This window comes from Equus asinus, chromosome 4 (assembly GCF_041296235.1).
Source record: "Equus asinus isolate D_3611 breed Donkey chromosome 4, EquAss-T2T_v2, whole genome shotgun sequence".
NCBI classification, from domain to species: Eukaryota; Metazoa; Chordata; class Mammalia; order Perissodactyla; family Equidae; genus Equus; species Equus asinus.
In genome coordinates this window covers 67,436,352-67,580,148 of record NC_091793.1, presented here as the reverse complement: position 1 = coordinate 67,580,148, position 143,797 = coordinate 67,436,352, and the positions used below count along the sequence as shown (strand labels likewise).

Below are 143,797 nucleotides of genomic sequence, written 5' to 3'. Positions count from 1 at the left end.
TGAGGGGTCCCTAGATTTGTAGCACATCAGACTTCTAAGACTGGTACAGTCCCATCCTCTGATCAGGGTCCACCAAGCTGGCATTTTGTATAACTACTCCCACTCCCAACTCCTTAAAAGTCTGTCCTGCTTCAGCTTCGGGAGACAGATTTGAGGCCTGCCTCCTGTCTTCTTGCTGGTGAGCCACGCAATAAAGCTCTTTCTTCTCTCAAAAGCTGGTGCTGTAGAATTGGCTTCCATGCATGTTGGCCAGCGAGCCTTTGCCAGCAATGCTTGCTTTCTTCTGATTTGCTTTTTCCTTGTATTAGTTTTCTGTTGCTGCTGTAACACATTGCCACAATTTTAGTGCTGTAAACCAACACGGAGGTCTCATCTCTAGCTCTGTGGGTCAGCAGTCTGACAGGGGTCTCAGTGGGATAAGATCAAGGTATCTGCAGGGCTGCCTTCCTTTCTGCAGGCTCCAGGAGAGGATCCAGTTCCTTGCTCCTTTGGGTTGTTGGCAGAATTTAGCTCCATGTGGTTGGAGGACTGAGATCCTCATGTCTTTGCAGGCCGCCAGCTGAGGGTGGTTCTGGCTTCCAGAGGCTCCTGCATTCCCGGGCTCGTGGTCTCCTTCCTTCATCTTTGAAGCCAGCAATGGCGAGTCGAATCCCTCTCACACTTTGAATATTTTCTTCTTCCTCTCATTTCTCTGACCACAGTCAGGAAAGGTTCTCCATTTTTAAGGACTGATGTGATTATATTGGGCCTATCAGATAATCCAGGATACTCTCCCCATCTCAAGTTCAAACCCTTGACTATATCTGCAAAGTCCCTTTTGCTGTAAGGTAACATACAGCAGTCCCCCCTTGTCCTCCGGGGGATATCTTCCTAGACCTCCCAGGGGACGCCTGAAACCGCAGATAGTACTGAACCTGATATATACTGTGTTTTCTCCTATACGTACATACCTATGACAAAGTTTAATTTGTAAAGTAGGCACAAGAAGAGATTAACAACAATAACTAATAATAAAATAGAACAATTATAACAATATACTGTAACAACAGTTACCATAGATCTTAGCAACCTCAGCATACAATTTTTTTTCTTTCCTTGTTAAGTCAAGAACTTTCACCTTTTCACTTAAAGGAAGCACTTTACAGCTTCTCTTTGGCAAATCCGAATTGCCAGCATCTCTACTCTTGTGCTTTGGAGCCATCATTAAGTAAAATAAGGGTGACTTGAACACAAGCACTGTGATACTGACAGTCGTTCTGGTAACTGAGACCGTTACTAAGTGACTAAGGGTAGGTATACAGTGTGCATGTGCTGGACGAAGAGATGAGTCCCACCGGGCAGGATAGAGTGGGATGGTGTGATGTTTCATTATGCTACTCAAAACAGCATGCAATTTAAAACTTATATATTATTTATTTCTGGAATTTTCTATTTAATATTCAGACCTCAGTTGACTGTGAGTAACTGAAACTGTGGAAAGTGAAATTGCAGATAAGGGAAATATACTGTATTTACAGATGCTGGAGAGGGTGGGCCATCTTTGGGGTCATTACTCTGCCTCCCTCTCCCACCTTGCACGTCATTTTTGGCATAATCAACATTCAAGGTTGGTGACCATTTTCCCAGAGAGGGAAAATGAAAGCAAGGCTGAGTGTATAGTTCTGCTTCCTTTCATCTTATAAATCTTATAGCTTTCGTAAGCACTGGGATTCTCCTCTCATTGTCCATCTTTTTGTTCCAAATGGATGTAAGTGGGCCAACCTCGTCTCCTCTTGGGTCATCCAGCTTAGATGTCACCTGGGCCCCTGCCTCTTAGAGATGTAGTTGAACCTGATTGACTCAGACCTCTTTGGCTTGTGACGATCCAGAGCACTCTCTAGGGCGTCTGCAGGTTCCCGTGGTTTCTCTCTGTCTTGGCAATCCTGCGTCTGCAGGACACCACTCTACCCTGCCCCCGACTCCCTGGCTGGGGAGTTGGAAGTTCTACCTGGAGCGGAAGAAAGCTGCTCACATCAAGCCCTTCATGATTTTTTGTTGACTTTTATTGACAGTTTTGGGGGGGGTCACAAGGAGGAGTCAAGGTGGTGCAGCCTTCCCCATGTCACTTGCTCCGCCTGCTATCTGCTCTTCTCTCTTCCTTGCTCCCCTCCGTTGTCCTTTTACAACCAAGAAATCTCCTTATTGATCTTATGCAAGACAATTTTGGCCAATAAGGGAGGTCCTTTTTTGGATATATCCTAATTCACCAAAAATCAGTTCCTGGGTGATCAAACTTCAGAATTACAAAGGGGCACAGCAGGGTTTTTGCTGGGGTGTCCGTGAAGGTAAGATGCAAGTCAGTGTTGTATGTGTTTCACATTCCAGAGGCTGATCTGGAGTCCAGTGACCGGCAGGTCAGACACGAGTGGGGGGCTTACCCTTTAGAGAAGGTCACTGTCCTCTCCAGTTTTGCACACTTAGGGCTAAATCAGCCTATGTGGGCTCCACGCCTACGGTTGCACAGCACCCCCACTTCTGTGTGGCAGGCTGAAAACACAGTCCACAAAAGAGAGAACATCTGAGCCTGTGTCAAATGGTGAGAGAGCAAAGCCATCCTTTCATGTCTGGATTAATAAACAGTTCTGACAAGCAACTACCTGCAGAGTGAACCGTACTTAAAATATTCATTTGACGTAGCTACTTAACACCTCTTTGATTTAAGTGCTATCGAGAAGGCAGTGGGATGAGTGAAGACATGCTGGAAGACAGAAGCCTTGTCCCATAGACACGGGAGGCCTTGCACAACCTGGAATTAGGGCACGCAAATGAGCCCCATCCCGAAAGGCCCTGAAACCAAGTCGTGCAAAAAGCCGCAATGCACTTCACTCTGGGGGATGTGCTGCGGCAGCCGCGGCAGACCAGCGAGGACCCGTTTGACTGTATTTGTCTGATGGTTTCTGGCAAGTTGGTCATTCAGCGAATTAAACATTCAACAATTTGTGTTTTGGAGAATTAACTTTCACTGAATTGGCTTTTGGCAAATTTGCTTCAGCCCACAGCTTCTATCCCAAATGGCTTATTAACGAATTTCTTCTGAACAAGTACGGTGCAATCCCCATAAAGAATTCTGTGAATACTTTTTTTTATCCGTTTCTTTAAAAAGCTGGCTTTACTGTCCTCCTTTTCTTTGGCAGGTCCCAGATCATCCCGGGCTTTAGCCTTCCTGATGAAATTTCTCTAGTGTCACTTCCTGGGGATGTCCCCCTCCTGACCTCTGGGTGCTCCCCATGGTGAAACCCTTTGTGTTTCTAAGACAGCATCCCCTTCTCTGCCTCAATGGGAGGCTTGGAATTTTATGATGAAAATTTAGTTTCTTTTAGCTTCCCACTTATCCTGAGCCCTGGGTTTATGCTTATCCTTTTATGGAATAAAAACACCTCTTTCCTCAAAGTCTGGAGAGAACACTGCCTTTGACCTTTGACCAGCTTTCCTGTCCTCCCCTATCAGGGACTCTAGGACAATGTTGTCACTTCTTCTCAAGGCCGCATCACTTGGACATCACAGCCTGCTCTTTTTGTCAGTGGGGATTAGGCAGCCTCGCGCCTCCTGGCTTCCCCCATCTTCATCATTACGGCTTTCGTGGTCCACCAAGGATTGATCCGGGGCCGGGCTTCCTGGCGGCAGGAGACTGTCAGCTTGGCTGGGCCTCCTCCCTGCCCTGTCTGACCCCAGCAGTGGGGAGCTCTGTGTTGGAAAGCCTTTGTCGGAGAGTTCCGCCCGGGGCACCGGCCAACAAGGAGGCTGCTTTGTTCCTCTCCTCCTGTCCTCTGAGCAGACTTGGTCCCCCATTTCCAGAGAGGTGCCTGCCTTTTGGAAGAGTTATTCTCCTGCTCCTCTGTTAGACCTGATTCTTACAACATCGAGGCTCCCACTGTGCCCCCCCATTGTAAGCATCATCCCACTGAGTCTTACTGATGAATAGAGTGTCTTTTTTTCCGAAAACCTACACATTCCCTCCACTTCATTCACTATTTATTGACTGCCCATTGTGTGCCCAGCGCTGTGCTCCACGCTGTGAGAGACACAAAAGCAGATAAGCTGGATTCAGCTTGAGGAGAGATGACGATCTCGGTGGGGACCTGAGATGCACACACCGGGGACTCTGAAGTGCATAGAACAGGAATCGATTAACAGCCACAGGCAGAGGTACATATGAGAAATGTTGAAGGGGTCAGAGAAAATATAGCAGGGCGAGCCAGGGGGACCGTGGAGGCCTGGTACAGGTGGGGGATTGGTTTAAACTTGGTCTTGAAGATGGAAAGGACTGGGATAAATGGAAGAGGAAGAAGAGCATTTAACAGGAGATGGCGGATGGCATGAATAATCTCACGGAGGCAAGAATGAGCACGTCAGTCCCACGGGAAGGACAGCGGTGGGTGGCGTGTACCACTGGATAGAAAGGAATTTGGCCAAATCCGTCAGGTTGCCCTTCACAATGATTTGGCAGTAGTGATGATTTCATCGAAAATATGTCATTCGCTTTTGCAGGTTTTGGTAATATTGGAACATAATTAGAGTGGTCTTGCAACAAGTTGCGTGTCCTTGAGTATTTTTGATAGATTTTCAGAATTTTATTTTTTCTTACATTTTTTCTTCTGCATTTAAAGTTAATTTTTAGCCATTTATTCTCTCATTTGTTCCCTTTATAACAGAGACAATTTGGATCACTGTGAATGCCTAATGGGATTAGTTGGAAAAGTCTATTAGACAAAAACGGATGCACGTATCTGCATAAGAAAAGATCCAGAAGGATACACTCTGAGGTGCTCTATCGATTGGCTCTGAGTGGGTGGAATTGTGGCATTCTTTATCTTTTCTTTTGCTTGTATGTATTTTCACATTTCTTTCATAGGAATGGATTGCTTTTATAGAAGGAAATCAACAGCAATGAAACTCAATCAGCAAAAGAAATTGCAAAAGAAAATTATCTGGAGTTTTTCAGGGTTTGGAGTTCCTTGTCTTAAAGTTTTGAATTCATTTAAAGCCAATTATGTCTGCTCTGCTGGTTTGGCCATGCTTTCAGTTTTGTCCACCATTTGAAGGATTTAAAACTTGCATTCTGGCCAGCTCGCTTTCAGACAAATTGTTTTCAGCCCAGTCACCAGGGTTTGTGATGGACAGCCCGCGCAGGCAGCCAGGCATGCACAGAGCCGGCAGTCACCTCTGAGATGACACTTGAAAGGTGCCGGCCTCTTCTGTTCGGTCTGAGCGGCATTCAACCTGGCCGTACATCGGAATCGCCACGGGAGCTTTCAAAACCTACAGTTGCGCAGAGTTTCTGAGCTATTAGCATTTTTAAAAAGCCACCCAGAGGATTCCAGGATGCACCCAGGGATGAGACCCACTGAGCTAAAATATTCCTTTCTGGCCCACTCTTCAGCCTCCTCGCTGGATCAAACCATTCTGCTTTCTCTAGGGCGTGATTCTCAGAGTGTGGTGCAGAGACCTCTACATGGGAATCACCTGGAAAGCCTGCTCAACATGCAGATTGCTGGGCCCCACTCCAGACCCATGAATAAAAATCTCTGCCTATAGGATCCAAGAATCCGAATCGTAATAAGCTCCTCAGTAATTCTTTTGTTCTGTGTTTGAAAATTTGAGAACGACTGTATTTCTGTCCCTAACTGGTTTTTCCTTCTTTCCGTTTTCCCCGTTTCTCCACAGCACAGTGATCTCGTCAGTCCCTCGTGGGATTAGCATTTCGTTTTTTTCTTTTAAAGATTTTTATTTTTTTCCTTTTTCTCCCCAAAGCCCCCCAGTACGTAGTTGTATATTCTTCGTTGTGGGTCCTTCTAGTTGTGGCATGTGGGACGCTGCCTCAGCGTGGCTTGATGAGCAGTGCCATGTCCGTGCCCAGGATTTGAACCAATGAAACACTGGGCCACCTGCGACGGAGCGCGCGAACTTAACCACTCGGCCACGGAGCCAGCCCCTGGGATTAGCATTTCTAACGCCCAGCTTTATGTCTGGTAACCACTTTCTTCTAGAGACAGATTATAACACCACACAAAACTGTGTAAAGTGGGTGGAAAGATATATTTTTTAGATTAATACATCCATTTTATAATTAAGCCTATTATAAGTATATATTTTCCCATATATATGTCAGATATACTTATTATAAAAATTTGGAACTACAGAAAAGGAGAATTTGGAACAATAAAATCACTCATATTCTTACCACTCAAAGACAACAATTGTCTAAAATTTAATGCTTTATTTTTGTCTTTTTAAAAAATGCATAGCTTCTTTTTTTAAAAAAAACCGTGATCAAACTGTTGTGGCAATTGGACATGGCAGCTTTGCTTCCAGAGCCTGACTTCAGTCGTAGGAGGTGAGCTATGATGATATTTAGTCGGGAGCCTGCGGACTTTCACTGTTGTGTTGCAAGTGTCTTCCTCGACGAGAGGGGATTTCACGTCAATTCCCACCAGAGTGCGAGCCGTGGGGAGCTGGCTGGGGCACAGGCTTTTCAGTGACAAGATCCTCCCCTTGTCACCAGCGCCTAATGAGGAGAAGGGAGGCTGGTAACTCTCATGGTCTAATCACATAGGCTTGGAAACCAGGTTTGCTATAGGAAGTTGTGTTTGTTCATTTAAGCTACAAACTATGTTGGTTAGGGGAAATGGAATTTGCCAACTTGACCTGTGTTAGCTTAATGACCTCACTAGCTGTGAGTTAATTTAAAACACTGTTACATATACTGAGGGGGTTCTATTGGGTAAATATTCTAAGAGAGTTGGTGATTTATTTACAGAGACAAGGTAACTGTAAAAAATCCCTGTGGCTGTAAAGTACAAAGTTTGATTTCTTGTCTTGCTGCGTGCCCACAGCGAGTCGACAGGGGCATCTGTGCCGGGTCCTCTTCGCTCAGGGGCCCCGTGCTCACCGGTTGCAACATCTTCAGTTGCCAAAGCTGGGAGAAGGAAAGGTGGAGAAAGACTCCAGCTCTTACATACTGGTGTTTTATTGGCCATAGCAAGACACGCGGCCCTGCCAGCCTTCAAGGGCCGGGTCCTGATCCCCGCGACGCTCGGGAGCGGAGGGAACCAGACGCGGCGAGTAGCAGTGTACCCATGACACTTGGGGCTCACTCCGTCTTCGTAGACTGTGGGTAACTGGAGAGGGCCTCGAACAGATTCAGGCCCAGCACAGAGCCAGGCCTTGTTCTTCATTCGTGGGTCCTTTACCATCATTTCCTGTCTTATTTATTATTTATTTAATTTATTCAAAAGGGACTTACTGGGGTGCGTTAAACACTGTCCCCCCTCTGACTACCTTTTGTAAAATGTCAGTGCCCTTCCATGTAAATTACTCCATCAGAAAGCACGCGGAGGCCCTGGGCAGGTGTCCCTGAAAGAGAAGGCGGCCTGAGGGAGGGGCACGTGCTGGGGAGGGCAGCCAGGGGTTCCGTACGGGACGTGGCTCCTCCTTTCCTCTGCCTATCAGAAAATCACGAACAGATTCTACTTTTCCTCAGCTTTTGGGTTCTCCAGGTAGTTTTCGGCCCTTTCTATGCTCATCTACCTGCTACCCACCTCCACTGGGAAAGTAATCAGATTCTAGAAAAAAGAGCCATGCAACCACTCCACCCCTGTATATTGTGGCCACGGGGACAGTGACCAGCTTCATCCTAGTCAGAGGGCATCTGGCCTGGGGGCGGAGAGGGCAGCCCAACTTCTCTAGTCAAGTTCGTGGATATTCACTGGGCACTCACTAGTGCCCCCATTTTGCTAGGGGTCTTAGAAGGAGAAGAATCATTGTGGTTTTTGGGAAATTTAAAATTTATAATAATACCTTAGTTATCTTGAACCTTTAAAAAACGGAAAGCTTTAAACCCTTCAGTGAAAGAGTGTGGCACACTGGTCAGTCAGTAAATGCTTCAGTACAAGTTTTATTTTTTATTTTTATTTATTTATTTACTTTTTTGAGGAAGATTAGCCATGAGTAACTACTGTCAATCCTCCTCCTTTTTGCTGAGGAAGACTGGCCCTGAGCTAACATCTGTGCCCATCTTCCTCTACTTTATCTGTGGCTTGCCAAGCGGTGCCATGTCCGCACCCAGGATCTGAACTGTCAAACGTGGGTACTTAACTGCTGTGCCAGTGGACCGGCCCCTTCAGTACAATTTCAATTGAACGTCTTATATGATTCCATTTTCCTTCCTCTCTCACTGTAGCAACTATACTTCTTTAACACATTTTGTTAATGGCTGCCCTAGAGTTTATGATATACATTATGAAAAATCTAAATATATTTTCAAATAATACTGTATCATGTTGTGAGTTGTGTAGGTATGTTATAGCAGAGTATTCCCAGTTCCTCCCTCCCATCCTGTATAATATCCTTTCATAACCTATAACACTAGTACATTGTTACTAGTATTACTTTGAACAATGAATTACCTGTTAGATCAATTAAGAATGAAAAGAAGAAAGGATTTTCTTTTACCTTCGTTTATTCCTTCTCCAACACTCTTCCTTTCCTTATGCAGATCTACGCTTCTATATAATTTTCTTTCTATATGAAGAACTTCTTTTAACGTTTCTTGCAAGGCAGATCTACCGGTGATGAATTTTGTTTGTTTTAGAAAGCATTTCTCCTTAACTTTTGAAGGATAGCTTTGCTGGATACAGAATTCTAGGTTGTTTGTTTTTTTTTCCCCAACATTTTAAATATTTCACTCTCCTCTTCTCTCCTCGTGTGCTTTCTGATGAGAAGTCTGTGTAATTCTCTTACTGTTCCTGTATAGGAAAGGTGTCCCCGCCCCTGGCTTCTTTCAAGATTTCCTCTTTGCCTTTGGGTCTCTGCAGTTTGACTATGATGTGTCTAGTGTAGATTTTTTTTTTTTTTTGTATTTATGCTGCTTGGTGCTCTCCGTGTGTCCTGAATCTGTGGTTTGGTATCTACGATTAATTTTGGGAAATTCTTGGCCATTACTACTTCAAATATTTTCTTCTGGCCCATTCTCTCTTTCTTCTCCATCTGGTATTCCAATTATAAATTTGTTATACCTTTTGAAATTGTCCCAGAGATCTTGGATATTCTTTTGTGTTTTTTAAAGTCTTTTTTCCTCTTTGTATTTCAGTTTGGGAAGATTCTATTGATACATCTTCGAGCACACTGATTCTTTCCTCAGCTGAGGAATCCCTCTAAGGCATTTCTGTCAGTGTTTTTGATCTCTAGCATTTCCTTTTGATTCTTTCTTAGAGCTTCCATCTCTCTGCTTATGTTGCTCGTGTTCTTACATGTTGTCTACTTTTTCCATTAGAGTCTTTAACATATTAATCACCATTATTTTAAATTCTTTGATAATTCTAACATCTGTTTCATGTCTGAGTCTGTTTCTGATGCTTGCTTTGTCTCTTCAGACTGTGGTTTTTCTTGCTTTGTAACGTTCTGTTGAAAGGCCAGACATGATGTGTTGAGTAAGATTTTAGGTTCTTCTTGCTGGGAGTTCGGCTGTGTTTAATGTTTGCTATAGCTGTGGAAGCCAGAGGCTTCAATTTCCTTGTTTTTCTCCTCCCTGTTGTCTTGGATTTCCCTAGAGACTCTTTCCAATAGACTCTGTGTCTTGCAGCTCTTTCTGTCATGATGCACTGTTACACCCCGGGCCCTGTTGGTGTGGTGGCGAGGAGTGGGAAAGAGGAAACATTCTATAATTTTATGGGTAGATTTCAGTCCTTTGGTTGGCTTATGTCCCTGGGCTCTGACGTTCACAGGTGTTTCCTTTATCCTCCTTAGGTGAGACATGAGGCTAGAGGGGCAGGAGCTGGGTAAGGCTCTGGTCTTCTCTCCTGGAGAGAGGACTTTGTGCTGGAGACTGCTCCAGGCTATTTAAAAATGGTGACTTTTCCCCTCCCCTGAAAAGACACGAGAGGATCTTTCTCAGCTCTTCACCGTGATAGCACGGTGGGATTCCCAGAAGTAAAACCCACAAGAGTGTGGGGTCCCCCGAAGACCGTGGCGCCCAGGCATCTCTCGCTCTCACCCTCGTCCACACTCAACCTTCAGCGATTCATCAGAGTTGCCACTGAAGTGCTCCTCCTGGGCTATGGCTGTGGCGGCGCCTGCTCAGGGTAAGCTGATCTCCGCTGCGACTCTGGATTTGCCTGTCTCTCTTGATTTTTGGGTAATGGTTTGTCCTTTGACCTCAATTCTTTGAAGAATCCAAGAAAAGCCATTGATCTTTACTTGGTTCACTTTTTTCCTGTTGTGAGGATGGAAATGACAGCTTCCAAGCTCTTTATGTGTTGGAATGGAAACCGAAAGTCCTTTAAATACAATTTTCAGCATCAAAAGGGAAAACAAAGGAGTTTCAGAAAAATATGTGGCACTACTGCATTCTTGTAGACAAGTAAATATGTGGGACAGATGAATGGATCTATACGTCTGTACATTCGTGGATAGAGGCTGCACACCCTGTGAGCAGTGGTCACCTCTGAGGACTGGGCTAGAGGAGGGATGGGGGCATTTCTCTTTTTATACTTCACAGCGGATGACTTAAAACGATAAACAGGTATCACTTCAATAACACGCTAAACGATGAAAGCACCTGGCCGCGTGGAAACACCGAAGGTACATAGTTCAGAGGAAAACAAACAGGCTAGATGGGGCTGCTGACTAGAAACACTGAGGGTTGCGGGGTAGACTAGGCAGTGAATAATAATGACAATGAGTAGCTTTTATGGCAGCTCATTATGAGGCACACCCTCAACAAGGGGTTTTGTGTTCATTTTGATTTCATTGTTGCACCGGTGTTCCTGTGCCCATTAGCTGATGATGATCCTGAAGCTCGTGCTGGTGAAGGAACTCGTCCTGGGTCTTATTGCTAGAAGGTGGCAGAGCCAGGATGTGAACACAGTTCAGAGTCCCCCAGAGTCCCTGCCGAGGACAACTGCACACAACTGGCTGCGGAGAGGGGAGGAAACTGAAGGGACTGCCGGGAAACCGGGGCATCTAGTCAGCTGGGGCACCTGGTTCCTTTACCACAAGGGCTGAGGGTTCACTATGTGTAAAGAAAAGGCATGCGTGCTGAGAGGCTGCGAGGGTTTCCACTTGAGCGCGAGCTGTGCAACACTGAACCTGGGATCTGATGCCAGCACTCACTCCTGTGTCCCTGCTGGGGTGGCGTGGCTCATCGAGTGAGTCAGAGCTGAACAGTAACGCTCTGCCAGCTGGGGAGGAATGAGGAGGCTGCTCAGGTGGGGCACTGAGATGGGTACCTGGGGGGCAGGTCAGTGCTTCCCAGAGTGTGGTCCAGGGTCCAGCAGCATGTAGGAACTGTGAGAAGTGCACACGTTAGGGTCTCAGCACAGACCCGTCCAAGCAGAAACTCTAGGGGTGGGGCCCAGCCCTCCAGGTGAACTCCTATTGAGGAAGCTGCATTGTGGCCAAAATTTGATGCTAAGTAGGTAAAACTTGCTTAAAGGGAACCAATTCCAACCCTACAGGTTGTTTGTGTGTCAGTGGGACTCAGAATTGTGAAGCCGAGCAAGCTACACTTAGAAAGAGACCGGCTGTCCCAGTGGCGCAGCGGTTAAGTGCGCATGTTCTGCTTTGGTGGCCTGGGGTTCGCCGGTTCGGATCCTGGGTGTGGATGTGGCACCGTTCATCAAGCCATGCTGTGGTGGGCCTCCCACATATAAAGTAGAGGAAGATGGGCACGCATGTTAGCTCAGGGCCAGTCTTCCTCAGCAAAAAGAGGAGGATTGGCGGCAGATGTTAGCCCAGGGCTGATCTTCCTCAAAAAAAAAAAAAAAAAAAAGAACGTTAGGAGCCCATGGAGGGATAGGACCGAGCTAGGGGGAGAATCGAAGTTGAAGCAGGCAGTCTCCCTGCTTACAGGACAACCTCCAAAAAAGGGCTTGAATGACAGGGTGGTGATGAGTGAGATCAGCAGGGAGCACCCCTGAAGCTGAAGGGAAGGCCTATGTCTGTGGGCCTGCGCTGGCCCCGAAGGAGACGGAGCCTCCCGGGTGGGTATGAGGAGGGAGGCACCAGGGAGAGCTAAGTGGGAGGAGCAGAACGGCACGCGCAGGGGCACACGTCCCATGTGCCAGGCCTGCCTGGGCCTCTTCCCTTTATGTGACTGCTGGTGAGTCAAATCCCGAGCTTCAGCTTCCTCTGAGGTGAAAGGGAGAAGAGTGGTTACTCACAAGGTTGTGTTGAGTTGCTGCTGGGATACTGTATGTGGAGCACTAGTAACTAGTAAACCTGTGGTTCCCAAACTTTACCATGCATCACAATCACCTGGCAGGCGTAAAACACACCTGGCTGGGCCCCACCCCTGGCCTCTGAGGCCTAGGGTGGAATTTGCATCTCCAACAAGCTCTCAGGTGATGCCCATGCTGCTGGCCCGGGGACCACACTCGCTGCTGTGAAGGCTGGTGGCTGGGAGGAGGGGAACTAGTATTTCTTTAATGTTATTTGTGCTATTAACTAGATTTGGTTTAAATGCATGAAAAGGGGAGAAGGATGGCTTCACATGCTCTCTTTTCTTCTGTCTGCTTATTGTACCCCATAATTACACCCTTAGGAATAAACAAATATGGAATTTTCTGGTTAATTTATCCTAAAGTTTTTGCACCATCAGGTAGAGACAAACTCTAATTTGGCAGCTAGTAACTGAAACCCACTTGATCTTCCTTGAGCATAAAAGGAGAATTTATTCTGGCGGGAGCGCAGGCGGCCCCAGCCCAGCCCCAAGAACAGGGACTCCCACACTGGTAAGGCTGTCTGTCTGTCTCTCCTTTCTCCTCCCGCTCTGTAGACGCACTTTCTCTGCTTGCTTCTCAGGCCATACCATGGCTCAAGGGTCCCCTCAGCAGCCTGCTTTCCATCCTTTCAAGATGCTGGAATCTATCAGTTCTAAATTTCTGAGAGAGAGATCTGATCGGCTTAGCTTGGGTCAAGAGTCCAACCTTGGGCCAATCACCTGTGAACAGCAAGGGCCGGGTCACATAGCATCAACCAGCAGGTGGATGGAAGTGGGGCTGGGGGGCAGGTGGAGCGATAGGGAGAGTTTACAGATGGCAGTGAAGGGACTGTTTGGGTTGAAGCAGCTGGATTCCTACAGAGCACAGAACTGGGTACCTAGCCTTTGTTAAATGTTAAATAAATTGAATGGAGTCATTTTCAGAAATCTGAAACTATGTGTTCTGCATGTATTTGTGGAAAGAACAATGACTTACCAACTGTCCAGAACAAATTCCCAGACAGAAAACTCGGAAAGGCTGGCTACTGACTTCTTGTCCTTTATTAAGAGTCACTTAAGGGAACAGAAACCACCCTCCCCCCCTTTTTTTTTAAATAGGTGTTTTGTTTAGGTCTTCATAGCCGTTGACTGACCAGTCAGTTCAGCCCAGTGCAGGGTCAGCACCTGGCAGGTCCAGTGAAACTCTAGAACCCACGTGCACGTTTACAAATGGACCAGAAGAGAGCCACACTCCTCCTTAAGCTTCCTTTGCCCTGGTCCCCAAAAGCAGAAGGATGCTGTGGGTCTGCAGCTGTAATGTGGACCACTTGCAATTCCCAAAGGATGCTTTTGGGGGTGCTACAAATTGTGATTTAAAAGTACATCTCTGCAGGAACCCCTCAGCTAAGAGAGATCTGGGGCCCTGTGTAATTGTTTACATCTGCAAGTATTTTCCTGTGTGATGAAACTAATGTATGTGTTTGGGGGTAAATGCAGTAGGAACTATAATCACCAACTTCTTATTCAAAGTATTTTTCTAGCTATTTAACAATTTTGGCATTTTTGAAATAATTAAATAGGGTGTGCGGATTGCTAATGCGTTCCTTCCCCGGGGTTCCTCCTTTTCAAAGGGGTCTGGCAGATTTAGGTCATATGTTTTCTTTTTTTTGTGCTGAAAGGGAAAATAAAGAAAAGAAATAGAGAATTCCCAGTAAATCTTTTCTAATTCTTCCACATTAGTTCAGACCAGCAGAGGTTTGCTCTGCCTGCAGCTATAGAAAATCTATTAGCGTCTTTAAGGACGAGAGTGAGGAAGGGAGGTCCCGCGGATGGGGTCAGCGGAAGACAGCGCCCGCTGGGAGTGTCAGCTCTCAGCACCATTAGCTGGACTGTCACAGAGGCACCGCTGGACGGGCCTGGCCTGCGGCACAGCTTGCCTTTAACACAAGATCAGTGCTTCATTTCCCCTGGATTTCTTTGCTCTAAGAAAACTTCTTGGAGGTGATACCTCCCAACTAAACTCAGACTCAAGCACAGCCATGTGGAGAAAAGGGCCCAGCCTTGAGCTCAGGCAGAGTCGCATCCTGCTCCTGGCTCTGCCCCTTGCTAGCTGTGGCACTTTGGGCAAATCTCGTAGCTTCTCTGAGCCTCACTTCCCTCATTGTAACATGGAATCATCAGCTGTTTCTGGTGCGGTTGTTGTGAGGGTTAAATGAGAGCATAGAGGACCTGGCCTGGAGGAGACGCTGGATACACGCTGCTCTCCCCAGGATTATTATTGGGGAGCTTGTCAATCCATCGGCATAAGCATACTGTCAACAGCAAATCCACGGGCATCTCTTGTAATGATGGCTGACCTTTCCACAGAGCTTTCACGTCCGATCCCTCACTGAATTCCCTCCATGACTCTGTGAGGTATGAGGCCTCCAGTTTGCCGTGGAAAAAGTTGAGACCCTGATTGGTGAACTGGGCGCAAGAGGTCATCCCGCCCACAAGGCCAGAGGGGATAGACCCACGATCCGCTAGAGGATTTGCAGGGCCCAGTGCCGAAGGAAAATGGGGCCCTGTTCAAAAATAATCGTGAAGAACTTCAAGACGGCGACAGCAGAGCGTTCAACCCAGGGCAGGGCCCTTCTGAGCGTGGGCCTGTGCGACTGCACGGGGCCGTCGCCCGTGAAGCTGGCTAGACTAAGTTCGCAGAGCCCACGTCCTCATCTTGACCCCAAGCCCATGGCCTCTCAGGCCGCTCCCTGGTGCTGTGGGGGAGCCTCGTCACCATGGACCAGCAGATCTCTGGGGGGAAGGGTCCAGGACCACCCCCAGCCCCTCAGGGCTTCTTTTCCAGCGCTCTGTGGAGAGGCCTGCTCCTGAGAGCTCCGATCCCCAGGGGACTTGACTGGACTCTGCCTATTCATGACCTTCCCCCAGAGCCTCAGTGACGCGTCCCCGGCAATACCTTCCCTTCCTTCCTGAGGCCCTTCAAATGTCTGAAGAGGCCTCTTCCATCTCCCACTAGTGTTTCTTCTGCAGGCCACATAGCTGCCTTTCTCTCTTAAAATGCGGGGTCTGAGGCTGAATACAGCTCTCTAGATGTGGTCAAAGTGGAGGGGGATTGTTTCCGACTCATCCAGATCACATTGATCACCCACCGTGCGCACAGCACTCTTCCAAGGAGCGCAGAAACGAACTCGAGAAACGGTCCTTAGCTGGAAGGCGGGGCGGGGAAGACCCGGGTGTGCGGTGGCCCCAGCGCGGGCGGCACAGAAAGCGAGCAGGGAACTGTGGACCAGGGGGCGCAGAAGGCTTGGGAACGAGCGGCGGGAGCCGGGTCTCCAGGGCGGAGGAGCTCATGGGGGCGGAGCCTTCCAGACAGCGAACACCCAGGGAGAAACGCAGAGCCGTAACTGGCTTGGGGCGTGGTTGAAGGAAGGGGGGGGAGGGATGTGGGGGGGTGGCCTGTGTGAGCGTTGTAGAGGTTAGACCAGGCTGTGGAACCGCCACCCTAGAGCTGGCTGCGCAGCAGGACCCCCGGGGGCTGTGAAAGCTTTCCAGTGCCTGTGCTTTGTCTGATCACTGAGATCAACTCTCGGGGGCGCGCCAAGGTTTGGGAAGCTCCCCAGTGCCTCTAATGAACAGCCACGGAGAGAAGCAGTGGTGCAGGGCAGGGGGCCTCAAGGTGTGGCCTCTGGACCAGCAGCGTCAGCGTCCTCTGGGAACCTGCTAGAAATGGCAGCTCTCAGGCCCACCTCAGACCCGGCCATAAGAGACTCTGGGAGTGGGCCCAGCAGGCCGGGTGTTAACAACCCTTTGGTGGTTCTGATACCCTATTGGGTTTGAGGACCTCTGTCCTAACAGCTGAGAATTTGGGGACCCCAATCCAGGCAGACTCGTTTTGTCTGTTTTCTGCCCTGCGGTGCGCCTTCCTGGGGCCGAGGACTTAATTGGCTACTTGCTCTGGGCGTGGGGAGGGAAAGGGGAAAATACTTCTATAACTGAATATCTCAAAATGTTATCCAGCCACAGACAGGCTTGAGGACTTGGCAACGGTGGGCAAAGGGCAGGGGTTGGGGCCCTGCCTGACCCTCCCCGGGAGTGGGAGGCGTGAATCAGGCTGTGGCGGCTGTTCCCACAGGGCCGGGGTGGGGATAGGGGTGGCGGTCGCGGTGGCAGTGGTTGCCCTCCAGCCTGTCTGAATGGCGACTCCCTGCACCATCTTGTTAGAGCTGTTGGGCCCAGGCACTCCCCACCCTCACCCCTGACCCCAGCCATGTCTGTGGGACAGGTGTTGCCGGGTGTGCAGGCCACGTGTCCCCAGGGGCCAGGCCTGTGAGGACATGTCACACCTCTCAGAGGTTCTGGGGCCACAGGAAGGGGAGGGGCCCATGCCTGAGATGGTCAGGATGTGGGCACCATGGGCAGGTGGGGACCCCCTGCTTGGGGACCAGTGACCCAAAAACCCCCTCACCTCACCTGCCCATCCTGGTGCTGCTGAGAGCTTGGCTGTGAGCTCCCTAGACCTTGGGCAAGTTACTTACTGTTCCCAAGCCTCAGTGTCCCCATCCATAAATGGGGTCCATCACAGTGCCTGCCCTTCAGGGTAGTGAAGCATCCCAGAGAGAATGCGGCAGTGAGCTCCATAAATCCAGGTGATAATCCAGGAGCATCAGCTCCCCCGGAAGCCCTTGTTGACCCCACAGGCGGGGCTGGGTGCCACCTTTGGGCTCTCATGGCCTCTGGGCACCCTCTAGGCAGGCAGTGGTTACCCACACAGCCACTCTATATTCATATGCTGGTTTTCTCCCCTAGACCCAGAGTTCCTGACACCAGAGACTCACTTTTCTCTGTCTCTGTGTCAAGTGCAGGATCTGGCCGGAGCAGGTGGTGCTCTGACCACTGAATGTGACATGGCTGGATCCAGGGGCCCAATCTCGCCTCTGGGCCCTTTCCATCCTCTCAGCGGCCGCCCGCCTGCCCTCGTGCTGTGTTGGGCACAGGGAGCTTCCTCTTTCCCTGTGTCTGGTCCTTGTGTCTCCCCATCACAGCTCACTCTGGGCCCTTTGGGATGCAGGAAAGATTGCAGGGCCTGGGGTGGGGGAGACCAGGGCTCAGGCAGTAATTCCTATGCAGAGTGACAAGAGCCTGGACCACAGTGGCAGCAGGCGGGGTGGTGTAGTAGAGAGGATGGCCAGCCAGAGGGATGGCAGGGGTGGTGGTGGTGGTTGGCGGGGGGATGGGCAGCGGGCGGGATGGGCAACAAATGATACCAATTACAGCAGAACCTCTGGGAATTAGGCAGTGGCTTAAAAAAAAAACTTCCCAGGAGATTCTAATACACAAGCAAGGCAGAAAACACTAAATGTTGGCCTCTCCTGCATCAGCTGCAGATGGAGGACATCCTGTCTCTGTGGCTTGTGGGTCCAGAGACTGGGGACTTCTTTCACCTGTGTGAGCGTGTGGGTAAACAGCCTGCAGCGGCTGCCCCTGCGTTCATGCTCTTGCTAAGTAATAGGGTGTTTTCAACCACGTCACAGAACGTCCGTCGTTGCAAAAAGGAGTATTGCTATCTGTGATTAAAACACCAGCAGCACCTTAACGTCATTTTCATGCTTATGAATAATTTATTTTTTATCTTAATGTTGTATTAACGCTGCTGTGCGTGTTATTATCTCCTCTTTTATTTCAAGGAAAAATATGGCAAAATGCTCGAGTTGTCATAAAGGCCTGTGATTCTCACAACTGGGGCTTCAGACAGGGGAGCTCTTGGTTGGGGGGAACAAATCTGACGCCAGGGCCTTTATCTGGGAGGAGCTTGGGTGCTGGTGGGCGTGCGGGGAGGAGGGGCCGGCTGTTAATTTAGGCAACCTAAGGCTGATGGAAACAAGCCTTGAAACAAGAGTTGAATATATTTTGCAAGATTTTATATACTTTTAAAGTCCCTGATATTGCCCAATCCAAGATATATTTATTCTCAAAATCTGGGCGTGAGGGCACCTTCAAGTTACAGGGGCCCTTCAGTTTGTATTCCTTCCCACCTGCCTTTGTATTTGGGATCCATTTGTCTGATTGGCTCCTTAGACTGGGAAAAAAGCCAACAAAAACAAGCTCTGTTTTGGTGATTTCATGTGTAAAAGACAGCCCTTAAGAAGCTGAGAATCCTGTGCAGAGGGACACAAGTCAATTATAAACCAAGTCAAAAGTGGGAGGATAGAGAAAAGGACTAGGAATATAGGGGAGGGCTATCTAATGTAGCCCAGAGGGTGGGTGGATCTATAAAGTTTTCTTAGACGATATCACATTTAATTTGGGTGTTGAAAGATGAACAGGAGTTTGCTAGAAGAAGTAGGCAGAGGATAGCGGTGGTGGGAGTGGTGTTGAAGAAAGGTGGAGAGAGAAATTGAGTTGCGTTTCTCCCAGCGCCCAGGGAGTGGATGAGGCCGACAGGAGAGAGAAGCTGCAGGAAGACAGCTTAGTCCTACTTCAGTCTGGAGTGAGATTGACCGGGTGCTGTTTCCTCTTCCCTCTGGGGTTTGAGCGTGGCCACTTAGTAGAAGGAATTTAGACTCGGGGGCTCTGGAGAGCTGGTGGTGAATCCTGGCTCTCTCTTTGCCAGCCGTGAAGACCTGGGCATGTTCTTTTTCTTCTCTGCACCTCAGTTTTCTCATCCTGCTTATTATGGTTGATAATGACATCGGTGCCAGAGCCTGAGGGCTTATTTCAGGAACAGGGGTGACCCCGGTGGGACGGAGCATGTGTGTGTAGCAGGCAGGACAGTGCTGGAGGCACATGGGCACAGGAAGCTCTGTGAACTGAGCTGTCGGTCAGAGGGAGGAGCGGGGATCACGTCTGAGACTCCTGAAAGATTCCTCAGTGGGGAGGCCACAGGCAGAGAGACGAGCGGGGGTGGCACCCTGGAGGCAGACACGGAAAGGTTCTAATGCTGATAGTCCCTGTTTGATCGGCAGGGCAGCTGGCCAGGCAACGTCGGAAACTCCACCGAGACGACCTCGTCTCGTCCTCACACCCATCCTGTGAGAGAGAAGCTATTTCTTTATTGCGGTAAAATATATAACATAAAACTTACCATATTAACCATTTTTAAGTGTACAGTTCTGTGGCATTAAGTACTTTCACACTGTTGTGCAACGGTCCACCGTGCATTCCAGAACTTTCATCTTCTCCAACTGAAACTCTGCGCCCATTAAACACCGACTCCCCATCTCCCCTCCCCAGCCCCTGGGAGCCACCGGCCTCCTTTCTGCCTCTACGAATGTGACTGCTTTGTGTAGAAATGGAATGGTACAGTATTTTTCTCCATGTGACTGGCTTATTTCACTCAGCTCAATGTCTTCAGGTTTCCTCCCTGTAGGAGCTTGTCAATCTTGATTACGCAGGATGAGAAGTTGGTTCTTAGGGAGGTGTGCTGACTTGTCCAAGGTGTCACAGAGAGCGAGAGGCAGGGGTTTGAACCAAGGCAGCTCAGCTCTGGGACCTAAGCTCGTGCCTGGTGGCTGGCAGAGCAGAGGTCATCTGCATCCCCTGTGGTCTCCCTCACGCCTCTCCTGGGCACCTGGCTGGAACCGGATGTTCTGAAGTGAGGCTGGGAAGCCTCGGACCCTTTGCTGTCTGCTCACGTAGATCCCTTAGGAACGGGGGTGCACTCAGGCCTTGGCTGCTGTTCATGACCCTTCTGAGCTGGCTCTGTGACGACAGGAGCTTCGACTGCTCGCGTTGACAGCTCGTATGAATGCGTGTTCGAGGAGGCCACACATGAAACACTAATCTGGGGCCTTAAGTGTGATCCAACAGGAGTGTTGGGGGAGGTCAGAGCAGAGAGGGGTCATGGAGGCTGCGGGGAGAGGGGCCAGGGAAGGCTTCCTGTAGGAGGAGGTGGGGCCACAAAGGGACTTGCAAGGGTGGGGGGACTTGAGGACAAGCTCAGGATGTAATTATGTCAGAGAAAGGTAGAAATGCCCTAGTGAAATGAAGCGAATTGAGATGTCAGCACCGCCCCCTCTGTTCTCACAGCCAGCTCCTCTCCACCACCAGTGCCCTGCTGAGAACTTTTGCCCCAAAGTATTTTCGTTAATTGGGCAGGTGCTGATTTAGACAATGCCTCTCTGGCATGGATTAAAACAAAAAAAGTAAATTACTTAATCTGGATTGGCTTGATGAAGTACATGCTTCTGAGGGGGCTGTTGGAGGAGCTAGAATTTCTCTCCACTCCATTGGGCTCATCTAATAAAAAATGAAACCTCATCAAAGCCTTAACCCAGCGTGGCTGAGGCTGTGACGAGGGTCTCTTCAGCAAGCTCCCAGGAGCTCCTGTGGCCAGGAAACCTCCCTGAGCTTCTAGAAGCAGAGAGGAGAGGAGGGGCTGGATTGGAGTAATTGCCAATCTTTGAGGGGAAGCGGGGACCGATGCTGAGCCCCAGGTCCTGATGCTCATTGCCGGGTTTATGGACCTGAGGCTCTGGGACCCTGGCCTGTACTGAACAGGACACAGCCCTGTAGCATCTCCCGTGGGTCTGACGCTGGGCCCAGCACCTCGCCTCTGGGCCTGTTTCCTTAGCTTGAAAATAATGACTCCTGTTTCCTGAGCATCTGCTCTATGAGAGACGTTTAACCTGTGTTATCACATTCTCACTGCCATCCATGAAGTAGTTAGGAATTATCCCCATTGCCTGACGAGTAACTTGAGGTTTGGAAAAGTCAGATCACTTGACTAAGGTTATGCAGCTGCAAGTGGTGGGGCCGGCGTGTGCTCCGGACCATGTGTCTTCCTAGCTGTTGGCTCCCTGCTCTTTGTGGGTTGAACCGGATGATGTCCCAGGGCCCCTGGCAGATCGGCTGTCTCTTGGTTTTGTAGGTCATGCCCTCAAATTGGCTTTGGGGAATTCTGGGCACCCATCACCCGGGATAACACCGTGTTGAAAGAGATACGTGCTTTCCCTCCTCCCGTTGTTGGTCAGCCAGGAAGGGTGCCAAGGTCATTCACTTCAGTTATCAGCAAACTTTAAAATACAACCTCAGGGACTTAAAGATCGGACATTTACGATCGGCTGAAACATTAGCATCCCAGACCTAGGGAATAGGGTTTGTATAGTGGGAATTGCTTATAAGGTATTATTCCAATAATTAGACAATATTATAAACCAAACCCCCATTCCTACATTATTTTAGCACCATCAGGTTTGGCTAAGAAACCTGTTGGAGCTGTAATTGACTGCCTCCAGAACAGGTGTAGAATGCTCTCAAAATCAAGCCCCACTAGACCTGATTGGCTCAGCTGAGCGTGACCTGGAAGGAAGCAGGCACCAAACATGAAGGGACGCTTGCCATGGGCGTGCACTGGGCGGGGCCCTGCAGAGCCCACACACGGAGAGGACAAGAGGTTGCTCACGAGGAGCTGGTCGCAGGCTCATGGGGCCGGTGCACTGGGCCATGGCGTCCTGAATTGGGAAGGCTTCTTAGAGGGCATTCATTCAGCCACAGTGACTTTGCACTCCCCGTCCCAAGGCCCTCTGCTTGGCAGTGGAGGCTGAGCTCACCACGTCCATTCGATTGTCCATCACTCATTCATTCAGCAGGTCTCACTCAGGAGCTACTGTGTGCCAGTCACCGTTGTAAGCATGGCGGGGGGCAGAGTGGCAACTAAGACAGTCCCTTCTCCCACGGAGCTGACATCTCTAGAGGTAGTCTCTCTCTAGTTAGAAAGTTCTGATTTCTGGAATGTTCTTTCCTATGACAAGCAATCAGCCTCCCTGGATCTTCCCCTGCAGTCCTGATTGGGTTCCTGGAGTGGCCAAAGGCCACCTTCTCTCTTCTGATTGAACAGCATCACCCCTTCCTCTCTTGTCCTGGTCCTGTGGCCTGACTCTGAGACCCAGGCAACCCCCCACTCCCCCATTGTTGCTCTATTGCACAATCCCGGGCAGTCCCTTCCTCTTGGCCCAGGGTCCTCCTGGGGAGGATGTGCATGGCTCTTCAGAGGGGTCCTCACTCGGCAAAAGCAACCCCCTGTGGATGCCACAGGTCCCGCAGGTCAAGACACGGCTTTCAGAGATGGATCCTCCTGAACCAGAGTTTGAACTCACCAGAAAGGTTTACTTTAGAAACACCGCTTTAGGGTTGGGGAGGATGGAGGGAGGTGGTACATGGGGCTAGGGGAGACACAGAGGCAGGCAGGGGAGCAGCTCTTGGTGCCCACCACCCTTCCTTCCGTCCCTTTCAGCTGCCTTCCTGGCCAGGCTTGCCAGAGCTTTCCACATTCAAGTCCAAAGGGTGATGCTGCATTTACTTGGGACCTGGCTGCCAGCCTTGCACCCAGAGCACAGGATGCTGGAACCACACACCCTCCTCCAGGAGCCCCAGTCCCGGGAGGGAGACAGAGCCGGAGCGGATGTTAAGCAGTGCGGTGAGGGACAGAGTGAGTGTGCCTGGGAGCATCGAGGGGAGGAGCAGGGGCAGCTCATGCCACCTCAGAGTTGGGGGATGGCTCCCTGGACAAGGGGACGTGTGAGCAGAGGAGCAGGGTGGGCAGGGTCCTGGGCAGAGGCAGGGCAGGAACAGGTCACCACTGGGGTGTGGGAGCTGAGTGGCTGGCCTTACCTGTAGGCTGCTGTGCATGGAAGAGCGTGGAGTGCCCGAGGTTTATTCTGCAGGGGACAAGGATTCCCACAGGACCTGGTGATATTAAGGCAGGAGAACAGGTTGGGAATCAGTCAACAGGACTTTTAGTCCCAGCAGGACTCCTGAGTAATTCTGAGGCTTCAGGCAAATCAAAAACAGCCCTTCCAACTTCAGTTTCCTCACTTTGTCCTCTCGCCCCCTCCTCCAGCCCGCTGTCCTGCTTGATGGCAGCTGTGTTCCGGGAGCCGCACGAGATGACTGTCCTCTGTCTTGAATGTTTTCAGCAGGAATGGAGACTTGGGTGTCAGGAGTGGGACAGCGTGGTCACACCGCCTCTGTCCCTGAGGGCTGGCCCACCCCGCTGCTGGTGTGTCCGGTGTGCGGACTGGCATGCTGGTGTGGGGTGCTCTGCTGTTCCTGGAGTGGCCCAGGGCTGCCGGGGCTCTGTGGACGGCACGCAGCCCAAGGTCGTCCCTGCCTTGAGCTGGCCCCAGGGTGCAGACATTCAGCTCTCTGGCTGGGATGCTTCAATTCTAAGGCCTTGAGGAAATGGGCAGATGGGCCCTGGGATCCTCACTTCTCTTTACAGGACACACAGTGGGGTGGTGCTGGGACCACCTCGGAGGAGGCAGAGCTGGGGCAAACCATCCAAAGTGTTAGCCACAAATCAGGTCACTCTAGTACAGTGACTGCATTGGACCACAGCGCTGAAGAGCACGGAGTCCAGAGCCAGACTCTTGTGGCTTTGGACAGATTGCTTCCGCTCCCTAAGTCTCAGTTTTCCCTTCTAGAAGATGGGAATATCAGTGGGACTCGCCTCTCGGGCCGGAGCAGGTGCATGCCGGTGCTTAGCACAAGGCGGGCACAGGGCTCGGGCAGCGCCGCCCACCCTGGCCTGGTGCCGTGAGATGCTCTGCAACAGTGTGGAGCCGCTACCTCCTGCTCAGGGCAGGAGGGAAAGCGCGAGGGCTGCGTGCGCCTGAGGGTGGGCAGGGCAGGGCACACATCGGTCAAAGCTGAGGGCAGTGGACAGGGGAAGTGAGTCAGGCCAGCGCCCGGGGCACAATATTTGACAGCGACTGGATGTCTGGGATGAGTGTGGAGCCTGCTGGCCAGCTGCTCTGATCCACGTGAGTGTGTAACACGGGGAGATGACGAGGCTTTTCCTGGGGAGAGCCAATGTAAAGTTCTCCACTGAATTTTCCACAAATGCTTTTTACAGCCAGTGCTTTACAATGTGGGAGTGACAGAATTAGGCATCCATTAGCTCCTACTCCCTGGGGAAGCAAGGATGCTGTCCCACGCCCTCCCTGCAGGTGAAGCCAAGAGGGACAGGAGAATCAGGCACACGGGAGGCCTGGCCGGCAGCCGGGTGCTGAGGGCCCCCTGGGGACAGTTTCCTCAGGAAGGAGGACAGTGTAAGACACAAGCAGTGTCCGTTTGCCCTGGAAGCAAAGTAGCTTCCTTCCTAGACATCATGACATTGAAAGCAGTCCCCAGAGCAGCATCTTTCTGCTTGCGACCCCCCGGATGTGAGGACCGGAACTCACTCCTGGCACCCTCCCCCAGCCTGGGGCCTGCCCGGCACTACACCGAGAGGACACAGAACGAGACAAGTATCGCTGCCGAATGAGGCATCCATCCGAGGCCAGCTCCGCAGCGCTTGGTGTAACTCTGAAACTACAAGGACGCATAAGGAACGGGGCATCTTCAAGGAGCTCACCTTCTGTCGGGGGTACCAAAGAGAAACAAGCAACTAAGGCACAGCTGGTAAATGAAGCAGTAGAGGTGTGGGGGGAGGGGGACCAGAAAAGGGAACTACTCACTCGCCTGGGGCATCAGGGTGCACATTGGGAAGGAGGGGGCTGTGAACAGAGGCTGAGGAATGCCCGGGGGCCTGTGTTCTTCCCTGGAGAGGAAGGTAGGATGGTGACTGGAGGGGACACTAGACACCAGGGGTTTTCCTGTGGGCAGGATGTAGACTGTCTGAAGTGCAGGGTGGGTGAGGGTGCCTCTGGTGCTGGCTGGGCTTGGCAAGGAAGACATCCCAGGAGCAGGTGGTTCTGGAACTCAGGTAGACAGCTGGCTCATATATCTTTGTGTGTGTGTGTGTGTGTGTGTGTGTGTGTGTAGGGGTGGATCTGTCAATGACTAGAAGGAGAGGGAAGGGGCCAGGCCTTAGGGTGCAACTCTAGCACTAGCAGATAGAAGGCTGGGCATGGCCTCTGTGTACGGTTGTGCGGGCTGTGCACTGCCCAAGGATGCCACATCTAAGAGAATACCATTCACATCACAGAAGCTATAGATTTGTATGTCTAGTATGACAATTCTGGAAAATGGAAGTAAAGTGTCTCATTTTAATAATTATCAGAAAGTGTTGATAGTCTTACAATGAATGGAAATGAAGTGTCTTGAGAAGTGGAGTCTTTTCTGATTTGTGCAAAGGTGCCACATAGGTTCCCAACATCCCTGAGGTTGGGCATATGGATGAGGCCAACCCGCGATGGGGAGGGGCAAGAGGGGGGCCCGGGGTCAATAGGAGGATCCTGGGCTCCTCCCCACACACCCTGTACCTGGTCCATGGCCCAGTCCCACAGAACTCTGCCTCCCACCTACTTAGGAAGTGTACTCGGAAGTTCTCAGCAGGTTGTGGGGTGCCTCCCGCCTGAGGACGTGCAGGTGACTCGAGGGGGAGAGAAAAGAGGGGAGACTGATGGCAGGAAGACCTTGTCAGAGGTCCTGAAAATTGTTTGCGTGGGAGGGAGGGGGCAGCAGGGCGCTGGCTGGGGGATGAGGCAGAGAGCTGTGCAGTTCCGAGCTTGGCCGGCAGGGAAGGGACGTGGGACCCCGCGAAGGTGGAGCCCGGCCTTGCGCCCGGTTGAGACTGCCTCCTACCGAGCCTTACTCTGGGGGCCGTCGCAATTTCTAACTGGTTTCCGCTGGAATGTTGGTTCTGAGGCACGTTTTTCAGCAAAACCAAAGCACCGCTGGCAGTGTTGGGAGGTGGCGCGGGGCAGGGCCGGGACACCGCGCCCTCTGCTGCGCTCAGGCCCGGCGGATCCTGGAGGGTCCGTGCAAGGAACCCGGGGTCCCATCACTGCGGCCCGAATTTCCTGACCATCTCTACCGAGGGAGCACCTATTAATTCCCCAGGAGCTCGTATGTCTATCATCAGAACACAGCCTGGGCTCCAACCCGAGCCCAGAGGCCCTGCGGAGCCCGTGGGGGGCCCGCCTGGCCCCTCTCCCTCCAGCCCGCCTTTGCCCGGGCTGGACCGCCGCGAGGACTTCTCCCTCCACGTCGCTCTCTTCCCGGGATGCTCCTTCACGGCAGCTTTTGTCCGATAGGAGCCACCGGGAAGGGGGAGGGGCGGGGGTAGTAGGTGTGGGTGGCATGGGAGAGGTGGCATTGATGATGGGCGACCTGCCTTCAAGATGGCCCCAGAGCCTCTCCCCACCTCAGCCCTCCTCGTCCCACCACCCTCCTGTGGACCCCCAGGACCGCCGAATGGGGCCGTATTTGGAGATGGGGTCTTTAAAGAGGCAATGCAGGTAAAAAGAGGTCGTTAGTGTGGGTCCTGATCCAATGGGATGGGGTCCTGATGAGAGCGGGAGCTTAGGGCGCAGACACACAGGCGGGAGAGCACGCGGACAGGGGGAGACCGAGCGAGGCCTCCAGCCTGCCGAGACCTTGATCCCAGACGTCAGCCGCTAGGACTGTGAGGCGTCAATGTCCGAGTTTAGCCCCCCCAGTCTGTGGCATTTGCTGGGGCAGCCGAGGCTGACCGAGACACCGCGGACCGCCCCTCCGCGGCCCACGTCCTGCTCCGCTCCCCTGTGACCTTCTCACCTGGGCAGCTGCCTGCAGTGTAACCCGCGCAGATGGCTTTCCTCTGGATTATGAGCCTGTTGCTGGGATTCTGCACAACAGAGGAGGGCCGGTGAGTTGACAGTGCAAAGAAGAATCTGGAAGGAGGGATGACCGCAGGTAGACACTTTTGTTTCTGTTGTTCTTGGAACGCACTTGAGCACGTGTTGGTGCTGTGGTTTATGATTTTCAGGGCACTCTAACTTGCATTATCTAGTCTGATCCTCACAGGAGCTCCGTGGGGTGTGCAGGGAACATTATTCCAAAATTAGGTGGAAACTAAGGTTCAGAGAGCTTAGGTGCCTTTTCCAAGGTAGTGGCATAGCTCGTTCTCAAACCCAGGTCAGGTCTCCTGGTCTTCTCAGGTACTGGTGGGAATCCAAGACATGTTCAACAGACTACTGGATGTGTGGGTTTGGGTCACAAGAGAGAGACCTTGGCTACAGATAGAGATATGAGCATCATCGGTGAATATCTCTTTGCTTTTCTGATAAGAGGGGATATATGCAGCTGCATCTGGCTTTACCCACTCCCCCCTCTCCTACCTTAAAGGCAGATGTGATGTCTGGGGCTGCAGCAGCCATCTTGTTACCATGAACTGACAGTAATGTGAAAGCCAACCCACTAAGAATGGGAGTATGGAGGCATAGAAGATGCCAGAATTGTTGAGCAATTGGAACAATGCTTTTAACTGCTTACATCTGGACTTATCATTATGTGAGAAAAACAGGCCCTATTCGTTTAAGCCACATAGTCAGATTTTCTTTACTTGATGATACATGGGGGGGACATGATGTCAAGAGCTGTGGCATGAGGTGGCCACATGAGGAAAAAAGCCAACACACTGAGAAATATATAAAGTGCTGAAAGAACGAAGGAGCTGGTTCCTTCTGTCCACCTATGACCGGGTGTGTGTGAAGTTAGCAAGAATTGTCCTCAGGTGCTGTGAGAAGCCTCACAGCGGTGAGCTGTCTACTATTTAAAGGTCAAATCATTCCTAACTGTTACACCCTTCTTCACGCTGAGTGGGATGCTACACTGATTTACAAAATAAGTGATATAAACACACAGACACACATATGCACAAACACAGAGACAGAGAGTTAGAGAGGGTCAGGCAGAGACGAGGGGAGGATGGAAGATGAAGAAGGAAGCTTGGTCTGGGAAGCAGGATTTCCTGGGAGGGAGCAGAGGGGAAGGGGTAGATGCAGCCTTGGGTCTCAGGAGGTAGACAGGAGAGCAGGGCTGTCCAGGATGCCCTGTGAGGCTACTGGTGTCTCTTTGCCCCACAGCTTCCTTCTGATGCTCGACTCCACCTGTGCCTGCGGCTGCCGTCCTGGGAATGACTGTGCCACCAGGCCTCACTGTCACATCCCCCTGTCCTGCGTCCAGGGTTCCCACCTGCGGCTGGCTGGCAGCCGTGTGCTGAGCTGTGTGGCGATCTGTGACAGAGCAGGGGAAGTGCCTTTCCCCTTCCGGGACACCGTGGAACGGAGGCCCCGAGCAGAGTTGCTTTGCGCTAATGTGTCGCACAGTGCAGTGGCAGCTTCTATTTCTGGTTTCTCTTGGAGCCATCTGTCTGTTTCTGACCCAGATAAGTGTTCAGGAGGCTGGGCCGTGGGAGGTGTACAGAGGCAGCTACGGTGCTGGGCTCGGAATGCCTTCCTCCAACCACAGGCCAGGCTTTACCTGCTCTTCTTAGGGTGAGCTCTTTTCTGGGAGCTCCTCAGCTTCCCAGAAGGTAGTCGTCTCCCCTGGGCCACCCCGGCAGCTTGTCAGACTGGCTGGCTTTACGTCCGGCTTGACTTCTCTCTCAGGAATAGCCCCGGCCTCTTGGAAAACAGGCTTGATACAGACACTCCCATCAGTCCACCACGCACGCACTCCTGGGCCATCAGAGACCCCTGTGGCCGCAGCCCAGGCCCGATGAGCTTTCCGCTTCACAGGGTAAGAGAAAAGGTCACTTTGGGGACACTCAGCACAAGTTTCATATTTCTCCAAAATTTGGGCCCCCCCTTTCAGCTCCATTCTCCCGCCCACAGTCAAGCCCGAATGCATAAAGCAGCCACATATCCAGAACTCCTGCGGCCTCGTGTGCTTATTGGCAGCACCTGAATCCCAGAATAGACATTTCCCTATTAAGGAACAGAAACGATGGAAGGAGAACAAAGCCACCCTTTATCGGAGCAGATTGCTTTGCCCAAAACAGCCCTCTAACAGACGTGCTCCTGAAGTACCTCTTGATGAAATCTGTGAACATTTGTAGTATTTTACATTGCGCTTAATAATTTATTAGTGTTTAATATTTCACAGGAGTAAAGCAGAAAACCTGATGAAATTTTCATATCTGCTATTATAAGCTAAGTAGGATGTGAGCCGCGGCTGGGCGGTACCCAGAGCCCGGAGCCTGGGGTCCGCTCCGTGCCCCCCGAGTGCCCAGGTCACCACAGTAGCCTCTCTGCCCGTTCCCCCAGGGGTCCCGTTACCCTAGACGTCCTGTGCACTTGGGAGAGCCAGATGCTTGTAGGCGTCGTCAGTTTGGCTGAACAGCCAGACTCGTTCATGGTGTGGTTTGACTAGAGCCAAATGTCTCTCCCAGCCCCTAAATTTTCCTCACTGGTCTATTTTTCATGCCATTACGGATTCCTTTCCTTGTGAGAGAACCAACACCTATGGGAAGCTGAGCTTATAATTAGTAACAGCAAATCCAATTCACGGTTCTAAGCGTTTCATAGGAACAATTCGTTAATTTCTCACCACCCTCCTATGAGATAGAAGCTCTTAATATTCCCATTTTACAGATGAGAAAATCGAGGCACGGCGAGGGGGTGATTCACTCAGGGTCGTGCAGGAGTCAGGAGCTGGAATTTGGGTCCAGGCGGGCTCGCTCCAGAGTCTGTATTCTTAACTATTACACTATATGTTTTCTCTAAAAACAAACCAATCAATAAACAATTTGTTGCATCCTTATCTGGCTCAGGGCTCTGGGCCACATGCGCTCCAGGGGATAACACAGTGAGACTTCCTGTCCGCGTCTACACGCCCGCCCTCTGAAGCCAGCAGGCACTCTGCTGCTCCACTTGTCTGCTGAGTGACCCCAGGCGAGTAACCCAATCATTCTGATCGTCAAAAATACCTGCCTCACAGGTTTGCTGTGAACGTGAAAGGAGACAAATTTGAAGAAAAGTATCCTAGACCACGTTGGCTGGTGGGCGAAATCTGCTCTGCTGGGTTTTTTTAAACAGCTTTATTGAGATTTACTCAAAGTGCTTAAAAAACCACTTTAAGTGTTTTTCAGTATATTCACAGATATGTGCAACCATCATGACAATCAATTTTAGAGCATTTTCATCATCTCAAAAAGAAACCAGCACCCTTGAGCTATTTCTGTTCCCTGAACGTCTCCCCATTTCCCCCTCTCTCCCCAAGCAACCACTATTCTACTTCCTGTCTTGATAGATTTCTCTGTTCTGGATGTTTCATTCATATGAATGGAATCATATAGTACATGGTCCTTTGTGTCTGACTTCTTTCACTTACCGTAATGTTTTCCAGGTTTATCCATGCCACAGCGTGTATCATACCTTATTTCTTTTTATGGCTGAATAGTATTCCATTGCAGGAATATACCACATTTTGTTCATCTGTTCCTCAGTTGATGGACATTCTGTCTGTGATGATGCGGACTGTTTTTGCAAATAAAATCGTATTACAACACAGCCACATGCAAGGCCTGGACTAGTGAGACAAGTAAGGTGCCCAAGGTGCAAAAATTAAAAGGTGCTCACTCTTGGGGTCCTGCACTGCAGGGTCAGCCCTGGCCATGCCTGTTGGCCTGTGGTTGCTTTTGCCCTAGAACAGGAAAGTTGAATACTTGTGACCTAGGCTCTCTGACCCACAAAATCTAAAATATTTACTATCTGGTCCTTCACAGAGAAAGTTTGCCCACTCTTGTTCTTGAGCAACAGATTTTCAGCCCCTTACTCTCAAATTTGGGAGAGAAGATAAAAGCAAGAACCTAATGAGTTGTCTGAGACTCACGCTTAGCCTAGTATCAGCCTTTTCCATGGCTGGGTCTGGACGGGCCACTGAAAAGGATGATGTGCTCTTAAGCTCCCAACACTGCTGCTGGGATGGGAATCTTCTTACAGAAGCTGTTCTAGTCCAGAGCTCCCCCCAAGCCCGCATGCTTTAGCACCGGAACTGTACGGCTTCTCGTTCAACTTAAACGGCCCTTTCCCAAATGTTGCACCTAAGCAAAGTCTGAATGTTCGAGATTGGATGAAAAATTCCTTACTGCCCACAAAACTGCTTTCCACCCATTTAAGCGGGGATTCGTTTTACTTGTTCTGCAGTGTCACAAGGAGTGACAGCCCTCCTTGTCACGAGTGAGTTTCCCCTTAGCGATCACCCTGGAAAATCCCTTTTGTTATCTCCCCAGACCCCGACTCTGTTGCTCCCCTGTCCTCAGACTGGATGATATTGTAGTAGGAAAAGCGCTGATGTTAGAATCCACGTCCTTCGGTTGTGATTCTGACTCTGTTGCAAAATAGCCAAATAGCCATGTGGCCGTGGGCAAGCCGCTTCACCTCCTCTGTTAAATACGGGAAATGATGCCTACCTCGGTGGGTTGTCGTAAGGATAAAGTGTCACATAAAACAACAACTATACATCAGTTCAATATTGTTTGTTGCTGACTCAGAATTGTGGGCAAAATGATGAAGAAGGTGGAGGAAGACTTCGATCCGCCTCCTCTCAGTGCTCCTTTTCTTTCCTCAGGGGGAATCACCAGCTCATGACCATCGCTAGATGTCCTCCTGGCATTTCTTCTTTCCTATGCTTTTCTTTCACAATCAAAGTATGTTCTAGAAATGATCTGAGTCACTAAATTCACACCAAGGTATTAATGACTCATAAAACTTTCCCACGTTAACAGACTCGGGAGTGTTTGCCTTACATGAAGTCTCGAAGAGCATCTTTCTAATACTGGAATGTACAAAGTGTGAGAAAAAGAGCGTGAGAGCACAGGAGCTGGGGGCGGACCTTGGTCCCGAGAGACACGCTTTCTCTGTGGAATCACGCCGTGTGGGCACTGTGTGTGCACACAAATGACCAGGCCTGGACAGGTGCCCACGAAACTAAACAAAAATGGAACAAAAATGGGATGGAGAACTTCTGAAATTGTTCTATGACCTCCTACCTCATGTTTTCAGGGCCTCTACTGATTTCCTTAATCTTTGGGTACTTAATTTCCCTGGATACTTGTCATGGACGTTTGTTGTTGTGTTGCCTGTACAAAGGTCCTCCTTACTTGGGAATATTCCTGATCCTGTCTAAGGAAGCTGGGCCAGGGAGCCTCTAATTGACTGCCCCAACACTGGCCTCCTGGTATTCTCATCCTTGTGTGATCCCTCGTCTTGTGTTGGGCTGGATTTAGTGAAGTCCTGCTAATGAACAGAGTATAGCAGACATGGTGTCGCTTCTGAGATTAGGCTGTAACAATACTGTGGCTTCCATCTTGGGTGCTTTCTCTCACTCTCTGAGATCCCTGGGAGAATCAAGCTGCTATAGTGTGAGCCGCTCTATAGGCCTGTATGGTGAAGGGCCAAGGCCTGCCAACAACCATGTAGGTGAGCTTGGAAGCAGATCCATTCCCCAGACCCCCACAAGCTGAACCATCAGATGAAACCACAGCCATTGACTACTGTAACCTTATGAGAGACCTCACCCACAGTCAGAGGAGGACCAGAATGGGGCCCTCTAAGGTATAGAGTCTAGCACAAGGAACCTGGTTTCTTGGGACTAAGGGTGGCATTGAATATGTGGGATGCCTATCTAGGTCCTCAACAGGGCCTAGACATTACCCTTCATTAAGGTGTTATGAAATAGTTTGATGAGAGGCTATATCAGCATCTCGAAAAAGTACTGCAGTAGGATTCCTCTGTCTGCTGGCAGGGGACATTGTAGCTGAAGTGGGCTCCCTGATTTCAATAAGGGCGAGAGAATTCTGGAACGCAGAGGCTGAAGAGCCACTTTTAAGAGAATCACAATGGTTCCCAAATTGACTGGTATGTAGTTAGAGCAATAATCAGAATGTTTTGACCCACATGGATCTATGGAGGCCAGTTAATTTTAAGGATTCTAGAATTGAGATAGACAGGCATCCCACTAAGATACTACTTGATCTGTAAAAGAAACAATATCAGTTCCCTAGAGATATGGTGGGTGATCTAGTCGTGGCCTTTACCTACTACGGAAATCTAAGTCAGCTGCCAGACCAGAGCTCTTTAGGTCAGACGGAAGGCAGGTTCCCTTGGGAGAAGATACTGCAGCACTGTCACAAGTACACGCTGTGAATCTTTCTTCAAAGCCTTCACAAAGGGCCTGCATCCGTTTACTAAAGTAACTGTGCTCTGGGGCCAGGGCAAAATTCAGTCCTTTAGGGGATAATTGAACACTAGTTCTGAGATCAGGCTAATGACTGTGGGACCAGAATCTCACCGAGGTCTGCTGGTTTTAATGGGAGCTTAGGGAGGTCAGTACTGTGGGTGAGTATCATATCTGTATGACGATAACATGGGAAATACTCCTGGGATTGGAGCATGGCACAGAGCTGACAATATGACACGTCCCGAAGAAAGACAGTGAAGGTGTGCTGTTGTCCCTATCAGATGAAAGCAAGCTGCTTTGGGTTTTAAAATTTTGTTTCGTTTTGCTTTCCCACTTACTCAAATAGAGGAAAAAGCATTTTCCAGGTCAACAGGTGCAAAGCAGGCGCCGGGACTGTGCAAGAGAACGTGAAACGAACGATGAAGTTTGGGAGGCATGAACACCACGTTTCAGAAGCATGGACCGTATTCTCTCCTAATTCTTCTTCTCGTCTTTTAATACATACATTTATAATTTTAATTAATTTCCTTTCTTTCCCCTTTCTCTCATTGTTGACTATAGTCTTGAAGGCTATTTTATAATTTATTACCTAGGATCCAGAATATCAAGACAGGATAGCAACAGAACCAAAAGTGGAATGGAGGTGGTCTAAAACGCCGAGACTTGGAGCCAGATAGAGTCACTGGCATAATGTGGGTGCCTCACCTTGGGGACAGTTGGAAGTACTTTCAGTATTTTAAAGGACAGTTGTATTATGTTCGGGGCACTTTTAGGAAAGTTAATTATGGGAAAAGAAGAAAATGTTGGGGGGGCCTAAGGGGTGGGCTGCAATGGACATATTAGTTTTGACGTACTGGTCTCCAAATCACCCACTTCAGAACATGAAGGGGGACAGGTACCACCTCTCCTGGCCTCCGGGAAGGCAGGGTGCAGGCACGTGACCTAGCCTGAGTCCATTGCTTAGGACTTTGAAACTTGAGTGACAGAGTTACACAGGACACGCAGAGATTCTTCTCAGTGGCCGAGACAGACAAGAGTGCGGTGACAGTGGTGTCAGTGACGGCGTGCTAAGAAGACTCTTCTCCTGGTGTGATCTTTCAACACTTTATTTCCTTTAGTTCTCTCTCTCTTCCGAACCTGGCTCCCCAAGCTTCCATTGATTCTGTGAGCTCGCCAATGCGCTGCAGATAAATCCCTTTTCTGCTTAACTTAGCCGCACTTGTTTTCTGTTGGTCACCTCCCGGAACACTGATTGTGAGACTGTTCAACACTGTCTTACCCACTTTTTTGGGCACGTGTGTGTTTTAGGACTTCATTCAGGATATTTGATACTTAGCAATGGGAACTTTCAAAAACCTTAGTTAGAGGAAGAAACAAGTCAATTCACCTACAGACAACATCCTAAGAAGGCTTGGGGCAGAAACTGTCAGTGGGCTGAGTGGGCTGGTTCAGATCTGGGCCAACCCTTAACCACGACTATGACGTAGGAGAATGTTGTTTGAGACGGTTCCCACTTTTCACATCCTGCCCCCACGCCCAGCATTTATGGAGAAGGGAGTCTGGGGGACCCTTGCTTGATAGAAGCCACTCAGAAGATACTGTGGTTGATTGACTGAGGAGATGAATGGTTTTGGGTAGTGTCATTTATTTATTCAACAGACAATTACTGATATATACCAAGTTCCTAGAATAGTGCCCGGTACGCAGGAAATGTGCCAAGTGACACACATGAAGGGCAGGGGACTAAAGGGTGAAATATTTACCATCAATGTCCTCACTTGACCACCTGGTGCAAATCTCGATTTGGAGGATCAGGAACTGCTGAAATGAGTGCATTGGGACGTACGTGGATTTTCCTTCGCGTTTTATTTTCAAGTATGCAGAGAAGCTTAGGGATAAACTGCATCTTATTTGGAATGGTTTTTTAGGCCTTGTGAAAGCATAATCAAAGCCAAAATAAAAATTTAAAACAACCCATCACTTTCAACCAAACACAGAAGACGTTCTTCTGACAAAACAACCCCTTTTTGGAGCACTGGATTCCTGTTGCCTCTGCTTGCCAGGTGACCTCATGTGACTCGACTGGGGTGGCCACAGTCTGAGAATTCTTTTTTTTTAAAAATTATTTTATTGAGGTCATATTGGCGTATAACATTGTGTAAATTTCAGGTGTACATTTTTGTATTTCAGTTTCTCTGTAGACTGCCTCGTGTTCACCACCAATAGATTAGTTTTTACCTGTCACCGTACATATGTGCCCCTCTACCCCTTTTGCCCCCCACCCCACCCCCTTCCCCTCTGGTAACCACTAATCTGTTCTCCTTGTCCATGTGTCTGTTTATCTTCCACATATGAGTGAAATCATGTGGTGTTTGTCTTACTCTGTCTGGCTTATTTCTCTTAGTGTAATACCTCCAAGGTCCATCCATCTGTTGCAAATGGGACGATTTTGTCTTTTTTATGGCTGAGTAGTATTCCATTGTATATATATACCACTTCTTCTTTATTGATTTATCTGCTGATGGACAGTTGGGTTGCTTCCAAGTTTTGGCTATTGTGAATACTGCTGTGATGAACACAGGGGCGCATAAATCTCTTTGAATTGTTGATTTCACGTTCTTTGGATAACTACCCAGTAGTGGGACAGCTGGATCATATGGTATTTCTATTTTTAATTTTTTGAGGAATCTCCATACTGTTTTCCATAGTGGCTGCACCAGTTTGCACTCCCATCAGCAGTGTATGAGGGCTCCCTTTTCTCCACATCCTCTCCAACACTTGTTATTTCCTGTCTTGTTAATTACAGCCATTCTGATGGTGTGAGGTGATGTGTCGGTGTGGTTTTGATTTGCATTTCCAGTCTGGGAATTCTCGACCACAGCCCCAGTAACTTGCTGTGTACTCTCACCCTCCTTTCTTCCCCACAGTGCCTGTTGCCCTCACTCCCCACAGCCATACCTGTGAGAGCACGGTGCAGGCCTGCTCTCTGCCAGTGGCCCTCCCTTGAGGTAACGGATGCTGACAGCTGTGCAAACCACCCCCAATCTCATCATTACGGTCCATCCCGAGTCAGGCAGTTCTATTCCGAGGGGTGACTCAGGCCCAAGTGGCATCTATTTTGTGGCTTTGCCTTCTTGTGCTACAACAAGGCAGGCCTGGTGTCACCTAGCTGGCAGATGGGGGAAAGAGAATGGGGAATCATGTGCCTCATACGTGCCCATGTCAATCCAATATCACTTCCACCCACCTTCCATTGGCAAGACATGTAGTCCAGCCCCGTGCAGGAGGAGCCGGGAAACGTAGTTCCCAGCTGGCTCCCAGCAATGCCTGGATGCAGTGGAGGGGGAACGTGGGCCTTCGTTGGTCTGTGGCCACTCTGCTGTCCTATCTAATCCCAAATCCCTGCCCCAACAGCCAGCTTTTGACTCACCACCATGGGAGAAGAAACTAGATCAACCAACTCACCCTTTGCCATGAGTATATGATAACATTTTATTTTATTATCACCCCTAGAATATTTATAATTTTAAAAAGAGTGATGGGAAGGTTGCCTGCCAGAAGATAACTCAAAGCAATGACTCTAATGATAGAGGAGGTATTCTGGAGCGGGGCCAGGGGCATTCGTGCCATCTTTGGGTCATTTGTACAGAAACGCCCATTCACCCATGTGCTAGGAGGTTCAGCTTCAGTCTTGGAGGCTGACCATGTCAGAGAGGGGACAGAATAAACCCCTTTCATAGATTTGCAACCCAATGCCGGCCCAGCGGTGCCCTTATTGTCTCTGTAAGTCTAGGAGCAGAGCTGGCGCTCACCTGGTGAACAGCTTGACGGCCATGCTGCCCAGCTCCATTTTAGTGGGAGAGAGATTGATCGGCGCCTCACCCGTTCTCCACCACTGATAGATTCCCTGATGCACTTACTTGGGCCAGACATACATCGCCTGCTAGGCAGTAAAAATGCCAATAACTGCTCTCTTTTTACTCTTCTTCTTTCCAAGCTGGAGACAGACTTCCATTAAATCCTTAACCCATGCTTTTTTGATTGAATCAAAGTTACAGCCACTGGAGAGGGACAGGATTTCAGCCATAGTCACCTTGCCCTCAGCGAAGTGCCATGGAGTTGGTTTTTCCACAACTCTCAGTATTTTCTGCCTTATATATCAGTTTCCCTTGGCTACACTCTGGACCAGGCGAAGCTTCTTCCCCTTATATATGGGACCTGGGCCCCAAGGAACAGGAGGGAGGTGGTGGCATTGCAGTGATGATGGCTGATCTTGGAGGGAGGGATAGTGACATCAGCCCAAGAGTGGGTGACATTAGAGGAAAGGCAGGTGACAACTGGGAGAGGCTGGAACCACTGACTCTTTGGTCAGTTTATTTAAAACCAACCATATCTAAATTTCTGTCATCTTCTAAGAAACAGAGCTGATAGACTATACTTGAGTATTAAAGACTAATAATAGCTAACATTTATTGATTGCTTACTACATGTCAGGTACTCTGCTAACCAATGTACATATTACCTCATCTAATATTTCCAGCAAGCCTGTGAGGAAAGTACTGTGATTGTCCTCATTTTACAAATGAGGAATGGACTCAAGACCAGGGTAAGTAACCCCCCCAAGGTCACACACTAGACATGGCAGAGCCAGGGTCTGAGGCCCAGACCTGGCTCCAGAGCCCATTCTCTTAAGGGCCGCCTATGCCGTGTAGTACTGAGAGCTCCTTGTGTCATTGCTCCCAGAAATGGGTGCATTTTAAAAGGGCCAATAATTAGGCCAAAGCAATAAAGCAATAATGGTGTCGCTGTGACAGGGAGGCGAGGAAGATGCTTTTGCTGGAAGGGCTTTACAAAGCTGTCTTTCAGGTCATTCCAAGCTGGTGTTGCAGTTCTTTGTCTATGGATAAGCCCTGTCCCCAGTCGTGTCTGAGACAAAGTGTGTGACCCTCATTCTTGATCCTCAGCTGTGGTATCAGAAGAGTAGGGATCGGCCGTGAGCTGGTGACAGACAGAATGAAAGGAGTTAGGAGAGACTAGGAGGAGCCCAGTTGTCACCTTTCACTTTCTGAATTCGTGTTTTCCCCATGACAGTGTTGGTGCATTTTCTTTCTCTTTAAAAATCAATATTGAGCCAGATTCTTCAATCTGCACTTACAGGGGACATCCTCTTGGATGGAAGTTACCACAGGGTGACAGTGGGACGTTAGTTTTGCACAGGTGGTCCTTTCTGGAAAAGCTTGTGCAGCCTCTCTTGGGCAGAGAGCCTTGGGGAGCTGAGGGGCGATGGCCCTCTCCCCTTCCCGACCCCCCTGGCAGCCTCCCAGGGGAAATATCTACCAGCAACAGTTAGGTCACAGATAATGTGAGAAGCTCCCTCCTAAGTGGCTCTGGGGACATTAAATCATTTTCCCCTTTAGCCTTGTAGGGGATGACAAAGCCACCGGGGTGAAAGTGCTGAGGGCGGCACTATCTGCAGGGCCGAGGAGCACCCAGACTTCAGCTGGGCTGAGGTGCTGGAGTGGTGGTGAGCGTGGGACTTGGCCTCTGGGGCCGGTGGGACCAGGGCTGGAGCTGGTAGGGGAATGAGGGGGTGGAACGTCAGGGGTTGGCTATCCCTGTCTACTTCCCTGCCACCTTCCCCCATCAAAGCAGCCCTGGACTGAGGTGAGAAGCTGGCCATGGAACAGGAGGGTCAAGGATTTGGCCTGGAGCCCTGCATATGGTGCACAAGGACATCAGGCCAAGCAGCACGGTGGGGCTCTGCTTGTCTGGCTGCGCACCCTGGCATGGGGCCGAGTCTGTACGGAAAAAGGGGTGCCATTTCTGATTATCCTACAGGGCCTGTCTCCTCACTCTGCTGTGCTCGCCCTGGGCTGTATTGACTCAGAGAAGGAGCCTTTTTCTTGTTCACCCAAGAGCTCTGTCTGGGCTAGCTATGCTCCTGGGTTTGGGCATCCCTGACACCATACATTTGGAAGGGGGGTCCCAAGAGGTGGTGGGGGCAAGAAAGGGGAGTTTCCATGGCTATGGTTGGCCCCTAGATACAGCAGCCATTCCTGAAGAGTAAAGAAGATGTGTATGGAAGTGACGAGTGTGAAGTACTTCCTGCAAAGTGACAAAATGGGAATTGCCGGTGTCCTAGTCGACGAGGGCTGCCATAAGAGAATACCACAGGCCGGGGGGCTGAACAACAGACACTTATTTTCTTACAGTTCTGGAAGTTGGAAATCCAAGACCAAGGTGCTGGCAGGTTGGTTTCTGGAGAGATCTCTCTCCTTGGCTTCCAGATGGCCGTCTCTCACGGTGTCCTGACGTGACCTTTCCTCTGTGCGTGCACACTCCCGGTGTCTCTTCCTCTTCTTGTAAGGACACCAGTCCTATGGGAGTAGGGAGCCATGCTTACGGCCTTGTTTAACCTTGTTTACCTCTTTAGAGGCCCTGTGTCCACCGATAACCACTTTGGGAGTTAGGACTTCAACGTGAAGATTTTGAGGGCACGCAGCTCAGTCCATAGCGGGAGCGAATGCCTGCAATTCTGCAGTTGTTTTTCTAGTATCAGTTGTGTGTGTGTGTGTGTGTGTGTGTGTGTGTGTGTGTGTGTGATCCGAAGTAGACTGCAGTCTTCTGAAGCAAGACCTGTGTTTAAAAAGTCATATTTTTAAATTTACCCCCATGCTCCTAGTCCTCCCATCTTGCCACCACAGAGCCAAACAGAGGAATTTCTGCAGGTTAGGCGCCAAATAAATGCATATGAACCAACCCCAGTGAAGCTTCCTGGTGCACACGTGCAGGAGAGATGGGTGTTGCCAAGGCCCACCCTTGATCACTCATCCACGACTTTCTCAGGTTGAGACAGGAGAGGGCTGAGCTGGAGAGAATGCTCCGGTCAGTTCACTCTCTGAAGAAAGGGATGGAATTTTCAGGAGAGAAATGAACTCTAATTGCAGTCAGTTTACGCTCCCCTTTCACTTTGTTAAATAACATTATTTATTCAGTAACCTTTGGGATTCACATGCTTCATATTTAATGGGTCCACTTATGCTCTTTATGGTGTGCCTGTGAACCATGCCGTTTTCACCCTTTGAACGCTGGTCTGACGTGACCTCAGATGCTGTATTACTCCACAGGGTAATGTGCCTCGATAGCCCTAAACTCCAGGAACGAGAAGGACTAGCAGAGCAGTGAGACTTCATCTGTCTGTAGAACTCGACAGTCGCTGCCTACAGGAGGTGCTGAAGGCAGCAGACCTTTTATTTATTCAGACTTTAAAAAAAAATGGAAGCTGCTTGTTTTTCCTGGTGGTAAAAATAAATACTCATTAAACGTTGTAAACAGTGAAGAATAGTGTAAAAATAGTGAAATTACTTGTCATTCTGCCTTCCAGGGGTAGCTTCTCGAGGCTTTGATGTGTTACCATTGCTGTCCCTCCTACGCTGGTGCACACGCGTGTGTGTGGCCGCCCGCTCCTTCCCGCAGTGGAGTGGTACTGGGTGTGCTTTACATCGTTTCCCTCCCCTCACTGAAAAAAATCTTTTTATTGTGAAAAATTTCAAACCTTCACTAAAATGGGCTGAATGATGTATTGAGTCTCCATTCGTGGCTAATCTTGTTTCAAGTGTACCTCAGCCTGCCCCCAGCCCAGGCTATTTTAAAGCAAATCCTAGTCATCATGTCATTCAATCAGGAAATATTTCAGTATGTGTCTCTGCAAGATAGAGACCCTTAAGAAATGATAATGCCCTCATCACACTTAAATAATTAACAGCAGTATCATAAAAATCTTCAAATATCCAGTCACTGTTAAAATTTCTCTACTTGTCTTATAGTGATTTCTTTGAATCATGATCAAGGTGTACTTGCAATTGGTTCTTCTGCTTGATATGTTTGTTTCATTTTTTTTAAGATTGTCACCTGAGCTAACATCTGTTACCAATCTTCTACGCCTCCTCAGCATGGCTTGATGAGCAGTCTCATGTCTGCACCCAGGATCTGAACTGGAGAAACCCTGGGCCTCCGAATTGGAGCACGTGAACTTAACCACTCAGCCATGGGGCTGGCCCCTGATATGTTTCTTAAATCTTTTTAATTCATGGGTTCCTCCTCTGTTTTTTCCCCTCATAGTTGATTTGTTGAAGAAACATAATCATCTGTTTTATAGAGTTTCTTGGTGTGGATTTTGCTAATGCTTCCCCATAGTATTGTTTGTAATGTTCCTCTAAATTGCTAGTTAGACCTAAAAGCTTGATCAGTTCAGATTTTATTCTTAGTAGTCAAGTCTGCTTCATAAATGGTCTTGCGTACATCCCTCAGGAGGCACATGGTGGCTGAGACCTTTCTTTTCGTAATGTTACCTAGATCTATTGTCATGGGTTGAATTGTGTCCCTCTTGATGTTCGTCTGTTGAAGTCCGAACCCACAGCACCTCAGAATGTGACCGTATTTGGAGATCGGGTCTTTAAAGAGGTGGTTAAGTTGAAATGAGGTCATTAGATGTCCTTACAGAAGAGGAGCTATGGACACAGACACACACAGAGGGACCACCATGTGAAGACAGATAGAAGATGGCCATCAATAAACCAAGGAGAGAAGCCTCAGAAGGAACCAGCCCTGCTGACACCTTAATCTTGGACTTGCCTCCAGAACTGGGAGGAAGTAGATTTCCATTGTTTAAGCCACTCCATCTGTGGGACTTTGTTAGGATAGCTTTAGCAAATTAACGCGTCCCTAATTCATTGTTGCTTTTGTTAGGGCTGTTGGGTGGATGCTGACTCCTAGTGCCCCTGTGGACAGTGGAGCAGAACCCTGCCCAATCTTTTCTTGCCATCCTCTCCCTTTCCTGTGCTCTATCAGACAATGCTCCGCTATTATTCACAGGGTTTTCATGGCCAGTTTTTCGGAAGTGGGTGGCCAGGTCGTTCTTCCTGGTCTGTCTGGTCTGGAAGCTCTGCTGAACCCTGTCCGCCATGGTGACCCTGCTGGTAATGGAAATACAGGTGGCATAGCTTCAGCATCCCAGCAGCACGCAGCCGCCACAGTGTGACAACGGGCAGACCTCAGACAGGTGGTGTGGCTTCCTGGGCAGGAAACAAACCCAGGCTGCAGCGATGAGAGTGCCAAATCGTAACCACTGGAGCACCAGATAAATATATCAGCAGGTCTAAAATAGTGATACTCTACGCCTGTCACACCTTTTTAGTTTATCAACTAAACTACTTCTGTAGAGATAAATTTCTCCTCGCCAACTATTTGGTTACTCATAGGCATACTACTCATAGGAAGGGCAAGAAAAATGCCTGATTCTTTTCCTTTATGTACCAGTTTCCAAAATAATGCTTGGTTCTGCGTTGTCCCCCAAAAGTGAGCCATGAATTTCTTTTCTTTGTTTCTTTCAGTATTGTTAGGAACTCATAGATTTAAAAATATTTGATGAGTTTCAGTATACCTTTTTTGAGCATAATATATCATAAACATTTTTCTATGTCAACATAATTCTAAATTATTATTTTAATAGTTGCACAATTTCCCCTTAAATAAGTGATTAGAATTTATTCAGCCATTTCTTATCGTTGGACATTTACATTATAACCCTTCTGATTTAGTGTTTCTACTCTGTTCATTCTTGCTCTCAAGAAATATATACTTTTTTCCTGAAGCAAGATAGTACTTTCCTTAATTTATTTGAAAAGGTGGAATTAGTCGATTAATTTTTATTGATGACCATGTTATGACAGGGAGTCTGGTTTGTTGAGTAGCCTTTCTATGGAAGCTTGACAGATATTTTCCAGTCTGCCTATCTGAAATAATCACACCATTGGTGAGGGAAAATATTTTTCTTTTTCTCGAGGGTTGAAATTCTTTATCAAGGACAAAAGATAAAATAAGACTGCCAATTAAGCTAAAATAGCAATTAAGAGTAAAAAATGACAGTAGCAGTTTACCTTTTGTCATTTCTGTATTTGCTTGAATGTTTCCACTTTTAAAAATGAATGTTCTAACTGTGGAGGAAACAGGTGTTACCTTTGCTCATCCTCCCTGGGGTGGGACCATCGTGTGCAGAGGAGGCCGGCTCTCAACCAGGGGACCTGCATCCCGTGTGCCTGGAGCCCATCCACTTTATGCCTGTTCCCAAGTAATTCTTCCTGATGTCCCCTTGCCCCCTCCACAGAGTTCTGGTTTGGACAGTAAATTATCTAATCACTCTAGATATTAACAGTTTTGTTTCCTTCTATTTATTTCGATTTTCTCGTGTCCCTTATTTCAACTTCCTCAAAGACAAGAAAGAGACATTGAAGAGCAAAGTCCTTCCTTGCCCTTCTGGACTGCCCCTCTCCCCACAGTCGCATGGCCAGAGTTAGTTTTTCTCTTTTCTTGCTGTTTTCCATTTAAGCAAATTACTGCTATCTCCCTCCTGCCCTCCTCCCCTATTTGTTATTATAGTGATCATCAATAGGGCACAAAGCTTTCAGAATAGGGAGAAAGTCACTGTGTAACAGAGGTCTGAATAGGATTTAGTTCAGATGAGGAAATTGAGGCTGGAAGGGGCATTGTCTTGGCCGAGGCAACACAGCCAGGTGGTGCCAGAGCAGGACAAGGACCAGGGTCTCTGAATTTCTCTGCCAGCTGATCTCAGCTGATTAGTCCTTTAAATAATTGCTAGAATCTTTGGCAAATTTGATGTGGTTTTTTCTTTGGTGAGGAAGATTGGCCCTCAGCTAACGTCTGTGCCAGGCTTCCTCTATTTTGTATGTGGGACACCACCACAGCATGGCTTGATGAGCAGTGTGTACGTACATGCCTGGGATCTGAACCTGCAAACCCTGGGCCACCAAAGTGGAGCACGTGAACTTAACTGCTGCACCACCGGGCCGGCCCCTGAAATTTGAGGAAAGTAGGACACCCTCTCCCTTCCCCTCGTTTTTGCTGTCAGGTGGTGAATTAGAATGAACACTAGTCTCACACCTAGCTCTGCTCCGTGTACCACATCCATCACCAGGCCAAAGTTATGAGAGGCAGGCACAGAAGAGTTCTACAGCATCTTAGTCTAAGCCCAGGTCAAGTCCACACCCAGTTCTCAGCCTCTTTGACACACACCTTGCATGAACAGCCCGCTTAGAGGCAGAGGCAACAGTATTCTGGTGGTAGAGTCAGATGACTTTCTAGTCTGGTGACAGAACCATGTGCTAAGTCAGGGGCGGTGCCAGGACACGCTTTAGTCCTGGAACGCTGTTGCATAGGTGATGCCTGTGGGGTTTGACAGATTAGTTCTCATGCCTTATTTCTGCAAGTGCAGAAATGCCTGTCTGCCTTTCTAGATAACCACATTCCTTGAGCACCATTCATTTAATCAGCGAAGATGTGTTTCTACTATTGCAGGAAGGATGGTTAATAGCAGGCCGCAGTCTGGTCCTTTCCTTTGGGTGTGGGGGGGGGGCGGTGTGGGCTGGGATGCCCCTGGGAAAGGGAGAAGGTGGGTAAAAGTTCTTGGAAATGTGCTAATTATAGACCTCCTGGCAAGCCGCTCATAGTGACACCCATGGTAACTCATAGGAGAGCCCTCACCTGTGGGGTGTTTTTTAGCAGGACGTTGCTGGGCTGTAGGATTGCTTATGGTAAGGAAACTTCAGATCTGTGGATTTATGGCGCATGACTCCCTGGAGAGTGTCACGTAGGCTATGTGACTATTCAAGTATAAAAATAGAGGTGTTTCCTGACCTGAACATCTGCCTTTCGCGTAAGGGATGCAGCCACACACAATACTTAGAGACCTCCAAGGGCATGTTAACATGGCAAGAAGACCTGGGGGCTATGCTGGGGTCCCAGACCTCTCTTTGCATTACCTGCGCCTGACAATTACTTGTACCCTTGAAATTACTAGTCAGTCTTGACACTGGGTCAGATCTCTGATACTTGTGAGCCTTGTTTGGCACTTTGACACTTCGAGCTGTCTCATCCCCTATGCTAACGAACGCGCCCTCTGCTATGGACATAGATAAGAACATCTGAGAGGCAAGAGCTTGCTCACTCTGGAGGGGGGAGTTGGGATTAGATGATTCCAATGCTCTTCGACCTCCCCTGGTGTGGAGTACGCTTAACTTATCTAAGAAATACATCACGCTGTTCCTAATGAGATATTTTAAGCATGTTACAGACAAAATAACGTCACTAGAGCAGGATTATGTCTCTTATGATCACTAGGAATGGTGGTTAACAACAATGACAGCAGCACAAGCGTTAGCTGTCCATCCCAATTGTTTGGTGATTGTTCTGTGCCGTTCTTATTTTACAGATGAGGGAACTAAGTTTCAGAGAGGTTATGTCACTTGCCCAAGGTCTCATCAGTGCGTGACCTCAAGTCTGTTGTACCCAAACCTTTGGCTCTTCTACAGCACTGAATGCCCCCGATGTTGACACAAAGGATGAGGGTGAGTAGGAACCGAGGTTGTCAGTAGTGTCAAGAGTACAGTGGCTTTAAGTAAGACATCTGTGCCCTCCACTGTTCAGCTTGCCTTTCCTCCAGGAGGGGCATGTGACTGAATAAAGGTTTTCAAATCTGTGATTGAATGTTCAAAGTGATGGTCCTGTGCTCAGCAGCATTATCCTGCCAAGCCCAGGGGTACCATGGGCTTATCTGTGTGGAACTTTCACACAGAAGCTTGAGGGTTGCGATCAGAGCTGTGAGGTAGGAAAGCTAGAGCAGTTGTGATGGGAGGCGAGACAATCCACCAGAAGTTCTCCTTCCTGGCACCTCTGGCCTCTGCAGCTTCCTTTCCCATGCCGGGCCAACACCGGAATGAGGACTACAGGTGAAACCCTCCAATGGTACCGGCCAGGGAATGGCGTCCAGTCCTGTGTCCTGGGGCATTTGCTTTGCCTTTAAGTCCATGAACACACTGGCAGCCGCATCATCTGCTACTGGATAGCCAGGCCACTTCCACTGGACGGTACATGCCAGGGGGCAGTGAGTTTCTCATCCTCACTCTGTTCTCCAGTGCTCAGAACAGAGCCTGTCACGGGGCTGGAGCACAACAAATGTTTGTCAAATGACTCATCTCCCCATATAGACCTTTTGTCATGGACTGAATGTTTGAGTCCCTCCCCAGTTCATATGTCTAAGCCCTCCCCCGCCATGTGATGGTTTTAGGAGGTGGGGCCTTTGGGAGGTGATTATGTTTAGAGGAGGTCGTGAGGGGAGGACTCTCATGATGGCATTAGTGCCCTTAGAAGAAGAGGGGGAGACACGAGCGCTTTTCCTCTCCTCCACGCTGATGCGCCAGGAAAGGCCGTGTGTGGATGTAGCCAGAGCACGGCCATCTGCTACCCAGAAAGTGGCTTCCCGCCAGACACAGAGTCTGCCGGCACCTTGATCTTCAACTTCCAGCCTCCGGAGCTGTGAGACATAAATGTTTGTTGTTTGTTACAAATACCGGTCTATGGTGTTTTCTTATAGTGGTCCGAGTGAAGACACATTTTGAATATCTGAGTGTTTCCACTCACCCAGTAAAAGACCACGGGGACTGGCCTCTGCTCCAACGTTTCTCGTGTGTGTTAGTCTTGACTACAGACACCTCAAGTGCAGCCTGCACACTTCTCCAGGACTCTCCCAGCTGCACCCCCATTTTAAGTACACCCCTCAAGCACTTGGAGAACGTGATTGCCTGGCCTAAGGGATGCGTTGGCCGTGGGCATGAATCTAGGCAGCTGGCAGAGTCAGGCTGCATGTGCAGCTCCCGCATCCCCTGCTGCCTCAATAGCTCCCCTGGAAGGAGGCTCATTTGGGTGGGGGTGGGGCGACCTTGCTCCAGGTAAATGGCAGTTCTGATCCCTTCTCCAGTCCCCTCCCATCCGGTAATTTACAGCCTGTGCAATGGGGAGAGAGGGCAGAGGAGGTAAAACCGTTGATGAATGTGCCTTACTTCCTTGAGGTGTCAGAGAATATAATAGGAAAGGCTTCATCTGCAGCTTGTGGTCTGCACCAACGTGTTAGAAGCAGCCCATAATTTCATGCAATGACCTTTCTGGCTCACAGGTGACAAGTGAGGTTGAGGGGATGTTTCGCACTTGCTTTGAAAGCTGCGAAGGGCAGGGCTTTGGAGCTGGGATGAGAGACTAGCTTAGAGTCACCTCCAAACTTCCCTCTCATTCCAAGGGGCTCAGAGCATCCTCTCTTTCTGAGTGATGTGCCCTGCTGGGACCTTGAAGGTCTGAATGACTTTCGGATCCCAAACCTGTATTGTCACCAGCTTTCATTTAGGCCAGTGATAAAGTGGCCATATAACTTATTTTCCAAACGTGGACACTTTTGAGAGTGAAACACAGTGTTAATTGCATGGGACAGCAGGTGAAACCCATGACCGTCCTGGGCAAACTGGGATGTATGGATACCCTAGCCAGTGACTTCTAACATTCAATACCGGCAATGAAGGCTTCAGGCCATCTCCTTACTTCTAGAAGAAAGAAGAAAATCTTTCCTATGGGCTCACCAAGAGACTTTGTTTTTCTAACAGATACTTATTGAAGACCTACTCTGGGGACACCATGGTAAGTAAGACAGTAGTGGTCCTTGGTGTTATGGTGTTTACAGTGTACTGTGTGTGTGTGGTGTCTGATGGATAAGTGATGACCGTGCAGTGTGTTAAATGCTTTGACAAACACTGGCATACTTGGAGTCAAAGAGGGGCAGTTCCCTGGGGATGAAGTGGGGTGGGGCGGCAAGGGCAGGCCGCCGTGCTCAGGACGATCAGGGGCCTTGAGTGTTCGCCCTGTGTTGAGGGCAATGCAGCAGCAGTATAGGGCATGGTTCCCTTCCCAGGAGACTTACACTTGGTTGGAGAGTGAGACGCACATAGGAAACAATACTGGTTGATTTGCACAGTTTAAAATTATGAGAGCCATATTGCGGTACAGCAGTCCCCCCTTATCTGTGGGGGATACGTTCTGAGACCCCCAGTGGATGCCTGAAACTGCAGAGAGTACCAGACCCTATATAGACTATGTTTTTCCAGTAAGTATATACATATGATAAAGCTTAATTTATGAATTAGGCCCAGTAAGAGATTAAAAACAACTGCTCTTGGCATATCCAAATTGCCAGCATCACTACTCTTGTGCTTTGGGGCCATTGTTAAGTAAAATAAGGGTGACAAACACAAGCACTGTGATACTGCAGCAGTCGATCTGATAACTGTGACGGCTACTGAGTGACTCACAGGCGGGTAGTGTATACAGTGTGGATACGCCGGACAAAGGGAAGATTCATCTCCTGGGTTGGATGGAACAGGATGGTGCAAGATTTCATCTCACTACCCAGAATGGTGTGCAATTGAAAACTTAAGAATGTTTATTTTGGAATTTTCAGTTTAATATTTTTGGACCGCAGTTGACTGAAACCGTGGAAAGCAAAACTGTGGGTAAGGCGGGACTATGTATGTTCTTAAGTGCCTCAGGACTTCAGGAATGGGAGATGAGGAGAGAAGAGAATTCAGGAAGGCATCAAGAGGCAAAGAAGCAAGCTTGGGAGAAAGACTTGGGTTATGATTCTGGCCATGCAGCAAGATGCCCGGCCTCTCCGACAGTGGTAATACCCGACTGTGTGCCTGCTATGTGGGTCTTAGTTTGGCCCTTTACACACATTGTTGCTAATCCTCTGAGCATCACTGCAGAGTAGACGCCATTGTCTCTATTTTATAGTCGAGGTTCAGACAGATTTAGTGACCTGTCAATTATCATACTGAGGGTCATAAGTAGGGTTTATATTTGAACCTATTTCTATGTCAGACCTCAGTTCATGCATTTTCCACTATTCCAGGGGTTCTCAAAACTGAACCGGGACAGCAACATCAGCCTCATCTGGGACCTGGTGTGAAATGCAAGTTCTTAGTCCCACCCCAGATCTCAGACCCACTGAATTAGGAACTCTGGGGGTTGGCCCAGCACTCTATGTTTCAACAAGCCCTCCGGGTGATTCTGATGACCTAAAGTTTGAGAATCATTGCACTGGACCAACAGCCTCAGTTTCTTATCTGTAAAATGGGGGTAATGATCCCACCTCCTAATGTTGTGGGAAGGACCAGATGCAAGAGCTTACGGAGAGAAGCCAGCACAGTGCCTAGCCCACTGGAGGAAGGATGGACAGTGGTGGTTTTCTTCCAGCTGTGCCTCTTGAGGACGTGGAAGTGCTGGAACTTTTGGCTAGCACAGCATCTGGAACGTAGGGAAAGGAAGGTTGAAGGAGTGAGGAAGCTATTTGCATGGGCTGAGGGAGCAGCGTTTCGGATGGCGGGGCAGCACAGCACCTCCGGTTGTTACTAGCAGGGCAAGGAGCCATCCTTCTATTGTCTTTACACTTCGTCCTCTTGTCCTGTCTGTAGGAGATTGTAATGATCATTATTATTGGTGAGACACCTGTTCAGCGTAATGAGCACGCAGTTCGCTGCAATCAGCAACGAGCAGTTCCTTGTAACCAGCTCATGAGAACACATGGCATAGAAAGCGCAGTTAAGGCCTCTCAATTCACATGTGCCATTAGCAGGAGCTCATTAAAGGCGTGAATGAAGAGAAGGTGTAAATAAAGAAGCCTGCTCTCTGTAATTACAGCTGCACGTCTCACCGCCTCCTCCCAGGGTTCAGCTGGGAAGAGCTCCTGTGTCCAGGGCTCCTGGCCCCCGCCCCCCCGCCCCCCGGCATTACTGATGCGGTTTCTGGGGTGTTTCATCTCCACTGAGCTACGGACAGGTTGGGACCCAGCTCGCAGAGAGGCTGTGATGGATGGTACTGCTTCCACGTGTGTGGGCCCCAACTGGGGGCTCCCACTGGCATTTAACACAGGCCCAGGCAGGGGAGTCGCGGTGAATCCCCGTTCCTGATGCCTCATGGAAGCAGGGAGCTCGCTCTGGTGAGTGACTTTGGAAGGTCATAGGACTTCTCTCCACTTGTGTTCCTACTGTAAAATTAAAGGTAAGTGATACCCAAGATTTAAGAAAAATGTATAGTGTATAAACATCTGTTGAGTGATTAATACCAGAGCCATACCAGGCTCTGTTCTGGGATGTTCTGTTTTGATTTTAGCACTTTTCTAACCGAGTGGTGTTACTTAGGCCAGGTCTCTACGTAGGCAGCTCAGTAACTCAGCTGCATGGTGTGATTTAAGGCGCTAAGAAAGGCATGTCTTTTATTGGAAAAAAACCTTTCAAAACAACAAAACATTATAAAAAGAGCACCAACCAAAACCCCAAACAAAACCCCATTCGTAGATGCCCCAAATCCTGCCATTCTGCACCCCACCTAAGGGTGCAGCTGTTGTCTTCTGTTCGAATTTAGGATGCAGAATCATTAAACAGTACCAGCCACCTCTATGTGTATTTCAGTTGACTCATCGGATCCATAACCCTCAGGATGGTGGACTCAGGCAGATTGGGTTGGGGGTTTGCTGAGAGGGGGCCTGAGCCCCTAGGGAACTTCTGGGGGCTGAAAGAGAGGTGGCGGCCCTGCAGACCCCCTGTGCCTGGCTAGCATTTTCCCAAGAACTGGCATGGACAGGCCTCCCAGTCCTGTGCATCAGAAGATCGGGTGGGAGGCCGGGCCGGTGACTGTGGGCTTGAGTCCCTGAAGCTCACAGACACCAGTTGCTGATAAACTGCTTCTCGAGGAGTTGCCCTTCGTTTCTTCCTTCCTGCTCCTGGCAGTTTATGGTGGAATCCTGAGACTATAGGCATAGAAATGTCTCGTGTGTCCTGAGGGGAAAGTGGGGATTTTTAAGGACTCACCTAAGAAGTGAGTTTGTTTGTGGACTCCGTGCTTCCTGCAGGCGGTCTGCCAGGGGCCGGCCTTCCCGGAGTGCGCAGCTCTGCCCTCGGGTCTCGGAGTCCCGGGCAGTGCTTCCCAACCTGTTCTTTGTTATTGCCCCCCAAAGACTTTTTTTTTGAATTTTTCTTCCCCACAGTATTTTAATACCACTTGTATACTGTATATCTGTTTATGTACTGTATGTATATTTGTGCTTTATATACAAAAAGACTAAGATTTTTTTTCACCTCCCTCCACGTCATGCCCATTGAAATGCAGACATGTAGATTGAAAAATGATGAAGATGAGGAGAAAGACGCACAGAGGGTGTTAGGAAACTCCCACAGCTAACCCTGTACAGTGCTCACTCTGTGCTGGGCGCTGTTGTAAGTTTTTTAAGTGTATGATTTAATCCTCACAGCAATGCTGTGAAGTACTTAGTAGATGGGGAAACTGAGGCAAAGAGGAGTTAAGTGTCTTCTTCACAAAGGCGTCTATAATTGGCATTCATAATCACAGAAGTCCAGGACTTGCGTTCATTCTCGTGACCACACCCAAGCTTTCCCGATAGCTGGGTGTCTGTTTTCTCTTTGATGACTTTTAGAGAAGCGGGTTCTCCAGGATCCACCTTCCTCCTCCCCCAGCGTGGACCACGCTGACTTGATGTCAGTAGGAAACTAGTGTCTGGTGAGTGCAGAGGGAGGGCAGCCTCTGTTCCCCTCCCATGGCCTGTGATGGAAGCTGTGTGCTTGGGAGGTGGAGCTCTGTGTAACTGATTGGGTTAAACTCCACCCTCCTTGTAATGTCTTCAGTTATACACTCTAAAAGGACGGCCTGAAAAACCAAGACCACCGGAGGGCCGATCAAAGCCCTCCTTGTACGTAGAATGAGCAAGAGCTATAAATGGGCAATGTAAGAGTCCGTCAGCCACCTCTCAGTCCCTTCCCCTCAAAGCTGTCGGGCCACGTGTTTTGCCACAGGCTGGCAGAGCCTGGGTGGGTGGCTAAAGCCTGCCCTGAGGATGGCTCTTCTCCTCCCTGTGGGCAAAGCAGGACCTGGCTGGAAAGTGGGTTCTCTGCCTTTGACTGTTGTCCTCAAGAAGGGCCCTTTCTGAAAGAGTCTTCTCTTCCTTGCCATTGGAGAACTGCCCCAAGATCTAAGAGGTCTGGTTGTAAAAACCATGTATTGAATCCTCTCCGCTAGACCCTGGGAGGAGAACTGCAGAGGCAGAGGGGAGAGGGAGCCAGCCCGCGCCGCCAGGCGCTTCCCGTGCAGGGGACACTCCGGACAAGTGGATGGGTGGTTCCAGCACCTTTTGATAAGCGCCATGTCAGAAACGTACACTCAGGGCTCTGTGGAGCTCAGGGTAGGGATGCTGTCCTTGGCTTGGAGGGGTGAACGGGAATGCACACACACAGACATCTGCTTGCACACACACGCACACACACATAACCCGTACACACCCCACATCCCAAAGGGTGGTGTCAGGCCCCACCCAGCCACCCTGACCCCCGTAATCATGAGCCTTAAAGTAGACTTTGCTTAAAGATAAGGACATCCATTTTACTCTAATAAAGATTCAGTAATTTGTGTTTTATAAGCCCCAAGCAAGGAGACGGGGTGGTGACTTCTCCCTGAGAGCTGAAACCAGCCTTATCATGTTAAACAATATAGGAAACAACATACTTTCCGGTCCTTGTGCTAAATAATTCTGGGCAAAAGTATACCTTCCTGATTTTGTACTTAACAGTCCTGGGACTAGACAAAATAGCTTAGCCTCTTACTCCAGGAAATACCTGTTCCCGGAAGATAAGATTGTGAACCAACCGGAAGAACAGTTTTCTCATCAATGCGTGCTTCCAGACGCTCCCTCACTGTGCCCACCAATCTACAGTTATTATATCAACAGTCTGCCCAATCCCAGTGAGTTCTCCACTTTGTAGCACTTGCCTTAAAATCACCCAGCCTAGGCGTTAAAACGTTCAAAATCCTCTTCCCCAATTTCCCGTTTTAAGAGTCCACTGAGACTGCCGAGGTGATGTTCCCGTCGTTGCCGTGGGTCTGATAAGCACAGTTCCGCTTCATGGACAGGTCCTTCCGTGACTCCTTTGGGAGTTGACAGCATCCCTGTGCTAGCTGACTCTGTTAGCTTGTCCTGTCTTGGCCCCTCTGACCTAAAGGCTGTTCTCTGGGTGGTGTTGACAGTTTTGCATTCAGATGTGATCGGGAACCCTGTGAGGCTGAGGGGAATCCCTGATCGGAGGATGGAGCCCTCCTGGCAGCGCTACCTCCCAAAGCCAGAGTGCTCGGCCCCTCCGCCAGTGGTGCTCATCCCCAGGTGCATCTCAAACCACCTGAGCAACTGAAAACACAGATGCCTGGACCCTGCTCACGGATATCCTAATTTAGTAGATGTGAGTGGGGTTGAGAATGTGTACATATGTATTAAAGACTATGGAGGGGGTTAAGATGTGCAGCCCACTGATCTAGCTAAAGACAGACAACAATTAAGAAAAGTATAGTCCAGGGGCCAGCCTGTGCAGTGGTTAAGTTTGCACGTTCCGCTTCGGTGGCCCCCGGGTTCGTCGGTTTGGATCCCAGGCATGGACCTGTGCACTGCTTGGCAAGCCATGCTATGGCCGACAGTCCACATATAAAGTAGAGGAAGGTGGGCACGGATGTTAGTTCAGGGCCAGTCTTCCTCAGCAAAAAGAGGAATATTGGTGGTAGATGTTTGCTCAGGGCCAAACTTCCTCCCCCCCCCCAAAAAAGAGTACAGTCCATATGTTCTAAAGTGATAACAAAACATACACCTTGACCCAGATATTTCACTTCTAGGCATTTATTCAAAGGAGAAAATCCCAGTTGCACATGAAATTGTACCTACAGTTTTGGGTTTGTTAAATTTTGCTTATAAAGGGAAATCCAAGACAGAAAAATTGTATATCAATGTGTATCAAAAGACCACCAAATTTACCTTTCTTTTGATCCAGACATCAGCAGATTTGCCAACAAACATTTACCTGTATCCCAATGATGGCTTCATAATGGCGACTAACTGGAAACACCTTAATTTTCACAATGAGGCTGGTTAAATAAAAATGTACTACAGCCATGGGTGACACACCACTGTCATTAAAATGATGATAAAGATGAATATTTAATGGCGGAGGAACAATCTTCATGCTGTATTAAATAAACAAAAATATAATTCAATTCAACAAGTCTCTGTTGCGTGTTTGCCGTGAGGCCCAGGCAGGGCTCTAGGCCCTGGGAATACCCTGGTGAACAGAAAAGACAACCCCCTGACTCACCACAGAGCTCACATTTCCATGTGAGAGCCCATTTTATGGTCTGTTGGAAGGTTAAAAATGTGACGAAAAGAAAGTAGATCCGTCTAAGGAAGACGGAGAATGCCAAGGGTGTGTGTGGGGTGAGTGGGGGGTTTCAGTTTTAAAAAGAGTGGTCTGGACGGGCCTCACTGAGAAGGTGACGTTTGAGTCAAGACTGAAGGGGGTGAAGGAGTGAGCCATGGGATGTCAGGAGCTGTCCCCAGCAGGGAGAACACGGTGCAGGGACCCTGCGGTGGTGTGGACCTGGCACAGGCAAGGACCAGTGAGGAGCCAGGTGTGGCTGGAGCCGGGCAGAGGGAGAGGTGACGCCATGGAGGCGAGGGCAGTGCAGGTCACAGAGATCCCTGGAGCCATCATTCGGAATTTGGATTATTGATCTTAGGGAAATGGGCTCCACTGCAGGGTTTTAAGTTGGGTGACGATATAATTACTTACATTTTCTGAAAGCTGTGTTTAGAATATTCTATAGCTGCATTGTCCAATATGGTAGCCACTAGCCGCTTGTGGCCAGTGAGGCCTGGAACTGTGGCCTGTCCAAACTGAGAGTGCTGTAAGCGTAAAATATATGCCGGGTTTTGAAGACTTAGTATGAAAAAAAATGTAAAAAACTTATTAATAATGTCTGTATTGATTACCTGTTGAAATGATAATATTTTAGATATAATGAATTAAATAAATACAGTGTTAAAACTACCTTAGCTGTTTGTTTTTCCATTTTGAATGTGGCTCCTAGAAAATTTAAAATTACACACGTGGCTCACATCCTGTTTCCACTGGGCAGCCATGCTCAACAGAGAACAACGTAGGAGGTGACCGCAACTGCGCAGATGAGAGAGGAGGGTGCATCGGACCCGGGCGATAGTGGCAGAGGTGAGAAATGGGAGGATTTTGGATGTATTTTGGATCAATAAATGATAGGGTTTGCTTTTGACAGATGGAATGGGAGAGTGAGAGAGAATGGTGCGTCAAGGACGACTCCAAGGTTTTTGACTGAGCAAACTGGGAGAGTGGCGTTGGGGAAGACCAGGGCTCAGCACCAGACAGTGAGTTTGAGATGTCCACGACATAACCACGTCGAGACGTTTCGTGAGAGTTGCAGAGGTGAGTGTGGAACCCAGGGGAGAGGTCAGGGCTGGGGCTGTAACCTGGGGAGTGAGCGTGGAGGTGCTGTGTAAAGCCAAGTCTGGAGCAGGAGCCTGAGGGAAGAGAAGAGGACAGAGGCCTGAGCTCCGGGTGCTTTGAGAGGTTGGGAGAAGAGGAGAAACTGCAGAGGAAACTGAGAACAGACCAGGGAGGTAGGAGAGACTGGAACGGCTGGTGTCCTGGAGGTGGAGCGAAGAAGGTGCTTTCAGGGGGCAGGAGAGGGAAACCGAGTCAAATGCCGTGGAAAGCGTGGTTAAGCAGAAGGCTGAGAACTGGCAGCCACATGGAGGTCATGGGAGGTCTCGACAAGAGCTCTCTGGGTGGAGGCGGTGGTGGACGCCTGATGGGCGTGCTGACTGCAGACTGACCACTGAGGAGTCTAGAGGCCGTGAGTACTGCCGTTTGTCAAGGAGTTTTAGTATAAAAAGGAGCAGAAAAATGTGAAGGTAGCATGAAGATTAGCTCATACTCTCAAACGTCAAAAATTGTCCCCCTGGGATTATGAATGCTCTTTTAAAAATATTTGTAACTCCTTAAAAAAAATTTCTTATAAAAGACACGTTAATCTTGAACAAAAAAAGGTCTAAAATCAACAGTGGAGTTTGTATGATTTCTTGATGGCTGAACCCTCCACTAGCTCAGTTCTTACACAGAGAAGGAGCTGGGCCAGAAGACTCCCCAGAAATGTTTTCAAATTTTCCTTAGAAATGGAGTTGTCTTGTCTGTTTACTGCGGTGAGACACAATATTGAATTTCTCCTTAAATTACTGGGATCCGTTTTAAACTGGCCTGTCTCTAGAACAGACCTGAACAAGTTGATCCACTGCCCGTCAACAAAGGGCTTGAAAAAGATCTTACTATTTCGTCTCTTGGTGTGAAAGTCAAGGAGAAGTTTGCTCTATCAGGGTTATTCCCGCATGACCTGTCTTGAGGAAAGTCTTTGGTGTAGCAACTGTTTTTTACTTGAAAAGTAATTATTAACAGTAAAAATAGTGACCAGTTAATATTCACTGAGTGTTCAGCAGGTGCCAGGCACAATTTAAGGACTTCACATACCCTTGGTCATATAATCAGCACGACAAACCTACGAGTCGGATATCCTTACTACATCCATCCATTTTAATGGCTAAGGCACCTGAAGCCCGGAGATCATGTAGCTAGTAGGTGATGAATCAGGGACTCTAGCCAGACTTGCCTGGTCACAGCCCAAGTTCCAGTCATCTCTCCGGACTGTGCAGAACCTGGTGGAACTCCCTCCCCTGCTTCCGGCTGTGCAGCTTGCTTCCTGTGGGCAGGCGGAGGGGCAGTGGGGGTGGGACCCCCTGCGGGCAGTCTCTTGGAAGGTTTCAACCAAGATTTTGCAATGAACAAAAATGGATCTTTTTACTGAGGGATTTTCCTACGTTCGGAACTCAAAAACTAGCCGAGAAAAGTGAGCAGTAACAGCTGTAACCCTGGCCTATTACATACAGATTTTTGGCAAAACCAAAATGTTTCTGTGGATGGTTCAAGAGCCCATGTCTCTCTACGGCAGAGGCAGCTGCATTTCAGTGATGGAGAAACGCTCTTAAAACAAATTTTTTAGAAATTATTCCTCTGGTAATTTTATTCCCCAAATAAAAGACCCTCATACCGTTGGCTTCTGTTATAATATATCCTTTGTTATTACATGGATTTGACTGTTTTACCAGCAACATCCCTATAAATTATAAAAATTTTGCACACTAAGTTCAATAAATATAACAGATACTTCCTGCAGTCTTGATCCTTCATTACAAAGGGGGATCACAGCGTCCCTCCAGGGGCTGGAGTTAATGTAAGTGCTTAGCACATTGTCTGTCCCATAATGAAGGCTCAGCAAATGTTAGCTGACATTAATAATAAATTCATATTGGATGACTGACATAATTAGCATATCAAACACTAGCCTGAGCATCACACACTGCTTCTTTAGCTGAAATTACATTCTTTGTAGGCAAATTGTGCTTCTGAGATGTTTAATAGTTTTATTCTCTTAAGTAGGTAAATATTTCTCCCATAATTTGATTTACTCTGTAAGATAAGCACAGTAAGTTGTCTTGTCCCTAGATGGAGGCATCAATTTTGTATACCTAAATTCTTGTGGATTCAACATTAGGAAAATCTGAATTGACAGAAGTATGTTGTAGATTGTAAATTTACTCAGATGTGTAAAGTATAGTTTCTTTATATTGTCTATAAATCTAGTTTTTCTCTATATTAACTTGCAAGTCCTTAAAGGTTTAAACAGTCTGACCTCATTAATATATTCAGATCTTTTAGGAAAAAACGCTTAGTCTTTTAATCCCCACATCTCTTCCCCCCACCTCCTCTCCAAGGTGGCATCTGGAACCCTGGGGTGAAAGAGGAAGTGGGACTCTTGGAAGGGCATTTGAGGTGGCTCCTTCCAAGAGGCCCTCACGATGAGTGGGCAGGGTCCTCCAACCTTGGGAGTCCCTGCCCTTCATCTAACACCCACTCTCCTTTGGCTCCCACCTGGTGGCCTCCTTTTGCCTCAATTCCCTGGCTGGGCCGGATGGGGTGGCATTCCCTGCCTTTTCCGATTGGATCTCTTTTCCTTGCAGAAAAGTGCTGGAGTCTGAAGTCTCTCAGGCCTAGACTCTGACTTATAGAACAGATTCTGAAGAAATTTAGCAAATCCCTTCTCTTTCCGGTAATGCCTGACTTTTACCCTTATTGTCTTGTTAAAGAGGTCGTGGCCTGGCCACCTTCAGCCCTGGAGCAATGAGCCACAGTCTGGGAAATGGGAGGTTGCAAATGGAAAATGAGGAGGTGGGGTCAAAATGCCTTGAATTAATATTGACAAAATATCCCTCTAACTGTGTTTTGGAAATGAGTGAAAACCTGGCCATCTAAATGGCCACATTAACTTGAGTAACTGCCATATGTAAGGAACATGCAAAAGTGGAAGGATGTGCCAGATGGTGAGTAACTGCTGTGGCGATAGACTGCTGGAGGAATTAATGGTGAATAATGATTAGAATGCTAACTGACGGTACTTCTAACACCAGGAGCTGCAGTGAACAAAGTCGGTAATAATCGGGGAAAAAAGAACAACAAGAGGGAATGTCAAAGTTTGTGTTAACTGAAGTTCCCATATGGACCCAAGATTGTGGCAGTGATTATTTCTGATACATGAGGACCATCTGCTTCCTCACACCAGCACCATTTCCCATCAGAAGGACAGGGACTCAGCCATAAATTTAAAAAACGAGTAGCTAGAACTAATGAGAAGGTGAATGTTGATCTTACAATATTAGCTTCCATTCTCCCTAATATTGAAATTGACCCCTGAACTCTAACTTCCCTATTCACCTTTGTCCACCCAGCTCTGGTACCTTCTTCCTTCTTTCCTATCCCACCCTCCCTTCTGTCCTTTTTCCTCTCTCCTTCCCTCCTCTTTCTTTTTCCTTTCTTCTGTCATTAATTACAAACCCTCTGTCTGCTCCAGCCCTACTGATCACCTTGTCTTCTGTGGGCCCGTTACAGGTAGTCGGCACTATAAAATTTAGCATTTGGCTTAATAGTGCTATGCACTGTCTTATGTAATTTAAAAAATTATTTATTGTATTTTAAAGCCATCTTCTCAATGGGACAATATATGCCTTCATGGAAAAGAATCTGGAGTCTTGCTTCTCTGTGCCTATTCTCCTGCATTAGTGAATGTTAAATAAATATTTTGTGGCTCTAACAATTATGAGGACAACAATGATAGTTATTTTAAATATCATGGTCTGAAGAGTGTTGAGGGCGGAGCTTTGACTTGTGGCTCTCGTTTTTTTGTTATGCCCTTTGTAGGTGCTTCACCGTGTCATGAAGTGGATGAAATGAGATGTGTTTGGCATTAAGCTTGGAGTTTTTGTCACCGTTGTCAGCACCACCTCGTAATCAACATTGCTACCACTAATTATTCAATCCTTCCTATGTGCCAGATATGTTATCTTATTTAATTCTCAAAATAGTCTTAATGACACAGCTATCACTTCTTCCATTTTGTAAATGAGAAAACAGGCCTCTAGAGAGCTCACTAATGTTACTTATTATAATTAATTCATCAAATATTAATAGAGCACTTATTATGTGTCAAAGGGTATTCTGAGGGTCTACAAATATTATCACATGTAATTCTCAAGACAATCTTAATAAAGTAAGGCATCATTGTCCTTATTTCACAGATGAGAAAAATGAGAATCTCAGAGAGTTTACTAACAATTAATTAGTTGAGTAATTAGCTCAAAATTTGTGCCCAATGTCTGTGCAAGATGCTGGGGATACAGTGGTGGGAAAGTCAGACCGTGCCATTGGCTATCTGGAATTCAGAGTTTAGTAGAGGAAGATGCAGCCTGGTGGCGTGTGACAAGCAGCCTGTTGCATCCAGTGGACACTGTAAAAAATGGCGGAGTTCCGTGAATGAACTCAGATCAAGGGTGATTCACTGTGTCCTGTTGCCTCCCTAAGACACTGGCGAGAGTAACCCTGCCTGGGCCCTGTGCTTTAGTGGGGCTTGCGTTTCACAGACGCAGAAAGTAAGTTTATTTGGGTAGCACACGATGTGCTCTGTCTCTTGGAACTCAGTACCAGCATACAGCGACTTCTATCCTTAAACATCCACTCTCGTGACAAACACCATTCAGGCCCCAGGGAAACAGTTCTTCACAACTCTGACCTCACGTCCTCAACATAACAGACGACTGTGTTGGAAGATAACAAAGGTTTGCGGGCTGGGCCACTGCAGACTTTGGAGATGAACCTGCTTTGGGAGACAAGGAGGATGTGAGCTGCAGAGGTACTGAGGTCGAGGAAAAGATAAGCTAATTAAGTTGACAAAGTTTTCCTTGAAGACAGACTCATTAAATTGTCAAATTCCCTCTCTCAGAACACGTGAACACAGGAGAGTCTTGCAAAATGAAGTGACATTTTCCACTAGTGCCAACATCCATTTACTTTCTTCTTTTCATGTTCCAATTAGAAGTACTCGCCAAGCAGGCCAGTGTGCACAAACATCGCACGTGAGGGCTGAGGGACACTTTACAATATTGTATGTGTGCGGGTCTGGAAAACACTGCAAAACACCAGATCTATTCTTTACATTGGCATTTAGGTAGACAGTGAATGCCAGAATCATAAATAATTTTCTTTTTAGATAACGTAAAAGATTTCATTAAATTTTCAAAAAAGATTTATTCACCTACATTTGATTTTAAAAGTTGATATTCATTAATTATGAATTTACACTGTCAATTTTATAGATAATTTTGCCTAATTTAAGAAAAAATAACTGGAAAATTTAGGAACAGTAATTTTAATTTTTATTGATACTTTTGAAGTAAATAAATTCAAATTTTGTCCATATTGAATGCAATTCTATTTTGTTTTTTAATTCTTCCTATCGTTACTGACAATAGAACACAAATTATGTATAAACTTACAATGATTTTAATGAAGTGAAGTGAAGACCGATACATTTTATGGAATAAACATAATGATTTATTAATTCATTTTTTTTATTATTCCTCATCCAAACATTACCCACTCATTGGTAGGATACCGAGGAAGGCATAATGATTGCATTCTGTTGTCTTTGCTATTTTGTGAACATTTAGTACTATAAAGCCCATAGGATTACACATAATTTTTAATTTTGTTACAGAAAAGGTGCATTTGTCAAGATAGGAGGATAGAACATATTCTATCAAGCAGTTTGTTAGCTTGATTTGTATCTTTTAAACATTGGGATGTAGGTGTTATGGACTGAGTTGTGTCCCCTCCAGATTCTGAAGTTGAAGGCCACATGTAACACGCCGGCCTCCGTTTGATCTCCTTCCTGCCCGCAAACGTCAAGAGAAGACCTGCTGAGCTGGAACTCTCCTCTGCCTCCATACAGTATATATTTTCACTTTCCTGTGGAAGAATTTTAGAAACACACAGATATCTTTTCCAAATTCACACGTATCATTAGCTGGAAATTGAGGATTCAAACAGGAGTCTGTTTATCTCCAAAACCCGTGCTTCTGCCACGAATGTGCTGCCAGCCCTTTGTTAGGCTGTCAGCTGCTTAGAGCCACAGTGCCTGTTGGAGAAGCCCCCAGCATCGGCATCCTCTGCGTTAGGAAGGACGAGGCTTAGAGAAGTCGGAAGAGGCAGGATTGGGGTAGAGGTGGGGCTTCGCGTGTTCAACCAAACAGCACTATTTGCAGAAGAGGTGGGAATCGCACATCGATTTCTTGAGGTGTTGATAAGCCCCAGGATCCCTTCGGAGGTTTGAGGCCAGAGCAGGGCTGTCCAATAGAAATAGAATGTGAGCCACATTTGTGATTTTAAATTTTCTAGTGGCTACATTAAGAAAGTAAAGAGAAGCAAGTAAAATTAATTCTAATATACTTTATTTAACCTATCGAGTAATGACTAAAAAAATTATTAATGAGGTATTTCATTTTCCATCCTTAGTCTGAGAAATCTGGTGTGTATTTTACAAGGAGAGTACCTACCTCTCCATTTGGACTAGCCACATGGTGAGCACTCGGTAGACACGTGGCGATAGTGATCCTGTTGGACAATGCAGCTCTGGATCCTCATTTGGAATTCTGTCTGAGTAGCCTCAGACATTTATGACCTTCCGGGGACCAGGATTCCATAGCTGCATGATCAGTTAGCTCTATTTTACTGCCGGCACAAAGACACGTTCACAGAACGTGCGTGGCCACCCTGAACTTACTCCTCACAGGATTTGCAGCTCCTGCAAGTTGACAGACCAAGAGTGTTGGAGCCCCACCCACGAAGGACATAAAAAGCATATCTAGAAAGGCTTGGCCCACAGATTTTTGCCAACAAACATTTCTCTATTTCCCATGATGACTATATAAGGGCACAAATCTGAAAAAACCTTAATTTTCACAATTAGGTTGGCTACTTCAAAAAGACAATGTTCTGAATGAGCACCATTAACATCCTCTTGAGTTGAAGGAAATAATGCTTGTGCAATGTCATTTCAGAACGAATTTCTTCTGGTTCTGGAGAGAGTGAACATTTTCACGGTCAAAGAAGGTGCTAGGAATTTGAATTTTGAACTTGACTGCTTAGGAAAAGAAACCAGAATTTCATCTAGGAACGTGCCAAATCCGCCTGTGCCTTTCCATGTTGCTTGTGGCCACTTCCTTTGTACACATTTAAATCTTCCCTCCCCACCCTTATGCGTTTTCTGTTGAATGATAATATTCCCTGGATCCTGATTTAGAAATAAATGTAAGTGTTAACAGCTGGCCTTTGGAGTCAGGAAGAATGAGTTTTTGCATTGACTCTGTCACTTCATAGCTGGGTGAACATGGCAAGATATTTCCTCATGACAAGGAAGTAGATAAAAAGATGTTTCCTCATATGTAAAATGGGAAATAATCACAGCTCCTATCTCCTAAGGTTTTTGTGAGGATTCAAAGAGATAATATGCATAATGCCCTCAGCGCAGGAACTGACTGCATCAAGTTAAATAAATGTTGGCTGCTATGAAAGTCTCTTGAGCATCGGCATCTAACTGGTTGATCAACTGCAGGCTGATGGCTAAATCTACTGCTTTGTTTATGGAATTGGTTGATTCCTAAGTAAAAACTTTGACGTGCTGAAAATTTGTCTCCATTTGTACGGAGGCTGGGGTTCCCACGCAGTGAACCAGCATAGAGCCCAGCACGCCTTGCCATGAATTTGTTTTACTCTCCATTTTCTTTCTCTTTTCTTTGCTTCTTGTCACTATCATCCTCTCGCTTTCTTTTTCTTGGTTCTTTTTAGCTTATGACTTAGGGATGCTGGTGCCCTCAGTGGGCATGGCTTCATCTCCTGGGTCAAGGCGCTGGAGGCAATGCTCTTAAGCTGCCCCTTTGCATGTTTATTTCCCTCCTTGTAGATGATGGTTATGTACTAGTCCTGAGATGAGAGCTGGAAACCTTCAGTCAACCCACTTGGCTCAGTGTGGGTTTTCCATAAACAGTCTCTGATGATAATTAAAGGCAGGAATGTTCCATTTATAAACGTGGTGCAGAGCTTGCCCACCCCTTCAGTCTGGGAACCAGCCTGGCCCCCAGCCTCTTGGTGAGGCTGTGCAGATGCTATGACACAGGGACACCTGTGGCAGGTGTTAGAGCAGGACAGTGGAGTGGCATCTCTGTGAGGAGACACGATGGGAAGGCTCAGCTGGACAAGCTGTCTCACTGAGACTGCAGGTGATTGGGAGGTGGGCAAATGGCACAGGCAGCAGGGCTGGGGTCCAACAGGGAGCCAAAGATCTGAGCCAAGCATGAGGATGGTACTCAAAGGCCAATAGTCAGGCTGCAGCCAGGGTCAGAAGTCAGGAAGACAGCCAGGTGTGTGGGAGCCCTAGGAGCTAGAGGTCAAGGGGAGCCAGTGGTCAGAAGTCAGGAGTGTCCGTAGACATCAATAGTTCATTAGCTGTGTGCTCAGGCAGGTGGACTTCCAGAGCTTCCTGCTGTGGAAGTTGTGATTGCAGCCTTGGATTGATTGGAGGTGGGGGGAGGTAGCATCTGAGTGTTGTGGGATCTGGGTGAGGTCAGAATGTGATATTTTGGTGGGAGAATTGGTATTAGATGTTGTTATGAACCGAATGTTTGTGTCCCCCCAAATTTGTACGTTGAAGCCCTAACCCCCGGTGGGACTGTATTTGCAGATGGGGCCTTTAGGGGAGTAATTAAGGTTAAATGAGGTCATATGGTGGGGCTCTGATGCAATAGGATTAGTGTCCTTGTAGGAAGAGAGAGACAGCGATCTTTCTCCTCTGTGTGAGTGCACAGCCAGAAGGTGGCCATCTGCCAGTCAAGAAGAGGGCTCTCGCCGGAACCTGACCATGCTGGTGCCCTTCCAGCCTGCAGAGTAATAAATTTCTGCTGGTTATGAGCCCTCCTGTCTGTGGTATCTTGTTATGGCAGTCCTAGCCCTAGCCTTAGCTCTAGACTAAGACAGATGCTAAGGTTTGATTTTGGGAGAACGTGGAGAAGGGAAAGAACGTGCACTTGAGAGGCAGGCAGTATGGGGTGGGAATCCTGGCTTTGCCATTGCCACCTGTGTGGCCTCGAGCAGTCTACTTAAGCTCTCTGAGCATCTGTTTCCACACATGTGAAATGGGGGACAGCATGTGCCTCCTTGGGGTGCTGTGAGGATTTAAGACCATGAAGAAGTCTGGAATGGCAAGAAAATTTCAGGTATGTGAGAACTTCTTAAAAAATGTTGGTTTCTTCTCTCTCAGCTATTGACGGAGCTTTTGCTGAAAAGGTGACGTGGTCCTATAAGGCTGCTCAGTATGGCAGCCACTGGTCACACGTGGCTCTTGAGCACTTGAAATGAGCTAAGTATAAAATATACACTGGATTTTGAAGCTTTTATATAAAAAAAGAATGTAAAATAAATCATAATTTCTTAAACTGATTACATGTTGAAATGATCATGTTTGAGATGTAGTGAGCGAAGTAAAATATATTAGTATGATTATTTTCACCTATTTCTTCTTACTTTTTTAAAGTGGCTACTAGAAAATTTAAAATTAGATATGTGACACATTATTTTTCTCTTAGATGGCGCTGCTTTATAGCAGAGTTCAGATGGTAAAGAGAGCAAGCTATTAACACTGAGACCTGGACCTAAGCACCTCCGAACCAGCGTCAGGATTTATGCATTTAGATCATGGGCATATGCGTGATAACTTAAACTCTCCTGAGCTGCGGCTTTTCAAATGTTGGCCAACCCCTCCCCCAAATATTAAACCAGGTGGCCAATCTTGGGCCACTCTGCGGAGGAGTGCTGGAAGTCTGGAACAATGTGAGATGTTGCCCCACTTGTGCACAGCTGGAGATGGTCAGATCCCAGCAGTGGGTCTGCTCAGCCTTGGGTGGGAGGAGGGATCCTGGAATTAGCCTGTTGCACTGTGGTGGTCGGGGAGGAACTGGAGAAGAGCAGGCAAGATATGGGAAAGTGGTCCAGCACAGGGCTGACCCTAGTATTTGCAGGGTCTGGGGCATGAGTGTAGACAGAAGCCTGTGGCCTGTTTTCCCTTCTCCCCCATCCAGGCTCCGTGCAACATCACCAGGGGCCTTGCCTGCAAGTGTGCAGACACGCAGCCCACATGTTCATGCTCCATCCGTTGCCCCGAATGGCCCAGGGGTGTGCACACCGGGGACAGCCTTGGGAAGAGCTTCTCATAGGCCCTGGGGGCAGTCTTGGGGCTCTTTGTGCTGAGAGTTCCAGGCTCTTGGGTTCCAGAATAAGCTTTGGGTGGGCACATCTCCAGGGATCCAGGGATTTCTCACCCGCTGGGGAGGAGTGAGCTGGAGGCAGCAGGCCAGAGTGGGGCAGAGGCCCCAGGGCTAAGGGGTACTGGCTCAGGATGACCCGCAGCATCAGGAGGGCTGGCCCATGGTGCCCAGAGCACGGGTGCGGGGGGCGTGTTCAGAATCCTGGCCGGATGACAGGTGGGCAGCATGAGGGACATAAGAGAAGCAAGATGGAGTTCCAGCACTAAAGAGATTTGGGACCACTAGAGGCCAAAACAAACGCTCTTGCCCAGAGAGCCCAGTTATCAGCACTGGGACGCAGGGTCTCAGAGGCGCAGAGCCGGGGGAGCTGGGGTCACCCACCGAGGCTGGTCACGGCTCTTCGAACTGGAGTTGTAGGGTCCAGCTGTTGGTGGGGCTGAGCCCGAGGGGTGGGGAAAGGGGTGAAGTGGACCTGGAGAAGGGGAGTCAGGTACAGAGGTTGGGGGCGAGGAAGGCCTGACAGCCAAAATCTTTGCCTACAAATGAGTGATGCACGTAGGAAGGGCATGAGAAAAAGAAGCTGGGATCTGTACATGCTGGATCCTTCCATTCAGGTTTTTGTTCAGATGTCTCTTCCTCAGAAAGCTGTGATCTGACCACCGTGTCTAAATTGGCCACCTCCCCTTTCTGCTTCTCTCTGTGCCCTTACTTTGCTCTGATGCTCTCTATTATTTGGTGATATATAATATCTGAATGTGGGTATACAGCCATGCTTAACGACGGGGACACATTCTGAGAAAAGTGTCATTAGGTGATTTCATTGTTGTGTGAACATATACAGTGCACTTACACAAACCTAGATGGTTTAGCACACCACACACCTAGGCTCTATGGTACTAATCTTGTGGGGCCACCACTGTCTATGCGATCCGTTGTTGACTGAAATGTTGTTATGCGGTGCATGACTGTATATGTATCTATATATAATAATAATATACATATAAAACATATGTTTATGTACATATATACATTATATATAAATATATGCATATATAAAAATTTCATATATTACATATACACTTTATATATGTGTGTACACACACACACACACATCCATATATGCTTATTTTCTGTCTTCCCCTCTAGACTGGTTTTTTTGTGTCTTGTTCACCACTGTCTCCTGCCTCTGAGCTAGTGAGTGGCACTTAGTAGGTACTCAGTAAATATTAAATCAACAAATAACAGCAAGGGACCACTAGCCCTTCAGGAGCATTTACTGGCTCCAGGTGGTGTTTCCAGCCAGTCAGTAGTTGTCACATGGAAGCATGTTCCCCATTAAAAGCCGTCTGGCCTGGGCTCAGGGGAGAGTCTGGGCAGCGGACTAGTCCCCACGTGGGAGGTAGAACCTGGCCAATAGCAGCCTTTTGGGATCTGCAGGACTGGGGTCTATTACCTCACAAAGGTCAGCTGCTGGGGTTTGGATTCTGAGAGCCGGTGCTGTCCCCGGCTGCTCCCCTGACACTCCAGGATGGGGGCAGTGCTGTGAGAGCACACACCTCCAGTCGGAGGCTGCCTGTGCACACGCACATGAGCCCCCGTGTGCAGGCCATCCGCAGTCCATCTCTCCTCCTGGAGGCCGAGTGGGATTCCTTAGTCTGGGATGGCTCTGCCCAGCCGTAAGGCCCAGCCTTCTTTGGGATTCTCCAGTTGTGTTTCCAGGCCACCTTTCTGTTCTGTCCCTGGTCCTGTGTGTGATGACACTGAATAGCTGGTTTGTTGTGAGCTCCCCACGTACCAGCCACTGTTGTAAGCACACACGTGTATTGGCACATTTAATCCTTGGAGCCACTCGTGAGGCAGCTCCTGTTGCCACCATCTTCCCACTCCAGAGAAGCCTGGGGCAGAGAGGTCAAGTACCCGGGCCAAGGTCGTGCGGTCAGCCCAGCCCATGCCCTTGGGACAGACAAGCTGCAGAAGCCTCAAGGCCCCCGCCCCTGGTGCTCGGCTGCTCCTGCCATTTCTCATCCCCGCTTTGTGCTCTGCCTCGCTTCAGGGGCTCCGTGGATCTGCCTTTAGACCAAGTGGGCTGCGGTGGGGATGGTGAAGGGAAGCAGAGATCGTCAAAGGGTCCTTTGGTTCTGAAGGGAAGGCGAGAGACAGGGCCACAGTACTTCCTTAACTCCGTGTAGGAAATTGGAGTCACAAACGGGAATCATGAAGGAGGCGTGATTTTATGGCCTGAGTTGGAATCAACCTTAGTTGAATGTGTGTGCACACGTGCATGCACTAAAGCCTTCCATGAGCAGACAGTGTATGAGCCACTTTGTGCCAGGACAGCCAGACTCTGTCAGGGGCTGCGGAGTAGCTCAGAGGCACCAGCACCACCGAGGAACTTTTGTCCATTTTGGGAAGTAAGACTTGAGTTTGAATCCCGCTTGCCCCACATTTGCCGTGGGAACGTGAACGGGTGACTCAAGCACTCAAAGCTTTAGTTTCCTTGCCTGTGAAATAGGGATTAATACATCCCAGGGATGCTTTGAAGGCTGGCTGATTTGAGGACGTAAAGCTCGGAGAACAGTGGTGGGTGCATGGAGGCGTCCATAGTGGACATCTGTTGTGCTGCTTTCCCAGTGTCCAACCCCCTCCCTAGCATACACCGTCCTAATCCCCTTTGGAATTTCAAAACCCCAACCCCTGCTCCAGAGGTGGGCACATGACCCTGGCCTGACCAACCGGAGTCACAGAGTCTGGTTCAGGACTGGGCATGCGACCCAATCCGGGACAAAGGGAACGCAGTCCCGAGACTTTTGCTGGAGTAACTTGGACAGAGAAGACTTGGGCTTGGAGATGGTGGCCATCGTGGACCCACGTGGCTAGATCTTGCTTGAGAACCAGGCTGACACGCAGCAGGAAAGAGAAGATTTATATCTATGCAAAGGGAAAGGGACGGTGCCTGATGGCATCCTCTGGCCAGGACGCAGCTGCACCGCAATAGGATGCGTTGCTGCATTTCCCAGGGACATGAACCAACGGTCCCTCGTTTACTAGGTCAGCCGTTTGCAGCGGAAGGTGTCGTGATCCAGGTAGAGCTCAATGCGTACTATTGAAAGGGTGAATGTGTTGAGTGCTTTCAATTACTATTACTAGCAGCACTAACAGTGTTGACCATTTACCGAGCGCTTACACTGTGTCAGGCCTCCTCCTCAGCGTTTCACGTGCCTCCTATGCTTAATCCTCAGTCTCCCTGGAGGCAGGTCCCACCACTGTCTCCACTTAGCAGATGAGAAAGTGGGAGAACAGACTTAACCAAAGCCCCTCAGGCAGTGGGGCCAGTATGTGAAGAGTCTGGATCCACGACCACGATGTATATTAACTGTGTAACGTGGGATGTTGTTCTGAAATTGTACGAGATAGTTTTATTTATTGATGTGATGAAATCTATGTCTTTTCCCTGGACAACCCCCTTTCAGATAACTAGCAAGAGGCTAAGAGTCCACATATTAGTCAGGAGAGAGAGAGAGATTAATTTATTTTAAGGAACTGGCTCACGTGATTGTGGAAGGCCAGTAAGTCTGAAATCCACAGGCAGGCCAGCAAGATGGAAGCTTAGCCGGGGTTTGTTGGTTACAGTCTTGAGCTTGAATTCTTTCTTCTTTTGGAAACCCCAGTCTTTGCTCTTAAGGCCTTCAACTGGTTGAATGAGGTCTACTCACATTATAGAGAGTAATCTGCTTTATTCAGAGTCTACTCATTTAAATGCTAATCACATTGTAAAATCCCTTCACAGCACATCTAGACTGGTGTTCGTCCAAGCAACTGGGTGCCATAGCCCAGCCAACTCGACACAAAAAATTAACCATCACAATCTAGTCCTAGGTCCATTGTCGACACCTTGGGTAGCCCCGGTGGACATTTCCGTCTCTGCTCTGTTTTCCCACCTGTAAGAGAGGTGGTTGTACTGGGAAATTTCCAGGGCCTTCCAGATAAAACATTCTTGCCTCACTCAGGGGGCATTATGGCCCCAGTCGCAGGGGAGTATTCTGGCAGCTCTTCTCCAGACCCCCTCCCTTGGGCTGGTCAGTCCCCATCCCTCCTTCTGTCCGTGTCTGCCCCACTCTCATATTCCTCTTTGCATGCTGCCATGCACAAAGGGGCCACCAGCCCTGAGTGGACAATTCCATGCTCATCACCAATTAGCATGGCTGTGTCCCTTAATTCAGATTCTAGGGAGAGAGCATGCTCGGTTGCTGGTTGGCCAATGGGTCGATTGGAGTTGTGTCCAGTACCGACTCCAGGTTTAATGGGCTGCGGCTGGGAGTGGAATCCTCTGGCTTGCTGTCTGCTCAGCAGGTGTTGTGGGAGTATATTCTCTGAGAAAGGCCCTGTGAGGGAGGGAGGAGGGCAGCAGGTGGGGGCTGCTTGGGCTGGGTGGACAAACTGATTGCTGTGTCCATGAAAGTTCTAGGCTTTCATGCTGGAATGATCTGTGCCTTGTTGTTGCTGCTGTCTATTTGTTTGCTCTGTGGAGACTGTGCAAACCAAATGGCATTAGACCCACGTCAAAGGTGCTCACACTGATGGTGACGGCAGTGGAAAGGACTGGAGAGAAAAATATTCTGAGGATAAACAGATCAAGAATGAGAAGGCCGTTTTCCCCCTCACTAATGACCCTAAAATTTACTCAATGATCCAGAAACTCCAAAAGTAAAGCCATTAGTCACAATGTTGTCAGGGTGAAAAAGAAAGAAGGAAAAAGCCGTGCGTATCACTTTGAACTGGTTCCACACAAGTGCCCATTTAGCACGCCTGGGTGCCCGGGCTGGGCTGGCGGGTTTAATTACTGTTTGCCCGGCGTGGTGTTACGTCAGGCACACGACCAGCACACCGGGGGTCAGTGAAGGCCTGTGCCCGGCAAAGGAGGGACCGGCTCTCATTTCCTCGTGGGTGGGGCCGGGGCTCCTTGTCGTGTGCTGGCGCCCGCCCGGAGAAACCAACAACCTGTCAGCTTTGAGGGCAGTGGAGTGTAGCCGCCAACGGTGATGCAGAAAGGGCCCCGACATCACTTCAAGGACATCGCTAGGTCGAGAGTAAGAAAGAGAAGGAAAATGTTAAAACAGGAAGGTGGGGGTCGAGGGCGCATCCCTGCTGGGAGGTGGGAGCTGCTTCAGTTCTCCTGCTTGTCTTCCCCACAAGACTGTAAATCCACAGAGGGCAAGACTCTTGTTCTGACTCTGCCATAACAGGAACGATCACAAGATCGACAGTAAGAGTTTTTATTTATTGATCACCTACTATCAGCCATGTTCTCTGTTGAGTTGTTTCCGTATATTAAGTCTGATCTGCACGGTGGATTACTACTCTTTGAAGATAAAGATAGGGAAACTGAGGCTCGAGGCTCCGAGAGGTTAAGTAGGTTGCCCAAAGTCAGACACTGTATGTGGCAGAGTTGGGATTCAAACTCAGGCACTTTCCCCTTTTCCAAGTGCTTCCTGCCTTCCTGACTCCGATGTCACACTGAGTCCTGAACACATGCACGTGGAGGGATGGCAGACATCGGCAGGCCGTTTTCGTTCTCTTCTCTCTGGCACTTCCGTGGCTCAACAGTGAGTTGTCTTCCTTCTGTCTTATGTGGGCAGGCAGGTTGGCCGGTGGTGGAATTTGAAACCCCATCCTCTCCTCTCCCTGTGTCTGCCCGTTTTTCGAGCTGTCATTCCAGACTTGGAGGCAGCACAGTGGAATGCAAAAAACACTCAATTTGGATCCCAACGGAGATGGATTGGTATCCTGGCTCCACCAACTGCTCTGTCGAGTTATTTCACCTCATCGAACTTCGTCTTCCCATCTATTTCATAAGCATAACAGCAACCTGTGCAGAGAGCCTGGTGAGCATCCGGTGGCGAGGATTTGGGGACCTACCATACATCCGTGCTATATAGGTGCTAGGCTCAGAGCAGGTGCCCAAAAGTGGACGTTTCCAATTTCTTGCCCTCAGGGACCTTTTTGTCTCTCCCTCCATCTTGACCTCTAGTAGCACACGCTGGGGTTCTGGTTCCTGGGAAGATGAAATGCCACGAAAATGAAATTCTAGAAAACCTTGCACAAAACCATAAAACTCAGATCTCTGACCTTTAGTCCTTTAAATGTTCACACACAAGGCCTGGAAGATTTTAATTCAATCCAATTCAATTCAGTTCCACAAACGCTCACCTCCCACTTCCGCACCTGACACTGAGCTGGCCCCGGGGACGCAGGACTCCTGTCTCAAGATGCTCACGCTCAGGTTCTGGGAGAAGGGGCAGATATTTCAGTGCCCAGTTTGAAACCTAGTACCCGTAAGTGCAACACAGAACTGAGTACAAGGCTCCACGTGACACAGTGAAAATAGGGTGGGCGAAGGCAAGCGGCCACAAGAGGCTTCTCAGAGGAAGTAACGAATAAGCTGAATTGTGAAGGAGGAGTCGGGGTGGGCCTGTGGGGAAGAAGTAAGAAAGGCCTTTGCAGCAGGGGGGCCAGACTGTGAACGAGGTGGAGAGGCGGTGCTGCTTGTTGGAAGGACTGGAGAACAATTTCATAGCATCACATGCAGAACTGTTGGGTTGTTCTCCAAAACTTACTGGACTTCAGGACAATTGGGAGCACTGTGGGCCGGAGCGTTTGCGGGACAGCCTCTTGGGTAATGTGGGCCTCTGCTAATTTAGAAGTCGTCACCGCCCGGCCCCAACATCTCCCTTGGATGATGCTAGGTAAGGTTTACATATTTCGCAAGTCTTTCTACTACTCCTTTTTTCACAGATAGTATCCTAGGGTGATTCATTCTTTTATTCAAAAATAACTTTTTGATAGCCCCCGGAATGAGCCGGGTCCTCTGTGCGTGTTGGCTCTGCAGAGCAGAAACCTGTAAATGTTCTTCTCAGTCCACTGGGAGGGTGGATGTGTAAGCAGATGACTACAATGCCAGTGGCACCTTCTGAGACAGAGGGCCCAGAGGGCCAGCGTGACCTTACTTCCAGCGGTACTCACGAGCCGGGGCAGAATCTTCAGTCCTTGGTGGAAAAGCCTTTCTACTTGATTAAATTCAATTTATATGCTAATTGCCTTCTCCACCCACAAAATCAGCTTTTGGAAAAAGGAGGTGCGGAGGTTTCAATGGGTGAGTGGGAGGTAGCTTTTATTAAATCCCCACAGCAGGGGCCTCTTACAGCTAGGATTTTATTAACAGCTCTGTGAGGCAGACATTGTCAGTCCCAATTTCTAGAAGAACAGTAGATTCAGAGAGGTTAAGTGACTTACCCAAGGTCACACAGCTAGTAATTTCAAGCTAAGTTGGACTGACTTGACAACCCAGCTCTCTAAGGCAGACTGCAAAGACGGCCCCCACTCCAAGCCTGCACAGCCTGACTGGAGCCACCAGCCCCACGGGGCCACTGAACACTTGAAATGCAGCTAACGTACTGAAAAAAATTTTTCCTTTTTTGGAATTTTAATTAATTTAAATTTAAAATTAAAAACTGATCCTCCATTCAGTTATTGGAGAACTTTTATGTATGTTTGCAACAACTCGTGTATGTGAATCTACTCATTCAGCTGTAAATTTGACGAACTCCAGACACAGATCAAGCATTTCTGATGCAAACTTAGTGTCCCTATCGAGATGGGCTGTAAGTGTGAACTACACTCTAGATTTTGGAGACATGTTGATTACACATGGAAGAGAATATTTTGGATATTTTGGATTAAATAAAAGAAATTTTGAAGACTAATTTCACCTGCTGCTTTTCATTTTCTTTTAATGTGCCTACTAAAAAGTTGTAAAACGAAATGTGTGGCTTGAATTCTAGTTCTATTGGACAGTACTGTTCTAAGCCAGGGTTTTAAATAAATGAATGGACTTCGTTAATTTCTCAGGGTTACTGTATGCAGAACGAGACAGTAAAAAAACACATTCCAAAAACATATTTGTTTGTCTATCCCTTAGCTGACTCGCTAGCCCTCAAGCCTTGATTGCAGGCAGGAGGACGGCACCGTTCTCCCGAAACTTCTCAGACGACTTAGTAAGAGGCCAGAGGTCTGTGTACCAAATGCAGAACAAACCGGGGGGCTGTTCAGACTAGCCATGCCTGGGAGGTGGCGGAGAGAAAGGGAAGCCGAGGGGGACTCGGGTTGAGGTCCTGGAGACAGTTTTGGGCAGCGGCTTTCCAAAACCAGCTGCTCCTTGCCCGCACGCACACGAGAGCCCAAATCCAAAGCTGTGAGGCAGCTCCCGGGGCAGCACTGATTCCATAAACAATTTAGACTCCCTATTCCTGCTGATTTCAGGGCTTTATTTTTGTCTGAGTCTATTATTACAAGGCTTTCTGTCTGACTTTCCCATTATCACTCTATCTTTGAAGCTCAGATTCAATATTTGAAGCCTGAATTTTCCCCTCGTACCAAACTTTACTGGCAGAGGACCGTAGACGTAGCTGAGGGGAGAGAGGGGAATGAGATGAGGTCAACGTCAAGGTTAATGAAGAAAACACACAGGATGGTGAGGGAGAGTTCTTTTGATGATTTGGCAAAAAAAGAATTGTGACTGGTAATCTGATCTTTTTCATGCTGATTTTACTACTTTTCTGAGGTACTTGGCTCTCTAGCATTATCAAAGCTCTTGCTTAGGATTTTAACATCTGCACTTAGTTTTTCTTCGGAGGCTGGAGAGACAGAGAGACAGAGAGGGGAAGAGAGCAGTAAATTAATTTTGGAGTAAGGATGACTTTAGACCCTTAGCACTGGCTGATTTAACATTTGTGGTTTCAACTATTTATTTGCAAAGCACCCCAATAGGACCCTTAATATACGCCGAGGGGTCATTTTCAGAGGCACAGTGTGACTTCTGGGAGCTGTGAAGCCGCCTGGAGGAGGAGCAGCGAGCGCATCCAGCCGAGCCTGTAACAGCACAGCTCTCCTTGGTCTTGGTGTTTCTCGCTCATTTCGGAGTCCACAATCATCTTCACCAAGGGTTTAAAAAGCTACCTAAGTGTTCCAGCCATACTCTGTGCATCGTATGCTGTGGGTGTTAGAAATTTGGGTATCATCAAACATCTCAGGAGACCCTGGTGAACGTCAACATCAGCTGAAATGGGAAGCTTTTGCGGAGGTTGGACTGAGAGTGTTGCTACAACACCTTCTGTGTTGCTTCTCTAGAAGATTCCAGAGAAACTGTCAGCCAATCCAGGGAAAGCCCTTCCACAGAGTGCAGACCGAACCGGGCGGGGCGTAAGGAGGCGATCAGGTTGAGGTTGTTCTTGGGGGGTCCAGGCCCTAGTCGACGCTTCTGCTCTTCCTGTCCTGCCGCCATCCTCGCTGTGTCTGCGGGCTTTTGTGCCGGCGTCGCCTCTCCCGAGCTGGTCTTCACTACAGGTGCACAAGCTCTCTCCCATCCACTGGCCGCTTCCCTGAGGGGCTCACCTGGGTGACAGCGATGCTGCTGCTGCTCCCTGCTCTGTAAGTGTGCCCAGCCCAGCAGTCCCAGACCTTCACCGGCCTGCTTATTCATTTGTTCAATTTGTTTCCTCATTCATTGATTCATTCAGCAAACAGTTATTGATTTCCTACCGTGTTCCAGATCAGCCTGAGCACGCAGGGGCATCTGACACATTTCTTGCCATGTCTAGTTCTGAGGTTCATTCATTCTTTTATGTTTTTTATTTTTTAAAAGATTTTATTTTTTCCTTTTTTTCTCCCCAAAGCCCCCCAGTACATAGTTGTATATTCTTCGTTGTGGGTCCTTCTAGTTGTGGCATGTGGGATGCTGCCTCAGCGTGGTTTGATGAGTGGTGTCATGTCTGCGCCCAGGATTTGAACCAACGAAACAGTGGGGCGCCTGCAGCAGAGCGTGCGAACTTAACCCACTCGGCCACGGGGCCAGCCCCAAAGGTTCATTCATTCTTTTAATAAATAATTTACAAAATTCAGTAGATGTACATGGAACACCTATTGCACTGTGGCCCGTGGAAGGCTCTGGGCTCTCCACTAGCTGTAAATTAGGTTTTGCTCTTCTTTTCCCACCTCTTCATCTACAGTGTCCTTTTGATAGCTCCCAGGACATCAATTAGCCGACTAGTCCTTAATATCATTGTTTTTAATTTACGTTCTTTTAAAAGGGCTGATTAGAAAGACACACTGCAATTCAAATACATAAAATAAATAGAAGTAAAAAAATGGAAGGGGGGGGCGGCCCCGTGGCTGAGTGGTTGTGTTTGCGTGCTCTGCTTCAGCAGCCCAGGGTTTCGCTGGTTCGGATCCTGGGCGTGGACATGGCATCGTTCATCAGGCCATGTTGAGGCGGCATCCCACATGCCACGACTGGAAGGACGCACAACTAATAGTATACAACTATGTACTGGGTGTTTTGGGGGAGAAAAAGCAGAAAAAAAAAGAAGATTGGCAACAGTTGCTAGCTCAGGTACCAATCTTTAAAAAAAAAAAAAATGGAAAGGAATGAAACCAGAGGAATGATTCTTACCCAAAGTACATCCACAGGGCTCAGATAGTTTTCTAAAGATGGACCAACACTGTAGCTCTGTGTTTTTCTAAGTGCCACCTCAAGAGGAAAACGCAATCATCGATGCTGTCAACTTTAAAGGACTTATGGAATTTCATGAGAACATCATAACCCAGGAGCTCAGGAGAGGCACAGATAATTTGGCACAAATATCCCCAGTGGGTTCTGCTCAAAGTTCATAGAGGCCTGACTCCAAGGACCACATCATCAAAAGCATCCACACAAGAATACAGTGAGGCGGGTCTTTTACAGGACAACGTGTCTTGCATCTCCTGTGCTGGCTGAGGGTACCCCATCTGAGCTCGAGTGAAGGCAAACTGACAGGGTACCAAAACAATGACGCTGGACGTGAAGCAGTCTGGTCTTGAGCTGACTCTGAAGGTGACATGCAGCATCTCTGAAGCACAAAGGATTTAAACCCAGAGCCTTCAGGCTGTGGCAGGTAGTCACTGTGTCCGTGCCTCGTGCGTGACAACAGGGCGTGGTAGGGAGGACCAGATCCAATGAGGACACTCTAGTCATGCTTAAACATTCTGTAAAGACCAAACTAAATACTCTCGAGGACCAACCTCAGCCTTGGGCTGCCAGTTCGTGAATTCTGGTCTGGAAAAATAATGGACTGAAATTGGTCAGGCAAGCATCCCTAAATATTGTTTTCTATAGCTGGGCTGATGATCAATATTGGCAGAAAAAAGTCAAGTTCTTGCTCTTTGACAACTACCGAGAAATCAGTGGGCACACGCAGCCTGCTCATTGAGATGTCTTTGAAATGGAGTGTACATACTGGGATCACATGTGGTCCCGGCATAGCGTCGTGCCCTGGAGTTACATGTTGAGATAACATATAATCTCTGCTTTCATGGAGCTTCAAGACAAGTATGCAATAAATGCATAAAGTGGAGTGTGATATATGCATAAGTACGTACCAGGGATGCACAGAGGAGGGGCGAGGGTAGAACTGAACTACTGTGTTTGGAGGTCAGGGGTCAAGAGGACAGAGGGTGAGGGTCAGAGATCATGGAAAGCTTCATCCAGGAGGAAGGGGGAAGGCAGCTGGGTCACAGTAAAATAAACACCTACCACTCTATCACTTGTTTCCAGTTGCCGCCCTGGGTGTCAAGAAGAAGGTGAGACGTGATTGAGGAAAGGCTGTCTGGTGACAGCCCTGGGTGAAGTGTGGGAGGGGCCTTGGCAGTTCCGGGCGAGCCTCTGGGGGAACCTTGGGGTCCACCAAGCTGAATTAGCTCCCTGTCCATGTTTGGAGATTCCCACCTTGTGAGTCTGAGCCCACTTCCCATAACTGATGCTGGAAATGTGGATTCTCCCGCTTCCCACCTCCCTCAGTAGCGGGCAGCTAGTCATGAGGCTGCCCGGGGTCTGAACGGTGCAGGGAGGGGGCCGGCAGCAGTGGGGGCCGGGGGGGACAGGGAGGGGTGCTGTGGTGTGGACAGGCCAGCCCAGGGCTGCCGAGACCTTGGGCTTTGCTCCCGGCTGCATCATCTCCCATTGATTATCTGTCCCCTCCTGTGTGTCAGTCAGTTATCCCATATACATTTTCTTTTCCAAACGAGATGCAAAATTCATTCAAAAAGTTGATAAAAGTGCTTGAATTTGGAAAGGTGTTTTAGAACATTCCAATAAAACAAGTGAAAAATTACAACCTCTTAACAGGGAGATATATGAACTGTATTGCCTTTAGTCAACTTAAAATTTTTTTATTAAATAAAAGAGAAAAAATTCAGATAAAACAATAGTGAATATAAAAATATGATAAAGGTGAGCTGTGAAAGGAGTAGAATTTTTTCTGACACCAAGAAGCTATTTGCATCCAAAGCCAATTGCTTTTAACAAATATGCTCTTGCTTAAAGCAGCGAGGGTCAGTGCTGTCACTTACACCGAGAACGATGGCTGATAGAGTTTCCTTCCTCGTGTAGAGGTTACGGTTGAATGGAGAGAAACTCAGTTTTCTCATCATTAAATGGGGATGATAAGCACCCGCTTCATAACAGGATTGCAAGATTAAATGAGATCATATATGGAAAGCCTGGAATGCGATTGTCATATAGTGAAAAATGCATTTAACAATAGAAGTAATGACTTCTGGCTTTCGGTTCTAAATTTAATTAACAAATATATTCAAACAAGCCATTTAACCTTTCTGACGTCACTATTCTGCAAAATAGAAATAATACTGCACCATCTGTCTCATGATTAATGTGGATGTCAACAAATTACGATATGGGAAAATGCTTTGCCAGAGTGTAAAATTTCGTATGAATATAATACGTTCCTATTATTTTGATTAAGTTCATCACCTGTTTCTCACTAGCCCACCCTGGTCTCTAAAGACCCTCAGCTTGGGGGCCAAGGCCCATATTCATTTTATGTGATGGGTTAGTTGTGATAAGAGGGAGGGAAGAGAAGACAACTGGGAAAAATAATAAAAAAAATCTGAAGTTTTATGAACGTTACAGTTTCACAATGTTTTATGGTTTCTGTGAGGCCAAAAGGAAATCTAATATCCCATCTGAAATCTAGTCTTGTCTTGTTTTATGTGTCAGAACTGTTTAGAACACTTAAATCCACCAAGACCCCAAGGGTGCCATGAGCAAAATGGTGAAGTTTGTCTGTGTACCTCCCTTCCTTCTTCTCTTTTCTTACCAGTCACACGCCCAGCTTGAGAAACAGCTGTTGGCTTCTTCCCGTTCAGTTCATTTCAGGTGGGCCCGTGTGAGAAAGTCACTTTCCAGGAGCTCAGAGAACACACTGGAAAGGCCGTTAGGGTGCCGGCAGGAGGTGGTGTCTGAGCTGGTGATTGGCCAGGCCAAGGGGGTGAGCGAGCATTGCAGGGAGAGGGGACAGCATGACTAAGCATGGGGTGTGAAGCCCATGGCATGTCCTGGGAGCAGCAATGAGTGGTTCAGAGTTGCTGGGGTCTCTGTTGTGAGGAGGAGTGGGGAAGGGGAGATGAGGATGGAGGCAGGGTTCAGATAGCACAAGGGGGTTTACTTTTGAGGGTGATAGGGACTCAGGAAAGTGGTGTGGTCACTTCTGTGTTCTAGAGAGGGTGACTGCAGCATGGAGGATGTGCTGGAGGGGACCACACAGGAGGCAGGAAGACTGACCATTAGCAGCCTGGTGCTCTCATCCAGATTGCAGATGGTGGAGACGGACCTGGGTGTGGCGGGGAAATGGACAGGGGGTGAAAGGCACACGAAGGGCACAGAGATAGCAGGCTGGGTGGCTGTGTGGGTGAGGGGTCTCACAAGGAGTAGCCTGGTGTGGCTTTGCTGACGTGGAGGGTGGGGTGCCACCATCTGAAGTGGGGTGTACAGGAGGAGAAGCAATTTTGGGGGTAGGTGAAGAGAGACGATGAAGACCAAAGGGAAAAATCTCTGATGTTGAAATGGTCATGACATGACTTGTGGTGACTTCTTCTCACTGTCCCTCAAAACACACTCTAGCTGTGACAGCCCACAGGACTGGTGGGGATGGGCCCTGTGTTTTCCAGTCTTCTTTCCCACCCGCCTGGCTTCATGGATCAATCTCAGGATTCAAGAGTCACTTGTTACATGGAGCTCCCTGGGACGAATACTGGAGGTCTTTTAGCCCAGCATTTCCCAAAGAATGTTCTGAGGAACCCCAGGTCTGTGAGGTGAGAGGCTGAAAAGGATTCCATATTTAGGTGACTTTGGGAAATGCTGAGACCCATGAAGTTAAACAGTTTCTTTTTTTTTTTTAAAGATTGGCACCTGGGCTAACAACTGTTGCCAATCTTTTTTCTTTTTTTTTTCTGCTTTATCTCCCCCAACCCCCCCTGCACAGAGCTGTATATCTTAGTTGCACGTCCTTCTAGTTGTGGGATGTGGGACACCGCCTCAATGTGGCCTGCCGAGCGGTGCCATGTCCGCGCCCAGGATCTGAACCCCAGGCTGCCACAGCAGAGCGCGCAAACTTAACCACTCGGCCACGGAGCCGGCCCCTGAACAAAGTTTCTTTACTGCAGGACTTCTCAGAGCTTTAAACATGTTTGCATGCACGTGAATCCTCAAGAAGAGAGATTTAGAAAGCAGCCTTCCCAAACGGATCTGATAATGGAATCCTTTTGGAAGAACACTCATAGTAATACTAGTTCACTGGAAATACTCTGGGGAGAGTTAATTAAGACTAACCCCCTCATTAAAAATATTATCATAAAATGTTTCAAAGAATTCAGGAAAATATAGAGATAATGAATAATGATGAACCCATCCCCCGGTTTTGATAAATTACAACATCAGACCCTATTTTTCAAGTGTCTTAAGAAATACAATATGCCAGATGCAGTCAACCTCCCCCACGTGACCCTCCCTGATCCCATCCCTTTCTTTCTCACCCCAGCTGGAAGCCACATGATGACCTTGGTGTGCCACGCCGTGCACATCTTGCACGCTTCCTATACTTCTGTGTCACAGACAGCATACGCCACTGTTGTGAAGTGTGAATGTTTAATGCCTAAGATGTGGCATAAATGCTCTCACAGAATCCATCCTTCTGCACTTGCTTTCCCCCTTCAGCTATGCCATTGGGATTTCCCTCGAATGACTATACCACAAGCCATTTATCCATTCTCCTGTAGATAGCCTTTCAGTGTGTTTTCAGTTTTGTTACTATAAACAAAGCTGCAGGCAATATTCTTGCCCACACCTCCTTGTGCACGTAAGTGAGAGCTTCTCTAGTGAATATTCCCAGAAAGCGGAGTCCCGGAATCAGATTCTCAGGATGCGATGGCTGCTCGTTGCTGGAGCTCCCGCTTCTCCACGTTCTCACCGACACTTGGTCTGATCAGATTTCCCACGCTCCTTACAGAGAGACGGCTGTCTGCTCTGCGCTTTCCTGCTTCCTCGTGAGGCTGAACATCTTTTCACATGTTTCCTGGCCCTCTGGTTTCTTCTTCTGTGACTTGCATTGTTTCTTTTTTGCCTGTTGTTTCTTTTTCAGTATGTCTTTTTTTTTTTTTTTCCAAATGATTTTTCCTCCAATCTGTGTCTTGGTTTTTCATTTTGCTTATGATACTTTTTCTTGTACAGAAGTTTAACATGTCTAAAGTAGTCAGGTTGACCAGTGTTCTCCTATCTGGTTTGTGCTGTTTGTGACGTCTTTATGAAGTCTTCCCTACCTAGCCTCTATTTTCTTCTAGAAGTTTAAAATTTGGCTTTTCACATCTTGGTCTTTAATTCTTCTGGGTTTATTTCTGGGCAGTTTGACACAGGAAGCTGATTTTACTGTTTTCCATGTAAATTATTAAGTGTTCCAGCTCCATGATCTGTCCTTTCCTTACTGATTGCAAAGCCACCTCCGTCCCATGTCACGTTTGCCTTCTCTGTCCACCATGTTACAGATGAAGAAACTGGGTTCTCGAGGAGGCAAGCAGGTTGCTCCAGGCCCCAAGGAAGTGGTGGCAGGACGGCAAGGCCAGTCCCATCACCCGAGGCCCAGGGATTTCCCAGCCTCACGGTGGAGAAAAGCACATGCACTTGGCCGGTATTTTCTTTCTCTTCTTTCTTTCTTTCTCTTCTTTCCTCCCTTTGCCTTTCTCTCACCTTGTCTTCCTTCCTTCTTTTCTTTTTCTTCTTCATCCCAGTTAAGCTTATGTTTCAGCTTCGAGACTTGTTTTTTATGCATGACATAGTCACCAAAACACAGCTATTCTTCAAGCAAAAACACGGCTGGGTAGATCACATTTCATTTCATGAGCAGGGGCTGGCTGAGCTGACCTCTTTTCCATTTAAAAGAGACAGATAGTTGGAGCTATTAAAATCTACAGCACTTCGCCTTGGCTCCTGGTGATTCATGGCTACTAATCCCTGCGGATATATTTTTATTTTCTTGGATATATTGGATGTGCAGGTGGTATATATTGGAAAAAGCCTGTTGTTTATTGACACGAGCCCCATAAAGACTCTGATTAATCTTAAAAATAAATAGAGAAAAGTGGAAGGTCACATTCCGGATCAAGAGCTCCGATTATATCCCTGATCCTTGAGTTATTTATTTCCAGTCGAGTGAAATCCTCCCAGCGGAGACGCGAGGAGCTGGATGAAGATTAACACGTAGAGTGTGCGCAGGCTCCTCTCGCGCTGTCTTCTAAACCTTTACTATCCTTGCCGGTCAGACGCGCCTTCTCTAACTCACCATTTTGGGGAGAAATTCAGCATTTTCTTTTGTGATTCCCTTGTCTATAGATTTCAGTTGCCTGGAGACACTCTCCCCAGCCCCTTGGCGAACCTGGACGTGTGCCTTTCAGGTTACCCCTGTGACGCCAAAGGATCTGACCTGCCTGGTGAGGGTCCCTTGATGAATCAGGACGGTCTCTGAGGGACGTTCAGGATGGTACCAGGGGTCTCGCGGTCTCTGGCAGTAGAGCAGCGCTGGTGGTGGGCAAGTGCGAGCCTGTGAGCAGAGAACGTGATGGCGGAGGAACGTGAGATAGGAAGTTGTGTTTCGCTACGAGGTTGGGCGATACGAAGTTGTGTTTCGCTACGAGGTTGGGCGACCTCGCTCACCCAGGTCAGACCTACTCCCCGTCCCTCTAGCCCTGGGTTCAGGCTCTGTCGCTCCTGTCCCCTTGCACATCGGGTGTCCTGCTGCTCCTTGTCTTCCTCCACTGGTGCAGTTCAGGGCCCGCTTCACCTTCTATCTGCAGGATGGAAGAAAACTTCTGGCAAATTTCTCTGGCTCCCATCCTTTTTCTGACAATTCTCCCTCCACATTGGCTGCCAAAGGGCACTTTCAAAAACACCAAATGAGTTGCATTCTTTCTTTGGTTAAAACCTTTTCTAAAAGGGGCTGGCCTTTTCAGTTGCCAAAGACCCAGAAGTTGCACACGGCACTCGCGTTCCCATCCTGCCGCTGAGCTTAGGTCAGAGAGAGTCTGGGAAGTGGGCTTTACCTGCGAGACGTGCCCAGTAGCAACGCTGCAACGGGAAGAAGGACAGAGAGGCTCTGGCGGTCAGCTGGGTGTCTCTGCGCCTGGGCTCCAAACCCCTAAACCCCGGGCTGCTGAAGTGAAGTGCACAAACTTACCCACTACGCCACCGGGCCAGCCCCTGTAAAACTCTTTTTAAAGAGTCAAAAACCTGAAAAAGGCAGTCTGTATTATCACCGTTTGCCTTTCCCTGGTGCAGGGCTTCTGAAACTTGGCTGTGCATTCGAATCACCCAGGGAGAGTGTGAGAAATATAGTTTATGGGGTCCTGCCCTCGCCAAATTCTGCTGAGTAAGTGTGAAGTGAAGGACTGGGGAAGTCTTAAAAACAGAGATCGCTGCGGGATCGTGCTGCGGCCAGTTCTAGGGGAGAGAGAAAGGAGGTTGCAGGAGCCCAAGGGAAAATGAATTATAGAGGGACCCTACGCTCCTTCTGTTTAGAGCTCAGGGTGGGGACTAAACGATTGCCTGCCAGCCTCTCTCTGTCCCTCCCTGCCTCCTTCCCCCTCCCTTCCTTCTTCCCCCCTAGTAATGACTTTCACTGCACTTGGTAGCTCAGAGCTGAGAAATTCTAATCAGAAATGTATCCACTTATCCTTCAGCTTCTTAACTCCATCCAGTCCCTTGGATACAATCTGTGGTGATAACATTTGATGAATTGCTAATGCCTTTGTGATCCCAGTTCCACATCCCCTGTGGGATCTGAGCCAGCACGAGGCTGCCCCCAGCTCTCAGACCCAGAGGCTTTGGGCTCTGAGAAAGCTGGGAGCTCCGAGCTGGCAGGGGGAGCTGAGTCTCACCTGGGGCCTCTGGTGGACCTGTGAGGACCCTGCAGTTGAGGGTCCTCTTTTTATTGCACTTCAAAGTGAACAGAATACTGAATGACCACTGTGTCTTCCTGCAAAGTGGGACGTAAAGAGGATAAACCCTTCAAGTTTTCCTGCAACCTCCCTCAGAGCCATCACTGGAAGCTCCAGAGGAAATGAATAACTTTAGTGATAAAAACCGTTTACTAATGTATGGTAAACAGCCAGATAGCCAGAATATAAAGTCATTGTATTACAGTCATAAACTCTAAGGCTGCAGTGGCCAAACAGGTAACATACATGAATACATTTCAGGTATTGGGGAGGAGTGGGGCTTGTGGCAAACTAGAAAGTGTCTAAGAGCATCCGCATTCATAGTCTAAGAAAACACTGTGTTGGCTAAACCAAACACACATGCTGTGGATTTTTCTTAAGGTCAAGTTTGTGATGCCCGTGGCACCAGTGTGCATCTCCTGAGACCTAAGTGTAGGGCATCTTGGTTTGTTTTCCCTTGTGCCCCATATCCCATGTGGTGTTAGCTGAAATCCAAGACTCCACATTTACTCCTTGGGAGAGGATCAAAGATTATGCATCAGGTCCTACATTTCAGTTCAGTGGGTGGTTATTAACACTCACACGAGTTAGCATGGAGCTGGTCACTGTCATAGATTCAGGAAACGTGCAAGACTCAGTTATGGCTTGTGATGAGCTTAAAATGGAGCTAAAGAGACAGATGGACACATGGACTGGAGACCTGTGGGAGGCAGGAAGTAAGCTAGACGGATGATGAGGAGTACTCAGGCTGTTCAAGAGGAGAGGTCAGAGGGGGCTGCTGCAGCCAGAGGTCTTCAGAGACGGGCTTGTCCAGAGATGGGTCCCTGAAGGCGGTGAGCTTTGGATGGCAACAACAGTAATGACAACAGCTAGTATCTATTGGGCTATGGACTGGTCTGACTTGTGACACTTCGTCCTCACAGGACCAAAATGAGTGGTTCATTCTTTTTCTACTTTACAACTGGGGCATATAAAACTTTTTAAAAGCTTGGATAATTATGGCTAGCCCTTAGTGCTAGACTCTGTTTTTAGCACTGTGTGTATATTTATCTATTTAACCCTAGAAAGTAGGTTTTATTATTATCATCCCCATCTTACAGATGAGGAGACTGAGACACAAGGGGATGAAGAAACTTGCTGAGTATTACCCTCCAGATAAGGGGAAGACCAGGATTTACACCCAGACAGACTGGCTCCCAGGTTCTTGTTCCTAAGGCCCATGTTCCCTCCCTAACTCTCCTGACATCATGTGGGTGCTGAACGGCGGGGCTGGGATAAATTCCACATCCCGAGCTGGGAGCTCTAGGTACGTTTCACCGCCTCCCCTGCCTAGAGGAAGGACTCGGCTAGACTGTGAGAAAGTGGTTTTTATAAATAGGAGGTTTGGTGTCAAATGTTTGTCTAATGCAAGCCTGGGCAGATAGTGTGGCTAATGCCCAGGAAGAAATAAGGCCAGGCCTTAGATGTAAAGGGAGGGGTGTGCAGCCCTGGATGAGCCGGGAGGTTGGGATGGCTGCAGTGGGACAGGAGCGGGAGCCAGGACGAGCGGATTCCGTATGTTCATTTTGGAAAAAGGCCTTCATTTAGTATGTTGATTACAGACTTTTAAAATATAGTGTATTAATAGAAAATTTGAGGTGCAGTGAAGCCAACAGATCAGGAGACAACGCCATTGAAAAGAGAGTCACAGTTCCCAGAGGAGGGACATGCTGCACCACGCAGGGCCGCAGCGGGGAGGACAAAGGTGGTCAGGAGGCAGAGGGAGCAGGGAAAACGTGGGCCAGAGCCTTTACTGGGATTTCCACGGGAAGGAACGGGTGAGGCAGAGTCAGCAGTCTTAGGACTGGCTGGTTGGAATAATCTCCGTGGGCTCTGGGCTCACGGGCTGTCCCTGGCTGTCTGGTACTGGCCCTGGGGTGACGAGGACGGGGGTGTGAGAGCCTGTAGAGGAGGTGGGGTGGGCTCTGGACTGGTTGGCTTGTCTTTGAGACACGGCTCGCAGGTGCGTGGTTTATTAACTCTGGGTATTGGCCATCCCTCGGAGGGCCCCCCAGAGCTGGCAGGCCCCCAGATGTCAAACCATCAGAATACGGACAGTAAAAGTCATGGTTAATACGTGGACCTTGGCCTGACTGCTCTCCAGGGTTCAGTATCATTGCAGTTTTATGATCTCAATCTATTTAAAAGTTAATTTTTCCAGGCCTTTTTTTTTTTTTTGTAAAGAATGAACATTTTATGAGACATCTCCCCATCCCCCCAGTGTTCTGGGACTCAGCAAGGGTCTGGGCACATGGAGAAGGAGTGCCTGGCTTTGCTGTACCAATGGTCAGATGCTGTGCTGTGCACACGGGCCCTGCTGTGTCTGCAGGGCCTCTGACTAGAGCCTGTCCTTTGGGATAAGGGTGGGTTGTTATACTGTTGTGCAAGACAAGCACTGCACAATAGCTCCTAAAGAGGTGTCATCCACTTGGTAGGTTTAACTGTTTATTATAAATTTCCAGCAGATGGCAGTAAAGGGTCTTAATCTAAGGAAGTCTACTAGGACAATTTTTCTGATAAATAGAAGTAAAGTGCCTCTAAGTTGCACAGAGGTCCTGAAAAGGTCCACTGCCAACAGTCCTGGTCTCGCAGGCCACCCTGAGATGACCTCGCTCTCCTGGGTTGGAGTTATGCCCCATCACCCAGGAATAGACAGGCTTCTCGGCTTAGCCCCCGTGGAAGTTCCTGGAGGTTTCTTACAGTTCTAAAGCAGTCTAACCTTTGACTCTGCTGCCAGAGCCCTAAGGGGAGAGCAGAGAGGTCCTGGAAGGTCAGAGGGGGTAACACGTAAGTCAAGGGGGTGGTACTTGATGTCTGGGGTCCTGACAACCTGGGAGAGTGGAGGGGCTCTGGGACACTGAGGGATGTCGGGTGGTGCAGGGCACTTACGGTCAGATAGAAAGGCGGGACTGGGGGAGGGGGGGACATATGCATAGAATATGTGGGACAATTGTTCAATGAGTCCTGTCCCAGGGAGTGACCCTGATACTAAAGCATTAGGTCCCACAACTTGGACTCCTTATGTCAGGTGAGGCAAGGAAGGTGTGGCCTTGGGCCTCTGTTCTTTTCTGATGGGGAGTCCCCGGAATGGAGGGGGTGGTGACAGACCCAGGCCAGGGTCCTTCCAGCTCTTGCTGTGCTCCGTGCAGAACCAGCAGTTATTTTAATATCTGATGCTCTGTCCCTCCTGGGAGGAGCTGTCTTTATTTGGGTAGAGACTGAGGAACCGCAGAGGAGAAGGCGGGACCCAAGGGCCTGGGTGGCGGGGGATACCCCGTCACACAGGGACATTGAGCTGCTCTGAGGGGGATGAGGAGGGTTTGTTTGATCTCCTTTGAAAGAGGAGTAGAGAAGAAGAGAGAGGCAGAGGGCGAGGAAGGGGTGCAGGCACCAGTTGCCAGGGAGTGGGGAGCTGTGAGGGGAGGCGTCCTGGGGATGGGGTCGCCGAAGGGAACAGGGAGGTCGGAGGCACATTCTGGGTCTCCAGCGCAGCGTGCTGTGGGGGCTGGCCCCGTGGACACCTCTCCCCACAGTCTTCAGTGAATTTGGCTGCGCTCACCAGTGTTTTGTGTGAAAGTTTTTGTGTCGTGTGCTGTGCGTGTGTGTGTCTGAGAGAAGGAGCTGGGAGAAGGGCTCAGGTCAGGGTGCACGGGCGGGTGCGCTGGAGAAAGAGAGGCAGGGGGCAGGCGGCGGGGAGGAAAGCCCCAAGGAGCGGTGGCCGTCTCCGTGTGCGCCCCTCGGGATTCTGCGGAATTGTGGCACAGGCTTCCACCTTCACAGGCTGTGGACTGAGGGCTTTTACTCTCTGTCGCTGGATGTCCAGAGGTGGGAAGCTGCAGTGGATGTCTAAGTCGCGTGGATGAGCCCGTGTGTCGGGAGGGCTCTGGAAGGCTCCCTGGCCCGTAGAAGGCTGCGTCCCCACAGAGGCTCCCGAGCCAAGGAAGCCGCTGAAGTCTTCCCCTCCACGTGTCCTCTCGGAAGAATTGATCGTTCTCATTGTCTCCGCAGACACAGCTGCGCTGGGGAGAAGCATTCAGCAAGACATCTTGTCCTTTAATAGACATGTTTTCTAAGAAGTGAATTTTGAATGGCCTTACATTTGTTCATTCATTCGTTCATTGACTCGGCATCTATTTACTAGCAGCCTGCGGGGTGCCGGAAACTGTCCTTGGCCACCGGGAGCCGTGGAGAGGGTGACTGCCCTCCTCAGGTTTCAGGATGCAAGCGGATTGATCCTAGCAACAAGAACGCGCGCTCGCATTTTTAGCAGCTACTTTTAATTTGCTTGACAAACAAATTTGCTGATGCAAACTGTGGCAGGAAGGTCCCCAGGTAGAAATGACTCTCTGCTAGAGAGAATACAGCGCCCTCTCTAGCACTCGTATGAGAGGCTCGTAGAGTTCTCGGTGAGAGCGGGAGGGCGGGCGATGGGATCAGGGCTGGCCTGACCCAGGGTAACCCTTGGAGAGAATCCTCGGGGTTTGGCCTCCCCTGTCCTGCTTTGCCGTTTCTGAGACAGTACGCATTCTTAGTCTCAGGCTGGCACTATAAAGGGAGTGCAAAATTGTTCTGAAAACCCAAGATAAAATTGCTTTGGAGAGCTCTCATTTTGGTCTCCTGGTGGGTTGTAAGCAAACACATTCCTGGAAGCCGAGCGATGAAACCCTGTTGTTTCAGGCCAGGAGGCGGACACGGCTGCCAGGCTTGTGCTTGGGAGCCCAGCTGTCTATGGCCTATGAGGACGTGCCATCCTGGGTGCTGATGCCAGAGCTGCGGGGAGTCACATGCCCGCGGCATGGTAGGGGCTCAGCTCATGCTTGGTTAGGGGACAGAAAAGGGGATTGATGCAGTGCCAGACCTCCCACCCTTTTTTCCCCCCAGAGACATGTGTATGTGTTTTCCTATTCTAAAACTTAAGTAAAATTCACTCATTTTAATGTATAGTTCTGAGAATTTTGAAAAAAAGTATATTGTGTAACTACACTCAGGATATGGAATAATTCTGCAGCCCCCAAAGTGCCCCTATTTCCCCAGGTCCCAGATCCTGACAAACACTGATTTATTTGCTGTCCCTCTAGTTTTCTCTTTGCAAAAACGTTGTCTACATGGAATCCTACAGCATGTAACCTCTTGGGTCAGCCTTTTCTCACTTAGTGCGATGCTGTTGCCATTTGTCCTCGCTGGTGTGTGTATTAGTACTTCGTTCCTTTTTTGTTGCCGTGTGGTGTCCCAGCATATGGTTGTGGCAGTTTGTCTATCCCTTCACCAGTTGAGGGACGTTTGGGTTGTCTTCCGTTTTTGGCAGTTATGGAAAGGTCACAATAAACCTTCTGTACAAGTTCTTGTGTGAACATACCTTTTCATCTCACTGGGGTAAAGACCAAAGGGTGGGATTTCTGGTTTGTGTGATAAGTAAATGTTTAACTTTGTAAGAAACTGCCAAACGGTTTCCTAAAGAATGCCGTTTTGCATTCCCATCAGCTGTGTATGAGAGTTCCAGTTGCCCTGCAACCCTGTCAGCTCTTGTTATTGTCAGTTGAGCAACAACAATTAGCCATTCTGTGATAGGTGCATAGTAGTGTCTCATTGTGGTTTTAATGTACATTTCCCTAATGATGAATGATGTCGGCCCTGGTGGTCCTGTGGTTAGGATTTGTTGCTCTCACTGCCACAGCCCGAGTTCGTTTCCTTATCGGGGAAACACACTGCTGGTCCGTTGGTTGTCATACTGTGGCGGCTGCTGCTGCTGTGATACTAAAAGCTATGCCACTGATATTGCAAATACCAGCAGGGTCACCCATAGTGGGTAAGTTTCAGTGAAGCTTCCAGACTAAGACAGATGAAAAGAAGGACCTGGCCACCCACTTCTGAAAAAAATTGGCCATAAAAATCCTCTGAATAGCAGTGGAGCATTGTCTGATATAGGAGGAAGGTAGAAGGATTCCACTCTGCTGTATCGATTCCTTGCACTAACAAAAAAATGATGAATGATATGGACCATTCTCTCATGTGCTTGTTTACAATAGGTACGTCTTTGGTAAAGTGTCTCTTTAGATCTTTTGCCCACTTTTGGGTAGTTTGTTTTCTTATTATTGAGTTTTGAGAATTCTTTATGTATTCTGGATACAAGTCTTTTATCACATATATACTTTGCAAATATTTTCTTCCAGTCTTTGGCTTATCTTTTCATTCTCTTAGCAGTGTCTTTCAAAGAATATAAGTTCTTAACTTTGATAAAGTCTAATTTATTAATCTTTTTTTTCTTGTAAACTGTGCTTTTGGTGTCATGTTTACAAATTCTTTGCCTAACCCCACATCATGATGATTTTCTCCTATGTATTCTTTTAAAGGTTTTGTAGTTTAGGATTATATTTATGATCTATTTTGATGTAGGGTGTGGAGTTCAGGTCAAATTTCTTTTTTTTTGTATATGAACATCCAGTTTTTCCAACAGTATTTGTTGAAAAAACTATTTTTTCTCCAACGAATTGTCTGTGAAGCTTTGTCAAAAATCAATTTGCCATATTTGTTTGGGCCCATTTCTGGACTCTCTATTATGTTTCCTTAACCCATCTGTCTATTCCTTCACCAGTACCACACTGTCTTGATTACTGTAGCTTTATAATAGGTCTTAAAATTGAGGAGTTTGAATCTCACAACTTTATTCTTCTTTTTAAAAATTGTTTTGGTGGTTCTAGTTTCTTTGCCTTTTCATGTAAATTTTAGAGTCATCTTGTTCGTGTCTATAAGAAATCAGGCTTAGATTTTGATAGGAATTGTATTAAATCTAGGTAATTTGGGAACAATTGACATCTTCACTATGTTGAGTCTCCCAATCCATGAATATGGTATGTCTCTCCACTTATTTAGGTTCTCTTTAATTTCCTTCATCAATGGTTTGTAGCTTTCAGTGTACAGATCCTGTAAAGTTTTGTTAGATACCTAAATACCTAAGTATTTAATTTTATTGGAGTTATTGTAAATGGAATTGTTTTTAATGATTTGTTTTCGTAGACACACAACTGATTTTTTTTTTTTGGTGAGGAACATTGGCCCTGAGCTAACATCTGTTGCCAATCTTCCTCTTTTTGCTTGAGGAAGATTGTCACTGAGCTAACATCTGTGCCAATCTTCCCTTATTTTGTATGTGGGACACTGCCACAGCATGGCTTGATGAGTGGTGTGTAGGTCCACACTGCAGTGTGTAGGATATGAACCCACAAATCCTGGGCTGCCGAAGTGGAGTGCGTGAACTTAACCACTATGTCACCGGGCCAGCCCCATAATTGATTTTTTAAAACATTGACCTTGTATCCTTTGACTTTCCTGAACTCACTTAATAGCTGTAGCCTGAAATTCACTTATTAACCTCTTTTATAATCCCTAGACATTAGCCTTTTTTGTTTTTGTTGTTGTTCCTTGGAATTTTCTATGTAAATTATTATGTTGTCAGTGAATATGAATAGTTTTATTTCTTCCTTTTTAATTTGTGTACCTTCTTTTCCCTTGTCTTAATGTTCTGGCTAGGACTTCCAGTATAATTTTGAATAAGAGTGGAGAGGAGGCGCTCTTGCCTTGTTTCCAATTTTAGGATAAAAAATTCAGTCTTTCACCATTAGGTATGATGTTAGCTGTAGGTTTTCCTAGATGTCCTTTATTAGACTGAGCAGTTCTCTTCTACTCCTAGGATGTCGAGACTTTTCTTCATGAATGAATACTTAAATTTTGTCAAATCTTTTTTCTTCATCAATTGACTGGATCATGAGGGTTCTTTTTTTTAGAGTGTTAATATGGTGTATTACACTGATTGATTTCTGAGTACTGAACCAGCCTTGTGTTCTTAGGATAAACCCCCTTGGTCATGGTATATTATTATTTTTATATATTGCTGGATTCAGTTTGCTAAAATTTTGTCACAGAGTTTTGCACTCAGATTTATGAGGGATACTGGTCTGTTACTTTATTTTCTTGTACAGTCTGTTTTGTTTTGTGATCAGGCTAATGCTGGGCTCTTCAAATGAGTCAAACTCTATTCTGGAAGGGATTGGTGTTATTTCTTCTTTAAAGATTTGGTAGAATTTTCAGTGAAAGCATCAGGCCTGGAGAGTTCTTTTTCAGGAGTTTTAAAAGTATGAATTCTACTTCTTTAATAGTTATAGGATGATTCAGATTATCTATTTCATTTTGGATGAATTTAGTAGTTTTGATTTTCAAGACATTCCTTCATTTCCATTGTCAAATTTATGTACATACAACTGTTATGGTATTCTCTCATTATATTTTTAATTTATATGGGGTCTGCAGTGACATCCTGTTTTTCAAACCTTATAGTGGTAATTTTTATTTTCTCTCTCTTTTTCTTTTTCTGCCTTACTTGAGGTTTCTTCTTCTTCTTCTTTTTTGATCTTTTCAAAGAATCAGCTCTTGGTTTTATGGATTTTTCTCTATCTTTTTTTTTTTAATTTTATTGATTTCTTCTCTTTTCTTTATTGTTTCTTTCCTTCTACTTCTTTGGATTTATTTTGCTGTTCTTTTTCTATTTTCTTAAGGTGAAAGCTTAGATTATTGATTTGAGACAGTTCTTCCTTTTTATATAAGCATTTAATACTTTAAGGTTCCCTTAAGTACTGCTTTAGCTGCATTCAACAACATTTGAAAATGCAGATCTACATTTTTCTTTAGTTTAAAATATTTCCTAATTTGCCTTAGGACTTCCTCTTTAACCCATGGATTGTTTGGAAGTATGTTGTTCAACTTCCAAATGCTTGAAGATTTTCCAGTTATCTTTTTGTTATCGATTTTTAGTTTCATTCCATTATTGTCAGATAGTATTTTATATATAATTTAAATTCTTTAAAATTTGCTAAAATTTGTTTTGTGACCCAGAATATGGTTTATTTGGTGAATATTTCGTATGTACTTGAGAAGAATGTATATTCTGGTATTATTGAATGAAGTTTTCTATTTATATTAATTAGATCCAATGGGTTGATACTTTTGTTCAATTCTTCTATGTATCCGATGATTATCTGTGCTATTGATTATTGAGAAAGGAATATTGAAGGCTCAATGAAGGCTGGATTCTAGGGTGGTGCCCATGATCCCTGCCTCCTGATGTTCACGCTTGTGTATAATCTCCTCCCCTTGAGTGTGAGTGGGACCTATGGTTTGCTTCTAATCCACAGAATATGGCAAAGATGATGGGTGTTACTTCCACGATTATGTTACATTACCTGAGACTCCATCTTGCTAGCAGATGCACTCTGGAGACTCTCTTTTGCCGCCTTGAATGAGTAAGCTGCTATGTTGGGAGGAACTGAGGGGAGTTTTTGGGAGTTGAGGGCAGCCCCCAGCTGACAACCAGCAAGAATCCAGAGCTTCCATTCCTACACCCGTAAGGAAAGGAATTCTGCGAACAGCCCGAGGGAGTTGAGAAGCGGACGTTTCCCTGGTTGAGCTTCCAGATGACGTCCCAGCATTGGCTGGGCTGCAGCCTGTGAGACCCTGAGCAGAGGGCCCACCTAAGCTGTGCCCAGACCTGACCCACAGAGCTGTGAGATGATTAATGTGCGTCATTTTAAGCCTTTAAGTTTGTGATAATTTGTTACACAGCAATTGATAACCAATACAGACTTCCACTTTAATTGTGCATTTACGTATTTCTTTTTTAGTTCTGTCAGTTTTTGCTTCTTGTATTTTGAAGGTCTGTTGTTAGGTGCTTATTCATTTAGGATTCTTGTGTCTTCTTGGAATTGACCCTTTTATCAGTATCTAATGTATTGCTTTATCTGTGGTAGTTTTCTTTGCCCTGAAGCATGTTTTGATATTATTATAGCCACTTCAGCTTTCTTTTCAGAAGTGTGGGAATGAAGTATCTTTTCCCATACTTTTACTTTTAGCTTACCTGTATCATTATGTTTGAAGTCAGTTCCTTATAGAGAGCGTAGAGTTTGGTCATGGCATTTTTATTATCCAGTCTGATAATTTCTGTCTTTTATTTGATGTGTTTAGATCTGGGGTTGGCAAACTATGGCCTGTGGGACAAATCTGGCATGCCTATGAGTTTATGTGTTGTTAATGGCTGCTTTAATGCTACAAAGGCAGAGTAGAATGGTTGCAACAAAGAGGCTATGGCCCCAAATCCAAAAATTGTTGCTGTCTAGCCCTTTACAGAAAAAGTTTGCTAATTCCTGGCTATAACCATTTACATTTACTGTACTGTTTTCTGTTTGTTTCTTCCTTTTTTTGTCCCTCTGTTTCCCTTTCTTTCCTGCTTTTGAGTTATTTGAATATTTTTTAGTATTCTAGTTTATCTATTAGGTTTTTGACTATCCATCTATCTACATATCCACACATAGAAACATGTATATATATTTAGTGCTTGCTCTCGAGATGACAATATACATTCTTAACTTTTCAAAATTTACTTAGAATTAGTGTTTTACCACTTCAAGTAGAATGTGTTAATCTTACCACCATGTAACTCCCTTTACCTCGCCTCTTTGTGTTGTAACTGTGTTATGCATTATATCAACTTACACTGAAAATCCATCAGATAATACTGACATTTTTTTCTTTCAACTCTCAAACGTGTTTTAAAGAACTCAAGAGGGAAGAATAGTCTACTCTATTTACCCAGGTATGGTAACATTTCTCTGGCTTTTCCTTCTTTCTTGCTGTTCTAAGTTTATTTATGGTATCATTTCCCTTCAGTTTGAGGAACTTTCAGCAATTCTTTTAGCGAGCTCTGTTGGCAGCTAATTCTCTTAGTTTCCCTTTGTCTGAAGATGTCTTTGTTTCATCTTCCTTCCTAGAAGGTAGTTGTATGTATGTAGAATTCTGGCTGGACAGTTCTTGTATTTTAGCCTTTTAAAATGTTTTCCCCTCCTCTGGCCTTCATGGATTCTGCTGAGAAATTTGCAGTAATTTGAATTGTTATTCCCCCCATTAACACGTCATTTTTCTCTATTTGCTTTCATATTTTTCCTTTAGTTTTCAAAAGTTTGATGATGATCTGTCTGGGCATGGATTCTTTTGTGTCTTTTGCCAAATTTGGAAAGTTTCAGCCATTATTTCTTCAAAATGTTTTCAGAGCCGCACTCTTTTTCCTTCCAGGACTCGGAGGACGTGAATGCTTCATCTATGGTGCTGTCCAACAGGCCTCAGACTCTGATCATTTTCCCCTCAATCCCTTTTCTCTCTGTCTGTTGTTCAGATTGGATAATTTCTATTTATCTTCCTTCATGTTCATTGACATTTTTTCCCCCTGTCACCGCCCGCTGTTTTTCTTTGGAGCTTGTCTAGTAAACTTTTTATTTTGGTTATTATGTTTTTCAAGTGTAACCCATTTGATTCTTCTTTATATCTTTGATTTCTTTGCTGAGATGTTCTATCTTTCTATTTCAAGAGTGTTAACTATTGCTTCTTGGAGCATTTTTCTAATAGCTGTTTTAAAATCTGTGTCAGATAGTTCCAACATCTGTGTCATCTTGGTGCTGGCATCTGTTGTTTGTCTTTTCCCATGCAAATTGAAAATTTCCGGGTTCTTTATATGCAGAGTAATTTTGGATTATGTCCTGAATGCTTTGAATATTATGTTATGAAACTCTGGGCCTTATTTAAATCCTATAGAGAATGTTGATAATTTTGTTTCAGTGGGCAAAAACTTGGTTGGGTTTAGGCTTCCACTGCTGACCAGGTCTGTGTAGAATGTGGTTTCAATTTTAGGCCCATCTTCAAAGACGTTGTAGTGCTGTTCATATCTGTCCCACATTGGTGCCATCTGCTTGCTAGGCTGAGATGCGAGCGAGGATCTGTCTCTTAGTGCAGTTCTTAAAGTCTTTGGTTTGCTATTAAAGATCAGATCCAGGCATGTGCGGTTCGAGTGTGGGCCCCTCTTGAGCATTTGTGAGCATTTCCCTCTCTGTTATCTCTCTGGCATATTCTGGTTCCCTGGGCCTCTTCTTTATGATCCTCTGGTCAGAAAGCTATGGCTTTAGTTACTTCTTCTGCTGTGTACTTCCTGCCGCTGCCCCTGCTCCCAGGGCCAAGCAGTGGGAAAACAGAGAGTGAAAAAGCAAAGGGCATCTGTCCCGCCTTCTTGGGTCTGTAGCTCCTCTGATCAGAGAGGAGGGTTCTCCTATTTGAGAGTTTTAGGTTCCTGTATGATGCCAGTGTCATATCTGTTCCTGCCTTTGAGAGTCCCTTGTGGCTGGGACATGGGAGAATGGAGAATGAAAAAAAAAAAGGAAAAAGAAATTGAGGTTTACCCCCACTATCTCTGAGCATTAGGGGACCCCTTCCCTGCGCTTTGATCCGGAACTAGAGGGCTTTGCCTGGCGCTCTCTCTGTCCATGTCCCGATGCCACCTCTGGATTTTCTGAGTTCAGGCTGGGGGAAACTGGAGGAAAAATGGGGAACTTACCTCTAGTTTGGTGGTACTTTGACTTCTGGTCTTCCCTAATTCCCATGCTCCTACTTACTTTTTACAGTCGTCAGAAAACTGCCCCAGGGATTCTGTCCAGGCTTAATAGATTCATTCAAATGGGAGAGGCATGGCGTCCTGTGTTTCTCCACCTCACTCTGAACTGGAATGGGGGCCTTTGGTTGTTGGCATCTTCCTTGCAGCATTTCAGATGTATTTGACCTAAAAGCATGAGGTAGGTGTTTCTATAATGACATGGAGAGATCCCCATGACACATTGAAAACAGAAACAAAGCAGGTCACAGATCACTTTATATGATGTTCCCATTTATGTATAATTGTGTATATTTATGTATAGAAAACTTAGTGTTTTAGGATGCTTCTTGCTGCAAGTAATAAGATACCCAATCAAAAGTGCCTTGAACATTAAGAAGTTTATTAATGTCACATAACAGGAGGTCTGAACATGGGTGATTCCAAGGTTGGCTAATTCCTCAGCTCAAGAATGTCAAGGCTCTAGTTTCCTGTTCGGTAATTTTTTTGGCTTTCTCTAAAGGCTATACAATGGCGGCAGCCAGTCCAGGCTTCCTTTCCTCATACGGCAATGTCCCAAGTCAGGAACAGCCATCGCTTCTCATGTCTCTTTTATCAAGAAGAAAAACTTTTTCTTAAAGCAGCCTCGCAGACTTTCCCTGTGCTAATTGACAGGACTGACTCATACCCAAGCCTAACCAGTCTCTAGTACCAATAATGGAATTACCAGGTTGAACTCTACCAGTCCATATATATCCCCTGGGGCTGGAAAGGGAACTCAGTTGGGCTCCCAATGTCCAAACAAAATCAAATGTATCTTCACAAGATAGAAAGGAGAGAAATTAAAGAAGACATAAATAAATGGAAAGATATCCTGTGTTCATGAATTGGAAAACTTAATATTGTTCAAATGTCCATACTACCCCAAATGATCTACAGATTCAGTGCAATATCTATTAAAATCCCCATGGCATTTTTTATAGAAATGGAGAGAACAATCCTAAAATTCACGTGAATCACAAAGGACCCTGAATAACCAAAGTAATCTTAAGAAAAGAGAACAAAGCTGGAGGCATCGTGCTCTGTAATGTCAAACTATATTACAAAGCTGTAGTAATCAACACAGTATACAGTACTGGCATAAAAACAGATGCATAGATCAATGGAACAGAATAAAAAGCCCAGAAATAAACCTATGCATTTTTTGCCAATTAGTTTATGACAAAGGAGCCAAGAACATACAATGGGGAAGGGACAGTTTCTTCAACAAATGATGTTGGAAAAACTGTACAGCCATATGCAATAGGATGAAACCAGACCACTATCTTATACCATATGCAAAAACTAACTCAAAATGGATTAATGTCGTGAATGTAAGACCTGAAACCATAAAACTCCTAGAAGAAAACGTATATGATAAGGTCCTTGACATCAGTCTTGGCAATGTAGTTTTGGATTTGACTCCCAAAGTAAAGGCAACAAAAGCAAAAAATAAACAAATGGGGCTATGTCAGACTAGAAAACTTTTACACAGCAAAGGAAATCATCAACAAAATGAAAAGGCAACCTACCAAGCGGGAGAAAACATTTGCAAATCATATATCTGATCAGGGGTTAATATCTAAAATATATAAAGAACTCATCCAATTCAATAGCAAAACCTCCAAACAATCCAATTAAAAGATGGACAGAAAATCTAAATAAAGAAGACATATGGATGGCCAATAGGCATATGAAAAAGTGTTCAGTATCACTAATCATCAGGGAAATGCAAATCAAAACCACAATGAAAAATCACCTCATACTTGTTAGAATGGTTATTATCAAAATGACAAGAAATAACAAGTGTTGGTGAGGATGTGGAGAAAAGGGAACACTTGTGTACTGTTGGTGGGAATAGAAATGGTGTAGCCACCATGGAAAACAGTATAGAGGTTCCTCAGAAAATTAAATAGAAACACCATATGATCAAGCAATTCCACTTTTGGGTATTTATCCAAAAAAAATGAAAACACTAACCCCAAAAGATATCTGCACCCCATGTTCATTGCAGAATTATCTACAATAGCCAAGATATAGAAACAACCTAAGTGTCCATCGATGGATGAATGGATAAAGGAAATGTGGTATATAAATACAGTGGAATATTATTCAGCCATAAAAAAGAATGGAATCTTGTCGTTAGCTATGATATTGATGGTCCCTGATGGCATTATGCTAAATGAAATAAGTCAGACAGAGAAAGACAAACACCATATTATTTCACTTATATGTGGAATCTAAAAAAAAAAAACAAAAACAAATAACTGAAATGATACATACAGAGAACAGATCGGTGGTGTCCAGAGGCAGGGTTTTGGGGGTGGGTGAAACAGGTGAAGGAGCTCAAAAGGTACAAACTTCTAGTTATAAAATAAATAGGTGATAGGGATGTAATATACAGTATAGTGACTATAGTTGATAATACTGTATTGCACATTTGAAAGTTGCTAAGAGAACAGATCTTAAAAGTTCTCATTACAAGGAAAAAAATTATAACTATGTATGATGACAAATGTTAGCTAGACTTATTCTGGTGACTATTTTGTACATATGCAAATATCAAATCACTGTTGTACCTCTGAAACTAATATAATGTTCTATGTCAATTATATCGCCATAAAAATAAATAAGTAAATTATAAAAAATATTACAAAGCTAGATAATCAGAACAGTATGGTACTGGCACAGAGACAGACATACAGACAGATGGAATAGAATAGAGAGCCCAGAAATAAACCCATACTCATACGGTCAGCTCATCTTCGACAAGGGTGCCAAGAATATACAGCGCGGAAAGGATAGTCTCTTCAACAAATAGTGTTGGAGAAACTCAATATCCATATACAAAAGAATGAAATTGGACCCTTATCTTATATCATATGTAAAAATCAACTCAAAATGGATTAAAGACTTAAATTCATGATGTGAAACTATAAAACTCCTAGAGGAAAAGAGAGAGAAAAAGCTTCATGACATTGGCTTTGGCAATGATTTCTTGGCTATGATACCAAGAGTCCAAGCAACGAAAGCAAAAATGGGCAAATGGGACGACATAAAATGATGAACTTCTGCACAGCAAAGGAAACAGTCAACAGAGCGAAAAGGCAAACTATGGATTGAGAGAAAATATTTGTAAATCCTATATCTGATAAGGGGTTAATTTCCCAAATATATAAGGAATTCCTGCAATTCAACAACAAAAAAACCAAATAATCCAATTAAAAAGTGGGCAAAGGATTTGAAGAGACATTATTCCAAAGAAGACATACAAATGGCCATTGGCTATGTGGAAAGTTACTCAACATCTCTAACCTTCAGGGAAATGCAGATTAAAACCACACCTGTGAGGATAGCCATTATCAACAAAAAGAAATTAACGAGTGCTGATGAGGATGTGGAGAAATTGGAAGCCTTACCCTCTGTTTGTGGGAATGTAAATTGGTGCAGCTGCTGTGGAGAACAGTATGGAGGTTCCTTAAAAAATTAAAAGTCGTATTACTATATGATCCAGCAACCCCACTTCTGGGTATTTACCCAAAAGAGTTGAAATCAATATCTTGAAGAGACATCTGCACCATATTCATTGCAGCATTGTTCACAACAGGCAAGAGGTGGAAACAACCTAAATGTCGAATGGTGGATGAATGGACGAACAAAAGGTGGTATATCTGTACAACGAAATATTGTTTAACCGGAAAAAGGAAGAAATCCTGTCATTTGCTCCAACATAGAGGAAACTTGAGGACATCTTGTTGAGTGAAAAAAGACAGTCACAGATGGGTGAAGCATGCAGTATGCATGACTCCACTGGAATGAGGCAGTTAATCATAGAAGCAGAAAGTAGAATGGTGGTTACTAGGGCTGGAGAGAGGGAGGAGGAATTGGGGAGCTGTTGTTCAATGGGTATAAAGTTTCAGTCATGCGACACGATTGAGTTCTAGAGATCTGCCGTAAAATACTGTGCTTATAGTTAATGATACTGTAATGTGCACTTAAAAATTTGTTGAGAGGATAGATCTCATGTTATGTATTTTTTACCACACACACACACACACACACATACACACAATAGAGGGCGGGGGGCATGGGTTGTGTAGACAGCCAACAGTGTCTTCCATGGATGTGAGTACCAATGCTGACCTACTAATAGTGCTTATCTCTTGGGTGTGGGATTTTGAGGAAACTTTCACTTTCTTGGTTTTGGTGTTTTCCAGCTCATCACATATGATTACTTACAAATAGGTGTTTCCGTTTTGAGAAGAGATAAAAAGTTTCCTGGTTTTTATTCACTTCTCCGTGGAGCCTGCCCTGGTGGCCAGGCCCTCTCGGCCTGCTCCCTTCTTGAATGACTGGGAGCACTCAAGGTCAGTCTCAGAGTTCAAGATTTCAGTCTAACCCATCTTGTTTTGTTTGCTGCTGTGACCTCTGCATTTATTTATCTTCCACCTTCAACTGGGTTGTAAGCTTTTGGAGGTCAGACATATTTCATCTTTTGGATCTCCGGGGCCTCCAGGGCTGAGAACTTGGGCAGAACACGAAAATGCTTATTAAATGATTTGTAGAGTAGGCTATTTCTGGGCAAGCCCTGGGGGAGGGGGCTAATGTGTGGTCATTTACTACCAATATATCTATGGAAAAATAGGATCACTTTTGTGTTTGGATCCCCGAAGACAAGAGACAACTCAGAGAACTGAAATTTTGCCGGGAAGACGTAAGTGGGAAGCAAATGATTACTTAATCAAAACAGGTCTGCTTTAAGCTGTTCTGTGGTGTTTTCGTAAAGCAAGCCTGCATCTTAAAGGACTTTTGTATGTTAGTGGACCAGTATTTCGGTTATCAAATGCTTCAATTTAGATTAAAAAATTCCTTCCTGGTGGTCTACAGAAAGGATATGCAATTCGTCACCCAGGAAAGTCCCTAAAACATTCTCCATGTCTAATGCTTTGTTTTTAACTTGTGCTTGCTTATAGGAACCAAGGCAGAACAATGCCAGGTGGCCAAATGGCAGAACCGGTCCAAACCAGAGAGGTCCAAGATGGCGATGGGGTGCCGTGTGCAAAAGGAAACGTGTGCAAAAGGTACTGTGTGCAAGAAGGGAAGATCTGCGCATGCCCAAATGCCCCTGCCCCGAGTGATGACGCAGAGACCACCCCCCTCTTCGCATCCCTTAAGAACCTGCTCACTTTCCCTTCAGAGAGAAGGTGTTTTAGCCCACGAGCTCTGCCTCCTCCGTTCATTGATCAGTGATCATTTCTGCTCTGATGTTCCAAGGGTGTTGTTCTATTGGCGTGGGTGGCTCCAGGCAAAAAGACCCACTTGCGGGTCATCGGTCCCTTGCGGCTCAGTAACAAATTCATAAGCCCTTAGTTACCCAAAGAATCCTCTCTAAATTTTCCAGTACCACACCTTAAAAAATAACGAATCAAATGATGTTGTGTCGTTAGGTATAGCTACTCACATAATGCTTGTTACCTCTCAGAGTCTTTTCATCTATATCACAGTGTCCCACGTAAAAAGTACCTTTGACACCATGACTCTAATTCCCTTAGATAGGTGGGTGACAAGAGATTTTCACATATTGAGGTATATGGGGTAACTATTTGGGTTCAAAATTGATTCAGCTTGAACTAAAAAGCCTGGCTTATGGCATATCAAACACACATTGTACATCTGCTTAACCGTCGAAGTAAAGCGTGCCCTCTCTTCAGATAAGAATGCAGACTTCCCCCCTCCCTTATTGGTAACACCTTTAATACTCCCTTTCCCCACATTGGGGTCCTGTTGACCTGCTAATTCGCAACTAAATACCTCTTTGAAGCTTTGAAAATGTATCCTGGGTGTGTTTACTGTATGCTCTTTGTTCTAAAAAGATATAAGACTGTACTGAAAACCACGCTTCTCTGGAATGCTTTCTAAGGCCTTCCCGGCTTATACTCTTCACCCTGGCTCGAGTAAACCTCACCTTAATTCTCTTATCCTAGAATGGTTATCGATGGTTTTGCATCGACACAGGGAAGCAGGCCCACAGAGGAGGTGCTTTTCCAGGATACGCAGCTGATTATTGGCAGCCCTGACGAGAATCCAGGAGGAATGATTCTCAGCTTTACCACTTGGCCAGGCTGCTTCAAAGGTCTTGTTTCCTTGAAGGTGTCAACCTTCAAAAGCAGGAAGCAGTTTAAGAGGCAAAGTGTTTATTTGGGATCAAAGAATTGTAATTTGGGGAGCACAAATTCAGGGGGAAACCCAAATAGTGTCTCTCTAGGGAGTAAAAGTCAGGGGCTTTTAAAGGCAAAGAAGGAAGGTTGCATTATGGAGAATTTTAATTGGAGTTGGAGGCAGAAAGCTAGTCTTAGCTAAACATTGATTGACTATTGATTCTATCTTCAGAAAGAGCAAAGTCATCAGTCTTTGTGGTTGGACGTCTGCTTTCCTGTTAGCGTTATGAACAAGTGCTTGGAAGGCAACACTGACCCGGTCCAGTCCAAAGCTTCAAGGGGAGGATGTGCGGGCAGTTCCTCTGAAATGGCTACTCCGGCTCTTTTTAAAACGGCTCCAAAAGTTATGTCAACTTTTCACAAAGGGTTGTTATTTGTTCCGGCTATGTAAGAGAGTTGTCAGGGAAAGCTAATTAATTAAGCAAGATGTAAAACAAGCTAGGATCAAGATGTGTATATTTCAGTGAGAATGAGCGTACCGGATGCTTTTGGGAAGAGGTGTTAGACAGAGTTTGGGGTGGTGAGCACCTGAGTTTGAGACACCAGAGGACACCCCAAGAGGACAAAGGCGCTGGTAAGAAGGATGGGCAAGACCTGGAAGAAAAATATGGCCCACCGCCGCAGTCATGCTCCATCAGCCAGATGCCGGAGGTGGGTGCCTTCCCTGGATGACCTGGAGAAGGGTTGTCCTCCATCTCAGGTCCTGTGGGAGGTCGAATGCTTTCACCAGGGATTTTGTGGGTTCCTGTTGACATTTGTTTCTAGTTATTTCTGGCTAGGATTCTGGCTTTGCCAAATTATCATTTTTTTCTGTGCTTTTTGAAACTGCTCTGTAATTTCTGCCCAGGCCTTGACCCAAACATGTGAAGCAGGTCTGGCAAACTCTCCAAGACTATTGGGTCCCATGTCAAAAGAGCTCCTACTAGTTACATGTAGGACAATTTGACCATCAATAAAAATAATAACTAAACTATATTGAACACATTAAATATGTTTAGATACAGGAGTCCATAATGATTATGATAATAATACAAAAGACCTCATTTATAACCTTTGGATTCTAGAGAAACTATTCATTATTTTGAAAGATGATAAATAAAGGGAAAATAACAATTCTTTCTTTATTCTGCCTTTGCCAGTCTACCTCAACCTCAGAGTAACCAAAGAGTTGACAAGGAGAAGTGTCTCTGTGTAGAAGCTACTAGATACAGAAGAAACAGTAAAATTAGAATACCACAATTTTGCAACCTTTAATGAAATATTGATGTAGGCAGTGATCAGCAATGGTATTGGTATCATAAAATGAGAACAGTTGGATATTATATGTCTCCCAGTGGAAGTTTTAAACATCATTTATGAAGTAGTCTTGCCAAAAGAAATCAAACTATCAAAAGGGTTGACTGCGTTATGGTTTTATTTCTTTTGGCAAGACTGCTTCATAAGCAGTGTTGAGTACTTCCATCAAGATGGATTTGCTTCAAAATAGCATAGAGCGGGGAAAAACTGGGGGATGGTAGAGATGAAACAAGACTGTCTATGAGTTGATGATTGTTGAAGCTGGGTGATGACCACATGGGGCTTTGTTATTTTTCCTGATATATATATTTGAAAACTTCCGTAATTTATTATATTTCCAAATTGTCCTAATGTAGCACAAGCACAGCAAAACAACTGCACGCATGAAGCAGCTCTACGTGGTAGACGTTTATTGAAAACTCAGAGGTCAGTCGTACCGAGGGAGGTTGCACCAAGCCTTCTGTAATGATTAGTTTAATAGTGAATATTAGGCTTGTTTTTCTTAAAAAATGCTCCTCAGTCTTTCCAACGACTCAAATCCAGCTTCTTACTGTGTTTCCCTCTCTAGCAATGCCAGAAAATACTCCTACTTATTATACACAACAATTTAACTGTCCCTAATCAGGAACTCAACTTTGGACCTCCTTTTGAAAATCCAGCGTTTCCTTGATGTGCTAGAGAACAGATATTAATTATTCCAGATTCACAGCTTCCTCCTCGTGTTTGATAGGGTAAAGATGAAGCTGCTATAACAAAGTAAGCGATGATGCATTGCCTCAAAAAGAGATGCTTATTTCTCTCTCCCATAATGGGTCTGGGATGGCTAGTCCAGCTCCACTCCATGAACTAATTCAGGGACCCTGCATCTGGTGCCCCAGCCCTGGCGTGGGGAATTGTCAGTGAGAAGGCAGGGAGCGTGGAGGAGTCCATGCCCAGCGTCCACAGGAGTAGACCCAGAAGCTGCACACATCACTTCTGCTCACATCCCATCTACAGTTTAGAGGGAGAGATCCATCTCACTCCAGCTGGCTCTGCTGAAAGCTTACCCTCTGGGCCTGGTGGATGCATAGAGCTGACTCGTGCTGCAATTTGCAAGGCTCTTCAGACATTCCCAGTGGGTCCCTTGACTCTGGTTCCTTTAAGTAGGCCTATGCTTCTCTATTCTGGGTGATGGCTTGAGACACAGCCTGCAGCCCCAAGGAATGTTGTCTTGCTTCCCACTTCTTGCTGCAGAGATCTCTGCAGCCCTCTAGGTGGTCCTAATGGTCCCAAGCATCCTGTTGGCTTTCTCTTTCAGGGGCCCACATTGGTCCTTGGGGAGCACTCACACATCCCCTGCTCTCTGGGAGGGCAGGCCGAGCCTGTCTTACCAGTACTCTCTATGCCTGCCTGAGACCTCTAGATTTCCCAGGTGGGAGTCGGAGCCCAGCCCTCCCCAGCTTCCAGCTGGGGGGCCGAATGCTGAGCTCTCCCTGAAGCCCTGTCCCCGATTCGTGATATCTTTCCTCTCCACGCCCACACCTCACTCTTTGGGCTGCAGGTAGAAGTCACAGCACACTTTGCCCTAAAGATATGATGGGTTTTTGTATTCACGGGAAGGTTGGGGGGTGCTCAAGCTGTGGATGTGGTTCTCGCCCGACCTCATAAATTCTACATTTGGTGATCTCTCCTAGGCAATTTGGTTTTGGACATCTATTGTCTTGGGGCTCAATTGGAACTGAAGCAGGAAGAGTTCCATCCTATCAGCCTCTGATAAAAATGAGTCATGCTTCCTGCAAAAGGCAAAAGCAGCCACCCTCACTTTGTGTTTGAAATACACTTTTTATCTCCTCTCTCCAGTCGGACACCTGATCTATGTCCAGCCCTTTCTCAGGAAGGCAAATCTGAGATGGAAGGCAGTGTAGGGGAGGAAGAGAGTTCGTCTGTCCTCTAGATCCTCTGGCTGGTCTAATAATTAAATTGATGTGAAATGGAATAACTGGAGAAAATCAAAGTTTAATAACATGTATACATGGTAGAAACCCAGGAAAACTGAGCAACTAAGCCACCACCTTAAATACCATCTTCAGCTAAACACAAAGGAGGATGTTGGGGGTAGTAGTTTGGGACTTCAAGGGGGTGGAAGGCAATTTACATGGAGATGGAAATGCAAATGCTCCTTAAACAAATGTTTCCTGGGCCAGCTATAAACAGTGTGACCCGAGAGACAGAACTTGGATAAAAATGGGCTTAACAAGGACCCTCCCAGATTACCAATATTCAGAGTTACCTACCATGATGCTCTGTCCTGGGGACAGGTCTTCTATCTTAAATTCTTTTAGGCAGTTAGGGGGAAGGTCAAAGTTTCTTTCAGAGTCTTTTGTTCTTAAAAATAATCAAGCCAAAGAGATGTACTTTTGGGTGGCAAATTCCTATCCCCACACCAGCATGAATGTCCTGACTGTCTGTCCCTGTCTCCCACTCCTGCCTGCGCCTGAGAAAATGTGAATGACTGGGTGGGACAATCCTCTGAACAGGATTTTAATGCCCAGCTTTCTGCGGTGCAGTCCATTAGGGGAAAGAACTTTTTCATATTGGTTTGACCTGTGGGTGTTTTCTTTAAACCTAGCAAAACAAAACCTTCAGACTCCACGTTCTTTTCCCGTCACATGAATTATAATTTTTAGGTCAGTGGCGAGGCAGCAGTAAGGGGAGCCCAAGGCTGTGTTCATTAGACCCAATTAGTGTAGACCTTGGATTAATATGTTTCCACCTTCACACGTCCAAGCCCTTTTCAAGGCTGTGAGTCCAATAGAAGGATTTATGATGAAGTGGACAGAGGGCTGAGTCACACCCCAGCCATCTGGCGATACTGGCTGTCCTTATGCCAATATGTCTTTGAGCCTCAGAGCCTACAGCTGAAGGGATCCATTCCACACACCTCAGCTGACTGCCTGCTCAGTGCTTGGCACTGAAGGCCACATGTCTGGGATGGAGAAGACAGCCCCTGACCCCAAGGACCTGGGGGCCAGTCATGGAGAGGAAGGGAGTGGAAACATACCCAGGGTCAGCCACCCTGAAGGCCGGTCCTCGCAGGGCCCAGGGATAAACACCTTCCTTGTTTGTGGGGGCCTCCTCATGCTTGGACTCCCCCAGCACTGCTGCGTCTCCAGGTGTGCTTATCCACTTCACCTGGCCTTGGGGTTCCTTCCCACCTGGCCTCCAGAATTCATGCTGACCACCTTTCTCTGGCCCTCCCACTGTCCATCCATCTCTGGGTCCTGAACTCCCCTCTGTTGAGTTCAAGCCTAGCCTCTCATTGTTCATGAAGGCCCCTGGACTGAGGATACAAACTTGCCTGGATCCAATAGCTTTGACCTCCCACCCTCTCAGGGCATGAGCTCTGGGGTTCACCCTGCTGTGACGGTGGCAAGCCATCACCCCATCACAGATACTCACCCCAGCCTGGGTAATTCCCCTTGATCTTGGTTCAGTTGTGTTCTCTGGGGGAGAGGACACAAACCTGGGATGTCAACAGCAGAGGGGATGGCCAATTATGTTCTACCACATACTGTGGGCCTAATTCAAAGGAGCTTCCTGCTTACTATCTGGTTATTGAATTCACCATCTTGCGTGGGTTTAGGATGCTTGTACTTCGAGAGGTTCGATTTTCTTCAGGGGACTACGGTGGCAAACAGCTCAGGCCTTCACCCCAAATCGGAGGGCCTGTCCATTGCCCAAATCTCACGGATCTTGCATCTCGCTTGGGACCTGCTTTCCAGCTGTATCACCCTACCTGCGGTCCCCTAAACATGCTGTCTTTTCCCCACCTCCAAGTCTGTGCTCTGCTTTTCCCTCCATTGGCAATCACGCTCTCCCATGTATACCTGGTGAGCTCCTAGCTGTCTTCTGTGGCCCGGCTCTGGGTTCTTCCCAGACCACCCAGGTGGATCTGATTCTGTTTTCCTTAATGGCACCTCCCATAGGTTGTATTTTCACTCAGTCACAACTGTGATTTTATATTTTACTTTTTCCTCGTAGACCTTCCTTCCCCTGGAAATGACCCGACCCGCTCTGTGCAGGCACCTACATGGTGAAGTGAGACCGAGGGTGGGACGGGTCTCATATGACGCAGTGGTGCTGCCTGCGGTGGGCTGGAAGCAACTGGGCCGGGGGCACGGCCTCTTTCTGAGTGGAGGGTCTGTACATGCTGAATCCTTCCAAGCAACAGAGCTGTCCAAGGTCCTGCTGGGACAGAGTCCCAAACTCAGCCCCTCCAGCCCAGGCTGCAGAGAGAAGCGGGGCTGATGGGTGGGTGTGAGCCCAGGCTGTGGACAGCGAACGTGTGAGGACAGTGCAGGAAAGGGGCGACACGCCAGGCGGCCCAGGCCTGGCCAGCAGGTGTCCTGTGAGTCCTTCTTCAGAGGAAAGGGGCTGGAAAAGCCTGCCCAGTGAGGTCCGGGCTGGGCTCCTGTGCACTAAACCAAGCAGAGGTCTGTGCTTTTGCCTTGGGAACAAAATTGTCCTCTCCTGTGATTCCTTCCTTGTGGAAAGACGGCCAGGACTGAACTGGAGTCACCTCCCTCAGGTAAGGAGGGACCCTGTGCCTGACTTCCTCCAGATGAGCCAGGCCCACTAGGAAGCGCTAAGTGTACTGAACGTTGAGGGACACAGTGAAAGGAGTCGCCGGGTCAACAGCTGATAGGCGGGGGGTCAGACTGAGATCTGGGTCTGCTGACCGCAAAGCCCGCGTTATTCCACTAAGTCATATTGCCTGCCTATTATTGATATATTCTAGTTTCTTTTTTTATTGAGATATAATTGACATATAACATTATATTAGTTTCAGGTGTACAACATAATGATTCAATGTTTGTATAGATTGTAAAATGATCACCACAATAAGTCTACTTAACACCCACCACCATACATCATTAAAATTTTTTTCTTGTGATGGGAACTTTTAAGATCTACTCTCTTAGCAATTTTCAAATATACAGTATTATTATTATGCAATATACAGTATTATTAGCTATAGCTACCATGCTGTGTACTACATCCCCATGACTAATTTATGTTATAACTGGAAGTTTGTGCTTTTGACCCCCTTCACCCATTTCACCCACCCCCAAACCCGACCTCTGGCAACCACCAGTCTGTTCTCTGTATCTACCAGCTTGTTTCTTTGTTCTTTGGAGGTTTCTCAGATTCTGCATGTAAGTGAGACCAGACGGTGTTTATGTCACTTAGCATCATGCCCTCAGTTTGCATCATCAGACCAGGGACTTTTGTGAATAATGAGAGGCAAGCAGCCTTCCGTGTCCAGAAAGGCATTCGCATAAAGAGGGGCAGATGCTGGCAGTAGGTAGCCACGTGGAGTACCTAGGACTGTGGGGTCTGAAGGAAGTTAGTGGGGCATTGACAGCATCTGCTACACCCCTAAGAACCGCAGGCCCTGGATTCTAATCCTGATTCTCTCGCTAACAAACTGTTCGATTTTGGATAAGTCATGTGACCCGTGTGCCTCAGTTTCCTCAACAGCAAAATGGGGGATTAACAATTTCATCTCTCCAAGTAGACTAGAAGCTTCTTGAGCCTGTGCTTGGGACGGCCTTTCCTCCAGGTGTGGCTCGGTTCAGTTGCGTGCCTCATCTTGCTGCCTCTTCTGTCGGCCACTTAATGAAGACCCTCCGAGCTTTGGAATATGCAGAATGTGTGTCTTTCCAGAAGACACAGCAATGTTACATGCACGTGCCTAGTTCTCCTACACTAATGCATCCCCTGATTTTCAACACAGCTCTAGAAACAGGTAGAGCCGATGACAGAGAAGGAAGCAGGGACACAGGGCTGCGTGTGCACCAGGTGCTCAGAAATGCTTCGTACAGCCCGGGACTCAAACATTCCTGTAGTTCTGGCTGGACAACAGGTGTTCAATCACAGATTCCTATGTACATGTAACTCTGAATGGACACATATTCCAAACTGTCACCCACAGCCATTAGCTATGCAGAGGCTGTCCTTGGTATGGGCCATTAACTGCCATTTATGAACTGATTTAACTCCCATGAACGGTGCACCCAGGGATGACCTTGGCTCAGGTGTCAGTAAATTATGCTGCACAGCATTTTGCTTCATACTACAGTCCCTGGTCTGAAGGCGGCTAATTATTACGCAGCCAGGAGGCATGTCCTTTCCATATTCATGGGCTTTCCGCTTCTTGGTTGTCTGCTCATTTCCAAGCACTTTCTGAATTAGTCTCTGAATCTTTTCTGACTTCTCTAAAATATATGGCTTAATTTCCATCAAGAATCACTCATGTTTATAAATAACCTCCAAAGTGACTCCTGGGCTGTTCAACCTATATGAAGTTATCTTTGAGATGCCTGGGGCTTCTGAACAGGGAGCCTGGGGAACTGTCCCAAAGTTTGAGGCTTCAGTCCTTCCTTACTATAGTTCCCACTTTGTACTAAGATTGTGTCTTAAGATGCAAGATTTAAGAGGTGAGTTCCTTTTGATCTGTTCTCTCTCCCCACTCTCTCCAGCCTCCTTCCGAGATGGTGAGGCAGTCTCTCCGTGTATGTGTATATATACACGTGTGTGTTTGCATGTATGTGTATATATGTATGCATACACATATATATATACTTAACTAGATAAAAAAGGTGAAGAAGTTGAAGTCATGGCAAATGAAGGTGTACAAACAAGATAAATCCAGAGCCAGGCTGGTCCTCAAATGCTGTTTCTAGGGTTCTGGGCAGGTATTAGAGGTCATTACAAATTTGGCTCTGAACTTCCTAGCAGCCAAGCAAAGAAAAGCTATCCACAAAATTCACAGTGTCATTAGAAAAAGAAAATCCAATTACTTAGCCAAAACTCAGAGTTTCCCATTACTGAGGCCCCAGGATTTGCACATAAGGGCAGAGTACCCCACCATCCTTGATGAGATACAGTGGAACTAAGACGGGTTTGTGCTCAGGAGCTGCACCTGGGTGTGCAGCCGTGTGTGCTTGTGTGTTGGGGTGGGGGCAGGCTCGGGTCTCCAGGCAGCTGAGGCTCCAAGGGAGGGGGAGCGGCTTCCGCTCTATAGCTGGTTCTCCTGTGCGGTCCACACTGAAGGAGGGCCTCGGAGACCCCCTCCCTGTGCAGGCCGCCTGGACATCTGAGCAGACTCGGAAGAGGGCTCCTGGTCCACAGGGACCTCTCAGAGGCCACACTTGCCAGGGCAGGGGTGGGCCCTTTCTTGGCCACCATGGGTCCCCCTGGTCTGGTATGGCCTGGAGTAGTCCCGGGGGGTTTTCCCCACACTGGGAGGACCAAGCCAAGGGGTCCTAGAATGAGGGGCGTGGGTGGTCAGGTGGCTCCTCACTGTTGTGCTGCCTCGGACCCTCCGTGGTACAGAGAAGCAGGTGGCAGTCCCCTCGGGGTGGCTGTGATCTCCTGACACACAGGATGCATTTTCTCAGCATCAGATACATCAACGTGTTGATAACATTTATTCAGAGACGCATCCGGAACACGAAACAACAATGCTGGTGGCGTCCTCTTGTCCGCCAGACAGACTGATGCGTGTTTTGACAATCACTCAAGGAGTGAGTCGACTTAAAGGTCTTCGGTGCCCTCAGTGTGTGTGCATGGAATCCTGTCCCCACAAGGCAAGACCACCTTGTTTTCTCTCTCATTGACATCCCTCTGCCGACAGCTTCTCCCTTACCTGGATTACCTTCAGCTTCCAGGAGTGGTGTCCTGAGACGGTGGCTGGTGCGCCACAGAGAAGCCCCTCCTTCATCAGGTGAGGGCTTGGGCGCCATCGCAGTCCCATGAGTGGCGGGTCGCCAGTGGCTGTGACTTGCCAGACGACTGTGGTCTCTGGGAGCTTTCAACAGCAGCTGTTACAGAAACTTCTGGGGCAAAGGGACACCTCAGACTGGGATAATTTCTCTGCAGGAGCGACCAGGCCTTAAGATATGAAAAGTGTTTACTGGGCGGCTGCTGAGTACTTCCTGCTGCGTAACCCCACCAGCGGTGCCAAGAGCTTTCTGTGCATTTCAGAGCACTTTTCCTCACTTAATTCTCACCAAACCTCTGTGAGGGAGTACCTCAGGTAGAGTGTGACTGATTGCAAGTGACATCAAATACTCCAACAGGCTTGAGCGATAAAGGAGATTTATTGGCTCATTCAAGTAACTGATAAGCTCAGAGGTAGCCCGCATTCAGGTGAAGCTTGATCTAGGGTTCAGAAGGTATCCCTGAGGGCCAGGTGCTCATTTTGTCCCTGCTCTGGCTTCTTGACATCGGCTTCATCCTCAAGTTTATAGTGAAGGCTCCTGGCAGCACAGGAAATCTTGCCGTTTCAAAACAGTTGCTGGAGTTCTAACCCTGACAACCTCATATTGTATGAGTGGAGGAGAGAAGGTCTCTCCCAGCAGATGTAGAACAAGGAGAGATTGTCACCTTTCCCACAAGCCCGGGATGGTCTCTTTGCATCTCCCCGGCTTTTACTAGTAAAGCCAGCTCTTGATGGCCTGAGGCAAGGGATTTCCTAAGGGACTCGGGGACCCTCCCTGGAGGTGGGATGGGTTTCAACTTCATCAAATCACAAGGCTAAGAACAGGGAGGGGAACATAGCTGTCTGTTCATGAAAGAGGGGGATTCGTATGCAGGTGGGTAAAAACAAGGCTTACCCCCAGCTAACAGGTGGGCGCCTGGGCCTTTCCCAGGGTCATATAACAAGCTGAGGACCCACCTGGGGGCTGCTTTTCATCTCCACCATTGACTGTGTTTTTATTGAGGGTCCAGGGCCACAGAGTTTTTCTGTGTCTCCCAAGCCTGGGAAGACGCAACGCCCCGAGAGGACGCTTACCCAGCGTTCGTTGAGGTAGTCAGGGACGTGTGAGGGAGGGTAATGAACTGTTTGACTCAAGCGGTGGATTAAAGTGAGACCTAGGGAGTAAATCTGAACAGATTGTGAAACTCTGTAAAGCCGCCCAGAATCTGGGCTTGACGGATAGGGAGTGAGACATTCTGGGGGCGAATTAACAAAGGGAGGAGAGCACAGTGTGAGCTGAGCTGGCAACACTGTGACAGGAAGGCCAGTGAGGAGGTGGTGACAGCGAGCCCCAGCCTGTGGGGACACAGGGGGCCACCGTCCCCCCATCATCGCCGCACCGTGCCCTCAGGTCCAAATAATGTGAGGAAGGAAGTGACCAAGCTCCAAGCAGCTCCAAGATGGAGCTTCGGGCTCAAGAGATAGAAGACGTTCACAGCGGAGCAGCACGGTTGATGTCTGCATCCTGCAGGGTTTAGTGTGCTAGGAGCTAACTAGTGAACCTTGGGTGGAACTTCGGGTCCCTAGCTTGGGACCAAGAACGTCCGCTGGCATTGACCTGCTTGGAAGGCTCCGTGGAGTCTGAGCTGTGGCAGGAGCCAGGTGACAATGTGGGCTTCCCATGGGCATTTAGTAGGTGTTAGAAATTCGAACTCCCTCCGTGTATCTGGTGCCCTGGCCTTGTAGGGGAGCTTCGACCTCCTTGCTTTCTCGGGGTGCAGTCGTCTTCCCTGCTGCAGCAGATGGAACGCTGGCTCCCGGGTCCCCAAACCTCGCTGGGGGGCACTCCCTCTGCATGGCTGAGTGTCAGGGCTCCCCGCTGGTGTTTGTTCTCCCCACGACAGGAGGTGAAAGCAGAAACCGCTCCGTGGTGGCCTGTCTGCACCTCTGGCAGGGCGAGCAAGCTCCCAGGGCTCCCAGGCCGTGGCGCCGTGTCTCCCAGCCCCCTGGCGGGATGCCCTCTCAGGACACACTGGCGGCTCTGGCAGGTGACCTCTCCCAGCTAATTCTGTCTTTCTGATGTGCCATGTTGTCACTGGGGGGCTCTGTCAAGCTCAACTCTGCTGAGAGCCACAGGGATGGAAAAAGCCAGGTGTGACTTGCTGCCTGAGTGGCTGATGTGCCCTGGGAGCACAGGACACTTGGGATGACTCTTCTGCCCCAGACTGGGACATGTCAGGGACACAGCGCTGGTGTTTTCTTCTTTCTACCCTTAATGGATTCCAAATGATTTTTCAGGGGACATGCCTTCTGTGGATTAGGATAATAAAGGTCGCTTTAAACCTAGAATCCTGACAGAGCTAAAAGAATGTTAGTCATCTTTGAGTTCAAATTGATCATCTCCCAGCAGCCCATGGAGCAAAGCTGCAGCCTGGCAGGCAGGCGGGCAGTGCTCTGTTTGGTTTCACCAGACTCCTTATTTATATTCTTCTACGAAAGCCCAGAGGCAATTTAAAACAGAAACACGTAAAATAAAGCAGTATAAGTGTAACAATAAAGACGTAGGCCCAAGGAAAATAATAAGGAACATATATTCAACCTGGAGAGAAGGGAGGAAGAGCACCCATAGCAAGGTCTGCCTGGTTGCTTTCAATTTGATTCTGAGCTCCCTGGCAGCCAAAGTGAGAAGGAGGTGGGGTGGGTTGTGCTTTTCTCATCAGAAAAGAAAGGACAGGTGGTATGGGGCTACGTACTTTAAACACGTGATCTCATTTATTCTTCATCACAGTTCAACAAAGCAGATTTCCTCACATCTGGTTTATAGATGAAGAGACATCTTTGACAGCTGAAGGGACCTCAGAGTTACACAGCTGGTAAACGGCAGAGAGGGGATTTGAACCCACATCTGTCTGCTTCTGTACTCTACACTCTTGACCACTAGGCTCCACATATCTAAGGTAAAGGGGGCAACCAGTTGGTGTTATTTTATGCTGTTAAAGGACCCAATCTGACCATCTGACTTGGATGGATGTTTCTTGTGCCTGGGTTCCCAGAGGGTGCGCCAGAACAAGCCCGCCTGGCACAGTGCTGGCCTGCTGAAGCTCTCGGTAGTCTGAGCCACAGACAAATCAGCAGTCCTACAGTGTCCACAGAGATCCTCCCCCCAACCTGCTCCTGGGTTCCCAGGTTCTCATTCTTCATTTCACAGGACGCTTTTGGGGCCAATGCCCCTGCTTTTCAGACTCCTAATTCTCCAGAGAGGATTTTTGTTTTTGTTTTTGCTTTGGGAGGGGTGGATGGTGCCATTATGGGCTGCCTGCAGGGCAAGGGACACGGATGTCTGGATGAAAACCCACTTGCTCAGCAATGAACTTGAAAACCCACTTGCTTAGCAACGGGCTTGTAAGAAGGGAGCCTGAAGCAAAGGCGAGCCCCGTCTCCTGCCATTCTTTGTGTGCAGCACAAAGAACTCACCCTCCTTTAGCAGGACAAGGGCTTAGCCAAGTAAGGACGAGGTTCTGGAACCCCGTCTCCTGGCGGGAGTGCCCATGGCTTTGGAGAGAAAGAGACCACGGGGGCGGAAGTGGGTCCAGAGGAGACAGTGACGGTGGGGGCAGCAGGCATGTGCTCTGCAGTGTCTGGACAGGAATGGGCTCCTCCATTCAGGCCATGGAACCTCTGGATACTCCCCTTCCACCTGCCAGAGGCAGCAAGAAAGCATGGACCCCGGGAGGAAGCAGCCATTGGTTGAGCTGTCCTTTACTCTCCTGATTCTGGTGGGAACTGTTAAGGGATAAACTGAGGCATATTAAACATTTTAAGAGTTTATTTGAGCGAAAGTCAATTCATATCAGGCAGCATTCCATCCAGCAGACAGAAGGGAGCTCTGAGGAGCTGTACAAAAGGAAACGCTTGTATGGGCAGCAGGCAGCGGGGAACAAGGAGGTGGTACCAGGCCAAAGAGTGGGTTGGTTATTGCAAGGTCACTTTCCTTTAGGGGCCAGTAGGGGTCCATCAGGCAGATGACCTCACGAGCACTGATCAGGCGATTCCTGAGTGACTGGTTTAAGATTGCATTTCTGGGAAGGATGAAACTGCATATAAGCCTTGGTTGGTGACCCTATTTTTGTCCTGTTGTCTTTTTTTTTAGGTGAGGAAGATTGGCCCTGAGCTAACATCTGTGCCAATCTTCCTCTATTTTGTTTGTGGGACGCTGCCACAGCATGGCTTGACAAGCAGTGGGTAAGTGGATCCGAACCCACAAACTCAGGGCCACCAAAGCAGAGCTCTGGAACGTAACTACTATGCTACTGGCCCAGCCCATCTGGTGTTTTTTTAACAGGACTCACCACCTGAATCTGTCCTGTGCTTTCTCTGCTCCTGCTCTTTTGCATCAGAGTGTGGTTGGACCAGCCATTAGGTCAGGCCCTGTTTGACCAGGGAAGTCGGCTCGCCACCATCTGCTGCAAGGATGTGTGGAGGGGGGAACAAAGGCGATGAGGCAGAACCGAGAGGGTACTGGACGGCTGGAAACACGGTCCACGTGTTATTCTAAACGCAAAGAGCCGAATCACTACCCACCAGTGCACACTCTTTGAAGAGCGCACAGGGAAAGATGTAACATGGAGGCTTTGAGTTGTGTTAACACTCCTGATAGTGGCGTTACCAGTCCCATAGATGGTAGACGGCTACCAGAACTGGAGGAAATCAGTCCTTCACAGCTCACTTACGGCAGCGTCTGGGCTGGTCGTCTTATTTACGGAGTCACAGAAATGAGGTCTATTACCCCGCAGTGTGCTGTTACGTAACTCCCTTCTCCTCCTGAACGCGGGCTGGTTTGCTCCATATGGTTATTGCAGGTAGATTGTTTTACTTCAGGTATGTATTTATTTCTGGAGTAAATAGCTTTTGGCAGCTCAACTTGAAAATTAATTCAAAGCACTAACGAGAGGTATGGGCAAGAGCCAGTTCCGTTCAGCTCTAGAATAGATATTTCTCTTTCGATAGACTCTCCTGGTGTGAGATTCAAAGGGATGTGAAATCGTGGGAGGGGCTTCCCGGGAGCCCCGTGGTCCAGGCGAGCCCTGGGTGCGAAAGCGCGGACAGAGCATTTGTTACGTGCCTACCGTCCGAGCGCTTGCTTGAATTTTAAAGGAGCTTTTTGACTTTATGAAAACATCCCTTTAAACTGAAGCTCCTCAGGTGCTGAGAAGTCACTGATGCTGCTGAAAACGGGCAAAGGCAGCAGAAAAGATGAAGGTCCGGGGTTAAGAACCTTCGAACTTTAAGATAACGGAGGAAGGAAGGAAAAAATGGGGCTTTGTAACATGGTGGTAAAGAACTTGTTTTGGGACCCCTTACTACACAATTATTTTTGAAAATAACTAGTTTGTAATGTTAAGAATGTAATACATACTCATGGCTAAATTCAACTTGTCTGGAAGGGGTCTAAGGTGAAAAGGATGTCTCTCCACCCCTTTCCCCCAAAGTTACCGTGAATCATCGCTTCTTGTTTGTCCGGAAATTTCCTGTGCAAATGAAGGGATATGTATCATATCATTTAAAAAATCACCCCGGGGCTCCCATTGTATGGATCATTCTGCAGCTTGCCTGTTCACTTCGTGCTCCACCTTGGAAATCTTCCCATATCTGCACAAGGATCAGCATCGATGTCTGAAATTATTCATTCTGCAGATGTATCATAATTTTTCTGACTTTTTCTCTGATGAAGAATATGTGTGCTGTTTCTTGGCTTTTGCTGTTACTAACCACACTGCGAGCAGCATCTTCACTCACGTATCTTTGTGTACATCTAAAAGAATAGCTAAAAGATAAATTCATTCTGCTTGGCACCATTTAAATTGGCTTCCAACAATTTTTCTTGCCAGTAGTGTATTAAAATGCCTGATTCTTTTTGTCCTTGTCTAATATTTGCCAAAATCATAGGAGAAAATAATTATTTCATTGATTCACTTGCTCAAAAATGTTTATTGAGAGGCCAACCCACTGGCGCAGCGGTTAAGTTTGCACGTTCTGCTTCGGCGGCCCGGGGTTCGCCAGTTCGGATCCTGGGTGTGGACATGGCACCGCTTGGCATGCCATGCTGTGGTAGGCGTCCCACATATAAAGTAGAGGAAGATGGGCATGGATGTGAGCTCAGGGCCACTCTTCCTCAGCAAAAAGAGGAGGATTTGTGGCAGATGTTAGCTCAGGGCTAATCTTCCTCAAACAAACAAACAAACAAATGTTTATTGAGCAACTACCATATGCCAAGCATGCATTTTAGGCTCTGGGAATATGATGGAGAGAAAAAAGTCAATGGCAGAACGCTTTCCCGTTGGAGCTTACGGTTCAGGTGGGGAAACAAACATTAATTAAACAATCACATAAATGCATGTAAATGACTACTTCTATAAGTGCTGTACAAGAGAAATACATGATCGTTAGGAGAGTATATAAAAGAGGGAGCGGATCTAATTAGGAGGATGGGCTGGCTGGCCAGGACCAGCTCCCCCAGGAAGGGACAATTGAGCTGCAACCTGCAGAATGAGTAGAAATTCATTAGGCGAAGGAGGAAAGGAGAGGGAAAGAACATCACAGAGGGAGGGACCACGTCATGGACAAGGGTCCTGCAAGAAAACCCACGTGGGAGAAGGTAGAAAGGGGAGGTGGTGGGGCCGGCCCGGTGGCGCAGCGGTTAGGTTCGCACGTTCCGTTTCTCGGCGGCCCGGGGTTTGCTGGTTCGGATCCCGGGTGCGGACATGGCACTGCTTGGCAGCCATGCTGTGGTAGGCATCCCACGTATAAACTAGAGGAAGATGGGCACGGATGTTAGCTCAGAGCCAGTCTTCCTCAGCAAAAAGAGGAGGACTGGCAGTAGTTAGCTGAGGGCTAATCTTCCTCCAAAAAAAAAAAAAACCAAAAAAAAACCCAAAAAACAAAACAAAACAACAAAAAAAAATTGTATTGGCCTAACTTGTTAGAAAAAAAAAAAAAAAAAGAAAGAAAGGGGAGGTGGGCTCGGGGCCAGACCACACAGGACTCACTTTAGATCTTTTCTTAAGAGGAGGGGTAAAGCTTTGAAGAGGTTCAAACAGGGGAGAGACGTAATCAGATGTGTGTTTTGAAAAGATTGTTGTGTTTGCTCTTAGAGGGAGATGGCAGTGGAAGATAATTCATGTTGCTGTAATTTGCATTAATTTAATTTTGATGAGGTTGGTCATTTGTTATTATGTGTTGGTCAATTGCATTTCGTTTTCTTTGAATTGCCTGATAATAGCCTTGACAACTTTTTCTACTGGGTTCATTTTCCTCTTATTGATTTATAAGAGCTCTTTGTATGTCAAGGAAATTAGCCTTTCATCCGCCAAGAGTTATAAATATTTTTACAATTTTGTTTTTTGGCTATATTTAGCTTTTTAAAAATATTTATATGGTGAGATTTACCAGTATTTCCTTTATGGTTTCTCAATTTTGTGGCATAAAATTTTGTATTATAAGGGCCTTCTCTCCTCTAAGATTACAAATATATTTTTTCATTTTCCCAGTGGTCACATGCTTTTATTTCTTACATTTTAATTGATTTATCTGGAATTTACTTTCGATAGGAATTGAGGTAGGTTTAATGATCTAGTTTTGCTGATTGCTGGCCAGTTGTATATCACCATCTTATAAATCTATTAATTTTTCTTGCCAATTTGAAATGTTCCCTTTATCACCTACTAAAGTTCTATCATAAAATACAGATTTAGATGTAACTTTGTTCTTTATTCTGTTTCATTTAATTTATTTTTGTCTATTCCTGCACAAGTACTAATTTTAAAAAATTACGGTAGCTTTGGAATATATTTTAATACCTGGTAGGGTTCAACCTCATTTTTCTTTTTCCCCTCCACAATTTTCTTGGCTGTGCTGTCATATTCCTTTGCAAAGCTCACTGGGAGAAATGAGGCAGCCAGCATTACCTCTGTCACCAGCGTGAAGGTGCTCGTCGTCACTCGTGGTCTCATCCTGTGTGTGACATTCAGTGCCCATTCTAGAGCCTTCACTTGTCTGCAGTTTGACCTGGTGCTCCCTGCTTCTTGGTGTCAGGATGCCCCTGGGATTCGCATGTCTCCTCCCCTGTGTTCAGCCTCAATAGAATAGGCAGGTTTCAGAAGCACCGCAGCCCTGCATATCCCCCGGGGACTGGAGAATGCAGGCCGTCCTCAGCTCACTCTTACCTAAAGACAGGAAGAGCCAATATCGTCAGTAGTCACAGAACTTCAACTGCAGAAGAAAGGAGAGAAAAATATCCCTGGAAGGGCTGGACCTCAGACCTCTCTCCCCTCCTTTCATGCAGGCGCCTGGTTTCCCTAAGGTCCGGAGTACCTGTCTTTAAGTCCCTCAACAGACAGAGCATGAAGTTGAGAGTCAGGCAGACCCAGTTTCAAATTGTATCTACTTGCTCTGTGACCACGGACCTCTTAACCTCTCCGAATTGCACATCATTCTCTAGGCAACGGAGGGAATGATGCCTGCTCTGAAGAACTGTTCTGAGAAAAAGAAATGAGATCAGCCTAGCACCTGGGACAATGTAGCTGCTAAACAGTCACCAGTGTTATGAAGCATGCTACAAATTGTTTCATGAAAAGTACTGTGCTAATAATATCCAATCCCTTCTGTAAGTTCTGAATGTGGATTGAAATGCAGACACCAGAGCAGAGTTTTCAAGGCTCCTGCTGTTGTTGCTGGATCATTGGTTGGCAGTATTAAATAAAAAGATAGGGAGACGTGTGTATTCTAAAATATGAAAGCAGGCAGGGAAGTATGGTGCTCCAAACATCAGCTCTCTCCCCGGTAGGCATGGCAGTCCCGTCCCCACCCCGCCCTCCCCGGCCGTGCCCGGGAGCCGACTCCGGGTAGCACCACCGGGTCTCAGTGCATCACTTCTGCAGGGCGCGGGCTCAATTAGCATGCAGAGTGGCAGGGGCCTGGACCTCTGGAATGAACTTTTATCTACTTTCTGGTTTCATAAGTTTAATTAGCTAAAACCGAGCCAGTGGTCTGGTGTAGATGCAAATGCTTTCAGAATGAAAATATCAGTTACCCTGAAAGCTTTTAGGAAAAGTCAGGCAATGAGGCGAACCAAGAACAAGAAGAAGGGGGAAGCAACAAAAGAAAACCCGAAGCCCAAAGCCTGCTCTCCCGGCCCCCTCTCCTTCCTAAAAAAAGAAAACAAATCAGGCCTGGGTCAAAAGGGAATCGCCCCAAGTGGTGGTGTTTTCCAGGCGGTTTGTGAAGTATGTTTTCTGAAAAGCCACGATAATTTCAAATATCACGGCTGATGGAGGTTTTAATCCCATGGTGTTTCATTAACAGGGAGGGTCGCTAGGCACGCTGGTCAGAGGCAGATAACGCAGTTTGGACAGGAAGGTGGCAATGCCGCGAGCTGGCTTTAGTCGGACGGTCTTGGATTTGAAAGGCTGCAGGCCTCCGGTAGGAGATAAATACCAAGTGACAAGGATTCGTGATGGATGAACTTGGAAAGAGCAGGGGCTGGAGGAGCCACAGGTGACACAGCGTGGGCACAGGGTGGCCCCATCGGAAGAGCCTTCAGGTAGAGGTCAGCCGGCTGGGCTCTCCTCGCCCTCCCCACAGCTCAGCTCGGCCGTGAAGAATGGCCGTCACAGAGGCGCCCAGAGGTTCAAGGCCCACCGGGACGGGGCGGCACAGGGGCTGGGATGTGCAGCTCAGTGACCTCTCGGTAGATCGGGAGACCTCTAACCTTCAGCCATTTAGCCGTATCTCCTCCTCCTCTGTGGGCCTGCATCCTGTTCCCTTGGGTCCACGCCTCCTGTGTCCCCCTCACCTGGTCCCTGCTTACCTTTCTGGCGTCATCTCCCTGTGCATCCACGCCTGCCCTCAGTGGTCCTCCTGGCTGACTCTCACTCCTTCTTCGGAACTGAAGTTAAGCATCATTTTCTTCAGGAAGTTTCTCTGGCGCTTCTCCCTGACTGGGAACCTCAAGGCTGGGTTAGAGATCCCCTCAGTGTCCCCGATGGCTGCGTGACTTCCTCTGTCGTGGCACTCTCCTGACACTGCCCTGTGACTGGTGGCTGATTTGTCCACCTCCCTCTGGGTATGAGCTCCTGGTCTTGGTGTCTCCATTTTGCTGGGCCTGGCGTGGTGCTCAGCAGTAGAAGGAGCTTGTCACAGGTCGCAGGTCACAGGTCGGGCTCCCCAGGAAGCGACTCTGAGGGGGAAGCTACTCAACTCTAGCAACAGGAGGTTTGTTAGGGGGAGCCCTGGGGCACCGCAGTGGACGGAGGGGAGGGAGGCAGGAGCAGGCAGAGGAGGAGTGAGGGGGCAGGCCTGACGGCTGCAGACCACAGCCCTGTGGGTGGTGCCGATCTGGAACAACCCGGCAGAGATGCACCTTGTTGGGTCCGAGGGCAAGGCCTTTATACCCTCACCTTAAGCCGTCACTGGATGTGGGCTGCTCTGGGAAGGGCGTAACGTTGGGTCAGGACTCTCAGCAGCTGAGCTGAACCCGGGAGGGGCTGAGGGCTGTCCAGCAGCTGGAGCCACAAGTGCCCACTGACATGAACTCTGGGTGGCATGGCCCCCTGTCCACACAGAACCCAAGAACATTAAGATGACTGAGTGCATGGGCGAGTCCAGCAGTCCTGGCCTACTTCGGGATTGTCAGACCTGTCCTCCTGGGACTCCCTCCATGCATGTTCACTTTCATTTAGCAAATACCAGAGCACCAACTACAGGCCAGCACTGGGACAAAGTGGGCAACTAGACAGGCACAGTCTCTGTTGTCCTGGAGCCCGTGTTCTGGCGGGGGAGACAATGAACATGTTAGCATGTAAGTAATACAATTTCACCGCCTCACTGGGGCCCTCCAGAAAATCAAGGAGGCGTTCCCAGAGTGTCAGGGAGCAGGACGAGGGAGGTGCCTATTTTAGACAGGGTGTTTGGGAAGTCGTCCAGGAGGGAATGACGTTTGCCCTGTAACCTCAGGGCGAGGAGGAGTCAGCTGGGAGCACTTCCACTAGAGACAGGAGTGGGGTGGGGGGGTAGGGGATGGGTGAGTGAAGCCCTGAGGCAGGATCAAGCTTGGCCTGAGTGAGGAAAGAAGCCTTGTTTGTCTGGATAGCTGTGATGGAGCCGGGAGAGCAGAAGATGAGCTAGAAGGGAGGTCAGAGACCAGGTCTTTGATATGATTTTATTGCAGGTACAATGAGAAATTTTTAGTGTGTTTAAAGCAGGGAGGGTGAACTTACCTGATTTATATTGTGAATAGATCACTCTTCTGCTATTAGAATCTGGGCTGTCAGGGACGAGATTGGAAGCAAGGAGACCAGCGAGGAGGCAAGGGCAACACTCGCCGAGGTGACTGGGGATGCCACGCAAGGGAGACGGAGAGAGTGGGCAGAGGGGCTGTAGGGAGGGGCGTCGACTACCTGCCGATGGACCGGATGCACCCTGTGAAGGACGAGGGGGAGGACCAGGAGCTCCAGGGCGTGGATTTGAGCTGCTGAGGGTTCAGCGGTGCCATTTCCTGGAACGCTGTGGCTCTGTGCCTTCCTCCTTTTCCCCATCGTACATTTCCTGGTTTATACCCCATTTCCTTGCAGTCTGAGTGCGTTGCGGAGCAGAGATAAATCAAGTCGTGCTAATGTTTCAGACGACTGACCAGGGATTCACCCAGGAAATACGTCTCCAGTGGTGGAACCCGTGGAAAGTAGTGGTTATCTGGTCCCTTTCTTACATGCAAGTCTGTGTTTTCACTGCATTTTACCTCCTGTCCTGTGTGGAAATAAAAGCAAAGCAGATAAATGCCAAAGAAATGGGAATCTAAAGTCAATTTCATGGAACTTTCCTAATGGGTGAGCAGTAAAAAGGAAGGCCGAATAATTCAGACAAAGCATTTTTAGCATTTCACAGCCAGCATCTCCAGTGACGGCAATGTTGGTAGATGCTGTTTTCAAGCTTTCCAGTCTGAGGCCCCATCTCAAAAAGGGGTTAGCTGAGAAACTGGTCCGCTGGCAGCACAGGAGGTCTGGTCATCTGGAGGTGGTGGATAGCACTGTTGGGGGACCAGCGGATGTGTCTGCCCCCTGTCCCCTCTCCCTCGACTGTGCAATGAGCTGCCTGACAGGGTGGGTGATGCAAAAAGTGCAGAGGTCTCAGGGCCATGGGTGCTTCATGAGGAGGCTGCTTTCCAGAGCATTGCGAGGCTGGGCCTTCGGGCCAGAAGCATCATGTGGAGGGTCAAGTTCAGAACTACCGCAAGGATGCTGAGAGGTCGCATCTGAGGAGTGATTCACGGGTGACAATGGGAGCACAAGGAGCCGACTCTGGTGCGGGGATGGTGGAGAACCAGATGGACCAGGCCCCAGGAGGCCGGGGAGCTCTTGGGCCACATGTGTGCCTGTGCAGTGTGGGGGACCACTGGCCTTTCACATGACTGTGGGAGGGGTGGAGGTGGGATGGCAAGGAGAATGCAGGCAGGATAACAAAGAAGGCTCTGAGCCTTTCAAAAAATAGGGAAGTGCGGCCAGATGGCCTGCCCACGCTGAGGGACGTTTAGGAGGCGCTCTGTGTGAAGGAGGTGGACTTTTAGTCTTGAGAGATCCCAGCCGGTTCTCCCAGCAGCACCCATGTGACTGAGCCTCAGAAATGGGGGATGATGGCAGTCGGCGGTGGGTGAGTCACCGTGCTTTGTGTGGCTGGGAGCCAGTGCTGAGCCCACTGGTGGAGGCATGAGGTTTGGGTGCAACCTTCATTCTCAGGGTCCTGAGGCTGACCCAGCCTGTGGTTGATGAGTCGTGCAGTGGAACAACGAACGACCTTCCTCAAGTGGCAACTAGTAGGAGGTGAGTACGGGTAGTGGTCAGGGCCTGGAGTCGGGGCCAGGCTGTGGAGCTCCAAGCCCTGCTGACCTACAAGAGCTGCACGAACTTGGGCAAGACCAGAGCCCCGTGGACCCTCCATCTCCACGTTAGAAACACGGAGGGTGATAACTGTGCTTTCCTCGTAGGGCTGTGCAGGGGTTAGATGGGTTGATACGTACGAAGCACTTAGAAGAGTTGCTGGCGCATAGTAAACACTCAATCAACATTTTCTCTTCTCATCGTTACCACTGATTGAGCGCCGGCTGTGTGCCGGGAGCAGCGCTCGGCTGTGTGCCGGGAGCAGTGCTCGGCGATACGTGTGTATACAAGTATTGCAGCCTCGCAACTGCTGAGAGCGTGATCTCCTCCCCACTCGGCAGGTGAGGAGGCTGAGTTGAGATCACATAATGTGTTGAGGTCAGGCTGCTGGTAAGCACAGCGTTACCCAGTTAGCCAGGACGCCCGCTGGAGGGGGTGCAGGAAACATGGTTAGTGTCATTGGAATTCACACGGATTATTCTTTCAGGGCCCAATCCGAGTCTCAGAAAGTGTCTTTGATGCCTGGTACTAGAGCAGAGGCCAACCTTGGCAGTGATCTGTTCTGGTTGTCAGGTGAGGGCATGTGCCACCTGCTGCTGGCAGGGAGGGAACCTAAGTGACAGCATGGGGTTGGAGCCAAAGTCAGGACTTGCCCTCAGTGGGGGAAACTCAGGCTCAAGCCAACCCAGAAAAATAAGACCGTTGTTTTTCCGTCAGAGGATCTTTTAACTAAAAGCACCACAGCAGCCCCGAGGGCTGAGGATGTGCTAAGGTCATCCTGCAGAGGATAAACTGCAGAGCTCGGCGGCTGCCAGCGTCCACCATGTGCTTCTTCCCAGGTCTCGGAGCCTTGGCAGGTGTGCACAGGCTCCGCGGGGCTCGGCCCCAGCCGTTGGCTGTCCCCCTGCTAACCAGGCTGCTCAGCTGCCTCACACGAGAGGACTCAGCTCATAAACTTTTATTTAAGGAAGATGGAAGACTGCTCAGATGACTGGTTTGCAGCCCAGAAATCTGCATGTGGCTGTCAGAATGGTGCTAGAATGGTGCTAGTTAGGCTCCCGCCAGTACTACCACTGGCGGACCATCCACTGCGTGCTGCATTCTGCTAGGTGCTGCAGACACTGCCTCTGCTCCTCAGTCAGCCTGCTTGGCGAGGTTGGCTTCAAATGAGGACGCTAAGCCTTGGAGAGGCTACGGGACCTTGCCAAGGCCCCACAGTGAGGAACGGGAGGGGCGGGATGTCATCATCAGGACTCACATTTGCATAGACCCTAACACTTTCCCAAACTTCCTGATTACACATTTCTCTCATTTTGATTAAACTTGGTTCAGATGGAACTGAAATGCCCTTTTCAAGAAATTTCCAGGCATGAAACGAGATGGTCCAAAGTGCAGTTCAGATGGATCCTCCTTTAAGAGATGGCACTGATTTATAAAGTGTAACTGATGTTTATAAATTGGGAGATGGGTAGACTGGCCTTGCAAAAGCTTCCATAGCATTTTCCACGTAATAGGATGCTCCTCTCATACACTGACATAGACTCGATGAATCAAGTTCTTTGTCTGAGACGGCCTCACACAATTTAGTCGAGAGTCCATATCCTCTGCCATCTCTTCCCTTCTGCTTTCCAGCTTTCAGGTGCTGCTATGGACAGAACGTTTGTGTCCCCCCAAATTCTTACATCAAAATCCTAACCCCAAAGTGATGGTAGTGGGAGGGTGGGGTCTTAGGTCACGAGGTGCTTAGGTCATGAGGGCAGAGTTCTCGTGAATGGAATTAGTGCCCTTATAAAAGTGGCCTGAGACAGCTCCCTTGTCCTCTTCTGCCATGGAGGTTGTAGAGAGAAGATGGTTGTCCATGAGTGAGTAAGTGGGCTGTCATCAGACACCAGATCTGCTGACACCTTAATCTGGACTTCCCAGCCTCCAGAACTGTGAGAAATAAATGTCTATTGCGTGTAAGTCACCCAGTCTGTGGATTCTGTGATAGCAGCCCAAATGGCCTAAGACAGGGGCCTTAGCGAGCCCACTCACTGGCCCATCCTGAACTTTTCTCATGTTGACCTTCCCCATGAACCCCTGTAACATCCTTCCACTCTTTAACAAACCCGTTCGTGGACATCCCATCTCCTCTGAGAAGCCCAGCCTCATTTCTCTGGCCGGAGAAGATGCAGGACACCCAGTTATATTTGAATTTCAGATAAACAATGAATGAATTTTTAGCATTTGCGTCTCCAACATATGTTGTATCCTATATTTTTGTTTGCTAAATCTGGCTACCCTGCCACAGGCTCTTTTTCCTCTGACTCTTAGAGCATCGCATTGCTTGAAGGACTCTGTCATGTCCTGGGTTGTTCTGTTGTCTTCTCTCCCTTGCTAGGCCGTCAGCACTCAGGGACTGGGGACCCAGTTCTGCATGGGACCCCACACAATGCCTTGCACACAGGACACACTCAAAAATATTTCAAAGGAGCAAACCAGTCTCCTAATCATTTCATGGGTGTTAGGATTGTAGCCCAGTGGACTGGGGGCTTCCTGAGTGCATGCCTGTATCCTAAGGTTTGGGTGGTTGGGTGGGCACAAAGTGGAGCTTAGAAAGTGCTCAATTTAATTGTATTTTCACGAACATACTACACGTCCAATATACATTCTTAACATGTGGATCTTTCTAAGAGGATTTAGATGCCCCCTCCCCAAAACAAAGTCAAGTAAAGCCAAGCCAAGCAAAACAAAACAAAACGAAATGAAATGAGAATGAAACTAAACCAAACCAAACCAAACGAAACAACTGGAGGCAGTTGGCCCTGGTGGAGACTAGGTCGCCGGCCTTGGCCTGCTCTTGGCCCGTGCAGCCTGGAGAGCATGGGTGTAGCCTGTGTTCTCTGCCCTGCTTGTGTCCATCATTCTATAAAATGGGTAGAACAAGGACAACCACGCTGTGGCACTTTTTCAGAGTTAGGGAAAGTGTGCTTTTCAAAAATTTTAAAATTCAGAACTGATCATGATTCCCCCAAAAAGGTAAGGCCAGAGCTTATCTTTGTATTCTTTTGAAGAAAACATTTGTTAAAGAAATTGAGTACAAATAAGATTTTAGTGGTGCACTTAACCTATTTAAAAGAACAAATTCTTTTCGATTTTAATCAAACCAGTGCTGCTAAAGCAGATATGTTCTCCTCCTCACAGCTGGACCAGCAAACGTCTCCTCGGAAAGACAGCGTGGGCAGCAAGGTCAGGAGGCAGTGAGGGCAGGGGACAGCCGTTAGTCCACTCTCACATTACCAGCATTCAGGCCCCTCTCCCCCTCTGAAGACTGAGCAGTAAGGATGTAGAGTCTTAGACCCTTAACGGGAGAAGTTGGATGTTCACCCCCTCCCACCTTGGCCCAAGGCAGGGCCATGACTCATGGTCATGCAGGTCCCTGCCAACACCTTCTGGAGTGGTGTGGGGTAGGGCGTGCCATCCTGCAGGTGCCTGTCTGTGGTGGGACAGCTCCCACGACGAGGAAAATCCGTCCTCTCCTGAGTTCAGTGTCCATCCTGGCACCCTTTGCTCCTGTGTGCCACACACAACGAGTCTGGTCCCTCAGGCACAGCCAGCCCCTCAGAGGGCTGTCGGCAGCTCTCAGGGCCCTCTGAGCCTTCCCTCAGTGGCCGACGCTGAACTGGTCCTTAGGCAGCAAGGTCTAAAGAGAGAAGGGCCGTGCCATTCTGATTCCTCCCTCTCTCCGCGTCTCCACAGACGTGCTGAAGGGAACGTGGGATAAGGTGGGGGTGACTTTCTCGCCTGACTTCCTCCTGGCAGAGCACCGTGTGTGTCTGGGAGAGAGGCCTTGCTGGGCTCTTTGGGGCGGGGACTGGCAAGGCGACGGTTAGAATCAAAGCTGGGCGGAGAGGGCCGGTCTCGTTTGGATGCACACGGTGCGCAGGGCAGGGCGGGGGCTGGCAGGATTTCTCTCGACAGCACAGGGGAGAGGAGTTGAGATTGCGGGCACAGAGATCCAGGAGAGGGGAGAGGGAAGCTGGGATCCCCACGAGAGCGACAGGCAGACCCTGGGAGGAGGGGTGACCAAGAGGGACACTGAGAGCCATGGTAGCACATTCTGAAGGACTTCGAGCTGTTTGCTGTGGAAGGTGCGACATAAACTCCCTCCTCTGTCTCCCCTCAGTGTCTTCAGTAAAGTCTCTGCAAACTAGCTCACTAGTGGCTCTCCAATGAGGAGACTCTTGGTGGGGAGCATCTGGGCTCTCATAGGATGAGCCCAGGGAGCGCAACCGTGGGTGTAGGAACAGCAGATGACTACGGTGCGTCAAGAGAAAGAGGCCCCTCGGCCCGATGAGTTCTAGCCCCTACAGAAAGCAAGGGTGCTGGCTAAGTGGTCGGAGATGCTGGTGACCAGGGCTGGGGATTAAAACAGACAGCCTACCTTCGCCACTGTGTTAGGCTGCTATTAACTGAGAAGTAGATGTTGGGACCCCCAGGGGTCTCTTTATGACAAAGGTGACCAGCATGCCAGGGTCCCGGGGGGGCTTAGATGCTGAGACTCTGGTGGGCAGAGCCGTTGTAGCCAACCTCTCCTGAGAGCTGAGGCCCGTTGCACAGGGCGAGTCCTGGTCCTGGACCAGTTCCACACCCTCCACCCGGGGATCAGCACAGAAGCCCCCACCTGTGGAACTGTCGGATGAGGTTCTTTTTCTGGGCCTCATTACTTAAGAGACCGTCAAGTGAAATGAGAGAAGTGATGGACCTGCTGTCGAGGTGCTTCAGAGATGTCGTCATTGTCAAAGCTGTTATTACTGTTGTTGTCATCGTTGCTTCTCTTCCTTTTCCCTTTAACTTCATGACCCTGGACCAAATTGCCTAACTTTTCCTCTTCATTCTCCTCCCCGCCCCCCACACTAGATAGGATCGTTAATTCCTATCTCTTGGGGTTGTGGGCAGCATTAAGTAAAATGCGGACAGGGATGTCAAGATGCTTCACCCAGCTTCTGGTGCACAGAAGGTGCTTAAGAACAGCGGTTCCTTTCCCTCTTTCCTTGGAGATTGCGACGGGCTCCCTCCCTCCCGCTCATGAGCTTCTTGTTTGCTTGCAGCTTCCCTCTGTTCCCTGACTCGAGAAGGAAAGGCTCGGAAGCTGGTCCATGTGCTGCAGAAGGTTCTCACCACCTTCAGGCTGCGACGTCTGCCCTGGTCACTGGCTCCCTTCCTGGCAGATGGCGAGCTCCACCGCTCAGAGGACCTGCTGGCGGCTGAGTCTTAGCAGAGTGTGGGTCCTCAACGCCTTCCCTGCCTCGTCTCCCTGAAGGAGAAGCTCTTGCTAAAGGATTTTGCTGCCTCCCTTGGCGTTCGGTGCCCCCTTGATTATTTTCAAGTCAAGCACTTTTTCAGCTGTGAGCGCGTATGCAGATCATTCTAAACAGAAGCCTGTGATATGCTTTATATTCATGGAAACTTCAGAGCAAACGTTTAAAAGCCAAACCATCTTGGAGTAATTTGCATTTTAATTAATACTTCAAATAAATTGCCTTTAAAAAAATTCCTGTTTTTGGCTTTTGGAATCTTTAAGGGCAAAAACCAGGTATGACAGAGCCTGCTCCGGCAGGCCTGGGGTTGCCTGTGGCCCCTGTTTTGGCTGGTTTTGGCTGGCCCGGCAGTTCTCATGCTGGGAGAGCGCCCTGAGACTTGGGAGCCTGCCAATTGTTCTTTTGTGAGGGGGCTGAAAATTCTCGCTTAATCTCTTCTTAGAAGAATAATGTGTTAGTTTGCTATCTAAATGAAGGTTGTAGGAGAATAGAGGTCATGCATAAAAGAAACAGTTGTCAATATTCCTCAAGCTGTTATTTGAAGGTGGCCTAATGATTTTATTCTTATTTTTTATAATCCTCCAAGACTTTTAAAATGCATGCATATACATAATAATGAACACATACAGATCTATATGATTTTGTTTTTACATAAATGTGGTGACTTTGTTTTTCAACTTGTGCATATTGATCTGGAATTTGCTTTTTTTTTTTTTTTCCAAGCTTGGGTATTGACAAACTATGGCCTGTGGGCCAAAACCAGCCCCAAGCCTATTTTTGTAAATAAAGTTTTATTGGAACGCAGTCAGCTTTTCCGCTTACTCCTTGTCTCCTTGTCCGTGGCTGCTTTTGCACCACGGTGGCAGAATTGAGTTGTAATAGAGACCACGGGGCCCGCAGAGACTAACACATTTACTATCTGGCCCTTTACAGAAAATGTATGCGGCTCTCTGCTTTAACTTAACTTGCTTTAAGATTTTTCTGTCAGCGCTCCGGGGTCAACACCATTTTCTTTCACGTCAGCATAGTGTGCTAGAATAATTTAGTCATTCTCCTATGGATAGTTTTTGGGTAGCTTCCAACTTTTTGCTATTCTAAACCATGAATGCAATGAGTGGTTCTAAATATGACGTTTTGGGTACACATGCAGGGATTTCCTGAACTGGAACCTGAAAGGGGAGTTGCTGGCTGGAAGGATATACCTGTTTCAGATTGGGGTAGAGAGAAGTTACTCTCCAAAGAGGCTGTCACTAGTCGCACACTTGCCAACAGTGGGTGAAAGCACCTGTTTGCCCGAGTTAAAAAAGTATTATCCTCAGCGTGTGGGTTTGGAAATCCGTCCCAGCCGCGTCTAGGCCAGTTCCTCCTCCTCAGTGAAGGTGGCCCTCAACCCCACACCCTCAAGCAGAAGGGAAGGCGAAGAAGGGTGGGAATTTAAAGTATTCGGAGGGGCCGGGTGCTAACGTGGGGAAGCTTAGAGGATTCAGAGAGGGAGCCTCTGTGGAGGCTGGAGCAGACAGGAAGCCCTCGCGGACAGGAAGGGCTTGGTCTGAGCTGGAAGAATGAGGAGGATGAAAAGAAGAGGATATTCCGTGTGGGTGAAATAGGAACTGGCTTCCGTCTTCTCTGCAGTCCAGCTGGTGCCCACGTGCCCAGTGACATGAGGAAGGCAAACTCAGCTTCCATAAGTAGTTCTGGTCTCAAACGCTTTCTTTCAGCAACGTGCATAGCGGGGGGCGAGGATGAGCGAATGGACGTGGAGGTGACCTCCCTGCTGTGGGGTTGGCGGAGGTCGGCGGGATGTTCGATGGAGGCGAGAGGAGGGGCCACAGTGGCTGTATTTCTGTGCAGTGAACGAAAAGCCCTTCTTGCTGAAGGCTCCACTGAGAAGGTGCTCTTCCCAGCAAGCGAGCAGGATAGCCCCTTCTCCTTGTCCCTGGGAAGGCAAGAGGCAGCACAAAGGGGACAAGGTGGGAGATGGTCACTGACCGGGGAGCTCAGGGTGCTCAGGCTGGAGCGTGGGGCAGGGCCGTGAGCACACGTGGGGAGGGACACTGCTCCTGGAGATGGGGCTTATTTGCACAGGTATGTTACAGAGAGTGCCAGAGGGGACAAACTTCCTCTGCAACACCGTACAGCAGGAGCAGCAAGCACAACGCCACCATTTATTGACTGCCTATTAGGCACTGGCAATGCTCTAAGCATTCTGCAAGTTAGCTCCTCTAGCCCCACAACAACTGCTCCCCTTTCTCAGATGAGGAAAATAAGGCTTACAGCAGTTAAGTAAAACATTCAATACTCAATAGTAAGAGGGAGAGTCAGGATTTGTATGCTAGGCACACTGACTCCCAACCCATGTTCCAAAGTAAACACTTTGTTATATTAGCAACAGCCAGCTGTGTGTCCTTGGGCAAGTTTCTTAACCTCTCTGTGCCTCCATTTGTTCATTACAAGATAGATGCAGCACTAAGTCTCTTGCAGGGATATTGTGCAGATTAAGCGAGAAGCAAATGCAATGGCCTTGCGTGGGGCCTGAATCTCAATGATTGTTGCTATTCTTCCTGCTCCATCTCCTTAAGTCTGAGAATTACAGGTGAAGAGATTGAGGATTTTTCATGTTTCATAACAGGGGCTCTGACTATGGGAGGAGATCAGGTGGGGAAAAGATCTCTAGCAGAACCTGACGGTCGCCAGGAGACCTCAGTCTGGCTGAGGACAGACGGGGCTCTTAGCAGCCTGGGCTGAAGGGCTTCTCTGTTTTCTGAAGAGGAAGAGCCAGGAGGCGTGTGGGAGCCCAGGGGTGACCATTTACAGGATGCTCTGTCATTATAGTGACGTTCGCTCTCCAGGCACTCCTCGTTCCAGACGGCATGTGTTCAGCCATTTCAACGATCCCATTTATTGTCCTCATAAAGTCGTGGACTAAATACTACCTCCGGTATGGTTGCAGAGACCTAGCTGGATGGGAGGGGCCACCTCACTGTTGCAGACAAGGCGCAGGCACCCAGCGTGAGCGGCTGGGGGAGCAGCAGGCCTGACCTGCACCAGAGTCCCCTGGGCGGTTGCTAACGTGCAGTCCTGGCCCCACCCACGGCTCTGGCTCTGAGGGTCTGGGGGACGGGAGTGCGTGTGCACCGTCTAGGAGCTCGCAGGTAATCCGGGCCTGTGGTCCTCACACCTGACTCTGAGAAGCTGGCGGACAGGACATCGCCTCAGGAAGGCAGGTTCTCCTGTGTGTGTGTGACAGGCACGCCACGGCGGAATCGCACCTCGAACACACTCGTCGGTGGGAGCACGTCAGTTCATCCTCCGGGGGAGACAGACCATTTCCAGGTCCACCTTCCCGCAGGTTTAATTCCTAGTCTTGAAAAGGAGTTCAGTTGGAATGTGAGGACATAAATATTTGCCATTTATTGCTCTTCCTCAGTTGAACTATCCCTACAAATGGTTCTCCCTGAGTCCGAGCCTCCGGAAAGTCCTTTAAAAGAGGTGGTAGGTTTAGCCCACGAGTTCTTTAGAATTCTCCGAGGGAGAATGAACTCGTGGGCTGGAGCCGTGCGCTCAGCTGCGACACGTCCCAGGCAACTCACCGGAGGAAAGTGGGGACGTAGTTTTGACATTTCAAGCAGTGATAACATTCAAAATCAAGGCAGGATAACAACTTTTATTGATTACCCATGTCTCCTCCCGCCCTTCTGGCCTCCGCCCCCCACCAGCTGTTAAGCGTTTGAGAAAATGGTAAATGAACATGATTATAAGCAATTATGAGTTTTTCTTTTTTAAGAGACAGATGGAATCAAGGTTTCTGTTTTAAGAGGTTTTCAAATTTAGGTTATGTCTACACAATGCCACATTATTACAAGGGAGCCATATGTTTTCTCTCAGTGCCATTGAAATTTCGTTCTAGAAGGGGCCTGAGTCAACGGTCAGCGGGGCATATTGGAGCGAGCTCACAGGTGTTTGACTGACACAGGCGACTTCAAACCAATAATTCCACTTTTCTCCCCTACATTAATTTTTTTTGTTTATTCATATGTTCCTCTTTTCGACAAGCATTAATTCTGAGCCAGTTTTGTGCTCAGTTTTGTGTGATTTTGTGCCCGCCATGAGCTCATTGTTGACTTCATGTGGTAATTTGGCTGGATTCCGCTTAATGCCATGACACTTCCAAGGCTCATGTTTCTCTGTCCATACAAAATGCTGGCAGGAATTATTAATTAGCCCCTAGGGTTAAACTTTAGGCTTGTAGCAACTCATAGGACAATCCACACCTCTGAGAGATTGCTACACAAGTCCGCCAGCAGGTCAGAGGAACAGGCTCCCTGTTCCAGGGGCGTTTGGTTACCCTCCTGTGGTTGAAGATCTAAGGTCCCAAGGGGATTTTAGATTCAGTGCCTTCTGCTTAGAGCAGAGGGTCTCAAGCCTCAATGTGCACAGCCTTACCTGGAGGGCTCGCTGGCCCCTGCCCCAGACTGTCTGATTCAGCAGGTCTGGGAGGAGGCCTGAGAATTTGCATTCTAACAGGCTTCCAGGGGTTGCTGCTGCTGGTCCGGGGACTACACTTTGAGAAGACTTGCCTCGGAGGCTTTAGTCTGTGTGTGTGTTCTTTGTTGATGTGAATGAAAACACTATTCAGTAAATAGAAACTTCCAATTATTGAGCAGGGATCAGTGCCAGCAGTTCTGGGCACTTTACAAGGGAAAGGAGACACGGGGATGAAGGCAGAAACGAGTCTAGTTCCTAAGTGAGACCTGCACGACTGCCCTCGCTGGTCCCTCGCTGCTCCCGCCAGGGCTGCATGAGGGGCAGGTGTTCCGAGCGGCCGGGCCAGGCAGCCGTCCTGTGCATACAGCTTGCCTCACGGCCTGACTGTGCCCTTGACGGCTTTTGCCATATGGCTCTTGGAAAAAGATGCTGCTTTTCATACAATGACTCTTTCTTCCTCCAGTACAATAATGCCTCACCCCAAAATACGCTACATAAATAAGGAGTGGTGTTTCGGCCTTGCAGTTTGGGCGGACACACACGCGGCAATTGACTTGACATAATAGTTTCTAGTCGGAGAACATCATGTGGAACAGCTGACATTCGCGCCATCGCGGATGAACCCAAGCTGTTCTGTGAGTGTGCGTGTGCCAAGCGAGAGCGATAAAGAGGTGAGATTTTCTGTCTCCCTCCAGTCTGCAGAATCCACGCTCTGTTTCCTCATATTTTGAAGCCCCTTCCCTCTTTTTTGCACCTACAGATCCCACGTCTTCTACAGACATGCCTCCCACATCAGGAATTTCTTCTAGTGAAAGTCTCAAGGAAAAAAGCCATCATCAAGCCCGCCTGATTTTGATATGAAAACTCTGTTTGGAAGTCGTCTGCCTGACCGTCTTCCGCTTCCCAAAGAGCGACCTCTCCGGGCCCCTCTCCCCTCCCCGCCACTGGCAAGCTTCGCTTCCTCCTTCACTGCATTGTGTTTTGTATAGAGACTTTCAAACTGTTGTTGGAAAGTTTATTACTTGAATAAGTTTATTTAAATTTATTTCCAGGGTTCAATTGATATGTTTTCCTGTGTATAAAATGTTGAAAAAATTTCTCATTAAAATCAATTAAAATATTTCCCCCCTCGAGGACTTTTCGCTTAGCACCAGGGCTTTCGGCAACCACTGAAGTGGATAAGCAGGGGAGAGGTGTAATGGCCCCGGAGAAGGTAGGGGAGGCATAGGAAGAAGCGCTTCCCCAAATACACGGTTTGCTATGAATTGGTCCAGCTAGACACGTTGCTCTTCAACCAGAGTAAAGGATAAAATAGGAGGATAAAAGAAACAGGAAAAGAAAGTTCATTTTCTTTAACTTCTTTCCCTTAGGAGGCCGTCTAAAGTGTTGCCGAAGGACACGAGAAGAGAGATGAAGATGCTCCTTCTTGGTGAATGAGCAGGGACTTGCGAGATGAGTGTTAGCACTGTGCACTTCACACCAGCCACGGCTTATGCAGACTGACGACCTCACCTACAAGTGGCCTTGGAAAGTCACCCCTTCTCATCAATCTTCATTCAATTATGGCTCATTGCAAATAGGTCCTCAAGAGGATTTGGCTCCTGGTGGAACAATACAGATGACATCCTCATTCAACTTTGAATCAGGGCAGCAGCCAAAAATTGACGGCTCCTGTGGCACCTGGAGTGAGCTGGACCTTCTTCTATGGCTGGTGCATGACTGTTGTCCTTTCTGCGCAGGGAGCTCTGTCTTCCAAACTGGCAGATGTCTAATGTCTTCAAATGAGCCTTAATGCAATGCCCACCAGGTGCCACTAATGGTTTCGACCCCAAGAAAGAAAAGTCCTAGTTGGATGGTAGGGATTTAAAAACAATAATCATAAAACAAATATTTCCAGGCTTTTCTTTGCACGCCAGTTTGACTGTGGCCCAGGGTTCCTGTTGGCTGTGACGCCGGTTGGCTGGGACAGGAGTGGTGCGTGCAGAGCAGGTTGCGGCAGCAGTTCTGAGGGCCTCTGCTCCACCGACTGCTTCTTTTTGCCCGATCCTCATCTGCTCAGTGCCCGGAAAGGTAATGACTTTATTGCACAGAGCTTTCACAGCCGTGGCCATAATGTGGCTGAGTTTTGTATGCATATAGAAAGCTGCCGGGATGGCATATTATTTTCCTAAGCCATTTGGATTTTTTAAAATTTCTTTTTGTAGCAAAGGCATCTTGGCATTTTAAGCTAATGAGTTTGCTCCCTTTATCTTGTCCTGCTCTAAGTTAAATTGGATCTGCTTATAAACTGTAGACTCTTAATTGCTATTCTTAAAAGGCCATCTTGCTAGGAAGGGCTGGTTAAGTGATGGCTCTCTTCCTCATTAATAGTCAGCAGGGAGGCTCCTTGACTCCCTCCACTGAGGCAGGGAAGCCTGTACTCCTTAGGGACCCACACTGACTCACGTTCAAGGCTCTAAGCGCAGGAAAAAAGCACAGGTTTTGTAGTCAAACTGACCTGGCAAGGAACCCGCCTCCACCACTTACTGTGTACTAAGGAGCCGGATACTCACCTCCAAGTCCTAATTTCCTCCTCTTTAAAGTGGAACAATAGCTAAGACCTGCTTTGCTGGGAGTTGCAGGGGTGGGAGATGATGTTTGCAAAGCACCTGGCAGGGTGCAGACACACAGCAAGGGTTAGGGAGGGGGTGGCCATTGCTAACTGGTTCTGGGTCTACAGGGCCGGCCCCTGGGAGGATGATATGGGTCCTAGAATAAGGAGCTGTACACCGACATCCATCGTGGACACTTCTGGGGGCAAGTTTGGGAACAACACATAATGACTTTGTGTTGGGAGGCAATTCTCCGTGGCGTTCCTACATGTCTCAGACTCTCTGTTCAAGTCAGTTGAACAGCAACCAGCCTTGGAAGCTGGAGATGATGAAGCTTCGAGATGCCTCCCTCTCTGGAGACATTCCAGGAGAGTCAATTCCCACTGCGCTCCCTGGAGAGATTTGCTTATATTCCAGATAAGAAAAAAAGGTCTCTCTCTGTAGGGGAAGACAGGCAGTTACCAGCAGCCCTATCTAAGATCAGAGTTCCCTCCTTCTGGGGTTCCTCTGCTGTGATACACTCCACTGCAGGTGCAGGCGCCATCTGGCCCTCACCATGTTGCCTGTGGGGGTTGGGGTTTTGTAACCTGATGCCAGATATTGCTCTGGTTGCTGCTTCTGCTGTGAGAGAGAACTGGTCTTTGTCTCTGTCCCCGACATCCCGTGTCTTCTGTTAGTGTATGTACCTAAAATGGGAGCAGCTAACTTGTTAGCTTGCAAGGAGGGTGAAATCTTAAGCCCTTCACAGTCTCTGATTCAACACTTTCACATTTGATGCTGAGTCTTGGAAAAACAGATAGTTCTCCCTACTTGGAAGGGTTATATATGTGTATAGATACAGTATGTATCCATCTGTCTGTCTATCTAGATAGATGGATGGATGGACAGATGGTTAGACACATAGAGAGATAGAGAGATCCCCATCATAGCATGATGCCTGGTACATACTTGGTTCTCAAAAAATGATGCCAGTTTGATAACCAATTATTATTGCATCTACTGAAACTTCTGTGTGGCACTTGTATATGCAAATGGAGATGAGATGACGCTGAAAGTGGTGACAGATGCTTGAGATGCTCTGTGGGATGGGAGACCAGGCTGACAGACTCCCTCTGGGGAGCCACACTGGACAGGCACATGGAACAATGAGGAAAGTGCAATGCAGCCTTGCTCAGGTTCCATCTGAGTGGTGGTGACAACGCACGGTCAAGAAAGGAGAGAGCAGGGTGGGTGGAGGTGCTTAGGGATGACTTCCTGGAGGAGGTGAGAGTAGTTCTTGGCCCTGGAGGATGAGAAGAGAGGAGAGAGCATTTCAGGCTGGAGAACTACTAGGCTAAGGGTAAGAGGAAGGAATGAGCATAAACATACTCGCCTTTCCTTCAAACCCGAGTCCAATCAGTCGCCAAATACTACATATTTATTTCTTGAACACTGCTTCTGTGCACCCTCCTCTTCCTGATGCTGGGCTCCCTGCCCTCCTGCCGGCCTTGGCGTCTTCACTAGGACCATTGTGATTGTCCCAGAACTGTCTTCCAGTCTGTGTCCATCCTCCCGTCCAGCCTCCCCAGAGCTGAAGATGCAAATGCTTAAACCATTTCTGGGGTTTGACTGACCTCAGAATGAAGATGAACTTCCCCAGCTTGGCTCCCCAGATCCTTCGTGGGCTGGCTCTTGTGGGCACTGCAGCTCCATCTTTGCCTAGCCTACCCTTAGAACTGCTGCTCCTGCTTCTCTGCACGGGCTGCGGCTCTTCCAATGGACCGGGCCGTTTCTTGCTTCTATGACTTCACTCCCTTTGCTTGGACTCCACTCTTCTCCTGTATGGAAATCCGCTCCCACTTCCCTGCCCATGGGATTACTGACTCTGAGCTCCCTGTACTTCCTGTGTGTGCAGTCCTGCTACTTCCGTGCATCTCCCTTATGGAAGGCAAGCTCTTTGAAGGCAGTGCTCTCATGTCTCGCTGGACTTTGCTTCCTGTGTTGAGGACTGCACCTGACCCCTTACAGGCGCACGTAGCTGTTTACGAGGTCAGCCTGGCTGAAAATTGGAAGAGGCTTTTGGGAGTAGCTGGCTCCAGAGCAGATGTGATGGAGGGGCAGGAGGGCAAGCCGTTGGAGGTTTAGAGAGTCAGAGAGACGAGTCTAACTTGGATCCAAAGGAAAGGGGCCAAGAAATATTATTTTTCCACCTTGAAAGATGGCAAAAATGGCAGCAGCACATCCCTCTCTGTAGTTTGAATTAGCGGCTTTGAAAGACAATCTCCTCATTCCAACACAGGTGTTGAAGCAAAATGAACGTTTTGGCCTCCATCTGCTCACCTCCAGGTCCGTATGTCCGAGTCTCCACTTACCAATGCTGGCTATTGTGTTCTATGCAGGTTTGGCTATTTGCTGGGGCTGCAACTTGTGAGGCTGTGGGCAGGTAGGACTTCCTCCCAGGGGTGGTCACTTGGAGTCCTCCAAGGTGGCTTCTTGGGGACGAAGCCAGAACTGAACTATAGGCAGGAAAACCCCCTCTCTACAAGCATCTCTCACTCCAATTCAGGTTTGGAGAACAAAAGTGTCCTGGCATGGACTCCTCTGTGGTGATGCCGACATGGCGCCCACCACAAGGTTATAAGGCAGGACCAGGAAGGAGGAGCTCCTTCCAAGCGAAAACGGGGTCGTCATGTTTGGTAATCTGGATTGTCTATTTTCAAAGATGGTTTATTTTTTTCCCCTTACCCTTGACACTTGAATCGAGTCTTATCTGAATGCACTGGCACGTGAGGGAAGGGTCGTGCGTCGAGTCTGGGTCTGATTAGTAAAAGCACCCATCCTGGTCTCCAGGTTCAGGAGAAGGTAACCATAGGAGGACAAAGCTGGGCCCAGGGCTCCAGAGCCTCTCCCAGCGGGCGGAGCCTCCCGGCAGCAGCCTCTGGGGCACTGGCTTTCCCGTACCCAGGAGACTGCTCCGGTGTCCGGATCTTCTTGAAGTACCAGCAGGTCTCAATTCTCTTTTTCCGGTCTTTAACCCTTTTCTATTATAAATATCTAGATACTAGCCTGCCTCTTTGGCTAGACTGTAAATTCCTCGAGGAGAAGCACTGCATCTTTTTTGTCTTTTCATAGCCCAACAGAAGTTTTCTAAGTATGAGAATGAGTGCTGGGTGACCCAGGGCAGCCCAGTTTCCTCAGAGCACCTCCCTCCCTCCCCTCTTTGCATCGCCACGTGTTCAAACATTTCAGCTGTGTCTTGACTGCAGCCAAGTGGAACATTCTGTTGACAGAATGGGATTGCCTGTGGCAATTTCCTCAATGCAATGTTCAGGATCACTTTTAAGTTTTCACATTTTATGAGGTGCCCCGCTCCTGAAGTAGCTTTCGTGTGGCTTTTGCTAATGGCCCCATACCTTGATGCCAGGCCGAGAAACTTAATGCACGAAAATAGAAGTGCTGTGAAAGTTGCCTCTAAGTAAACTCCCAGGTGGTGTGTGGGGGGATGGCATCCCTTCCCTTAGCTGGGTCTGAGTGTCAAATATCACACAAGTTTCTTGCCGTTTAATTGAAACACATTCATTGGGACCCGAACATGAAATAAAAACTTCAAGTTCTCTGACAAATGAAAATGTATAACCCAATTGTCTATTAATTTATTCAATGAGTTTAAATGTCTGTGTCCTCCTGTAGGCTAGGAGCAAATTAAGTTTGGGTTCGATGTTTCATTCCTCTCTACCTCCCCAAGATTTCTTGTCTCCATGTAGTAGGTACTCAATAAATGTTGTTGAAGGATGGGTCTTTTCCACCTAGGATTTCTTATGTTCCGTGGCTTTAGGACCATAGCAACAACTGCATCTCCATAGCAACAACTCTAGGTAATGGAGATGGATAATACAGTAACTGCCAATCCCAGGCCCAGAAAGAGAATGTGACTGTTTGGAGTCAGAGCAATGAAAACAGCAGATAAAAAAAATAGGATGATGGAAGGCAGAATTAGCAGGAAGCTTTAGGTCAGTGCTTAATCCCCGAAGAGCCCACTGCCCACGATCCTTGTAAGTCAAGGGCACTGAGTGTCAAGGGCTTTACCCGCTCCCAAAGGTCCACACCAGCAGTTAAACTCAACACAGCTTCAAGAATATTGAGAGCTATTATTAGATCATTCAAGTCTTTTCGTTGCCATTCTGTGTTGGCATTTCATGGGAGCTGTGCTGTTTGATCTCCAAACTGTCTTTGGCTCCTACTTGGTCTGAAGTCAGGATTTATATAAGGCGCGGCAGGGGGAGGTGTGTGCGCACAAAACAGATGCCAGCCTTGCTGCTGCGCTCTGTGGGGTGGCATGCCTCTGACAACCGCCTTTCTCCCTAGAGTTCCACTTCGGGGTAGCGCAGAGCCAGGATTCTCTTATTGATCTTGAAATGGAAAGCGTTAGTTCCCAGTCGCTGCAATTGACAAAGGCTTTTGCAGCTCATTAACCGCCAGATTATGTGGCACAATTCATTAAAATTCTGTTTCATTGACTGCATTTGTAAACAGGCTTGGGGGAAGTTTATCACTTTTGCCTCTTGCAGAGCTTCCTTCAATGAGTGCATTTTTCTTCTTCTTTCTCCTATTTCAGAAGAAGTCTGAAATAATTTGCCACAAGATGTGTTATCATTTAAATGCAAACTAAAATGAAATACCGACTAGGAATCACAGCTTCCTAGGTTTTTCCCCCTTCTATTTGCTTCTGTCTGATTATGTGGGTTACTTTAATAAATACATGTGCTTCGAGATCTTGTTACATTAATTTTGCATAAATTGTCATACTTCTTAGCAGGCCTCTGGCCTGTAATTGCTCTCATTTGAATACTGGCAGAAAGGGAAAGATTAAAGGTAATTAAAAAAAAACTCTTTCCTTTTATGAATACCTAAGCATTAAAGGAGTTATTCTTTGTAGAGGGCCCGTCTTCAGATGGACCGGAACACCGGACAAAGAGCGGGAAACCGGGTTCTGGGCATCACTGGCCCTCAGACGTTCTCCCGGGCCACTGGCTGGCCCTAGAGTAAGGGTTTTTTTCTGTAAAGGACCACATAGTGAATATTTGTGGGCTCTATAGCTCTGTTGCAACGACTCAGCTCTCGAGTGGTAGTGCAGAAGCAGCCATAGGCAATACGGAAATGAATGAACATGGCTGTTTCAGCAAACGTCTACCTGTGGACACTGAAAGGGGAATTTCATATAATTTTCAAGTGTTGTGAAATACTCCCCTGCCTCAACCTTTTGGAAATGTAAAAACCACTCGTAGCTCATAAGCTGTATAAACTATAGGTGGCAAGGGCCCACTGGCAGGCTGTAGGTTACCAACCCCTGCCCTGGAGAAGTGGTCCTCAACTGTGGTCCCTGGAAGGGCAGGGTCGGCATCTCCTGGGAACCTGTGAGATGGGCTGAAGACTAGTCTTTTTCTTTTTTTAGGAAGATTACCCCTGAGCTAACTACTGCCAACCTTCCTCTTTTTGCTGAGGAAGACTGGCCCTGAGCTAACATCTGTGCCCATCTTCTTCTACTTTGTATGTGGGACGCCTACCACAGCATGACTTTTGCCAAGCAGTGCCACGTCTGCACCCAGGATCTGAATGGGCGAACCCCTGGCCGCCGAAAAGCGGAACGTGTGAACTTAACTGCAGCACCACCGGGCCGGCCCCAAGACTAGTCTTGATTTAAGGAGGGAGTGTAACGCCATGGCCTGTGGTTGGAGTAAGAATTTCTCTGGATATCTACTTGTGTTTCTCTACTACTTACGAGAAAGTCGTCCTCTGCCTGGGTCATCCTCGCCACACCAAGGTGGGTGGTGCATAGGGACGTGGAGATCTCTTGCCATGAACGTGGTGGTAAGGAACGACACTGCAGTGTCAAGTGGCGTCTGCTCTTTGCCCATTTTCATCAGAGGCAGAGCAGCTGAAGTCCTTACACCTCCGTGTTTCCTGAGCATAACAAATACGGTTGATGTGCCTCTTATGCAGAGTTATGTGGGGTGTTTCCCGCACCCTGGACAGAATGTCACACGAGAGCCACCCCACCCTGCGACTCAACATCGACATCTCCCTTTCTGTCAATACCCAGTGGATCTTAGGATCAATATCTTGGATTGTCCGATCAAGCTTCTTCACAGCTGAGCCTGGCCATACTGACTTAATTATGACGTAATCCTGATTCGACATGTTACAATGACAACAATAATAACTAGCTATTGCGGTGAGATCTGCTAACGCTCCCGGAACTTCACATGTATTAGCTCAGAGCCTTAATGTAGGAGTCTGGGAACGGAAGGTGGATGCTAATATTCTGATCCCAGAAATGAAGACTCTAAGCTCGTGGTTTAGATTGTTTTGCTCAGCTCTCACAGTTGGAATGCAACTGAGCCAATATGCACGTTTAGATTCATCAGAATTAAAAGTTTCTGTTTTTCTCTTCTAGGCACTCTAAGTTTAGAAACTACTGATTTATTACGTTTTCTAAGAAGCAGGCATCAGAAAAAATAAACTGCTTGAGGTACGAGTCTGCATTACGCAGTCTCCACTTGCCCCAGGAGCGTTCCAACGAGGGTTCCATCAATCGCAAGAGTTCTAGCCCCGGCTGTCCTGACTGGTGGTGAGCTACCCCCGTGACGCTTAGAGTTCTGTGGAGCCG

The 143,797-nt window shown here is 47.8% G+C and overlaps 2 long non-coding RNA genes across 2 annotated transcripts; both read left to right on the top strand.

Moving 5' to 3' along the window:
• Nucleotides 1-24,464: 24,464 nt before the first annotated feature.
• LOC123285059 (uncharacterized) lies at nt 24,465-60,801 on the top strand. Its single transcript, XR_011503071.1, has 3 exons — nt 24,465-24,634; nt 55,190-55,356; nt 59,236-60,801. It is a non-coding gene; the product is annotated as an uncharacterized lncRNA (long non-coding RNA).
• Nucleotides 60,802-72,138: 11,337 nt separating this feature from the next.
• On the top strand, nt 72,139-130,301 carry LOC139045181 (uncharacterized). The gene is made up of 3 exons (XR_011503070.1): nt 72,139-72,430; nt 101,565-101,672; nt 129,866-130,301. It is a non-coding gene; the product is annotated as an uncharacterized lncRNA (long non-coding RNA).
• The last annotated feature ends 13,496 nt before the right edge of the window (nt 130,302-143,797 follow it).